The sequence below is a fragment of the Oncorhynchus nerka genome, linkage group LG2 (genome assembly GCF_034236695.1).
Source record: "Oncorhynchus nerka isolate Pitt River linkage group LG2, Oner_Uvic_2.0, whole genome shotgun sequence".
Lineage (NCBI taxonomy): Eukaryota > Metazoa > Chordata > Actinopteri > Salmoniformes > Salmonidae > Oncorhynchus > Oncorhynchus nerka.
This window is the reverse complement of record NC_088397.1, coordinates 18,197,168-18,319,283: the sequence shown is the minus strand read 5'-3', so window position 1 is coordinate 18,319,283 and position 122,116 is coordinate 18,197,168. Positions and strand designations below refer to the sequence as shown.

Here is a 122,116-nt window from a genome sequence, read left to right as displayed (position 1 = left end):
AATGATACCCCCGGACAGGGCCAAACAGGAAGGATATAACCCCACCCACTTTGCCAAAGCACAGCCCCCACACCACTAGCTGTTTGCTTAGAAATTCTAAGCTCATGTAATGCTTTGTAGGTTAGCAGTAAAACCTTGAAATCAGCCCTTGCCTTAACAGGAGGCCAGTGTAGGGAGGCTAGCACTGGCGTGATATGATCAAATTATTTGGTTCTAGTCAGGATTCTAGCAGCCGTATTTAGCACTAACTGAAGTTTATTTAGTGCTTTATCCGGGTAGCCGGAAAGGAGAGCATTGCAATAGTCTAACCTAGAAGTAACAAAAGCATAGATTAATTTTTGGACAGAAAGTTTCAGATTTTTGCAATTTTACGTATATGGAAAAAAGCTGTCCTTGAAACAGTCTTGATATGTTTGTCAAAAGAGAGATCAGGGTCCAGAGTAACTCCGAGGTCCTTCACAGTTTTATTTGAGACGACTGTACAACCATCAAGATTAATTGTCAGATTCAACAGAAGATCTGTTTGTTTCTTGGGACCTAGAACAAGCATCTCTGTTTTGTCCGAGTTTAAAAGTAGAACGTTTGCAGCCATCCACTTCCTTATGTCTGAAACACAGGCTTCTAGCGAGGGCAATTTTGGGGCTTCACCATGTTTCATTGAAATGTACAGCTGTGTGTCATCCGCATAGCAGTGAAAGTTAACATTATGTTTTCGAATGACATCCCCAAGAGGTAAACTATATAGTGAAAACAATAGTGGTCCCAAAACGGAACTTTGAGGAACACCGAAATTTACAGTTGATTTGTCAGAGGACAAACCATTCACAGAGACAAACTGATATCGTTCCGACAGATAAGATCTAAACCAGGCCAGAACTTGTCCGTGTAGGCCAATTTGTGTTTCGAATCTCTCCAAAAGACTGTGGTGATCGATGGTATCAAAAGCAGTACTAAGGTCTAGGAGCACGCGGACAGATGCAGAGCTTTGGTCTGATGCCATTAAAAGGTCATTTACCACCTTCACAAGTGCAGTCTTAGTGCTATGATGGGATCTAAAACCAGACTGAAGCATTTCGTATACATTGTTTGTCTTCAGGAAGGCAGTGAGTTGCTGCGCAACAGCCTTTTCTAACATTTTTGAGAGGAATGGAAGATTCGATATAGGCCGATAGTTTTTTATATTTTCTGGGTCAAGGTTTGGCTTTTTCAAGAGAGGCTTTATTACTGACCAATGTATTCCTTGCTTTACTCAAAGCCATTGGCAAGTAATTAGTAAAGATTGAAATAAGTAAGGGGCTGCCCTGGGGAATTCCTGATTCTATGATTGTGTTGGAGAGGCTTCCATTAAAGAACACCTTCTGTGTTCTGTTAGACAGGTAACTCTTTATCCAAAACATAACAGAGGGTGTAAAGCCATAACTAGGGCTTTGGCGGTCATGAAATTTCATCAACCAGTGATTGTCATGACAACAACTATCGGTCTCACGGTAATTGACCGTTAATTCACATAAACACATTTAGCATCTCCTGGCTTCCACACACTTTTTAATACATTGTAAGGCTGCATGATGCAACTCTAATGAGGATTTGAGAAAAGTTGCTTGAAAGGCCTGAGTTCTGCTTTGTTTTTTTTGTGTAGGCTGTACACACTACTGTACATCAATCACTCATTCACAATTTGACAAGCACCATCCATGCCTTTTGCAGCCAGTGGAAGTTGTGCCCTTCTCCCTGAGTGCTGCACTCTCCATCACGTGATCGGGTCTTTCTCACAGGCCACAAGACAGACACATCAGGGACGCAACTGCGCTGTCCTTATCCAATTCTGAGGTGCATATTGAAGATATTGGAAGAACTGTCCACATTTACTTTACATCAGCCAACAAGATGAGTAGGCCTAACGAACCGCAAAAGCACTAGCTTATGTCAATCTACTATCCCCCAAAGTACAAAATTCGACCTATTCTATTCTGTGCGAGAAATAAATATTCCAAACATAGTCTGGGACAGTTGTGGGATGCGATAGATCCCAAATTAATACAACCATTTGCATCAAAAAACATTTTTACGGAATGAGGCTGATGCAACAGATCAGAACGTTTAGCTTAACATTTTGATAAACTATAAGGCTATTTCTTCACATTATACGCACAGCAATGTACACATGCTAGTAGGCTATAAGTGCGAATGATCAATTAGCAGAAAACACTATTATGAAAACTAACTGCAAATGCAATTATGCATGTAATCCTTTTATTATAAAGGTGCATTTTTATGGTGAAAATTATCTTCCCCAAACTTGAAACTCACGTGCTGTTTATGTATGCCAGTTAGGCGCTACACCCTTTGTAAAGTGGATTAATGTGCTTAATTTTAAGAAGTTATTTGGCCACTTTAGTTGTGATACAAACCTTATTAAAACATATAGGTATAGTGCTGAGTACCAGAGTACAATATAGTGCTGAGTACCAGGCAGTTAGTAAGTTTGGTAGACTACTAATGACCATCAGCAGCATCAGAGCTTGGAGAAGCCTAATTACCGTGACTAAACGGTCACGTGGAATTTGACTGCCTTCATGACTGCCGGTGTGGAGGTAATACGGTCACAGTGACAGCCCTAGCCATAACACATACGTTTTTCCAAAAGCAGACTTTGATCAATAATGCTAAAAGCCGCACTGAAGTCTAACAAAACAACGCCCACTAAGGGTTGGTAACAGGCTGATTGGTCAGCTATTTGAGCCAGTAAAGGGGGCTTACTATTCTTTCGTAGTGGAATTACTTTGCTTTCCTCCAGGCCCGAGGGCACACTTTTTACTAGGCTTAGATTGAAGATATGGCAAATAGGAGTTGCAATATCATCCACTATTATTCTCAGTAATTTTCCATCCAAGTTGTCAGACCCTGGTGGCTTGTCATTGTTGATAGACAACAATAATGTTCTCACCTCTTCCACACTCAAAATGACAATGCTTACCTTTTATAATTTTACGAGTTATAATTGGATGTGTAGTGTCAGCGTTTTTTGCTGGCATATCATGCCAAAGTTTGCTAATCTTGCTATTGACAAAATCATTAAAGTAATTGGCAATATTTTGTGACGAATGAGTCATCTGTTTTAATGAATGATGGAGCCGAGTTGACCTTTTGTCCAAAATTTAATTTAAGGTGCTCCAAAGCTTTTTACTATTATTCTTTATATACACTTTTGTCTGTGTTTCATAGTATGGTTTCTTGTTTAAATTCCGTTTAGTAATATGATTTCTCAATTTGCAGTATGTTTGCCAATCGGTTGTGCAGCCAGATTTATTTGCCATTACTTTTGCCTCATCGCTCTCAACCCTACAATTTTTTAATTCTTCACTCAAACTCCAGGGATTTAACAGTTTTTACAGTCATTGTCTTAATGGGTGCGTGCTTATTAGTAACTGGAATAAGCAATTTTATAAATGTGTCAAGAGGAGCGTCTGGTTGCTCCTCATTACACACCACGGACCAGCAAATATTATTTACATCATCAACATAAGAATCACTACACATTGTATGACCTCTTATACACTACTAGGCACAGCCTTTGAAATGTTGATTTTCCTAGATATGGCTACTTTATTGTGATCACTACATCCGATGGATTTGAATACTGCTTTAAAGCAAATTTCTACAGCTTTAGTAAAGATGTGATCAATATATGTTGACGATTTCATTCCTGTGCTGTTTGTAACTACTCTGGTAGGTTGACTGATAATCTGAACCAGGCTGCAGACACTGGTTACAGTTTGAAGCTTTTTCTTGAGTGAGCAACTTAATGAAAGCCAGTCAATATTTAAATCACCCAGAAAATATACCTCTCGGTTGATATCACAAACATTATCAAGTATTTCACACACATTATCCAGATACTATTAGCACTTGGTGGTCTATAGCAGCTTCCCACAAGAATGGGCTTTAGGTTAAGCAGATGAACCTGTAGCCATATTACTTCAACAGTATTTAACGTGAGATCCTCTCTAAGCTTTAAAGAAATGTGGTTCAGAATATAAACAGCAACACCTCCACTATTGGCATTTAGTATTTTCTGTAAATGTTATAACCATGTATTTCTACCACTGTATCATCAAATGTTTTATTTCAGTGAGTTTCAGATATGAATTCCATCTGTTACTAGCAAGTTATTGATTTCATGAACCATGTTTCTTAGGTTACAGATGTTAATGTGGGCTTATTATGTTTGAGCTGAGTGGACTTCCTACTAGGGCACACCGCCTCAGTGCTAGCAGTAGAACTCCTGTTCATAGGCACATGATTACTGCATACAATAACTGTAGGATCAACAGAGGCATTCAGGGCAGTTAGGGGGACATGAATTAGATTACTTACATTGTGTCTGCAAACACCATTGGGATAATGTACATTTGCTGCAGCATTATGACAACTCAGCGACAAAATGGTAGGGCTTAACTGAGCTGTGCTTGGATCATCGATAAGTCATCGTCTCAATGCATCCTGGAAATGTGTGGACAGAGTCCAGGAGCCAAGATGATTCAGATGGACTCCATCATTCCTGTAGAGCATTTTCTGTTTTTCATTTTCTCTAAATCTAAAAGGCACAAACTAGATTTAAGTCATTGTAATAAGTAATTGAACATGCTATTACTCCAACCTTGTGAAAGTAACAAACTGACACGTTTTCATTTGTCAAAAACAACTTTATTTCAAAAGAGTACCTTTGATTTGCACATGCGCAGTTCGGGGCGGGGCGACCGTAAGACCCAATGACGTTTCTGCGCATTCACAATGTCGCCATTGCATCGCCTACAAGTGTGATCGGGATTTCTATTGGAGAAGCAGTTTCTACCCATCTTCATACTGTAATGTCTTTGGTGCACCAACTGGGAGGAGGTAAATGTTGATCCTAAACAGTAACACAGGGTCAGGGGTTGTGTTCTCAAAGCGTTTCAAAGTAGGAGTGCTGATCTAGGATAAGTTTAGCTTTTTCAATTATAATGAATGGACAGGAGTGATCTGATCCTAGTTTAGCACTCATCCAAGATGCTTTATGAAAACAGGCCCAGATACATTCCCATCTGCCTAATGGGTCAGGATAGGGTTGGGGTAGGAGGCAGGAAATAGAGCTGATAGGCAGGTTTAATACATCCTCCAATATGAATGACATCCATTTTTTTTTTAAAGTACTTTATTACAACAAATTATTTGCTGCATTATGTAGATTGTCAAAGACGTAATAGGCTACTTCAATATTCTAACGTCAGTACAGATAGAAGATAGTGGCCCAAATATCCTGTATGTTATTGTTAAACAATTGAATAAGAACTCGTTGTTCAGAAATCCAAATGTGTGCTCTGTGCTAGATACAGAAGTGAGGGAGTTTGATTAGGCTGAACCGCGGTGCACCTGGCTATGACCTGTCATGTGATTGGATCACACCCGTGAGGCAGCATAGTCTCAAACTGATGCAATAACTTTTCACCTGGTGCAAACTCTGCCCACCCGGGCCAGCATAATCAAATTCCCTCATTATAACGGCAAATAAGGCATCAAAAAAAGTGAGCACCAAAATTAGCTTACAAATTGGATAGAGTGATGCTTTACACTCCACACGCACATTGTTACATTCCTCAGCTACAAAACCACATAACGTTGCTCAAACAGAAGGGGGAAGTAACAAAAAGTCACTGACAACCAAAACGAAACAGGCAGGGTTTTACGAGGGGTTCTGAAAGACACTCGTTGGGGTATCCACTGAAAGTTGACTAGTCACAACAACTGAAACGTAAATGACACCCACCACGAGCACCCACTAAATTTGCCCAAGAAGAGGCCAACACGAAAAACCCAAACTTAAAAGACAGGAAACAAACCAAAAAGTTGTGCAAAACAAATACAGGGAAGATCAGACAAATGAAACATTTTCTATAAATGAAATAGGGAGAGCCAACTAAAAAGGTGTTGACCGAACATCCACATTTCAAGGCAACTGAAGCACTGGGCCAGCCAGTCTTAAATAGCACAAGGGCCAGCACAGGTGTAACACATACTGACTAACGAGGTGACACAAATCGCTGCCTCCAACGTGCTAAAGTGCTATACATCCTAAAGTACAACCTGAAAACATACATTGAAAAAACAAAACCTTTAACACACAACTACATTTGTTTTGTTGTCAAGTGGCAGGAAATATAATAATTATTTACAAGTTGGATGTAACAAGAAATTCAAGTGAGTAATCATTTGTTGCTCTCACTTCAGGCTGAAGCTTTTGTGTGAGTGCTCATATGAGACTTCAAGCTTCCTTTATAACCAAAGCATTTGCCACATTATTTGCACTGGTAAGGTTTCTCCCCTTTGTGAACACGCTGATGAAGTCTTAAATAGCTTAATGCGATGTAACCTTTCTTGCATACAGGACAGATATATGGTCTCTCTCCTGTATGAGCTCTCATATGCAATGTCAATTCTATCTTCTGGTTGAAGGCTTTGTCACAGTCTTTACACTGATATGGTCTCTCCCCTGTATGTATCCTTGAATGAACGGTCAAGTGTCCCTTCTGGTTAAACATTTTGCCACATTGTTTGCACTGATAGGGATTCTCTCCTGTGTGTACCCTTGTATGGATGGTCAAGTTGCTCTTCTGGTTAAACCTTTTGCCACATTGTTTGCACTGATAGGGGTTCTCTCCTGTGTGTGTCCTTGAATGGATGGTCAAGTGTCCCTTACGTGTGAAGCTGTTGCCACATTGTTTACACTGATATGGCTTCTCCACTGCAGCAGAGCAGTCTGGATGAACTGAAAGGGGCTGATCACTGGTTGGTTCTGCTACTCTGTAGTCCTCTCCATCAGGTTCTGTTTTGATCTCTTTAGTTATGATGATAGGTAGAGCGCTCCTCTCTACATCATCCACAGTTTGGTTTTGGTAAAGATGTGAGGGCTGAGGTGAGTCCTCCTGACTGAGTCTGTGCTCCTGTTGTTCCTCTTTAATGTGTGTGGGTTCTGGGTCCTTCTGCTCTAGACTGGGGGTCCACTCTTGCTGCTCAGGGGGAACGACAGGAGTCAGTAGCTGGAAGTCTGGAGAGGAAAAAAATATAGTCAATCAATATTGACTTCTTAATACAATACCTGTAATTTTGTTTGGAAGACCTCTGCACTCAAAAATAAAACGATTTTGTTGACTAGTCTACACTACAGCACAGAAAAGGCTATACTGACACTCCTGACCTACAAAAATACACTGCTCAAAAAATAAAGGGAACACTTAAACAACACAATGTAACTCCAAGTCAATCACACTTCTGTGAAATCAAACTGTCCACTTAGGAAGCAACACTGATTGACAATAAATTGCACATGCTGTTGTGCAAATGGAATAGACAACAGGTGCAAATTATAGGCAATTAGCAAGACACCCCCAATAAAGTAGTGGTTCTGCAGGTGGTGACTACAGACCACTTCTCAGTTCCTATGCTTCCTGTTTTGGTCACTTTTGAATGCTGGTGGTGCTTTAACTCTAGTGGTAGCATGAGACGGAGTCTACAACCCACACAAGTGGCTCAGGTAGTGCAGCTCATCCAGGATGGCACATCAATGCGAGCTGTGGCAAGAAGGTTTGCTGTGTCTGTCAGCGTAGTGTCCAGAGCATGGAGGCGCTACCAGGAGACAGGCCAGTACATCAGGAGACGTGGAGGAGGCCGTAGGAGGGCAACAACCCAGCAGCAGGACCGCTACCTCCGCCTTTGTGCAAGGAGGAGCAGGAGGAGCACTGCCAGAGCCCTGCAAAATGACCTCCAGCAGGCCACAAATGTGCATGTGTCTGCTCAAATGGTCAGAAACAGACTCCATGAGGGTGGTATGAGGGCCCGACATCCATAGGTGGGGGTTGTGCTTACAGCCAAACACCGTGCAGGACGTTTGGCATTTGCCAGAGAACACCAAGATTGGCAAATTCGCCACTGGCACCCTGTGCTCTTCACAGATGAAAGCAGGTTCACACTGAGCACATGTGACAGACGTGACAGTCTGGAGACGCCATGGAGAACATTCTGCTGCCTGCAACATCCTCCAGCATGACCGGTTTGGCAGTGGGTCAGTCATGGTGTGGGGTGGCATTTCTATGGGGGGGTCGCACAGCCCTCCATGTGCTCGCCAAAGGTAGCCTGACTGCCATTAGGTACCGAGATGAGATCCTCAGACCCCTTGTGAGACCATATGCTGGTGCGGTTGGCCCTGGGTTCCTCCTAATGCAAGACAATGCTAGAATGCTAGACCTCATGTTGCTGGAGTGTGTCAGCAGTTCCTGCAAGAGGAAGGCATTGATGCTATGGACTGGCCCGCCCGTTCGCCAGACCTGAATCCAATTGAGCACATCTGGGACATCATGTCTCGCTCCATCCACCAACGCCACGTTGCACCACAGACTGTCCGGGAGTTGGCAGATCATCTTTAGTCCAGGTCTGGGAGGAGATCCCTCAGGAGACCATCCGCCACCTCATCAGGAGCATGCCCAGGTGTTGTAGGGAGGTCATACAGGCACGTGGAGGCCACACACACTACTGAGCCTCATTTTGACTTGTTTTAAGGACATTAAATCAAAGTTGGATCAGCCTGTAGTGTGGTTTCCACTTTAATTTTGAGTGTGACTCCAAATCCAGTTCTCCATGGGTTGATACATTTGATTTCCATTGATAATTTGTGTGATTTTGTTGTCAGCACATTCAACTATGTAAAGAAAAAAGTATTTAATAAAAATATCATTCATTCAGATCTAGGATGTGTTATTTTAGTGTTCCCTTTATTTTTTTGAGCAGTGTATATTTAATTTCAGAATGAGTTCAAATTAGGTTAGGTTAGGGTTAAGATAAGGGTCAGTTTTAGATTTTAGTTGTTTACTGGACAGTGGTAGGGCTGGGCAGTATACCGTATATTACTATATACCGGTATTGATGCACGGACCGGTTTGGGTTTTTACTTTACCTTCTATAAGGGTATTTGAATGTTTGGTTTGTTAAATGTGATACGCTGTATGTAATGTCCACTTTTATAGTTTACTCCCCTACTTCATCACTGCACTCTCATGCCGCTTTCCACACAGACCTAGCCCTACCCCACCCCCTGTCACTCGAGTGCATTTGTTGTTGCTCGACCACGGGACACTTGCATTCAGTCTGCATGTTCAATGCAGCACATGCAACAATGTTGATAACTACGATGCTGTTTCCACTTTGCTTCTTAATCTACAACATCTACAAACTGCTAGTTTGTCTTTTCTTAGCAAGTTGTGGCTAAGTTGTGTTAGCTGCTAATCGCTAGTTATCTGGCTAGCTAGATAATAAATGTACTGAGTCAGAGCAAACTTAGCTAGCTATACAACCTGATACCAGTGATGGTGTAGGCCTAAACCAGCATGTTTGTGCAACAGTATGTTCTAAATCAATGAGGAATAGGCCAAGCTTAAATATGTTAGCTACATGAAGTAGCTAAGAGAGAGATTATAGGTTATCCAAAGAAACACTGACCATCACTTTGGTTCCTACCCTGACACTAACTCCTCCCTGGTATTTTTGTTTGTGTCCTGTCAAACAACACTGTATTCAAAGTGTCCACTATTATCTTCTAGCTATAGAATTAGAATAATCATTTTTCCATGATTCCAACAGTTCACCAAAGTGTTGATCTAAATCACAAGTTTATTTAATTTATTTATTTTACCTTTATTAAACTAGGCAAGTCAGTTAAGAACAAATTCTTATTTTCAATGACGGCCTAGGAACAGTGGGTTAACTGCCTTGTTCAGGGGCAGAACGACAGATTTTTTTTTTTACCTTGTCAGCTCTGGGATTCGATCTTGCAACCTTTGTTACTAGTCCAACGCTCGAACCACTAGGCTACCTCACTTTTTTTTGCCCATATCGTGCAGCCCTACGTGACAGTGTGGAAATAATCTCAAATGAGTGCAGGAAATTATTTTGAGTTGAAGTTTAATTGAACATTAGAAAACAATTAGACTGAGTAAGACCCATTGAAATAACTTAGAATGGATGTGTGGCCACCCTAGGGTCAAGAACTACTCATAAAGCAAATGTCTAACTTTTATATTCAAAAACAAAGTACCGTCAAATACTGTCAACATTTAGAAAAATACTGTCAACATTTAGAAAAATACTGTGATACGATATTTTGTCCATATCACTCAGCCCTAGTATTTTGTACAAACAAAAGTACTTATAAAAAGAAGCTGTTACCATGTTCCAACGCATATTATATAGTTTCTGTTTCATAGTTGTAACAAAGGCACTCCACAAATAAAATTGATTTAACAGTGGAATGTGTTTTTACATATAGCCTACATCAACTAATTAAAATGCTATTTTGTTACTTGGAATCAGGGAACAAATATTTTCCAATGTTACCAAAGACCATCATGAACACAATCAAATTATTATTTCGGTGATAGCATATGAAATGTATTCATTACACTGTTAGAATTTTGCAGTCAGAATGATTGCTCATTTGCATAAAGGGGGATCCTTCGAGGGCAGTATACCGTTCTAGTGTTTACTATATTTAAAACCAAATACTTTTACTAGTAGTACTATATTTTACTAGGATTTTCACTTTTATCTGAGGCATTTTCTATTATGGTATATTTACTTTTACTCATGTATGACAACTGAATACTTTTTCCACCAATGCTCAGACTCGTCCTCTAGCTTGAAAACAGACATCCAAACTCTCGCGGTACGGTACAGTAGCTGCATGTAAAGTAGTTGAACAACATGGTAAGAACCCAAAGAAAAATTTAAAAAACACCAATCAAAACCGTCTAACCCATAGCAGAGCGCTTTTGACGTACCCACTTCATTATACTCGCCCTTAATCCAGTCGCCATATTGGGATGAAGCTACACCCTTCACCTCCCCTTTGGCATATCACAATGTGTCACATTAATCTAATCTATTGGTCTACAAGTCAAATCTCGTACAACAACTGTATTTCACTACAAACCTGCTCTGTGTGAGGTTCTCTCTGGTTTGGTAGCCATGTCCAACAGCCTCCGTAGACGCTCGTTCTCCTTTGCTGAACGGCAGATTTGTTCCTGATACTCTGCTATAGTCTTCTCTACGACCACGAATATCTCCACAGCAGCTGTCGACAAACGCTCGGTGACGAACACATTCAACAACTGTAGTTTCGACATATTGGAAATGGTTATGAAAGTGTAGCTGTTCGTTTAATCAAATAAATATTTGTTGAAACCTTTCTATAAGAATCTTCTTAGCGCCCTTTGAACAATTTCTATATTTTAAAAAAAGAAAAAATTGATAGTGTTCTCCTTTCACAAAAGCTGGTCGGCAGAAAAAAATACTGCATTACATTAGCGCCACCTGCTGTTTTGGAGCATTTCATTCGAAAACCAGTTATTGGATCCAGCCCATTATCTGGACAAAGCAGAGTTTTGCCCTCAGTTTCAATGTGGGTCCCAAGACGCCGTTTTATTCATGCCTTTGCCTTGTCTGTTAGTACCTTCTAATTAAAGTTGCAATAGAGCCCCACAGTGGAGGTATCATAATACCCATCAAATCTAGTGGTCAAACAGGGAAATGGTTCCAATCGCCTTTCCACCATTCATTTTTCCTATAGTGAATTATAGTTCTTTATGAAAGCCACATTAGTAGCTAATTAGTGTTTCATTTTTGTGGAGTAAATACAGGTGAATATACAAGTCAAAAGTTTGGACACACCTACTCATTCAAGGGTTTTACATTTTTCTTATTTTCTACATTGTAGAATAATAGTAAAGACATCAAAACTATGAAATAACACATGGAATCATGTAGTAACCAAAGAAGTTTTAAACAAAGCAAAATATATTTGAGATTTGAGATTATTCAAAGTAGCCACACTTTGCCTTGATGACAGCTTTGCACACTCTTGGCATTCTTGGCATCACCAGGCCCAGCGAATCAGAATGAGTTTTTCCCCACAAAAGGGCTTTATTACAAATAGAAATACTCAAGTTCATCAGCTGTCCAGGTGGCGGGTCTCAGATGATCCCACAGGGGAAGAAGCTGGATGTGGAGGTCCTTGGCTGGTGTGATTTCACATGTTCTGCGATTGTGAGGCTGGTTGGATGTACTGCCAAATTCTCTAAATAGACGTTGGAGTCGGCTTATGGTAGAGAAATTAACATTGAATTCTCTGGCAACAGCTCTGGTGGACATTCCTGTATTCAACATGCCAATTGCACGCTCTCTCAACTTGAGACATCTGTGGCATTGTGTGACAAACTGCACATTTTAGTGGCCTTTTATTTTCTCCAACACAAGGTGTAAACATATTTGTGCACAACATTTGAGGGAAATAACCTTTTCAAGGATCTTTAATTTCAGCTCATGAAACATGGGACCAACACTTTACATGTTGCGTTTAGATTTTTTTCAGTATAGATATAGTTCAGTATAGACTGTAGTTACATGTACAATGCACATTACCCTCCTTACAAGTAAAACAAGCATATAATAGCATAATGAATGTTGTGACCTCTTTATTGAAAATGTTTCTTTGTAAACATTGCATGCCACAGATTTAGGACCTGAATGTAGAAATCTTGGTCTGCTGGCCAGTGCCCAAAATCCTTATGTTATTTTCCCTGCATGTCAGTACCTTTCAGACAATCCCCCTATCACTGTTGGTCCTCTTCAGTGACCTTATGGCTGAAGGTTTTAACTTTCCTCTTGAGAATTAGAATCAGAAGTAGTTGTATATCTCATTGCAATACTTCACCTCTTCTGGCAAATAGTAACCTAGACTGTCCTGATCATCTAGTTGAGCATTCCAGATAATTCCTTCATCTCAGCAGAAATATCCCATCCACATAGTATGATTTTAGATGTAAAGATAGACCAAAGCCCAGTCTATTTTACTGTTACTATAGTCAAGTCTGTGGGTTATGGTATTTTAATGTAGATATCATTTCAGTAATCAATTTAGCTAGCTGGTAAAAGTAACTTTTGTTGTCTTTCAGGTGGGATTGACCGGAAACCCAGTGACAACACTTGGGTCTGTAGCTGCCCTTTTCCGGTGGGAAAGAGAAAAGGCCCTGTATTTACCAGAAAAGGTAACTCATCCACCATGGCAGAAGATGAAGATCCAGACTGTTGATTGGGAAACAAGAACAAACAATAAGGCATGAGGATTGGGTGTTGAGTATGAGAAACAATTTGTTTTCTGTCCAGATAAATATGGTGATACAGCATTGAAAAATACCCACCACTGACCATGTCTCTTTGTTTTCCAGTCCAACAGGAGTGCATCCCTCAGTCCATCCAGTGCATGGACATCCCGTGCCAGTGTGATCCAGTTGTGGAGACTACAGCAGGACAAGCCTGTAGACAGACAGGTCAGTAACTCATCAAATATGATACAATATTGTGTAAAACAGTGAATTTGTAGATGCATCAATTTTGACTATGTCCCCTTTTCCCCATGTTAAACACATAGACATGATATTACTTTAGTTGGCTGCTTTGAGCAAAACTTGTACGGTGCATTCAAAGTATTCAGACCCCTTGACTTTTTCCACATTTTGTTATGTTACAGCCTTATTCTATAATGGATGAAATTGTTCCCCCCCACCCTCAATCTACACACAATAGCCCATAATGACAAAGCAAAAACAGGTTTGTTTAAAATGTTGAAATATCACATTTACATAAGTATTCAGACCCATTATTCAGGACTTTGCTGAAGCACCTTTGGCAGCGATTACATCCTCGAGTTATCTTGGGTTTGAATACACACCTGTATTTAGGGAGATTCTCCTATTCTTCTCTGCAGATCCTCTCAAGATCTGTCAGGTAATGGATGGAGAGCGTCACTGCACAGCTATTTTCAGGACTCTCCAGAGATGTTCGATCGGGTTCAAATCCGGGCTCTGGCTGGGCCACTCAAGGACATTCCCCGAAGCAACTCCTGCATTGTCTATGTTGTGTGCTTAGGGGCTGAGGTCCTGATGGAAGGTGAACCTTCACCCCAGTCTGAGGTCCTGAGCACTCCGGATCAGGTTTTTATCAAGGATGTCTCTGTACTTTGCTTCATTCATCTTCCCCTCGATCCTGACTAGTCTCCCAGTTACTGCCGCTGAAACACATGCCCACAGCATGATGCTGCCACTACCATGCTTCACCGTAGGGATGGTGCCAGGTTTCCTCCAGATGTGACACTTGGCATTCAGGCCAAAGAGTTCAATCTTGGTTTCATCAGACCAGAGAATCTTGTTTCTCATGGTCTGAGAGTCCTTTAGGTGCCTTTTGGCAAACTTCAAGCGGGCTGTCGTGTGCCTTTTACTGAGGAGTGGCTTCTGTCTGGCCACATAAAGGCATGATTGGTGGAGTGCTGCAGAGATGGTTGTCCTTCCTGAAGATTTTCCCATCTCCACAGAGGAACTCTGGAGCGCTGTCAGAGTGACCATTGGCTTCTTGGTTACCTCCCTGACAAGGCCCTTCTCCCCCATTATCTCAGTTTGGCCAGGCGGCCAGCTTTAGGAAGAGTCTTGGTGGTTCCAAACTTCTTCCATTTAAGAATAATGGAGGCCACTATGTTCAATGCTGCAGAAAGTTTTTGGCACCCTTCCCCAGATCTGTGCCTCGACTCGTCTTGGAGCTCTACGGACAATTCCTTCAACCTCACGGCTTGGTTTTTCCTCTGACATGCACTGTCAACTGTGTCCAATCAATTGAATTTACCACAGGTGGACTCCAATCAAGTTGTAGAAACATCTCAAGGATGATCAATGGAAACAAGATGCACCTGAGCTCAATTTTGAGTCTCATAGCAAAGGGTGTGAATACTTATGTAAATAAGGTATTTATGTTTTATTTTTTAAATACATTTACAAAAGTGTTTTCGAATTGTCATTATCAGGTATTGTGTGTAGATTGGAGGAAAAATGTGATTTAATCAATTTTAGAGAAAGGCTGTAACATGTCAAAATGTGGAAAAGGGGAAGGGGTCTGAATACTTTCCAAATGCACTGTATGCCCCTTCGTGAGATGGGTGTTTTTCCCCAAGTGTGTGCTGTGCCCGGCCAGAACCTTGGACACTTACATTACACAGGCAATACGACAGTCTGATTGGCTATTCATTTTCTATAGTGAGAGAGTTCTGGGACAGAGCCTACAGAGCCTAAAGACTCTCACATTGGATTGTGGACACTATTACTGCAGTATATTGGCTGGACAGCCGGCCTCTGACCTCTGTTGTAGTAGCGTATTCTATTAGAGGAGTAGCTACATGGTGGGCCCTGCTCTGAGGAGTTTCCCCTCAATTACATTTTCGCCTAGGCCAGTTGGGCATCGTATAGCACTTTTTCTAGGTACAATTGAGTCAATGTTACCCCCACCAATAAGGTTGGGACGGCTGTGCTGGGTGTTGCCTTCTCTTCCCTGAGTGGGGACGGAGGGACACAGCAACTATGACTGCCCTGAGCTCAGTTCAAATCAAATGTATTTATATAGCCCTTCGTACATCAGCTGATATCTCAAAGTGCTGTACAGAAACCCAGCCTAAAACCCCAAACAGCAAGCAATGCAGGTGTAGAAGCACGGTGGCTAGGAAAAACTCCCTAGAAAGGCCAAAACCTAGGAAGAAACCTAGAGAGGAACCAGGCTATGTGGGGTGGCCAGTCCTCTTCTGGCTGTGCCGGGTGGAGATTATAACAGAACATGGCCAAGATGTTAAAATGTTCATAAATGACCAGCATGGTCGATTAATAATAAGGTAGAACAGTTGAAACTGGGGCAGCAGCACGGTCAGGTGGACTGGGGACAGCAAGGAGTCATCATGTCAGGTAGTCCTGGGGCATGGTCCTAGGGCTCAGGTCCTCCGAGAGAGAGAAAGAAAGAGAGAAGGAGAGAATTAGAGAACGCACACTTAGATTCACACAGGACACCGAATAGGACAGGAGAAGTACTCCAGATATAACAAACTGACCCTAGCCCCCCGACACATAAACTACTGCAGCATAAATACTGGAGGCTGAGACAGGAGAGGTCAGGAGACACTGTGGCCCCATCCGAGGACACCCCCGGACAGGGCCAAACAGGAAGGATATAACCCCACCCACTTTACCAAAGCACAGCCCCAGTTCTATGGACTTTGTTCTCTGTCTGGCCCTTACATAGTTTACCGATTAATCTTGTATTGTGATACCATATTGGAGTGATCCAATATAGTGCTACATAACGAAGGTTAAATATGTAACTGTCATGAGAATTTTCAATCCCAATGATAATAACTGACAATCAATAGCTCTGACCAATCCCTGAGATCTGTAAGACCATGGGTTTAATAATAATTAGTCAAAGACTCAGCTTATGCAAAAAGATAGTACAGTTTATTCAGAGAACGTTCTAAAGTCCATTATACAAATACATCCATTTTATAGATGCGCACATACTTCCACACAAACAGTAGATATCCTACGCACATACTTCCACACAAACAGTAGGTATCCTACGCACATACTTCCACACAAACAGTAGGTATCCTACGCACATACTTCCACACAAACAGTAGGTATCCTACGCACATACTTCCACACAAACAGTAGATATCCTACGCACATACTTCCACACAAACAGTAGGTATCCTACGCACATACTTCCACACAAACAGTAGGTATCCTACGCACATACTTCCACACAAACAGTAGATATCCTACGCACATACTTCCACACAAACAGTAGATATCCTACGCACATACTTCCACACAAACAGTAGGTATCCTACGCACATACTTCCACACAATCAGTAGGTGCGTTTTATCTCCATAGTTCTCACCACTGTGTGTCACTGCCTAGCCGACAGTTCCATTCCCCTGAGATGAGGGAAACCTTGAGAAGTACTCCCTGTGCTCTCATTGGTTCCTCAGAGTTCCTGCCAGGTCTGTCCAAACACAGTTGAACTGTTCTCTGTATTTTCTTCGGCACACACACAAGTTCAAATCCTGAGCTACGCCTTGCTCAGACAGTCTGTGTTTTTCCACTATACAGATACATTGTTTAACCTAATTCCGGCAAAAACTACACACATCATCGGATTATAATTTTATGATTCTAATCAATTTCATACAGTTATAAGGTTTCAGAGTGGAATTATTTAATCATTATCTTTCAACATTAAAATGATTTTATCAGTAACCAAGGTTATGTGTGCTACCGGATCACTCCAATCCTCTTTGTCGGTGATCTATGGCACCTCGAAAAAGGACACGAGGGGGAAGTAGTGCAGCGGCAGCTACTTAAGTGGTTTCGCCGCAGCCTCAGCACTACCAGCTACAAATCTGAAATCCTTACTCAGAATGTGTCCTGCTGCGCGGAGGGATACCTTTTTGAAGGATACCATATTGGAATGATTCAATAGCTCACATAACCGTGGTTACGTACGTAACCTTCGTTCTTCCTGACACCGCTATGTTCTTCTCCACGGCCCCGAATATCTCCACAGCAGCCGCCGAGAAACGCTCGGTGACTAACGTATTCAACAACTGTAGTTTGCACATATTGATGATAGTTATGAACGATGATACTTTTAATGTCCATTACAGGGCGTTCCAGGAATGCTCCATAGAAGCCGCCGCCAGAGATTTTTCAACTAACCTGTTCTTGGCAACGAAAATTCAGAAAGATACTACATACATGTTGTGTATGGAGTGAGATATGCCTCTTCCATGTGTGTAGATCTTTGTTTTGGTCGCACTTTGTTATGCGCTGTCATCTACTTCTACACGTGGCCGTTGACGCTTTGCATAGAAATGACTAGTTCCTGAAAAAATGCTGGGAAATGTTAGATGTGTGGCAGCTAAAATGGCAAGGAACCTCCAGGGTACAAAACATGGTTTTAATATCTTTCTGAGTTTTCTTGTTTTTATAGAACCACCTGCAAATGGAATCGAGAATTAAGAAATGATCGCCAAGAACAGGTTAGTTAAAAAATCTATGGTGGCGGTTTGTGTGGGGCTTTCCTGTAACGGCCAGTAATGGACACCAAAAACCTTGAGGTGAGGAGGAGGATTATTTCAGATGTTTTTGGAAGATGGGCAGGAACTCTGCTGTCCTAGCTTCGGGGAGATGCTGATTCTACCATTGGGGTGCCAGGACAGAGAAGAACTTGGGCTGAGTGGGAGCTGCCTTCCTGTAGGGGTGGGAGGGCCAAGAGACCTGAGGTGTCAGAACGGAGTGCTCGGGTTGGGGTGTAGGGTTTGAGCATAGCCTGAATGTAGGTAAGGGAAGTTCCTCTTGTTGTTCCGTAGGTAAGCACCATGGTCTTGTAGTGGATGGGAGCTTCAATTGGAATCCAGTGGAGTGTGCGGAGGAGCGCGGTGACATGAGAGAACTTGGGAAGGTTGAAAACCAGGCGGGCTGCAGCGTTCTGGATAATTGCAGGGATTTAATGGCACGAGCTGGGAGCCCAGCCAACAGCGAGTCGTAGTAGTCCAGACGGGAGAGGACGAGTTCCTGGATTAGGACCTGCACCGCTTCCTGTGTGAGGTAGGGTCGTATTCTACGGCTGTTGTAGAGCATGAACCTGCAGGAGCGTGTCACTGCTTTGATGTTTGCAGAGAAAGACAGGGTGTTGTCCAGGGTCACACCAAGATTCTTCGCACTCTGGGAGGGCGACACTGTGGAGTTGTCAACTGTGATGGAGAGGTCTTTGAGCGGGCAGGCCTTCCGGGAGGAAGAGCAGTTCTGTCTTGTTGAGCTTGAGGTGGTGGGCCGAGATCCATGTTGAAATATCTGCCAGGCACGCAGAGATGCGTGTCGCCACCTGGGTGTCAGAACGGGGATAGGAGAAAAGTAGTCAAGTGTCAGCCGCATAGCAATGATAGGAGAGACCATGTGAGAATATGATGGAGTTGAGTGACTTGGTGTATAGTATAGTGACAAAAATACAAACTCTGTTATGCACATCATTTGTATATGCCTTAAACCTGAACATTTCCACTGTCTGTTTCTATCATGTAAGAAGCCAGTGTTTTTCCTCTTCTGTTTCTGAGTAACTTAGTCACGAGTCCAGTGACAAAAGGGCCGTCTGAGTGCCCCGTTTTTTGGGCCATCCTGTTCTTTTCCCATCTTTCAAGGGCACAGCTGTGTGGAGATATGAAGAGAACAGAGGCTAGCTTGAGCAGCAGCGACAATTGTATCTGCAGAAAGGAGTAACAAAACTGGCATTATCACTTGTTTGTACACTATGCTCCCACCATGATCTCACACCCCTGCTAAAATGCCACATAGACAAGAGGTTGTATTTTCCTATAAAGGGTGAGAACCAACTGTTGTTTGTTTGACTCTTGACTGTTGCACCTGCTCCATTATTGCAAATCTTATAATAAAATAAGTTGTTTTGAGGAATCTAGTCTCTGTCTTCTTTTCTGGTTAGAATTTCCACGACCAATAAGAGAGGAGAGGGCCTAGAACTGAGCCCTGGGGGACACCATTAGTGAGAGCACGTGGTGCAGACACAGATCCTCTCCACGTCACCTGGTAAGAGCGGCCTGCCAGGTAGGATGCAATCCAAGGGTGTGCAAAGCCTGAGACACCCAGCCCTGAGAGGGTGGCAAGGAGGATCTGATGGTTCACGGTGTCTAAGGCAGTGGAAAGAGAGTCAGCTTTGGCAGTGGAGAGAGCCTCCATGACTCAGAAGAAGCCTGACTGCTAAGGGTCAAGAAGATCATTCTGAGGGAGATAACAAAGTTGATCAAAGACCGCAAGCTCAAGTGTTATGGGAAGAAAAGAAAGAAGAGATACAGGTCTATAGTTTTTGATGTCAGATGAGTCGAGTGTTGGTTTCTTGAGGAGGTCAGCAACTCAGGCCATTTTGCAGTCAGAGGGGACGCAGCCAGTGGTCAGGGATGAGTTGAGGGAAGTGAGGAATGGGAGAAGGTCTCCAGAGAGGGTCTGAAGAAGGGGATGGGGTCGTCCGTAGAGAGGAAGGGGGAGTGAGGGATGGAGGGAGGAGAAGGCGAAAAATAGTTTCCGAGGGTTAGAGACAGAGCTTGAAATTTAGAGTGGATACAGAGGAAGAGAAGGTAGAGCGGTGGGAGTGAAAGGATGATAGGTCCTCCGGAAGTTTAGTTTTCCTACATTTTTGCTAAGCTGGCTGCAGTCCTGTTCTGTAAGCTCGCAATGAGTCACTCAGCCACGGAGCAGGAGGGCAGGGCCAACACGGGGGACAGTGTGAGTCATAGGATGTGGAAAGGGAGGAGAGTGGGGTCGAAAAGGCAGAATCAGGGGGAGAAGGATTTAGCAGAATGGAGAGATGATAGGATAGAAGAGCAGAGAGTAGTGGGATAGAGAGAGCGAAGATTGCGATGGCGCATGACCATCTGGGTAGGGGCTGAGTGGTTAGGGTTGGAGAACATACTGTTTTCATATCTTGAAAGAAAGAAATTCTCACTACAATACATTTTAATAGAAAGTTAGTAAAAATAGATAAGATCTTGCTACCATGGAAAAGAAAATACCTGCCTATTTGTGGAAAAGTCCCGTGATTAACTCTTTAGTCATGTCCCAGTTTACTTATGGCCTTGCCTACACCTAGTGACTTGTTTAAATTATATGAGCAAAAAATATTCAATTTTATTTGGAACGATAAACCAGACGAAATTAAATGGGCCTATTGAAATAATGAATATGAACTCGGAGGGCAGAAATTATTCAATATTAAAGCATTCGACCTCTCACTAAAGGCTTCAGTCATACAAAGTTATACTTAAATCTGTACTGGTTCTCTAGCAGATTAGTAAGAATGTCTCACCCCATGTTCAAGAAGGGCCTTTTCCCCTTTATTCAGATTACAACCTCTCACTTTTGGTTATTTAAAATTGAAATCTCCAAAATATCTCTACTTTTAAAACAAGCTGTAGAAAGTTGGTTGCAATTTCAGTTTAATCCACCAGAAAAGACAGAACAAATATTACAATAAATAACGGTTCAACTTAAAAACTGTATAATCTTTGTAAATTATATCATAGACAGGACTGGTGGAGTTGTCACACATGCAGCTAACACAAATATATGGAAATGTCTGCTCTACCCAAAATTACAACCAACTAATTGCAGCATTAGTGCAAAAATGGAAGAGGCAAGTGGAAGGGGGGAGAAAGAAACTTGCCTGTCGGCCCTGCATTAATTAAAGACCAGAATTGGTTAACGAACATTATGATAAAGAAAAGAAGTATACCAGTTTCATTTAAGGACCAAAAAAATAACCGCTGTGTTTAGTTTAGTTTATTTTTACAGGGACAGTGCACATTAATCAACGTTTCAGTAAAAGTGCCGGTTTTAGCCAGCCGGCTAATTTTCAACCGCAGTCCCTGGGCAGGTTATTAAAAACAATTACAATATAGACAATAGCACCATAGAACAAGCAAGACATAGCAACATAGGACAAGCAAGACATAGCATACAGACAGAGCAACATAGGACAAGCAAGACGTAGCATACAGACAGAGCAACATAGAACAAAAAGCAGCAAGACAAAATTCATAAAAGCAACAAAGTGTTTCCACACCTCACAAGCTACAGACAACATGGAAAGCGGCAACACACAGCTAGGGACCATGTTCACAAATCTGATTGACCTTTAGCCATGTCTTCAAGCATTTTGTGAAAGTGTGATATGTGGTGCAGTTATGTGTGTCTGATGGCAGTGTATTCCAGACATGGGAAGCTCTCACAGAGAATGCAGATTTACTAAAGGTGCTTTTCCTTAGGGGAACTATACAGTCACCTCTCATGGCAGACCTTGTGGATCTGCTGCCATATGTTTGGGTTTTCTGTTTAACAAAAATATTGAGTGGAGGGGGAGCCAGGCCATTAAGGATCTTGAATACAAGACATGCGTCGGTGTATTGCACAAGATTTTCCCAACTCAAGAGCTCATGCTTTCTAAGGATGTGACAATGATGATGGCTATTGGGCTTCCTATCAAGCACTTTGAGAGCCTGTTTGTAGACAGACTGAATAGATTTTAATGTTGTACAGCAAGCTTGGGCCCAACTAGTCAAGCAGTATGTTAAGTGGGGGAGTATCATAGATTTGAAGTACAGTTTTGCTACCTCTGTAGTCAAACAATTTCGTATAAATCGGAAATTAGCTAGATTGAATTTAGTTATTTGAATTACCTTTTTCACATGCTTTTTAAAAGAGAGGTTGGAATCAAGTATGATGCCAAGGTACTTAAAATCGGATACCACCTGGAGCTTCTCCCCTGAAACATAGACATCTGGCTCAGTAGAATCTGTTGCCCTCTTTGTGAAGAACATGCAAACAGTTTTTTTCACATTGAGATGCAAACACGAGTCACTGAGCCACTTTGTAACCTGGACCATTACAGTAGTGAGTTCTTGTGCAGCTTGTTGTTTGCTCTTTGCATGCACATATATCACTGTATCATCTGCATACATTTGAACTTCAGACCCAGTACAGACAGAAGGCAGGTCATTAATGTACAGGCTGAACAGGAGGGGCCCCAGTATTGACCCTTGGGGCACGCCCACATCATAGCTACGAGTGGGCGACAGCTCATTGCTCACTCTGACACACTGAGTTCTGCCTTCAAGGTATGATTTCATCCATCTCAAGGCATCAGGGGAAAAGTTGAACTTGGACAATTTTGTGATGAGAATCTCATGGTTAACAGTATCAAAAGCCTTCCTTAGGTCCAGAAACACAGCCCCAACAGCACCCCTTTGTCCATCTTGGACTTCACATTTTCAGAAGAAAGCAGTTGGCCGTTTCTGTGGAGTGTTTCGCTCTGAAGCCAAACTGCATGGAGTGTAATGTGAAGGGGCTGTTGTTGAGGTGGGCAATCAGTTGTTCTGCTACACACTTTTCAACAACCTTTGACACCACAGGTAGTATACTAATGGGCCTGTAGTTACTCACGTCAGCAGGGTCGCCTGATTTAAAGATGGCCGTTATTATGGCCGACTTCCATACCCTTGAAACACACCGAGACCAATAGATGTGTTGGTGACCTTAGTAATGGGGCCAATGAGTGACTCTTTGTAGTTTTTAAGAAAGGTAGAGTCCATCCCAAACACATCTTTGGCTTTAGAGTTCTTTAGTGAGCTAATCACCTTGTTCACCTTTGACTCAGAAACCTCCCTTATGATGAAGACAGGTTGAGTGTCATTCACTAGCACTGAGCCCAAGAAATCAGTGGAGGGGTTCTGTATCAGTAACCTGACAGAGTCAATAAAGTAGGAATTGAAGGCTGTTGCTATTTCAACTGCATCCTGTGTTAGATTGTTATTCACCATGATTTCTAGTCTTTTTGCAGTGTTACTATGGTCTTTCCCTGTTAACTTTTTTAGATTCTCCCATATCAATTTAGAATTTCCCTTTGCTTCACCAATTATGTTAATAAAAAAGTTTGCCTTGGCCTGTCTGATTTCTTTTATCACCTTATTTCTCAACATGGTAAACCTACATCTGTCATGCTCTAATTTAGATTTTAGGGCTGTTTTTAGAGCATAATCTCGTTCTTTCATCAATTTCCAGATTTCTCCATTTAGCCAAGGAAGAGTGCTCTTTTGGCCAGGTTTGGATTAGATTTTCTTTAGGAAGCCATTTATTGTAGTCTGGATTGTGGATAGAAAAACCTGACTATCAGCTTCCACGTCTGTATAGGACAAGAGATCATTCCAGTTTATTCCCTTAATTGCTTTTTCAAAATAGTTTAATTCATTCTTAGGTATTCTGAGTTGATCCGGCTTTCTAACAGTAGAGGTTAAACCTGCTCTTAGACAGCTTTCTGGCTATAAGTGTCAGATTATGATCAGGCAGCCCAGTAACCATATTGAATGATTTAGTCACTCTCTCTGGTTTATTACTGAACACCAAATCAATCTGTGTTTTAGAGCAACAAGTCACCCTGGTTGGCCCTTTAACTAGCTGTGTAAGGTCAAAGGTATTAGTGATCCGTTTGAGGGTTTTCCTACAACACTTGTCATAATTAATGTTAAAATCTCCCGTTAAGATGACCTCTTTCCCAAAATCACATTCCCTAAGCATGGTATTAAACTGATCAAAAAACACACTTTTGTTGGAAGGTGGCCTATACATTCCAATGAGGGTAAAATACATTTGGGGAGACAGTGTAACGTTCAGGCCGATACATTCTAGTTCATTATCACATGACCACTCAATTTGTTTACATTGGATATGTTCTTTAATGTAAATCATCACACCCCCTCCTCTTCCTTCAATCCTGTCTCTCCTGAAAACATTGTAGCCAGGCACAATCAAAGCAGCATATGGAGAGTGTTTATGGAGCCATGTCTCTGAGAGGCAGAGAAAGTCAAGGTTGGAGTCCTGTTTGGCCCTGTCCGGGGGTGTCCTCGGATGGGGCCACAGTGTCTCCTGACCCCTCCTGTCTCAGCCTCCAGTATTTATGCTGCAGTAGTTTATGTGTCGGGGGGCTAGGGTCAGTTTGTTATATCTGGAGTACTTCTCCTGTCCTATTCGGTGTCCTGTGTGAATCTAAGTGTGCGTTCTCTAATTCTCTCCTTCTCTCTTTCTTTCTCTCTCTCTGAGGACCTGAGCCCTAGGACCATGCCCCAGGACTACCTGACATGATGACTCCTTGCTGTCCCCAGTCCACCTGGCCATGCTGCTGCTCCAGTTTCAACTGGCCTGGGCCCTAGGACCATGTCCCAGGACTACCTGACATGATGACTCCTTGCTGTCCCCAGTCCACCTGGCCATGCTGCTGCTCCAGTTTCAACTGTTCTGCCTTACTATTATTCAACCATGCTGGTCATTTATGAACATTTGAACATCTTGGCCACGTTCTGTTATAATCGCCACCCGGCACAGCCAGAAGAGGACTGGCCACCCCACATATGCTCTCTCTAATTCTCTCTCTCTCTCGGAGGACCTGAGCCCTAGGACCGTGCCCGAGGACTACCTGACATGATGACTCCTTGCTGTCCCCAGTCCACCTGACTGTGCTGCTGCTCCAGTTTCAACTGTTCTGCCTTATTATTATTCGACCATGCTGGTCATTTATGAACATTTGAACATCTTGGTCATGTTCTGTTATAATCTCTACCCGGCACAGCCAGAAGAGGACTGGCCACCCCACATAGCCTGGTTCCTCTAGGTTTCTTCCTAGGTTTTGGCCTTTCTAGGGAGTTTTTCCTAGCCACCGTGCTTTTACACCTAGATTGTTTGCTGTTTGGGGTTTTAGGCTGGGTTTCTGTACAGCACTTTGAGATATCAGCTGATGTACGAAGGGTTATATAAATACATTTGATTTGATTTGTGAGTAGATGTTGAATTTGATCACTTTTTGGAATGACACTACGAATGTTCAAGTGCCCCCCTAGTAGTCCCTTGGGCTTAGCTCGTGGGTCCCAGATGACTCGAGAGTGATTGACACATTGAAAAAAGTTAAATTTTCTGTGTTTTCTGACGGCTGGGTTTAGGCCGTTTCGTTTTGATTAGGGGCAGTTCGGTAGCGCAATTAACAATCCCTCCCGCCTGCACTGGATGCGGGGAACTAATTAAAATAGCTTGCGTACCAGAAGCAGAGTCAGGGATCGCATATAGCGACTCTGGTATGTTTGAAGAGTCTAAATCTATCCTGGAGCCGGGTGAGTCGAGAGAAACCATAGGACCATAGCACTCACCCACCTCCACAGCGGCGACGACCAGTGGACGAGGCCTTCCACCGCTCTCCACTCCGGTGCGTATCACTGGCTCGGTGATATTGGGCCCAGGATTGAGTTGTACATCCCCGGAGAGCAGGAGGGTAGTGAACAGGTAGTTTAACAGTTTCCGATAAATGTTGGACTTGTGTTTGTTACGCCTGAGCGGTTCAGTAGAATAAGGAGCGAGGTAGACTTGGCCATTATTCAGAACATTATGGTATGCTGTGTACTGTCCGCTCCCGTGGAACGGTGAACCAATGTGTTTGGTGTTGATATTCTCCGGTAGTAGACTGATTGTGTCATCCCAGCAAGGACGCACTGAGATTATCAGTAGAGCAGCTACATAACTGACAATCATGGCAGAGTACTGGAGATAAAACACATAATTACGCTTTAACTCTTTGCATGAGTTACTTAACTGGGATCGGCGTACACCTGATGGTTTAGATAAAATTACAGCATTCGAATGAGAAGCACCTGCACCACCCTGTCTTCCGTCCGCCATTTTGAGGTTCAAGTGGTGTAAAGCTCGTGGCAAATCCTTTTCCATGGGATCAGTCTGGAAACATGTTTTTTTTTGTCATATTAAAAAATAGCCATATTGCAAAATAGTTGGGAAGAGATTTTTGATGTACTGATACACAAAATGACGGCGTATTCAAGTGTTTTTCATTTTGAATTATTATACAAAATTCTTGCAACCAATAGAATGTTTTATTTATATATATATATATATATATATATATATATACAGTACCAGTCAAACATTTGGACACACTGTTTTACTATTCTACATTGTAGAATAATAGTGAAGACATCAAAACTATGAATTAACACATATGGAATCGTGTAGTAACCAAAAAAGTGGTAAACAAATCAAAATATGTTTGAGATTCTTCAAAGTAGCCATCCTTTGCCTTGATGACATCTTTCCACACTCTTGGCATTCTCTCAACCAGCTTCATGAGGGAGTCACCTGGAATGCATTTCAATTAACAGCTATGCCTTGTTAAAAGTTCATTTGTGGAATGTCTTTCCTTCTTAATGCATTTGAGCCAATCAGTTGTGTTGTGACAAGGTAGGGGTGGTAAACAGAAGATAGCCCTATTTGGTAAAATACCAAGCCCATATTATGTCAAGAACAGCTCAAATAAGCAAAGATAAATGACAGTCCATTTTTACTTTAAGACATGAAGGTTAGTCAATCCGGAAAATTTCCAAAACTTTGAATGTTTCTTCAAGTGCAGTAGCAAAAACCATCAAGCGCTATGATGAAACTTGCTCTCATGAGGACCGCCACAGGAAAGGAAGACCCAGAGTTAACTCTGCTGCAGAGGATAAGTTCATTAGAGTTACCAGCCTCAGAAATTGCAGCCCAAATAAATGCTTCAGAGTTCATGTAACAGACACATCTCAACATCAACTGTTCAGATGAGGCTGCATGAACCAGGCCTTCATGGTCGATTGCTGCAAAGAAACCACTACTAAAGGACACCAATAAGAAGAAGAGACTTGCTTGGACCAAGAAACACGAGCAACGGACATTAGACCGGTGGAAATCTGTCCTTTGGTCTGGAAAAACTTTCTGATGTTCAGAGATAGATGGGAGGGGTTGAGTGGAGTTGAAGGGCGGGACTAAAAATAACAAGATAACTCATGTCAAATATAGTGTCCGTAAAATGTGTAGAGTTTCAGAACATATGTGAAACAGCACAGTTGGAAAACATATAGCAAATAGAAATCAACATTGGATGGTGTTCAGAGATATATGGGAGGGGTTGAGGGTTGCTGAAGGAAGGGACTAAAAACAAACAAAAGATAACTATTGTAAAATATACTGTGTCCGTAAAATGTATATAGTGTATATATAAGATGGAAGTAGAAACCTAAGTGTTGTTGTCCATTAGTTTAGTTTACTCCAATTAGGGGAGGGATGGTAGGGTTAGGGGAAAATAATAAAATGTAAATATATATATATAGATATATCTATATATATGGGGGAAATGATGCAGACAATTACATTGAAAGCCACAATCTGTCTGCAATATTAAAGCTGATCTATATTTGCTGCATTATATAGTCAACAAAGACATAATAGGCTACTTCAATATTCTAACATGCAGACAGAAGTACAGATAGTGGCCCAAATATCCTGTATGTCATTGTTAAACAATTGAATATGAACTCCTGTTGTTTAGGAATCCAAGTGTGTGCTCTGCTAGACACAGCTGTGACAACTTCCTGAAGCCAGCAGTGCAGGAGTTTGATTAGGCTGAACCGCGGTGCACCGGACTATGGCCTGTCATGTGACCAGGCAAAAGCGTTGAGGGAGGAGTGGCTCATGCCCGTGAGGCAGCCTGGTTTCAAAAAGGATGCAATCACTTTTCAGCCGGGCCTGCATGGTCAAATTCCCTCATCGTCCTGGCCAGTAGGTATCTAAAAAAAGTAAGAGCTAAAATGAGCTTACAAATCTGATACTGACTGATGTTTTATCACTCCTCTCACATAACTACATTTGTTTAGTTGTCAAATGCCAGAGTTGTCAAATCATTTGTTGTTCTCACTTCAGGCTGAAACTTTTGTGTGAGTGCTCATATGAGACTTCAAGCTTCCTTTATAACCAAAGCATTTGCCACATTCTTTGCACTGGTAAGGTTTCTCCCCGGAGTGAACACGCTGATGAAGTCTTAAATAGCTTAATGCCATGTAACCTTTCTTGCATACAGGACAATTATATGGTCTCTCCCCTGTGTGAACTCTCATATGCAATATCAATTCCATCTTCTGGTTGAAGGATTTGTCACAGTCTTTGCACTGATAAGGTTTCTCCCCTGTGTGTATCCTTGAATGGATGGTCAAGCTTCCTTTCTGGTTAAACATCTTGCCACATTGTTTGCACTGATATGGATTATCTCCTGTGTGTACCCTAGTATGTCTGTCCAAGTCGCCTTTCTGGATGAAGCTTTTGTCACATTGTTTGCACAGATAAGATTTCTCTCCTGTGTGTATCTTTGAATGGATGGTCAAGTGTCCCTTACGTGTGAAGCTTTTGTCACATTGTTGACACCGATATGGTTTCTCCACTGCAGCAGAGCAGTCTGGATGAACTGAAAGGGGCTGATCACTGGTTGGTTCTGGTACTATGTAGCCCTCTCCATCAGCTTCTGTTTTGATCTCTTCAGTTATGATGATAGGTAGAATACCCCTCTCTCCGTCATCCACAGTTTGGTTTTGGTAAAGATGTGAGGGCTGAGGTGAGTCCTCCTGACTGAGTCTGAACTCCTGTTGTTCCTCTTTAATATGTGTGGGTTCTGGGTCCTCCTGCCCCAGACTGGGGCTCCACTCCTGCTTACATTTAAGTTGCTCAGGGTAAACGGCAGGAGTCAGTACCTGGAAGTCTGGAGGGAAACAATATATCTTAAACAGGTGCACTATGCAGAAATCGCTCAGTCATTTCCTGGTTGCTAAAATTCTAATAGTTTGCCTTATTTCAGTTTGTGACAAAACAAGCAAGCATAATGTAGTGAATCATTGTACCATCTAAACTGCTGTGAAATATATTTTCCATAACCAAACATATTGTATTTTCAGCTGGTGTAAAAAACTGAAAGTAAAAAACTAAACTTAAGAATGGGAAGCAGAGAATTAACACATATAGAACAGATCTACCACTTCTTAGACTTGCTTTCAATGAGAATGACAGATCTATAACTACATTTCTATGTGAATTTGGTCAGTTGGCCAAAAAATGACATATTCCAGCTTTAATAAAGTATCAGAAATGTTGTTTGGAAGCCCTCTCTGTGCTCAAAAATAAGACGATTTTGTTGACTAGTCTACACTAAACAGCACAGAAAAGACTATAAGGGCACTCCTGATCTGCAAAAATGTATTTTATTTCAGAATTAGTTTAAAATGAGTTTAAGTTCAGTGTTAAGGTTAATGGTTTGGTTAGGGTTAAGGTAAGGGTTGGTTTTAGATTTTGGTTTGTCGTTTACGGGTCAGGAATGTCCTTAGAGCCGCTCCCCAGCACGTGATTTATACAAAGCAATGTTGGTGAACCAGAGTTTCGTTCGAGGGTGCTTATAGCCAGAGAGAAAGGGTTTCCACAGCCACAAAGTCAAAATTGGCTAAGATGTGCTTTTTGATATGTTTTTTTTATTGAACCTTTCTTAAGATTAGGCATAAAGTTAGCAGTGTGGTTAAGTTTAAAATCTCATTTTATGAAGATACATGTTAGAAATAGGAGGATGTATGACTTTGTGGCTGTGGTATATAGTGACGACCGAGGAAGAGACGAAGCTCTTTAGCATGGGAGAGGCTATACAGACCAGCCTGGTGCCCAAAATTGATGACGTATGTCGTGCAGAGAGTTGAGTGGGGATGAACGGATTCGGTTCAGTCAGTCGTCCTCCTCAGCTAGCTAGTTCCATTTTGTAACGGGTCACCAAACAACCTATGCGAAATCACGCGACGTGATTGAGATGCTTGATATCAAATATGTTTACAGTCACGCCACATCCTTACTGTACCCACGTAACCTGTCGAGAATTGTAAACTTGTTTGCCGAAGTTGGGACTTCATTCCATTGTTGATTTTTTTTATGTCGCAGTTGTACATTTTTCGGTGAAAATCACTACAATAAATGTGCTTTAGCTGTCACTCTGGCCTGATATTGGCAATTGGCTAGACTATCTAGCTTACGTCCCTCTCCCTACTGCAGGACAGCAGTGCTTGGCAATCAGGAGTGAAGGACAGACTGCACACATCGACAACAGTCACCCTCGAAGCATCGTTCCCCCTCGCTCCACAAAAGCCGCGGGGAACAACTCCTTCAAGGTCTCAGAGAGTGACGTCACCGACCCATTTTAAATTGAGAGGTGTTTCTTCCTATTAAAACGTGTCTCACTGCAAAATGTCAAGCAATGTCCTGGGGCGTGGTTAACGGAGCGCTCTTTGAAATAAGATCAAGTAACGCAGTATTCCAATGGATCGAGTTTGTCGATACGTTAGCTAATTGGCATATGAGGGTGATATCCAGATGGTGACCAATACCACAAGTTATTTCTCCCTCGCCACATCGAAATAAGCATCACTGTCTTTTACACGTTTAAACTAGCGCAATGCTGCTGTGACAACTAGCCAGCATAAACTAGTATCACCAGGATGACTGACTGAACCGAATCCATTCGTCTCCACTCGACTCTCAACTGCGCGACATACGTCATCAATTTGGGAACCAGGCGTGTTCGTATAGCCTCTTTCTTTAAACATATCACAACGTCACATGAGCAGGGTTGCCATGCCCGTGGTTTTCCCCGAAATTTGGGCTACTTGGAAAACGATGTTGCGGGTGAATTGTTCTTGGGCTGCAGGTTTTTTGTCCACTTTTGGCCTACTCTGCACTGCGGTCACCATCGCATTTAAAAAAAAATATATATATATATACATTTTACTGTGACCGGTTGCTGCTGACTATCAGGCAGTGAGGGGGGCTGTTACTGAATGAGTGATGGGGAGGGGCGGAAGGAGGTGTGACAGCAGCAGTTCTTGAGTCTCGAGTGGACATTTGAAATGGCCGTTATGGAACTCCCTCTCCGGGAAAAGTCCACAATAAAAAAACTGACATTAAAATGTGGAGAATGGCATATGTTAGACATCAGGTAGAGTACTAATTTATATGGCTTTGTAGGCTACTGTAGCATTAGATTGACTGTTGAATCAGTCAGATTAGGCTACAGGTAAAAAAAAAAATAAACACTGGCTGTTGTTTACAAGCATATTAGTTCATATCCATATGAATATGTTATTCAGTGATTGAAATTACGACCCCTTAGTAGCCTATTCCAGCAGGCTATTGGGCAACAAGCACTTCTTACCCCAAAATCGCTGTTGAATAAATTAGTCTGTCAATTTGAACTAAGCAAGCTGCTAAATCGTTCACTTTACATCTTGCCTATCAAGGGCTATAGGCTACCTGCATCTAGCTAACCAAACCATGACAAAGTTGAATTACAATCATAAACCCAGATGTTAGTCAGTAGCCTATGCCTATTGAAATAACAATCCAATATCGCAAATAGGCCTTTTATAATGGTTTGAAGTCTGGCACAACGGGTTGAGGAGTAACGGATTACATCTAATCCGTAACACGTAAGGGATTACAACAAAACGGTAACTGTAATCCGTTACGTTACCAGCAAATATATTGTAATCGGATACACATACTTTTGAAAAACTAGGTGATTACTTTGAGGATTACTGTTAAATTCAGAAAGTATGTTTGCAGATTTTTTTTTACACTTCTGTTCTCAATGGCATTCAAATCAGCATTGAAAATACACGATACACATGCTCAAACTTGCACACTTTTGATAGACTTAAAAGTGGCAATCTCTAGTTGCTACATCCATTTTTGGACTTATAAATTATAAATATACAGTACCAGTACTATTTTATAAATTGTAGAATTATAGTGAAGACGTCAAAGCTATTAAATAACACATATGGAATAATGTTGTAACCATCAGATGCATCAGATGACCTGGCCTCCACAATCACCAGACCTGGTTTGGGATGAGTTGGACCGCAGAGTGAAGGAAAGTGCTCAGCATATGTGGGAACTCCTTCAAGACTGTTGGAAAAGCATTCCAGGTGAAGCTGGTTGAGAGAATGCTAAGTGTATGCAAAGCTGTCATCAAGGCAAAGGGTAGCTACTTTGTCCAACACTTTTTTGGTTACTACATGATTCCATATGTTATTTCATAGTTATGTCTTCACTATTATTCTACAACATATAAAATAAAAACCCTTGAATGAGTAGGTGTGTCCAAACTTTTTGACTGGTCCTGTATATATATATCTCTCAATTGATCAATTGATTCTTGAAGAATAGAACTTAGAAATGCCTCATGAGCTTAGTTCAACTGTCACATTCCATGAGAACCCAAAATATAAGCTTGTTTTACTCCAATGTTTCTAAAACATTGTAAATGTAAACAAACACTGTAAAGGGGAACCACTACTTCTAGGTCTCAGAGCGAGTGACGTCACCGACTGAAACACTATAGGGCGCACCACCGCTAACTAGCTAGCATTTCACATCGGTTACACATATTTCCAAGTCCTATTCTTGAAGATCAAGGTGTATAGCATTTATTGGAATGAGTGGAATTCTGAAAGACTTTGTTTTTAATGTAAAGATATAATTGAATCATTTTATTATATATAGTAGAAAGTGAATGGTCAGAAGCCGACATAATCAACCCTATAAAGTCAAATTTAACATCCATATATGGCCAGCTATGTAAAATGTAACATTGTTTTATTCTGCAATAGATGTGGCTCAACAGTTAAATAAAGTAAACATACATTTTTGTCTTTTTATAATGCATCTTAAGGGGAACGTGACAGAATGTAATCATATAACATTACTGAGTTTGGGTAATCCAAAAGTTAAGTTACGGATTACATTTTGGAAAGGTAACTAGTAACTAATGGATTATATTTAGAAACTAACCTACCCAACCGTGCTGGCACGTAAGGACACAACTGCCAGAAAATTGCCTAAAGTTCGTCCAAGTGTGTCTTGCGCAGAGATTGTGATCCTCTGTCCAACTTTCATCACTCAAACTCTTCCGTCGGATTTATGTATAGTTATACACATTCGCAAATGGGATTGATTTACAATCATAGCAGTCAAACGAGTTAAATCTACATCCGTTGATGGAAAATGGTCTGGCGAGTTTAATAAGGGCGATTTGTCTTTCCTCTTGCGACATGTTAAAATTCCTCGATTACATCACGTTAGCTCACAATAATAATAATTTTCATGGAAAACGCATTTAGATTCTTACGCCGTGACGCGAATATTCCTTCTTAATTCGCTTGATAACGTTATGGAAAAGGGTTTACTGGATAAACGTGGCAAATCTTCTTTTACTGAAACCCCCCAAATTGGGGCTAGTTTTCAGGCCTTGTGGCAGGTTGAGTAGTCATTGTCTAGAAATGTTAGCTAGACCTGGCAACCCTGCACACGAATGACTCCATGATAAAATAACGGTTAAAAAAAAATCGAAAATAAACATGAATCTAGTCAAATCTCGTTACAACAACAGAATGTTGTACGAACCTGCTCTGTGTAACTTTATCTCTGGTTTGCTAACCAAATCCAACAGCCTGCGTAAACGCTCGTTCTCCTCCGCTGAACGGCAGATTTCTTCCTGATACTCTGCCACGGTCTTCTCCACGGCTCCGAATATCTCCACAGCAGCCGCTGACAAACGCTCCGTGACAAACACATTCAACATCTGTAGTTTTGACATATTAGCAATGGTTATGAAAGTAGCTTTTCGCTTTATCAAAGAAATGTTGGTTGAAACCTCTATCTTTGATTCTGCTTAGCGTTCTTCGTCTTCTTCTTCGATGAGGTTTAACAGCGGTTGGCATCCAATAAATGTTGCATTACCGCCACCAACTAGACTGGGGTATAAATCCTTTATACTTTACATGAAAAAGATAAAATACGGCACCATCTAACCCTACACTCATTACTACACCATCACCCTATTCCACTATTTAAACCTATGTAGTCCTACCTCAGGCCAACATCCTGGAAGGACGGGACATCTAGTTTAGCGGCTGGTAGCAACCTTTGGACAACAATGGACCAGTAGAGGCTCCTCGAAGGAGGAAGGGGAGGACCATCATCCTCAGTGAATTTTATAAAAATTAAAATAGTAAAACATTAAAAGTGATCCTTTTTAGATAAAACTTTACTAAATATATTCACGTCACCAAATAATGTATTAAAAGACACTTGCATTGAAGGTCTACAGTAGCCTCAACAGTACTCTGTTGGGTATCACCATGGTGTAGCCGGAGGACAGCTAGCTCCCGTCCTCCACAGGGTACATTGACTTCAATACAAAACCGAGGAGGCTCATGGTTCTCAACCCCTTCCATAGACTTACGCAGTAATTATGACAACTTCTGGAGGATGTCCACCAACCTATCAGAGCCCTTGCAGCATGAACTGACATGTCCACCCACTCAAAGGATCAGATAATTAATATAGTACTGAAAGCACAAGTTACAGCTAGCTAGCACTGCAGTACATAATATGTGGTGAGTAGTTCAGTCAAAGAGAGAGAAAGACAATAGTTGAACACTTTTGAACAATTTAATATCTTCCAAAATTAAGGAGAAGCAAGAGGGAGACTGTAATTTCCTTTGTTTGACTTGCTTAGCTAGCAAATGCAGCAAGCTAGTTTAGCCTACTCAAACAGAGGGATGTTATGTTAGCTAGCTGGCTATGACTATCCAACACAACACCGGAGCTCTTCCAAGTCAAGGTAAGATTTTGGTTTTACTCATTTATTACCACTGGGCCCCACCGGTGTCAGTGCTAAACTGCTTACTGACTGTACACTGTAACATTACTGCATGATTGTAGCGAGTTTACTAACCTGGAGATGGGAGAACCTTCCAGAAGGACAACCATCTCTGCAGCACTCCACCAATCAGGCCTTTATGGTAGAGTGGCCAGACGGAAGCCACTCCTTAGTAAAAGGCACATGACAGCCCGCTTGGAGTTGTCCAAAAGGTACCTAAAGGACTCTTGGACCATGAGGAAACAAGATTCTCTGGTCTGATGAAGCCAAGATTGCACTGTTTGGCCTGGCACCATCCCTACAGTGAAGCATGGTGGTGGCAGCATTATGCTGTGGGGATGTTTTTCAGCAGCAGGGACTGGGACACTAGTCAGGATCGAGGGAAAGATGAACGGAGCAAATTACAGAGAGATCCTTGATGAAAACCTGCTCCAGAGCACTCAGGACCTCAGACTGGGGCGAAGGTTCACCTTCCAACAGGACAACGACCCTAAGCACACAGCCAAGACAATGCAGGAGTGGCTTTGGGACAAGTCTCTGAATGTCCTTGATTGGCCCAGCCAAAGCCCGGACTTGAACCTGATCGAACATCTCTGGAGAGACCTGAAAATAGCTGTGCGGCGACGCTCCCAATCCAACCTGACAGAGCTTGAGAGGATCTGCATAGGAGAATGGGAGAAACTCCCCAAATACAGGTGTGCCAAGCTTGTAGCGTCATACCCAAGAAGACTCGACATTGTAATCACTGCCAAAAGGTAATTCAACTGAGTAACGGGTCTGAATCTTATATAAATGTGATATAAATATATATATTTAAACATTTGCAAAAACTTCTAAAAACCTGTTTTTGCTTTGTCATTATAGGGTATTCTGTGTAGATTGAGGGAAAGAAAAAAATGTTATACATTTTTAGAACAAGGCTGTAACGTAACAAAATGTGGAAAAAGTCAAGTGGTCTGAATACTTTCCAAATGCACTGTAAGACATAAAAGTAGCCTACACCTACAAGTGGATATCGAACAACGTGAACAGACTTTCCTCTACGCTGAATTTCCAGCTATTTTGCTATAACGCCGCATCTGACACAGAACAGGCGTCGGATAAATTCATTCCCAACGATTTCACAAGTTATGGTATTTTTGCAGTATTGTGATCTTTGAGCAGTATGAGCTGTTTTCAGTGTCAATGAGGGTCCCAAGACGAGACCAAGACACCAACATTGATTTGGCCTGTTTTTTTTTATTGCTTTCTAATCAAATCTAGTCCTGAGTATTTTTTCACACAAAACTTGCTTAATTCATTAGAACAAGTTTAAATAATCTGAATTTCTAAGCAGAACAATACTAGCATGAGAATCATACACTAAAGTCACACTCATTTGTCATTACCTCTGAAATCAATCAATAAAGGAATAAGGCACCAAACACTTGGTTTTTGAAAGCTGTATTCTTTATTTACTGTAATAAGAGACATAACACTGCGTTGAAGAATAAATAGGAGGAAAAAGCAACACTTACCTGTAGGGAATCCTAATAAAAACAGTTGGAATGAGGTAACACTGAAGAGCAATGTTAATGTTGTTGTTTTGAACCAGTTTTCTGGTCTCATATCTGCAGCATGTAGAGTGAGTGCACCTGGGGAACAGAGGGAGACAATGACATAATTAAAACCACCTCCACACCAGTCGACCTATCCCAACCCAGGAAAACCTCTACAGGTAGAAATACATTGTATAGATTAGAACAGGGCAGCAGGTAGCCTACTGAGAGCGTTGGGCCAGTAACCACAAGGTTGCTGGTTTGAATTCCAGAGACTAGGTGAAAAATCTGTCAATGTGCTCTTGAGCAAGGCACTTAACTCTAATTCCTCCTGTAAGTTGCTCTGGATAAGAGCGTCTGCTAAATGACTTAAATGTAACATATGGTTGTCTGTCATTAGATGAGTAAATCATGTCAGCTCTTCTCATTAACTTCGATGTTGATCTGAAATGGTCAATGTTTCACCTCACTGAATACATCCTTGATGTTACACTAGGATGAAAACCAGCTGCCTTCAAGGGGCATAGCTGTGCACCTATGGGGTTGTTTCAACACCGGACCTCCATCCGTAAAACAGGCCATCATTACTACTCGTTATATTGATATGTCAATTGGCTTATGATGAGTACTGATAGATGAGGTTCATTTACTAAGTAGTTCAGGGTTTCCCAAACTCGGTCCTGGGACCCCTCTGGGTGCACACTTTGTAGATGACAAACACATATATCTTAAGAAAACAATTGTGTGTGTATGTGTCAGACAGATGCAATACGAAACTCCATGTGGTACATGCTTTAGTGAAACAGGACAAGTCAGACCGACCATTTAGAATGACCGACGGTGCTGTGGCCTTGAGATGTGCGAGATGGTCACCAGGTGATATCCTCTTGAAGGACAAGCATCCTTCATTCATTGACTCCCTTATTAATTCATCCTTCATTCTACTAATACACAGTGGGTTCCACCAAGTGGATTAATAGTGTCATGTCACAGAGGACAATGAAACAACATTCATTCAGGATACTAATGACAGGTGTATGTTGTAAGGACTGTTGTGTTAAACAGAACAGATGGCCATAAAGCAGTGTTTGTCAGTCCTGCTGCTAGGCAACCAACAAGCTACAGAAATGCTGTTATTTCATGTTCAACAGGCCTGAAATATTGAGATCTGACCAGCGACCAGTTCTATATTTCAGACTTTTGACTCAGATCTGATATAATTGTCACGGTCTCAGGTACGTGCAATTGAAATTGATTTACCAACCGGAACCGTCCTCTTTAATGTGTGTGTGAGGTGATGACAACTACGCAAGCTTGTTATGTGTCAGCCAATTGCAACTCAATAAAAATGTATAGCTGAAACTGGGTCCGGCTGCTCACCTCACATGTGCCTTCTGATGTGGAGACGGAGAGAGCGAGTGAAAGGAGCCTTGGCCTAGGCTAGGGCAGTCACGAAATCTCATCAGCCGGTGATTGGCAAGCAAATAAGGTAATTGACCGTTAATTAACATGAACACATTTAGCATCTCCTGTTTTCAACATATAGCCTACAATTTGAAAAAGTCAAATAAATCCATGTAACAGCCTACACCTTCACAATAAATCCATGTAATATAGCCTACACCTTCACAATAAATCCATGTAATATAGCATACACCTTCACAATAAATCCATGTAATATAGCCTACACCTTCACAATAAATCCATGTAACATAGCCTACACCTTCACAATAAATCCATGTAATATAGCCTACACCTTCACAATAAATCCATGTAATATAGCATACACCTTCACAATAAATCCATGTAATATAGCATACACCTTCACAATAAATCCATGTAATATAGCCTACACCTTCACAATAAATCCATGTAACATAGCCTACACCTTCACAATAAATCCATGTAATATAGCCTACACCTTCACAATAAATCCATGTAATATAGCCTACACCTTCACAATAAATCCATTATTTATTTTAGACATGTCTAAAGAAGCATGATATGAAGAAAATGTCTATTTCATTAGAATAGTATACTCTGAGTTGTCCTTATGTTAGGTCTTGATGTGGCGATGCCAGATGGTTGTGGGCTACACTAGTTCCTTTAGCAGACAGGATTTGCTTATAATTCCGTGGCATTATTTCATAGTATTAAGAATTAAATTGAACAAAGTTGAACAAAATATATTTTCTCATAATGATTTGAGGGAGTGCGTTAACAAATAAATAGGTACTCCTTTATGCTCAATTTAGAGTTATTAATGTAACTTGTTCTACAAATGTTGGGCTATATGTTTTGCTTTTTAATACATTGTTAGGCTGCATGATGATTTGAAAAATCATATTGAAGATATGGGAAGAACTGTCCACATTTACAGCCAACCAGATGAGTAGGTCCAACGAACAGCAAAAGGAATAGCCTATGTCAATCTACTATCTCCCATAGTACAAAAGTTGACCTATTCTATTCAGTGCGAGAAATAAATATTCCAAACAGTCTGGGACAGTTGTGTGATGCGAGATCCCAAACGAATAAAACCACTAGCATCAAAACATTTTTTTTTATGCAATGTGGCTGATGCAACAGATCAAAACTTCAGCTTTAGATGTTTACTACATATTAGGCTATTTCTTCACATTATACACGCAGCAATGTGCACATGGTAGTAGGCTATACGCGTGAATGTTCCATTAGCGGAAAACACCATTATCAAAAGTGACCGCAAATGCAGTTATGCATGTAATGCTTTTATTATAAAAGGTGCATTTTTATGGTGAAAATTATCTTCCCCAAACTTGAAACACACGCTGCTTATGTATGCCAGTTAGGCGCCCTTTGTAAAGCGGATTAAATGTGCTTAATTTTAAGATGTTATTTGGCCACTTTAGTTGTGATACAAACTTTAAAACATATAGGCCTAAGGGCTATAAAATATGCTGGGCATAATTCACAAATAATAGTATATAATTCACAAGTGATAAGCTAATATTGTCACCCATCAGACTATTCTTGATTTATTCGTCTTTACATATACTAAATAATGTGTGACATTTGTTTTGATTTAGAATGGACCATTATCATGCATGTGTATCGAAACAGGGGCAGCAGGAAAAAATACATGTCATCTATGTACTTAAATAGCAAATGGAGGAAGCTTTTCCCGGTGGTTTATTTCATGCCAGCCAGGTGGGCTATACTCCTATTGTAAATATAAGTCATGTGCTTAATACATGGAAAGTTGAGAAATAAATATAGTAGGCCTATCCTATAGAAAGCTGATGGGACCCTCAGCGGCCATCACTCTGTTTTCTCCAGCAATTGCATAGCCTATAGAAATGTTGCAGATCTCCCAGGTGGCACAGTGGTCTGGGGCACTGCATCGCAGCGCTAGCTGTGCCACCACAGACTCTGGGTTCGCGCCCAGGCTCTGTCGCAGCCGGCCGCGACTGGGAGGTCCGTGGGGCGATGCACAATTGGCCTAGCGCCATCCGGGTTAGGCCTGTAGGGATGTCCTTGTCTAATCACGCACCAGCGACTCCTGTGGCGGGCCGGGCGCAGTGCACGCTAACCAAGATCGCCAGGTACACAGTGTTTCCTCCGACACATTGGTGCGGCTGGCTTCCGAGTTGGATGCGCGCTGTGTTAAGAAGCAGCCTGGTTGGGTTGTGTTTCGGATGATGCATGACCTTCGTCTCTCCCGAGCCCGTACGGGATTTGTCGCGATGAGACAAGATAGTAACTACTAATAATTGGATACTACGAAATTAGGGAGAAAAAAAAAAAAAAAGAAGAAGTTGCACAACATGAGCTCTGTTTTATTAGATTTTGAATACATTTGCATTGATGTCAGTGATTAGAGGGACAATTAGTGCGCTGAGTACCAGGCAGTTAGCAAGTTTGGTAGACTACTAAATCAGCAGCAGCATCAGAGCTATAGAAGCCTAATTATTTTGACTAAACGGTCATGTGGAATTTGACTGCCTTCATGACTCATGACCGCCGGTGTGGAGGTAATATGGTCACCGCAACAGCCCTAGCCCTACTATTGATTGCGAAGATGGATTTTCATTGACGTAAAATTAGAGGATTTTGATTTAATTTATTCGTATCTCCATTAGCGACAATGTATAATATAGTCAAAATATTATTTTCATATTGATTATAGTTTGTTTTTGTATTGTATATTATTATTGCAAAAAGTGTTTTGTTTCTTTGTTGAGACATTTTTGTTGGCTAAATGAAGTTTGAACCGTTTTTTATTGTGTAGGCCTACAGAAGGCACCCGCCTTTGGTGGTAATTGCTGCAATAGAAGCCTGTTCAAAACTTTTGTGAAGGTTTAAACCAGTTTTGTTTCTTTCTGTTGAGACATTTTTTGGGGCCAAATTACACTGAACAATATAAAACACAACATGCAACAATTCCAAAGACTTGAGTTACAGGTCATATGATGAAATCAAATCAAAATAAATTCATTAGGCCCTTATCTATGGATTTCACATGACTGGGAGTACAGATATGCATCTGTAGGTCACAGATACCTTAAACAAATAAAATAGGTAGGGGCGTGGTTCAGAAAACCAGTCTGTATCTGGTGTGACTACAAGTTGCCTCATGCAGCGTGACATCTCTTTTGCATAGAGTTCATCAGGCCGTTGATTGTGGCTGTGGAATGTTGTCCCACTCCTCTTCAATGGCTGTGCAAAGTTGCTGGTTATTGACGGGAACTGGAACCTTCTGTCGTGCACGTTGATCTTGACTGGTAGATATGCAGGTCATTGAAGAACTGGGACATTTTCAGCTTCCAGGAATTGTGTACAGATCCTTGCGACATGGAGTGTGCATTATCATGCTGAAACATGAGGTGATTGAGGCGGATGAATGGCACGACAATGGGCCTCAGGATCTCGTCACGGTATCTCTGTGGATTCAAATTGCTATAGATAAAATGCAATTGTGTTCGTTGTCTGTAGCTTATGCCTGCCCATACCATAACCCCACCGCCACCATGGGTTACTCTTTTCACAAGTTGACATCAGCAAACCGCTCTCCCACACGACGTCATGCTGTCTGCCATCTGTCCAGTACAGTTGAAACCGGGATTCATTCAGGAAGAGCACACTTTTCCAGCATGCCAGTGGCCATCGAAAGTGGAGGAAGTCAGAGACCTGGCCGGGTGATGCCAGAATAACTACCTATCCCTCAACGTGACTAAGGAGATTATTGTGGACTACAGGAAAAGGAGGACCGAGCACGTCCTCAATCTCACCGACAGGGCTGTAGTGGAGCAGGTTGAGCGCTTCAAGTTCCCTGGTGTCCACATCAACAACAAACTAGAATGGTCCAAAAACACCAAGACAGTCGTGAAGAGGGCACGACGAAGCCTATTCCCCCTCAGGAAACTAAAAAGATTTGGCATGGGTCCTGAGATCCTCAATAGGTTCTACAGTAGCAACATCAAGGGCGTCCTGGTTGCATCACTGCCTGGTACAGTAATTACTCGGCCTCTGACCGCAAGGCACTACAGAGGGTAGTGTGTTGTCGTGGAAATGTCCTTAATTACCAAATGATGAGAGAGCAAATCACACACCAGTCAGAGTTATGCTTAATCTTCACCTTTAATAATAATTAAGCTTTTGCAATAGCATTTTGACTTTCAACATTTCAGTATCTCTAATGAAAAGTTGAGAGTGGTCAACATAATGGCAACTGAGATCTTTTATAGCATAGATCCACCCCCCTAGTCGACATGACAAAACACAGATAATAGGAACTTTCACAAGGAAAGATTTTACTTGAGAGAGGAGTATCCCATCGCCAGACAGTATTTAGCTATAAATTGTCATTCAGTTTGGTCTCCTAAACGAAGCTCATCTCGTTCTTCGTACAAAATAGTACCAAGACATAACCTCATCCAATGGTATATATCAATTGTCATTTTAGATACTCCCATCCCAAATACAACCCATCCTGGACAATCTCACGGAGAGGAGTGAGCCTCTAGGTCAAGACAAATAAGGGCAACCTCAGAGGGAACATATAATGGGTCCAGACACTGCCAACCTCCGCTCCCCGATGGGAAAAGTAGGGAGTGACTGGAACACAGACATTGTGGAGCCAAGAGATAATTGGTTCCCCCTCAATCATCCCTTCACATGGTTTAAAAGATACGTTTACACATGACAAGCCTGACCTCTCCCCTCTGTGTGGCCCCAGTAACTGAACCCAGGACAGAGAAAGGATAACTGCAAATGGCCAACACTATAGTACAAAAAGATAACTTCTAAATGACAAGTATCTCACAAGCATATTATGAAAATAAAACATCTTATCTATGTTACCCAACTAATTCTGATTCATCCCCAATGTGTACGGCCCAGTACATAACTGGGACTAAGCTGCCTGCCATCCAGGACCTATACACCAGGCGGTGTCAGAGGAAGGCCCTAAAAATGGTCAAAGACCCCAACCACCCCAGTCATAGACTGTTCTCTCTACTACCGCATGGCAAGCGGTACCGGAGTGCCAAGTCTAGGACAAAAAGGCTTCTCAACAGTTTTTACCCCCAAGCCATAAGACTCCTGAACAGGTAATCAAATGGCTACCTGGACTATTTGCACTGTGTGCCCCCCCCAACCCCCTTTTCGCTGCTGCTACTCTGTTTATCATATATGCATAGTCACTTTAACCATATCTACATGTCTGTTCCCCCCGACCCAGGGCCCAGCTACCCCGGCGGGCCAACCTAACCCGCCCCCTTCGGGTCACCTCTCACAGTTTCATGTGAAACCGACCCTACAGATCAAGAAGAACGCAATAACGGACGAGTACAAAGTGACCAGTCAGGTACTGGGACACGGCATCAACGGAAGGGTGCTGGAGATCTTCCACAAGAAAAGCGGAGACAAATACGCCCTCAAGGTAATATCATAGATTAACGGGGAAGTGTGTTATACATATCTAGTAGTCTGTTGGATAAGAAGTTATTTTAGCTACACTTTCAATGTCCCACTATAGTTTTGTTGAAACAGTGCGGCTTGGTCATGTATTTATTTTTTGACAGAGTAACTACCTGACATGTTTGCTGTAACTAAGAATAAACAGTGTTGGTAAACAATCAACATGTTAAATATAGGTGTGTTGAGAACAACGGCTGCTTTCCCTCTCATTATTCTCTCCTGTCTGTTAACCGTTTATTTAACTAGGCAAGTCTGTTCCACTGGATGTCATAAGGTGAATGCACCAATTTGTAAGTCGCTCTGGATAAGAGCGTCTGCTAAATGACTTAAAAATGTAAATGTACCTATTACCTCAATCAGCCTGACTATCCAGCGTCTCTATGTAGCCTCGCTACTGTATATAGCCTGGCTACTGTATATAGCCTGTCTTTTTACCGTTTTATTTCTTTACCTACCAATTGTTCACCCAATACCTTTTTTTAGCACTATTGGTTAGAGCCTGTAGGTAAGCATTTCACTGTTGTATTCAGCGCACGTGACAAATAAGCTTTGATTTGATACGAGGCCGAACTGCAGTCAGGTCAAAACCCTGGTGAGGACGACGAGCATGCAGACAGTTTGTGTAGAAATTCTTCGGTTGTGCAAACCCACACTTTTATCAGCTATCCGGCTGGCTTGTCTCAGACGATCCTGCAGGTGAAGAAGCCGGATGTGGAGGTTCTGGGCTGGCGTGGTCACACATGGTCTGCTGTTGTGAGGCCGGTTGGACGTACTACCAAATTCTCTAAACATGGAGTCGGCTTATGGTAGAGAAATTAACATAAATTTATCTTGCAACAGTTCTGGTGGACATTCCTGCAGTCAGCCTGACAGAAGACTACTAAAATCACAAATCATCTTGAAGGACATGCCACTAAATCTTCCCCCACTCCCTCGCAAACATGTGTAAGTGTGCTTATCACTCTACACATCCTCCCCACTTGCTCAATCATACAAATACACACACAGTATAGTTCTGTATGCTACGTTATATTGTCAAAGTCAAAATAGTTCAATAGAAAAGCATTGTTTAGAACAGACATTCTCTGTAAGGTGTAATGGGGAACAGTGTCAGCTCTACACAATACATTTCTATCAGCAACATTCTAAACACTGCAGCACCACAGAATAGACCTAGTCCAAAAATCTACATTTAATGTCTTAAGATGTTGCAAGATATGAGTTTCTTTTGAATTTAAAAAACTGGCCAGCTAACACAAATTAAACATATATACTATATTCAAAATACTTAATGAGGGATGGACACTAAACTAATTCCTTCCCCGGTTGAATTCACTCGTCTGTAGTGGGTTTATGTGTTCAAGTTATAGACACACATACATATTTACACACACAAAAGTATGTGGACACCACTTCAAATTAGCAGAATTGGCTATTACAACCACACCCATTGCTGACAGGTGTATAAAATCGAGCACACACACCCATGCAATCTCCATAGACAGACATTGGTAGTAGACTGGCCTAACTGAAGAGCTCAGTGACTTTCAACGTGGCACAGTCATAGGATGCCACCTTTCCAACAAGTTTGTTTGTCAAATTTCTGCCCTGCCAGAGCTGCTCCAGTAGAGCTTCCCTGGTCAACTGTAACTGTGAATTGGAAACGTCTAGGAGCAACAAAGTGGTAGGCCACACAAGCTCCCAGAACAAGACCACAGAGTGCTGAAGCATGTAGAAATTGCCTGTCATCGGTTTCAACACTCACTACCGAGTTCCAAACTGTTCGTCAGGAGCTTCATGAAATGGGTTTCCATGGACGAGCAGCCGCACAAAAGCCTAAGATCACCATGCGCAATGCCAAGCGTTGGCTGGAGCAGTGTAAAGCTCGCCGCCATTGGACTCTGGAGCAGTGGAAACGCCATCTCTGGAGGGATGAATCACGCTTCACCATCTGGCAGTCCGACGGACGAATCTGGGTTTGGCGGATGCCAGGAGACCACTACCCGCCCCAATGCATAGTGCCAACTGTAAAGTTTGGTGGACGAGGAACAATGGTCAGACTGTTTTTCATGGTTCGGGCTAGGCGGGTTTGGATCAGTTTTTGGCCTTATGGGAGATCTGTTGACATGCCCTTTAGCAGGGCGTTGACCCTGGATGCTTCTGTGTGTCGCTCTGAATGGGAGTCTGTTGGATGACTGGTGTGGTGTAGTTGTTGGATGACTGGTGTGGTGTAGTTGTTGGATGACTGGTGTGGTGTAGTTATTGAGCGGCTCCACTGAAAGTATATTGTATGTTTTGGATATTCAATCAAAAATAAATACATTTGGGGAAGGCCCATTCCTGTTTCAGCATGACAATGCCCCTGTGCATGAAGCGAGGTCCATACATAAATGGTTTGTGGAGATCGGTGTGAAGAACTTGACTGGCCGGCACAGAGCCCTGACATCAACACCATCGAACACCTTTGGGATGAATTGGAACGCCGACTGCGAGCCAGGCCTAATCGCCCAATATCAGTGCCGACCTCACTAATGCTCGTGGCTGAATAGACGCAAATCCCCACAGCAATGTTCCAACATCTAGTGGAAAGCCTTCCCAGAAGCTGTTATAGCAGTAAAGTGGGGACCAACTCCATATTAATGCCCATGATTTTGGAATGAGATGTTCAATGAGAAGGTGTCCACATTACTGTCATGTAGTGTAGTCACAGCTCCACTTGAATATACTTACCTGGAATATAATGCAAATGTTACACATTGAAGATCAAACACTTTCATCACACATGCTTCCACACAACACTCAAGACAAGCACATGATTTTACTATGTTACTACACACACGGCAACACAAATTCTCTCGCTCGAGTACAGAGGTAAGTGCACGAGTACGGGATATTCAAATGTCATGATAAATTAACATAACACATGACAATATTACAAAAGTTTGTCTATAATGTTGAGTTAATTAAAATGCAAGAAACTTTAAATATACGGAAAAAGAATGAGAAATTACTAACAAAATGTAGAGTAGCCTATTGGTTCAAATTAAACTCTAGTGAATTGATCAGAATATCCAATATAGGTATTTTGCCTGGTTGAGGATCAATTACACCCAATAGTGATGTCCCGATACCAGTATCGCGATACTACGATAGATGTTCCTTGGCAAAATATTGTGTCCTATAGCTTGCAAATAAACAAATGTGACTCTGGGTGACAACATAAGGTTGTGCATGTTTTACACAGACATCATTTTGGCTCTGCTCTGAAAAATTAAGAGATTAGTTTGAGTTCATAATACTTGAAACAAGGATGGAGGCGAGAAAAATACCAAAATATCTAAAAAAGGCAAGAGAGAGAGAGAGGCTACAAAATAGTTTTTTTTTTTTTTTTTTTACTTCAATCAACTTAGTTTTCACAAAATGGCATTTCACAGTTTTATTGCAGTTAGCCAAACTACTACTACAGGATGCAATGTACTGGAAAGACATTCCATGGACGGGAGGAAATCAAAGTAAGCTAACCATTGCAGAGGCAATGCAGGTCTTCACTTGTTACTAGGATCTACTGAAAACAACAATAACAGGAGGATAGGATACTGATAGCAAAAAGCAAGAAACAACATCATACAGAAGTTTATAAGCCATCTACAGACCTGCCTACATCAAGATACATCACAGTTAATATTGGCCTAAACCTTAACTACAGACCTGACTACATCAAGATACATCGCAGTTGATATTGGCCTTTGGCGGCCAACATTGAAGATTTGTGGTTTTGCATGACTATTGGGCCTGACTTTTGATATAAAACAAGTATTTTTTTCCCCTCAGTCAACATTTGGTACACATGAAGAAGCTGAGGGAAATAATCAGCCCAAATTAAAAGAACAGAAACAAACATTTGATGAGAAAATAAATCAGTTATTTTACATAATGAGAAAGGAAAAGCAAGAGATCCAAATATTGAGCCTTGGGGTACACCGTTGAAAAAATGTAAACATAATAACACAATCAGTATCTGCGACGTTTGTTGTTAGGCCCTTCATAGTTTCCCACAACAGGGATTCCCCTCCCGAAGCCTGCTGGCCCCCCCACTGCAGGTCCAGGCCCTGCCCCCATAAGCCCTGCCCCCACTGCCTGTTGCTGCTGAGGGGACTCGACACCTGGACGGCCACTCATTGGGGACGAACCAATCTGATTAGGAGCCCCCTGGGGGAACCTATCGTTGCGCTGCTACAGCATAAAGGGATAGGGTTGGTGGAGATATTATGAGAAGTCCAGATGCAGAAGAATCAGATGGGAGGGATATTCAATAACAATGTTCGTTTTGGCGAGGCAATGAGAAGGCGTTCCGAACGTCAAAGTAGGCAAGCAGAGGAGTTCCGGGCAGAGTCAGAAGAGGGAGAGAGGAATCAGTCCATTAGTTATGGGTGCAGAGCTGATATAAGCTATGAGAATCCCTTTCCTAACCCGCACTAACCTCATGATGTGAACAGTGAAGTCAGGGGAGTAAATGTTATTATTAACCTCAATTTGCTAATCACCACCAAGGGATACAATGATATCATGATTAAATATACCACAATGGTAGGGGAAAAGATGCCAGAAAAGACCAGCTGGACGAGATATCTGTACCATAAACTATTAAAATCAAAGTCACTGGCAAAACACCTTGGAATGTAATATCCATAAGCAGCATCTAAATAGCCTCTGGCATCTCCTCTCACCACTGGTTAAAACCTGAAAACAATACACTTCAGTTTCTATTCAGCACCAAGGGTTGAGCAGGTTAAGGAGAGCGAATTATTGAGAGAGAAATTGAAGAGGTTGAGAGTAAGCGCCCATCTTAGCGCATACATTACCATGGCTCCATTGTCTGGCATCATGTTTGGTGCGCCCATGTTTGGAGTTCCCTCGGGGCCCATGGCTCCGGCCCTTCCGCTCATGCCTATGCCAATCATTTGAGGGGGTCCCTGGTTTACACTGGCCCCGGCAACAGAGGCGGGGTTAAACCCATCTACACGCAAAACAACGTAGCATCGTTTGGTCACACTGGAAGTAAACCCCACCCATCACACCCCGTGTGCACTGTTTGTTGTTGTAGAGTGGTGTGAAAATCTCTCAGGGCTGACAGAGCTAGCTAACGTTGGTTGTTGGTCACACAAGCGATGCCAATTATGTAGGTGTCAAATGTTTAAGTTTCCTAGTTTGATAGGAAAAATAAGTAAAAAATATTGAGCACTGTGGTACACAATTGAAAACATATCACATTTTGTTAGTCTGTGGTGAGATATCCATATATACACTGAACAAAAATATATACGCAACATGTAAAATGTTGGTCCCATGTTACATGAGCTGGAGGCCTAATGAATTTTTCAATTGACTGTTTTTTTTCCTATGAACTAACTCAGTTAAATATTTGAAATCTTTGCATGGCATATTTAGTTTTTGTTATATATATATATTTAAAAAAAATACTGTTTTAAAAACATACATACATAATTTGTTAATGATTTCATAAGGCAGGTTAAAAGTCTACAGCACCTGTAATCATTAGGCTATGCCTTAAAATTGGTCAAATTGAATTAATATATAGCTGAACAACCAAAAACCAACGTTAGCAGATAGATGCCTACAACAGACTATTTACAGGTCATTGGGAACAGGATCAGTGTATCATACCATTAAATCAACAGAGCAAGAGTTCCATTACAGTAAAATAGCAATGTGGGACAAGCTGTGAGAGGCCCTCAGTCTGGATGAATTTCCGATTTCAGGCGAAAGAACGCCATCACCCAGTTCTGCTTCTAGGTTAAATACCGTGACTGCACATCACCGTTGCCAGATACTCAACCCCGGACCCAAATCCCATTCACAGCATTCATAGCCATACGATACAGGTCTTTAAAAGCATCCGTAGGATGACAAGGCATTTAATAAAAAATAACACTAATTGCTGTTTTTTTAAAGATAGAAAATGTTGCTTCAACTACTAATGGAAACACGAGTAAAGAGTTCATAATGCTTTCTAGGTACTAAATGAGACAGAGCTGTATTAGTTATGAATTGACCCCACCCACCCACACACATTGCTAGAAATGAACAGATTATCAACTTTTCCTAGATGGTATATGTACACAGAAATGATACTGCAAAAAGCCCCCCCCAATAAAAATAATCCACCATCTCATTGAACAACGTACGCCATTATGTTTGTAAGTAGTAAACATACACACACATCAACATTGAACAACGTACGGCATTATGTTTGTAAGTAGTAAACATACACACACATCAACATTGAACAACATACGGCATTATGTTTGTAAGTAGTAAACATACACACACATCAACATTGAACAACGTACGGCATTATGTTTGTAAGTAGTAAACATACACACACATCAACATTGAACAACGTACGGCATTATGTTTGTAAGTAGTAAACATACACACACATCAACATTGAACAACGTACGGCATTATGTTTGTAAGTAGTAAACATACACACACATCAACATTGAACAACGTACGGCATTATGTTTGTAAGTAGTAAACATACACACACATCAACATTGAACAACGTACGGCATTATGTTTGTAAGTAGTAAACATACACACATCAACATTGAACAACGTACGGCATTATGTTTGTAAGTAGTAAACATACACACACATCAACATTGAACAACGTACGGCATTATGTTTGTAAGTAGTAAACATACACACACATCAACATTGAACAACGTACGGCATTATGTTTGTAAGTAGTAAACATACACACACATCAACATTGAACAACGTACGGCATTATGTTTGTAAGTAGTAAACATACACACACATCAAATGTAAATACAAACAAAGGGATAGGTTTATTCTAAGCTTGTAGATAAGAAATGTTTACCAACTGTTGGATTGGTGGCTACTGCTGATACAAAATGTTTGCTAAAAACCCTCAAGCTAGAAATGTTTATTCAGTTTGGGCCTCATCTATTGTTCGAATCAGGTAACCTTCCACATGTGTGGCACGATAAATAAGTAGGTCTGTAGAACGAGCAATAGTGAAGTTACATAAAACATTAAGGACTAAAGAAAACAATGGTTTCCTTCAACCAGTTGACTAAATAACAAATGACCTGATAACGAAAAGATCATTAGTGAAGTCATCATGTAAAAGTCACACTAAAAAAGGTAGATGTGACTTTCTACGAATTGATGTACTCAGTTTCTCCACACAAATCAGGTGTAAAAACAAAAGAAATCCCATGACTGAAATTGAAGTCAATCTCAGATCCGACTGAAAAACTCCCTTTTCATTCAAATAAAAAAAGGCATGACCATCATTACTTGTCAGGAAAGATGATCATTTTGTACATGTATTAAAACTGAGTTACACCATTTAGCCATTAAAACAAACAAAAAATCTCTAAAAAATTACATGACGGAAATCCTTTGCAGTGATGGATAACTTGAACCCCTCCGTGATTAGGGGTTGTCCTCCGTCTCACAACCCCCCAAAACACACTTACACCCTAGTCACTCTCTCTCACATATCTAATCAGAGACACAAAAACAGAATTAGCATGTTCTCGGACTACGCCACATGAGCATATTTCCCCCAGTAGTATTAGTACTTCAGTACACACAGTATGTAGGTGATGTGCAGCCCCGGGTTACAATCATGAAGTGGTGAAGGAGCCACCATGAGCCTCACACAGCCCGTCCCGTTCAGAGCCTCACAATATATCTTTAGCCCTGCAATGTCTGCCGACCTGAAGGAACTAGCCAGGTGCACACAATATGGCGGAGGCTCCACCTAGCCTTCTTAGGGGGGAACTTCTGCCTTATGGCTGGGGCGGCAAAACTCCAGTAACTTTCCTCAAATTCCCAGGCTTTCCAGGAATCCCAGTCCCTGGGAATTGAGAAAGTCACCAGAATTTCACAAACCCAGCCATATGACCAACACCTTCCCAGTTCCTTTAGATCAGTAGACACCGAAAGGGGGAGGGTGTAGTTTATGGTTGTTTATGGACCAGTCAGTGCTGAGTCATCGTTATGACCCTACCTCCCATATTAATGGCTCCACGAGGGCCCAGTTCACCCATTCTCATTTCCTGTTCTCTCTGGAAGAAGTGAAGAAGAGTGGTGCACCCGTAAACCTTGTGGACAATAACTACTAGGACCATTAGGACATGTGTAGGATGATTCCTCACACATCACAACACTCACACAGATATATAAGCAACAGCCAGGGAATAAGGATAATAATGTTCTCCCAGCTGTGATAGAAAAAGTCCTGAAGGAGGAGTTACAAAAGCTGTGTGTGGAATGATACTGTATTGGATATGTAAGAATTTAGTGAGAGAGGAACACATACGGAATGATAATCTGAGGTCCTAGGTTTGCTTAAGTTACTTATGTGTCCAGTATGGATTCTCAAGGTCCATTTAAAAAGGCCAATATGGGTCTGTATGTGATAACTTAATATGGGCCAAACCAAAATATAACATGGATTTAGTCCAAAGTTGATCAAACACTGAAGTGACCTTGTGGTAATTTCAGCCTAATAGAGGAATAAGGGTTACTGATAAATATGCAAGAGAAAAGATAGAGAAGTAGATACATCCCCAAATCCCCTCCACACATCAATGTTCAGACAACCTAAACATTAGTAAACACAAATATATATGTACTCTACACAAACCCACAAATGAAGCTGTACAAAGCACACACATTATCAACACTGACCTCCCCTCACACACACACTCACATAAAATGTCTTATAAAGGACATGCAATAAACATGCCCCTACTCACTCTCACACCACACCTGTAAGTACACAACATTATCACTCAACTCAACCCCCCCCCAACACACTCGCACAGACACAAATAATATGCAAGTACACTCAACATCCTCCCAACTCGCTCACTCACACCATCATACAAATATGATAAACATACAGTATAGTCCTGTGTGCTACGTTATAGTGTGAACGTCAGACGCGTTACAGATAGAAAAGCATTGTTTAGAACAGACATGCTCTGTAACGTGTAACAGGGAACAGTGTCAGCTCTACACATTGCATTTCTACCAGCAACATTCTAAACATTGCAGAACCACAGAATACACCTCCTGGTCCAAAATGTCTTAAGATACGTTGTCAAATCTGAGTTTCCTGTGAATTTTAAACTGGCCAGCTAAAACAAAGTAAACATGGGTAAATAGTACATATATTACATATTAATATACTATATTTCAAATCATGTTACATTTAAATAGTTAATGAGGGATGGACACTAAAAATCCTTCACCAGCTGCATTCACTCATCTTTTGTGGGACAAATTGTGTTCTAGTTGTATAGTTACAGCTCCACCTGAATATACTTACCCGGAATACAATGCAAATGTTCCACATTGAAGATCGAACACTTCCATCACACATACTTGCACACAACACCCCCTCAAGACAAGCACATGAAGTAGTTTAAGTACACACACACACAAATTCTCATCACAGACAAACACACAAGGCAACAAATTCTCTCACACACACACACTCTCGTCTCTGTTGAGTACAGAGGTAAGTGCAGTATGGGAAATTAAAATGTCATGTTAATTAACACGACACGTGACAGTATTACAAAAGTTTGAGTTAATTAAATGGAAGAATTTTTAAAAGAAAAATAACGAGAACTGTTAAACGAGAAACAAAACAAAAATGTACAGTATTTGTTAAATCTCGAGTATTGATCAGAATATCTGATATAGGTCTTTTGCCTGGAACAATTTCCGCACAAATGTTTATGGATAAATACTCCCTAAAGTACAGTACGCACTACTACTAAACATTTGTATTTTATTTTTCACCTTAAAAAGTAACTAGAAGGTAATTATCAATTAACAAAAAATTGTGGGACTTGCTTTAGGTATTTGAAAGTAGTTTGTGTGGTAGTTGAAGAAATGTAAAACATTTTACTTAAGTGAAGAATTATAGCCAAAGTTAAATGATAAAATATCTAGTCTGATAAGCCCATACTACCAAAGCCCATACTATGATAGACAACTATAAAAAACGTATTACTTTGGCGTGTGGGGGAGTTAGAGCACATATTTCATCACGAATACAGTAAATACACTCAGACTACAACACTTTTACTCCTAAGGAATTAGAAAAGTTGTAGGCTATAATTAGGGGTGATGAATATGTTACACCTAGTGGTAGAAGTTTAGAAGTTTGTTAGCGTTGAAAATTTGAGTCTGGTGTAGTAGAGGGCGTGACTGATTTATAAATAGTGAATAGTAGCCTTCAGTGGGAGACTAGGTAGTATAGTAAGTAGCCCAGAAGTACTAGTAGCAGTAGTCTACATTGCAGTAGTGACTGTTTTAGAAGGGTAGCCGAGTGGTTAGAGCGTTGGACTAGTAACCGGAAGGTTGCAAGTTCAAATCCCCAAGCGGACAAGATACAAATCTGTCGTTCTGCCCCTGAACAGGCAGTTAACCTACTGTTCCCCGGTAGGCCGTCATTGAAAATAAGAATTTGTTCTTAACTGACTTGCCTAGTTAAATAAAAGGTAAAATACATAAAAAAAAAAAATTACATTTCTTTTTTTAATGAAAGTCAAAAGTGAAGAGATAGATGCGGTTCCTAAAACAGCTGTATAGGTTGATTGTTAGAAGATAATTCTGTTCCCGATTTCAGATTTGAATAGCAGAGAAGACAAATATTTCATGTCCTCTAAGTTTTGTCTAAATCGTTGGGAAAGAGGTCAAAGCAGCTGATGTGTAAAAAGTCACATTGTTATACAAAGTTTTTTTTAAGGACAAAAAGTGTAATAATTTAAAAAGTATATATGCAGGGCCTCCCGAGTGGCGCAGCGGTCTAAGGCGGCGTCGCTACAGACCCGGGTTCGATCCCAGGCTGTATCACACAACCGGCCATGATTAGGAATCCCATAGGGCGGCGCACATTTGGCCCAGCAACGTCCAGGTTAGGGGGAGAGTTTGACAGGGGGAGCTTCATTTTTCTCATCGCGCTCTAGCGACTCCTTGTGGTGGGCTGGGCGCCTGCAGGCTGACCTTGGTCGTCAGGTGAACGGTGTTTCCTCCAACACATTGGTTTACCTGGCTTCCAGGTTAAGCTGGCAGGTGTTAAGAAGCGCGGTTTGGCAGGTTATGTTTCAGAGGACGCATGACTCGACATTCACCTCCAGAGCCCATTGGGGAGTTGCAGCGATGAGACAAGATCGAAATTGGGGAGAAAAGGGGGTAAAATTATTATTATCAAAATAAAATGCTATGAAAAAAACGCTATGCAAGCAACTTAATCCAGACCAGTCTACACATTTTAACATTTGAAATGGTATTTCTATCTGAAACGGCGTTAGAGGACTAACTAGCGTGCTACATAATAACAACCATAAGTCTTTTTTATTTTTTTGTACAATATTTAAAGTGAGGACTTTTGCTAGTGCCACTAATAATAGTAGGCCTACATATACTGTACTGTAACCCTGTGTATGTTTTACACGAGCACAACTTTGGCACTCTGGATGACGGGACACATTGAATACAAAGTGGCACCCAATTGATAGATCTTTAAAAGTTCTATTATTGCCAGACACTTCTGACTTCTAAGTTGTAGTTCAGCTTTGTCTTATGGACTTCTATTCAACCATCCCTTTTGGTTTTCATTCCTCGGTCGATAGCACATTAAGTTAGGGGATGGAGCATCATTCTTTTTTTTAAAACTTGCACTCGTCTTTTCCTACTAGCACTGACATTGCTGATCACTACTTTTTTTTTGTACTTACTACGACTGATATGTGGCTGTCTCACCTAGCTTTCTTACGATGAATGCACTAACTAAGTCGCTCTGGATGGGAGCATCTGCTAAATTACTAAAATGTAAGAGGGAGACAAAAAGTGTGTTAGGTATACGCGTTGTTCGTAAATGTGTGTGAGGCTTGCGAGTATGTTCTGAGATTGCCGCCAGTCTAACATCCCCCAAGACTAATGGTAAAGGGTAACGACAATAGATCTATGTTAATCCTTGTGCGGGTTGTTTTGGGTTAAGCTGTAGGAGTTGTAACTGTTGCAAAGGAGCAAGAGTTCATGCTAAGAGTAGGGTAAGGGTGGCTGTAACAGCAGAGGGTGCTTTGTACGATATTTCCAGCCGGTCCTCTTTCTCTACGGCCTCTCAACACACAATAGAAACAGAGAAGAAAGGTTATTATGCAGCAACATCATAAGACACATCACATCCACAGACATGCAGTAATACAAGTGCACCAAGGGCTAGGTAGATAAACACATGTTTCCTGAGAATGTCAGTATGTTTCCCAACCCATGATCACAGAGTTGCAATGATGAAAGTTGACTGGAGACTGTTGAAGTTCTGAAAATTGGGACCAAGACATAGGCCTGAAATAAAAGACATTCAAATCCACCTAAAAAAAAGCTGATGACAGATTCCTCACCTCTTTGCCTGTGTTTTTGTCAAGTGATTAGATAAAGTGAAGATACCAAAGGACACAGCATTTGCACAGTGGCCATTTATAGACATGCCATTAAAATTTTAACAGATTGACATTCAAGTTACCCTATCGCCTTCATGGAAAACCTTAGAACTATTCTGAGGACTCTCTCTGGAAGTGAAGTTACTCTCATCTGGAACACACTCAACCATCACAAATGAGCATTGTGGTGAAAGGGTCTGTCAATCATTAGCCTCTCCCCTCTTAACGTTCCCACAAGAAAGCCAAGCTGTCGGTTACAGGATCTAACTTACTTCAGACAACTCAGCAGAGATCGAGCAGTATTTTGTTCTAGCAGATGTCCCTCACCCATACTACTTTAGTAAAATAGGTGTTGAAAACCCAGGTAAATACAACAGACATTTGAATTGATGACATACGTATAACGTGGGACAGCTACATGGTGTTTTATGTCGCTAGCTGTGAGGATAGTATTGTGGATACACTGCTTAGAAGGGCTGCTACTGCTGGACATCAGTTTGGTGAGAAAAATACACCCTGAAAACCACAGTAAAACAACGATGAACCAATATGAAAACCCCTCGGCCTTTCTCTTTTGGTTTTAGCAGATCTGAAGAAACCAGATGGGTGTAAACAAGATGGTGGCTGTCAGCTGCTACCCTAAGCCCATTGGAGGGTTAGGTTGAGCAATTGCTGCACTGCTTACACCTATCAGTCCCGTAAGAAGGAGAATGAAGTGGCTTGAGATCAATTTCAGATCAGGTTTGCGTCTTCCAAGCGAAAGTCTTTGGAAGATACCAAAACCAAACCTAGAGCCCTGTTGGTATTGTGACATGCTACTTAGATAAGAAATAGCACTAAATCAGTAGTAGGCTACCCTAAACTAGACCAACCCAAAATACATTTTTATTAGACTTTCACACACAGGACTACGGTACACTATGTTCATCTGTAGTTACCTAGAAAAGATATGCTCCTATAGTGATATGGGACACTATTTGAAAAGAAAAAGGCAGCATTCTGGTATGCTTTAGGAATGGGTATTCAAAATTATTTTACCATTCAAATAATATCATCACTTATATTTTCCAGATATCCGGATAGTCGAAAAATGCACATACACATGGCAGAGGTAAACAGAGGAGATACTGCGCTTCCGGTAGTTTGGCTAACAGCAACAGCGAAAGAGAAGTCTGATTTTTGCCGCGATAGAACCGATTCTGCTACAAAAAAAAGGTTTTCTGGGGAGTGTTTTGCATTGATCTGTGTCAGGTATTGTGGAAACTCTGTCAAGGGAGTGCCTGTCATTGCTATTTGAAGTGGGGGAAATGGCATACCGAGTCGGGGCAGCCTGGAGGGCTAAATACCCAGCAGTAGCTCAACGCACCGCTATAGAAACTACATTCAAAGGTTTGTTGTTTAATTCAATTAAGAATTTCAAATGTCCTGGTATTTCTTTGTAGATAAAAATATCACAAGGATGATGTAATATAGACAAAGCTTTTCCATCGTTAAAATAGGTCTAAATAAATATCTATAAAAAAAATAACACTCAAGTAATTGAACACTAACATTCGGTGGGATATCCGGGTATTTAATTAACCGTGCCCATCCCTAGTATGCTTGATCGTCATCAGTGTGACGTAGAGCGGCAGGACTGTTAGGCATCTAAAACACAGACCCTCAGCAGAATCATGTGAATGAAAGTGTGTGAACACTGCTTCTCTGATTTGAAGAAACCTTTTTAAAAAGTGTGATAGTGTGTGTATTCAAAAACCAAGAAATGAGTGATACCGACTGTACTGATGTGAAGGTCTATGTTGGCTGTGTGTGTGTGTGCTCTCCAAGCCTGAACCGGTCTGATCTTTGTGTGTGCATGTTTGTGTGTCTGTCCGGTGAACTCACGGTGTCCGCATAGTTTGGCTTGAAGCCGTCCGGTTGGCGTCTCATCTCTTCCTGCTCTCGATGGCGCTGCATCATCTCCTCCTCCTGCCTACGCCTCTCCTCATGTCTACAAACAGGAGAGAACGTTTAACACACACACATATGACGAGTAGAAAATAGAGTGGGAGGTACACACACACGTACCTCATCTCTATATTCTTGCGTTTCTGCAGCTCCTGGTTGCGAAGCTCCTCCAGGCGTCTCAGCTCCTCTTGACGCCTCATCAGGTCTGAGAAAGAGGAGATGAGAGAAATATGGGTTGGCTTGGTATTACATCAGGTCTGAGAGAAAGGGGTTGGCTTGGAATTACATCAGGTCTGAGAGGAGGGGTTGGCTTGGTATTACATCAGGTCTGAGAGAAAGGGGTTGGCTTGGAATTACATCAGGTCTGAGAGAAAGGGGTTGGCTTGGAATTACATCAGGTCTGAGAGGAGGGGTTGGCTTGGTATTACATCAGGTCTGAGAGGAGGGGTTGGCTTGGTATTACATCAGGTCTGAGAGGAGGGGTTGGCTTGGAATTACATCAGGTCTGAGAGGAGGGGGTTGGCTTGGTATTACATCAAGTCTGAGAGGAGGGGTTGTTTGGTATTACATCAGGTCTGAGAGGAGGGTTTGTTTGGTATTACATCAGGTCTGAGGAGGGGTTGGCTTGGTTTGGTATTACATCAGGTCTGAGAGAAAGGGGTTGTTTGGTATTACATCAGGTCTGAGAGAAAGGGTTTGGCTTGGAATTACATCAGGTCTGAGAGGAGGGTTTGGCTTGGAATTACATCAGGTCTGAGAGGAGGGGTTGGCTTGGTATTACATCAGGTCTGAGAGGAGGGGTTGGCTTGGTATTACATCAGGTCTGAGAGGAGGGTTTGGCTTGGAATTACATCAGGTCTGAGAGGAGGGGTTGGCTTGGTAATACATCAGGTCTGAGAGAAAGGGGTTGGCTTGGTAATACATCAGGTCTGAGAGGCAGGGTTGGCTTGGTATTACATCAGGTCTGAGAGGAGGGGTTGGCTTGGTATTACATCAGGTGTGAGAGGAAGGGGTTGGCTTGGTATCACATCCGGTCTGAGAGAAAGGGGTTGGCTTGGTATTACATCAGGTCTGAGAGGAGGGGTTGGCTTGGTATCACATCCGGTCTGAGAGAAAGGGGTTGGCTTGGTAATACATCAGGTCTGAGAGAAAGGGGTTGGCTTGGTAATACATCAGGTCTGAGAGAAAGGAGTTGGCTTGGTACTAATGTTTTTTTGTATTCACATGTGACAGTTTCTGACAACACTTGAAGTAGGCCTATGGCTATGTCTGCTAATGTTGAATATGCGCACAACACAAAAGGTAACATGTTAACTTTGTCCTTGAGAAGTGAGCGTCTTCCTCGGTGTGTGTGTGAGAGGTTCCTCTGAGTGTGTGTACCTTGTCTCATCATCATGAGCTGATGCTCGTGCTTGGCGGCCTCCATCTCTTGCTCCAGCTTCTCCTTTGCCTCTCGGATGTTGCGCTCAACCTGGTCTCTCTGCTGCTTTTCCATCTCGTCCAGGGCCTTCCAGCGGGACGAGTACTCAAACTCAAATGTCCCCGGCTGGGCAAACCGTGGGGGGTGCTCCCTCTCCCTGGAGAGACAGGGAGGAGAGGGGTTAGTGGCTGGACTAAGACCTGCAGGGAGACCATGAGGAAAGTGGAACGGTGCACACACACACCGACAGGCAAGTGAATAAATCAACAAATATGATAAAGAAGTCCGGTTGTCAAGACTGGTACAGAGAGTAAAACTCCCAATAGGAGATCGTGTGTATAACGTACTTGTGGTAGTGTACAGATTTCACCAGCAACTTCTCTGGGAGTCCATCCTCTTCATCCAGCTGCTCAGTGGGTTCCACAATGGCAGGCCGAGGAGACCTGGAGACAACATGGTGAGATGGGAGTGATCACTCACACTGCTTGGAATTCATTTGGCGCGTCTGGGTTATTTCGTAAACCAGGTAACTAAGTAAATGCAGTCGTTGGTTGTCTTACGTGGTGAGCAGCAGCGCCCCGTCAGCACAGCGATCCAGGGCTTTACGAGCACAAGGTTTGTTGGCAAACTCTACGAAGCCCTTCCCAGTGGGCCTTCCTCGGTCGTCCACCACAACGATAGCCCTTTCCACGGGCCCGAACTCGGAGAAGGCCTCCTCAAGGAGCTCGTTGGAGACCACGGGGGAAAGGTTCCGCACCGTGAGGGCAGAGCCGTGCGTGGCGAAGCGGATCCGGATAGGTCGGTTCCCCAGCACTATGCCATCCAACTCTGCCTTGGCAATCTCCGCCAGCGTCCTGGTTTCCTAGAATACCAGGTCAAAGGTTAGGCTCCATTGATAGCAAACTTTCAAACGTTTTTATGCAGTCTTGATTGATTCATGAGAATTGCCACCTAGATAGTGTTGCCATAAAATCTACTCAAGTATGTGTCAAAGGGACCCAATGTATCAAGTAATGAATGGCTTCGGGTGGGGGAGTAGGCTTAACAACTGGTCAGGCAGACCCATCCGCCTGAGTAATAAATAGTAGCTAACTAACTAGGGGAAACGGATGGCTATCGATACTAATGCAGCCTAAACGCCAACATTCAAAAGGAGCTTCCTTCACCGCGGAGTTAGATATTACTGATTAACGTTACTCTAAAACGCAGTCTTACCAGTCGAATGAAGCCGAATCCTCGGTCTCGGTTGATAAACACCTCGTTAGCCTCGCCATACTTGGAAAACAGCTTTTTGAAATCATCCTCCGTGAGGTCTGTCGGGAGATTACCGATGAACAACCTACAGCGCTGCGTGAAGGTTTTCTCCCCGGGTCTCCTGAAACTCTTTATATCCAGCGTCATCTCCTGCGAGTCTCCGGGTCCACCCTCCCCCTCTGCCGCAGGGCTGGCAGTCGTCGGCGGCTTTGGTGGTGGGGTTTTCCCATCCGCAACATTCGGCCTTCGCTCCATGCCTGGAGAGTCCATGTTGCGCTTTGTGTGCTGCTGCTGGTGGTACTGCTGCTGCTGCTGAGGTTTCGGCGACGGTGCGTTGTTTTGAATGTTGACCTGTTTTAGATTTCGGTGAGCCATACTTAGAGCGATGTAAATCCCTCACAATATGTATCCAGTAAGCTTTGAATGCGCAGAAATATTTCAGAAACGAAGAAATCTTAGCTCCTTTCAGTCATCAGCCAGCGAAGTGCGGCTGTAATTCAAAATGGCGATGACTGCGCGCGCATCGATGACGCGAGGTATTCAACGTGGCTGTGTTTTTCCCCTTGGCCGCTAGGTGGTGTACGAAGACTTTCACAAGATCAGGGATGTCGGGAAGGTTTTGCATGGCACGGTGGCATGCTGATGCTGATGCTGATATGCTGTGATGCTGATGCTGATGCTGGTGTCGCACATGTTCAAGGTCAATGGGGCGGCAGGGTATCCTAGTGGTTAGAGCATTGGACTAGTAACCGGAAGGTTGCAAGTTCAAATCCCTGAGCTGACAAGGTACAAATCTGTCGTTCTGCCCCTGAACAGGCAGTTAACCCACTGTTCTTAGGCCGTTATTGAACATAAGAATTTGTTCTTAACTGACTTGCCTGGTTAAATAAAGGTTAAAAAAAAATGTCATGGGAAGATTCAGTGTGCTGCCGCCGACACTTTACTATCTAAATGATTGATATTCGTAACAGCAGTATGTTGGTTCCCTTCCCAAGGTGGGAACACTATGTCAGTAGGAGTATTACTCCACTTGGCAGTGGTACCGGTAGATGCCTGTAGGCTCACTATGCTTATAATCATTAATGCCATTTAGGCCTGGGGCAGAGCTCATACTCAGTCCCTCTGTCTATGGTCTCACAGTTTGGACGATGGCACGGTGGCACACACATCATATGGGGGTAAAGTGGAGGGAAGGGGTTCATGGGGTGATAAAAGGGATGGTTGGTCTCTTTGTGCCAGATGTCTGAGACTGGTCATGTGATAACGATGGCATTCACGGCCCTTCACACAACTAAATGGCCCTGTAGCCACATTTTTGCCCATTGTGATGACAAAAGACGCCAGGGTCACTGGAAACCAGACAGACACAGATGCCTGACAGTATAATACACGCTATTCCCTATGTATTGTATAATGTGTAAAAACGACAGGTAGCTGATTGTAAAATAAAACCCCTATTCCCCACATAGTTGACCAGAGCCCACATAAACTGGTTATAAGCAGACATAAGCTGTCATTACTGTTTATGACAGCTGGTATTCTATCCTCATTAAAGATGAATGTACCCCTTCTGTCAAGTAAGGTGGGGCCCAGTTGTTCTTGTCTCCTATTGTCTGACTCAGGAACACCATCATTTGACATTGCAAGCCATTCAGCCACTCATACAGTAGGTATGAAGGGCGCCCAGTCATTATTAGAATGTTCCTCCCTCATCTCCATAGTGATCTGTGGGGGGTGACTCCCTCAGAGTAGGATGTACTAAGATGCCCCTGACATTGATCTTAAGTCAGTTTTGTGTTCCCCCTTAATGGTTATTAAGTTGATGGTAAACTGGTCCTAGATCTTTGCCAACAGTCCATTTCTACCTGGACAAGCTCAGTGGCAAAATAATATCTAGCTCTGTGATGGGCTAGTTACGCAGCATCTGGTGTCTCCTCTTTAAGGAATACCTAGGATAGGATAAAGTAATCCTTCTCACCCCCCTTAAAAGACCTAGATGCACTATTGTAAAGTGGCTGTTCCACTGGATGTCATAAGGTGAAAGCACCAATTTGTAAGTCGCTCTGGATAAGAGCGTCTGCTAAATGACTTAAATGTAAAATGTAAATGTCTTTACCAAAGTTGTCAGGCAGATGCCTGATACACCCAATTTATCATCTGTGTGCTAATGTTTGCATAGCAACGATAGTCTTCCCAGATCCCTGGAAAGGGTCACAGAGAAAAGTGTGTCAGCTAACCTTCACCTGACTGATGTGTGTGTGTGTGTCACATGAACACACACACACACACACTGCCAGGCTAGTGGCCGGGCGATAGAAAGAGAGGGGAGGAGGGTGATTAGTTTTTGTTGTTAGGGCTCAATCCCCTGTGCTTTCAGGGGCATAAAGGAAGTGCTGCTCTCAGCAGGGTCAGTGGGCTAGGTCTGCAGGGGAGGCCAGTGGCGAAGGGGGAATTATAGCCAGAGATTAACTAGGCAATCCTCTGCCAATCACATGATATGAACTAGTGTGGCCATGAAAAAACAACAGGGGGAGAGAGAGAGACCACCTAAAAGGAAGCGATTCCTACACCTACCACCTACAGAGAGATGAACCTGGAGAAGAGTCCCCTAAGCAAGCTGGTCCTGGGGCTCTGTTCACAAACACAAACACAAACACACCCTACAGAGCCCCAGGACAGCAACACAATTAGACCCAACCAAATCACGAGAAAACAAAAAGATAATTACTTGACACATTAGAAAGAATTAACAAAAAAACAACGCAAACTAGAATGCTATTTGGCCCTAACAGAGAGTACACAGTGGTAGAATACCTGACCACCGTGACTGACCCAAACTTAAGGAAAGCTTTGACTATGTACAGACTCAGTGAGCATAGCCTTGCTATTGAGAAAGGCAGCTGTAGGCAGACCTGGCTCTCAAGAGAAGACAGGCTATGTGCACACTGCCCACAAAATGAGGTGGAAACTGAGCGGCACTTCCTAACCACCTGCCCAATGTATGACCATATTAGAAACATATTTCCCTCAGATTACACAGATCCACAAAGAATTCAAAAACAAACCCAATTTTGATAAACTCCCATATCTACTGGGTGAAATACCACAGTGTGCCATCACAGCAGCAAGATTTGTGACCTGTCGCCACAAGAAAAGGTCAACCAGTGAAGAGCAAACGTCATTGTAAATACAACCCATATTTATGCTTATTTTTTTTCCCTTTTGTACTTTAACCATTTGCACATTGTTACAACACTGTATATATACAGTACATACTATGACATTTGTAATGTCTTTATTTTTTAAAAACTTTTGTGAGTGTAATATTTACTGTTCATTTTTATTGTTTACTTCTTTTTTGTATATTATCTACTTCACTTGCATTGGCAATGTTAACATATGTTTCCCATGCCAATAAAGCCCCTTGAATTGAATTGAGAGGCGGGGTAGTGGGAGATGTGGAGGGAGGGGAGGTATGTAGCGGGAGAGAGCACACTACAGGGTGGGGTTTGGGGTCAGAGTGAGAGAGGCAGTGGGAGATGTGGAGGGAGGGGAGGTATGTAGCGGGAGAGAGCACACTACAGGGTGGGGTTTGGGGGTCAGAGTGTGGGGAGATGGGAGGGAGGGGAGGTATGTAGCGGGAGAGAGCACACTACAGGGTGGGGTTTGGGGGTCAGAGTGAGAGAGGCAGGGGAGTGGGAGATGTGGAGGGAGGGGAGGTATGTAGCGGGAGAGAGCACACTACAGGGTGGGGTTTGGGGGTCAGAGTGAGAGAGGCGGGGTAGTGGGAGATGTGGAGGGAGGGGAGGTATGTAGCGGGAGAGAGCACACTGGGGTTTGGGGGTCAGGTGAGAGAGGCAGGGGAGTGGGAGATGTGGAGGGAGGGGAGGTATGTAGCGGGAGAGAGCACACTACAGGGTGGGGTTTGGGGGTCAGAGTGAGAGAGGCAGGGGAGTGGGAGATGTGGAGGGAGGAGAGAGCACACTACAGGGTGGGGTTTGGGGGTCATGAGAGAGGCAGGGGAGTGGGAGATGGGAGGAGGGGGGGTATGTGAGAGGCAGAGAGCACACTACAGGGTGGGGTTTGGGGGAGAGTGAGAGAGGCAGGGGAGTGGGAGATGGGAGGGAGGGGGTATGTGGAGGGACACTACAGGGTGGGGTTTGGGGGTCATGAGAGAGGCAGGGAGAGATGTAGCACACACTACAGGGTGGGGTTTGGGGGTCAGAGTGAGGCAGGGGAGTGGGAGATGTGGAGGGAGGGGGTATGGCGGGAGAGAGCACACTACAGGGTGGGGTTTGGGGGTCAGAGTGAGAGAGGCAGGGGAGTGGGAGATGTAGAGGAGGGGAGGTATGTAGCGGGAGAGAGCACACTACAGGTGTGGTTTGGGGGTCAGAGTGAGAGAGGCAGGGGAGTGGGAGATGTGGAGGGAGGGGGTATGTAGCGGGAGAGAGCACACTACAGGGTGGGGTTTGGGGGTCAGAGTGAGAGAGGCAGGGGAGTGGGAGATGTGGAGGGAGGGGGGGTATGAAGCGGGAGAGAGCACACTACAGGGTGGGGTTTGGGGGTCAGAGTGAGAGAGGCAGGGGAGTGGGAGATGTGGAGGGAGGGGGGTAGGCGGGAGAGAGCACACTACAGGGTGGGGTTTGGGGGTCAGAGTGAGAGAGGCAGGGGAGTGGGAGATGTGGAGGGAGGGGGTATGAAGCTACAGGGTGGTGTTTGGGGGTCAGAGTGAGAGAGGCAGGGGAGTGGGAGATGTAGAGGGAGGGGAGGTATGTAGCGGGAGAGAACACACTACAGGGTGGGGTTTGGGGGAGAGAGAGAGACAGGAAGAGTAGGAGAGCTGTATGTAGAGTAAAAGAGGGAGATGGGAAGGAAGAGAGGGAGAGCTAAGGATGGAATATGCTGTCTGTACTCTTCCAAGGACTAAGATCTCCCTCTCCTAGTCCAAGACTTCGCCCACTATCTTTTCTTCAATCCACCAAATTCACTCCAGACGTCCCCAATTCTCCAAGATAGTGATTAATTTCACCCCTACACTTCCCTCAGGCCCCTCCCCAAATTGTATTTTTTTTTATCTCTGTGAATACTGAACCAGTAAGGGCTAAATACTGAAAGCGACTGAGATATCTTGACTTGCACTATCACACCCAACTGTTCCCCATTGGTGTTGGATACAGCCTGTCAGATAGGCTAGCTATAGGTGCATGTTATAAAGGAAACTATGATGGACGTTCCTCATCACAGTGTGAAAACCGTGTGCCTGTGTGTCTTCCCAACCTCTCACTCCCTTCTCCTCTCTCCCCCACCCCTTCCTTTCCTCTCACTTTGTCTCCCCCTCCCTTCATACCCCCATGTCCTCAAAAAGCACAACTACTATCTCTTTATGCATTGTGAGAAGCCAAAGTACATATTTTATTTCACCAAACAAAACCCCCAGGCGACAAGTTAGATATGGTACAAAAGTTTATTCAGTAACAGTTTTGTAAACATTTGAGGTAAATTAACATTTACATCAACATGTTCTTACAAAAGTTCAGACGTAAGGCACTTCTCTTCATAGACAGTGATTTCACAATGGGGTATCTGGTCTGAGCATGTCTAAATCTCCTTCCCTGCCTCACTGGCCAATGAAATCTCACTCCACGCCAGAGATTCCAAAAGTCCAACAAAATGTCAGTTTTCCGATGGGGTGGGGGGGATGCCTGACACAACAATGAGGTATAACTTTAACCTAGCCAAACACCTCTCCTGTATTTTTTGGACAAAACAATCAACAAAGTAGCAATATTTTTTTCAAAATCAATTTTTTTGTAATTGGTAATCTGGTAATTCTCTCATAAAAATAAATACTTTATAAAATATTGAGACATCCTCTTTTTGAGATGTCCTTTGTTATTTGATCTTAGAACACCATTCTGTCTTAACTGTCCAGATCATTATCTACATGCTAAAGTGTCAACTTTAAACAACCGAAATGACAAGGTTATAAACAGAAATGATGAGTTAACAGAACCGTAACCTGTTTTCAACAACTCTTAACAGAGTTCTATTGGTGGCCATTTTACATTTTCTCTCTTTGGTGGACAGTGTTTTTTTTTTTTGGATTACAATGTCACAGCTCGATCCCATCACCTGGTGGCTTTTTTTTTAACATACTGTATGTGCATGGTATGTAAACGATTTGTGAGGCACTTGGATTCTGTGTGTGTGGCAACGCAACTAACAGCAGACCCGATTCTCTAAGCATTTTAACACATCATACAGCAGAGCACAGCAACAGCCCATTCACAGTCTCGGTCTAAACCCTCTATCCCAAGATATACCCCAATGTAGAGTTTGTGTGTGTGTGTGTGTGTGTGTAGAGAGAGAGAGAGAATAAAAGAAAGAGAGAAAAGAAAGGAAGAAAGGAAGGACGAGTGTGAGGGTAAGGGAGGGGGAGATAGAGAGTGAAATGGGAACAAACAGCCTATCTACATTGTTGAAATGTACTGTAAGAATCACAACTTTCTGTTCTTACTTTAAATAGCAAAATTGAAGTGCCCCCTGCTTCTTGTTGCTTTATGGTAATAACCCCAGGTGGTGGTTGAATGATAACATATGATTTCATCATAACAAGGTCAAAGGTCAAGTGCTTGAGGGAGTCAGTTGTAGTGAGTTGTAGTTTCACAGTAACAGAATATACCGTTGTTCAAAACATAAAGAGGTACAAAATGCAAAAGAGATTTGTCTAAAACATTGTTCGATAGCTATGATTTTTTCTTGAATGTTAGATGACAATAAAATTAATTAATTTGGAGAGAGAAAAAACAGGAAGCTTAAAAGAAATACAACTGCAGGTTAAGAGCCATTTTCTGATTTAAAAAACTGGCAGGAGTTTAGGAAAATGATACGCAAATGCACATTCCTATTGATTTTGCTATTATGACTCAGTAACAAAGAATGAAATGTCATTGCCTTAAATAATACTCCTTATCTATCTATCTTCTAGCAATTCTATTGCCTACTCTCTCCAAGCACTATACTGAAACTTCCCATACTGACCTCAGTGGGGGCCTACAGTCTTAAATCTGCTGAATTTCTTTACGATGAGGACACACACGTCTTTGACACACTGCAAACACAAGCATCAGTATGGGTTCTTTATAAGTCATAATTCTATATGTATAATATACCCTGTATGTACTATGTAATATACTTACATATATATATTATTTACCCGGATGTAACTGCCTAAATGTTGTTGTAGACATTGAAACAAGACTCTATAATATATCTATTGCGCGCACACACACACACACACACACACACACACACACACACACACACACACACACACACACACACACACACACACACACACACACACACACACAGAAACGTACAGAAACACACACACACACACACATACAGAAACGTACAGAAACACACACACACACAGACAGAAACACACACACACAAAGCCTGTGAAGCCTAAAGACCAAGCCTCAGGTTGGGATCGAGGTGGTAACATAGGTTGAAGCTTCACACTAGTATGGCTACACACGACAGTAACCGGTAGGACGTTACCTTATGCACTGGTATTAACCTGGTATTTACTGGTACATTACATATTATCAGAGGGTACTTCATTGTTAACTACCTGGTACCAAAATGTGCCTAGTCGTGCTTGTTTTACAAGTAATTCACAAGGTATTATTGTGTGATTAACATGTCATTTGTAAGTAAATAGCAAGTCATTTTGAATAAAGTGCCACCCAGGTACCCTATCCCCGTCTCTCTCCACTCCACCATACTGTCAGAGCGTCTCTCTCTTCATTCAGCTTAATAGGAAGGGTGAGCATGGAACAGACAGACGGCTAGCTACGAGGCAGACAGACAGACACCAGGAAGAGACAGTAGGACACATCGGCTTCATCTTAAAGGGTCCATCACAAGAAAAGAAAAGAGAAAGGGGGGAGAGAAAAAAATTAACGAAAGCGCAAACCCTCTTCTGATGTCTACCATCAAAGAATAAAGAAAACAGCAGAATTATATTCATCCGAAATGTTGCTAATGTCCCAAACGAGTTAGTCCAATATCTCTAATCCTTTCATGGCATCTGAGCTGCAAACAGTGAATGTGTGTGTTCCCTCTCCACACACGTGTTGGCACCTCATAACGTTGAAGCACTAAGCTATGCCTCACCTCACCGAATGCATCTCCAGATAACGCAACTTTTGTAGAGAGTAATGTCAGGAGCATCTCAACTCCAGAGCCCCCCCCCCCCCCTCCCACATCGCCTCTGTATTTCACACAACATTTGACACCTGAGCCTCAAAGATATATAATGTATAGAACCCAGAGGCGTTGGGGTGCGGTGGTGGATAGGGGTCTGCATGTGTTTGTATGTGATTGTGTGAAGGTGTGTGAGAGTGTGTGTGTGTGTGTGTGTGTGTATGTGTTACACGGCAAGGTCGTCGGGCCGGGCTCGGACACTGCTGGTCTTGCTGGCCCTGCTCAGCCTGCGGGCGTCCGCCGCTATGAAAATGGGCGGCTCGTGCATCTCCACCCGGGTCACCGGGACATCATCAACGTGCGTCAGTGGCAGCGCCGCCTCCATTTCCTCTTCGTCCTGCTGCTGGTGCTCCTCACTCCTTCTCGATTCCCCCAACGGGAGGGTGGAGGAGCGGGAGTCGGGGATAAGAGGGGCAGTGTCCGGTGGAGGGGGTGACTGCTCCTGGTCAGAGGAGGTGGGGGAGGAGGAGGAGGGTGGCGGAGAAGGGGAGGAGGGAAGAGGAGGGTAGGAGGAGGACTTGGCAGCGTCCAGGGTCTGCAGTTCCATGGCCATGTTGGCCCAGTTCTGCTCCATGGACTGCTGCTGGCCACTGCCCTCACTGCCGTAGAAGGACGTGGGAGGAGCCTCCAGCAGGAAGTCTTCATGGAAAGGGTCCATCTTGAGTTCTGCCGCCGCTGCCTGCTGCTCGGATATAGCAGCCGTGGCATTTGCCTGCTCGTTGGGCAGGTACACCACGTTCACGCCACCGTACGTGGGCAAGCAGTTGAGGGCCGGGTGGGTGATCCCCTCCTGGATCATGTTGGACTCCACCGCCTCGTCTCTGGCCAGGGGGAGCGCCATTCGGCCGGGCGCAAACTCGTTGCTGACCCCCTGCTTCACCTTCTTCCATCCCAGGTGGTATATCTCCAGCAGGTTGAGCAGCAGGGAGACGCAGGCTACCACCAGCATGAAGATGATGAAGATGGTCTTCTCTGTGGGGCGTGAGATGAAGCAGTCAACTGTGTTGGGGCAGGGCCAGCGACCACACTTATACAGGGGGCTGAGCTGGAAGCCATACAGGAAGTACTGACCCAGGATGAAGCCCACTTCGAACAGCGTCTTGAAGATGATGTTGAACACGTATGTGCGCAGGAGAGCCCCCCGGATGCGGATTTTACCGTGCTCGTCTCTGATTGGGGGCTTCTCCTTTTTCCCTCCTCCTCCTCCGTTCCTGTACAGAGGGTCTCTCTCCTCCTGGTGCCGGCTGGCCTTCCGCTGCTCCTCCTCCTTCTCCCGGTGTTTCTCCTCCATGCGGACAATGTGCAGCACGTGTCCCAGGTAGATCAAGGTGGGCGTGGACACGAAGATAATCTGCAGCACCCAGAAGCGGATGTGCGAGATGGGGAAGGCTTCGTCGTAGCACACGTTCTCGCAACCGGGCTGCTGCGTGTTGCAGGTGAAGTCCGACTGCTCGTCTCCCCACACTTCCTCCGCAGCCGCCCCCAGGACCAGGATACGAAAGATGAAGAGGACTGTCAGCCACACCTGGACACAAGGGACATAACGCCACATAAGACGGCATTAGGGGCTATATACCACAGGAATAAAAGGGTCAATCAATCAAATAACTGTATAAATGTATCAATGTATCAATCAGTCACCTTGCCAATCACGGTGGAGTGTTCTTGAGCGTTCTCCAGCAGCCGCCCCAGAAAGCTCCAGTCACCCATGCTTCACACGATTTCTAGCCTGGGGAGAGAGAGCACAGCCTGGGATGAGTAGCAACTGGGCGAGGCCTGGGTGGGGAGAGGCTGGGGGAGAGAGGAGGGGAGAGGCTGGAGGAGAGAGGTTGGGTGAAGCAGGAGAGAGGTGCAGATAGAGAGGTAGAGGAAAGCTGGAAAGCTGGAGATAGGTGGGAGCAACAGAGAGGGAATAGGGCTGTGTAGGCACCGACTGGGGATGAGAGGGAAGAGAGAGGTGGGGAGAGAACACACACAAAATGAGAGAGCATAGGCCAGGGAGAGGGGGAGTACAAGCACGGGTGAGTAACAACTGAGAGGGTAAGAAAATAAGAAAGGGAGGTGGGAAAATGAGAGAAGGGGACATGAGAGAAGAGGGGAATAAAAACTTTGAATGAAAATGTACAGGTTCAGAAACCAAAACAAACATTGACCTCTGGTTTGAAGCCAAAATATTACAAAAGATTACTGTCATATTATGCACACACATTGTATCCATCCTATGTACTTTCTGCTCCCGACATCACTCAGTGAAGTCACACAATCTCTCAGTCAAAGCCAATGCGTTTGGCACTGAAGGAGGCAGCAGGGTTGCATTTAGGAGGCGGTATGATTCCTTGTTCTACGTAAAGGATACATATCTGTTGTAATATATTTCTATCTGGAGGTTCTGTAATGTGGCATCCCACTCAGTACAGCCCAGAACAGCTGTGGAGACCACCGAACACCCACCCTCAGACACAGGATGGACGCCATCGAGTCAGTCATACGGGACTAACAAGCTGCCTTGATCACTTTCCCTCTCGACCGGCCACATACTTCTCTAATACATTCTCGAATCACAGTACTGGAGACTGAGGTTAAACGTGCCAATAAAAAATCCTGAGCACCACCATTGTGCTTCTTACAGGCCTACTAGAATCATTAGCAGCAATTCAAAGGAACGTTTTTCCCGGTGCTGACATTTTACAGTTGTATCAATTTCAAATCAGCTACAATTGAGAATCTAGTGCCCACGGCAACTTTTAAACACATTGCAAAGCAGACGAAAAAAGGACCAGATGTCCAATGACACAAAAAAGCACCCAAAGTAGTGACAGACGGTGGACTTACTAAAATGTTGTTGTATTGTCAGTGATAAATCCATCAACTAGTGGTTCAAAAGAAATACAATACCTGGAAGCAAAAAAACAAATCATATCAGTTATGAATTACAATTATAATGTCATTTAAATATGCTCACATTGCCCAAATACCCTAATTAACCATTCTTTTGTATGCCTATTGTCCATGCAACTTACGATATAGACACTTCGGAGATGAGTGGAAAACTCTAATCTTTTTAAACTGGCTACAAGCCTACTGGCCACCAATAAAAATGTATCATGTCTTCAAAGTCAAAAACCTACATCATCTTCCCCCAAAATGTATATTTCTCTGAAATAGGTGACTGGTGTTTCTAATTGGACAGACTAAATGGAATCATGAACCCTATTAATGCCACAGAATTGATAGACATATGTGTTTTGTTTTGAAAGGCAGATTTAATTGAGGAATGTATACAATCCATCCATAGGCCTGTCTGTGTGTTGCTGGGCAAGCGGGTTACAATGGCTGGCCATCTGTGTCAGTCTGAATGAGTACAGAACAGCCTGGGAGGAATGCTCGGATCATCAGAACACAGAACTGCTGATGAGGGGAAGTATTTGCCCCGGATTGACTGATATGCATTTACAGAGGGCTTTATATCACCAATACATAGACAACAACAACAAAACAACAGATCCCAGCTGCATTACTCTACCTGTTACAAACCCCTGTTTGGACATGAAGTGGTTTTAACAAACTTTGAAAACAAGGACCTATTTTCCCCATGTTAAAACCCAGGCAGGCTGTTACTGTCAAATCTATGACTACTATGATTACCACAGTATCCCAATCTATCGATTTTATGGTGCATTGTTGCTGAATGTAGCCCATACTAGCTCAATTCAAATCACTGGCCTTCTACAGTTCAATATTAATTTCAATAGATGACTCCATGGTCGTTATGCCTGGCCTAGCCTACTCAATAACGCGCTGGTATCAAAGTGGTGCAATACCCCTCTATAATGACAGTATGTGTCGAGCTGCACATTATATGTGTTGATCCTTTTGAGGTTTTGATGAAATACCGTCTGTCACCTGTGACAATAGAGAAGCTGCCAGACGCGCATTGTGCTCCTTGGCACTGGCTATTGACAGGGATCAGCGGCATTGTGCTCCAGCGGCCGCACCATTTAACTCTTTGACCACACTGACCCAAGTTATTTAAATATATAAACCTTAGGCAGTAGATATCCTAACAGAATACCTATTGATACACTAATTGATTGCAGGCTAAGTCAAGTCAACATCACTCGCATTGGAATTGGTGAGCGTAAAAGTGTCTACTTGGCGTTCCCAAATAAGCGTAAGGACAGGGTGGATGGACAGACTCCCTAAGCCTTGGTCACTTGAAGCAATATCCGGTGGTCACTGAAGCTATCCCTATTTTGAAATGCTTGGAAAATCCTACAGACCTTCCCAGGTAGAAAGATCCCTCCCCTTCCCTCTCACTCCCCAGCTCTGACAGCTTACCAATCTCCCTTGAAAGCGGCCGGCCAAAAACGTTTTCCCGGAAGCGTCGCGATCTGCGTTCTCTTCTTTTCTCCCGCGGGGTTCGAGGCCAGGCGTGCGCGAGAGAAAGAGAGCGAACAAGAGAGAGAGAGAGAGAGACAGCGCGAGGGTGAGCAAAGCGATGCTAGTCTAAGGGCGCGTGTGGAACCTGGAGATGGGGTCCCGCAAAGCGCAGCGGCTGCGTCCCGTGCCCAGCCATCGCTACTGTCACATTGTGTGACCATCCATGAGTGCACGCGTGGGGGAGGGTGGAGGGTGGGGGTGGCGTCGCCCACCCGTCAATCCCCGTCACCTCCCATCCCACCCTGCCACCCTGCTCTTCTGAAATTCCACACCAGGACTCCAAAATTGTGCATGGCGTCTCCGCGCTCAGGGGGAAAACGATGGCCTTCACTATGTTGGAGAGTAGGCATAAATGCATATAGATGAGTTATAGTACAGGACTGGATGTTCCTCTCCCATATTATCTGTACTATCTGAACATCTTCTTTGTGCACTTTGTATATTTTTTGTAGTACTCTATTTTACATTTGTGCTATCTGAAAATAATATATATAATACTTCACATCTCATGATTAAGTGCTGGGATGTGCTTCTTCAGGCCCACTAACACAACCACATGATTTACATCTGACCAAATTGTGAAATGCAGCTTTGCTAAAATGTGTCTCAATGATCCGACAGTATATCAAATATCTAATATTTTTTATTTCATGCGTTTTTAAAACACACACATCCTCTGTAGGTCATTGCATAAGCCTTTACTCGTAGTACTCTACTGTGATTCTGCGAATGCCATTGTCAGTGTATTTACAATGTTATCTCTTCATTACCAACATCACAATTCCATAGGAGCAAAACAAACTGTCTGTCTGTCTGTCTGTCTGTCTGTCTGTCTGTCTGTCTTCGCCTATGAGGGGTCAGTGGCCATGTGTGAATATTGGCCACTAGATGGCGGAGTGACTCCAGTGACTGAGCAGGGAAGGAGATCTTCTGTGCATGTCTGGAGTGGACTACACAGTGTTCACACATATTTATGATTCGGTGTGTTTGTGTGTGTACTGTAGGCTACTTATGTTTTGCACGTCTGTGTGTGCATATGTACGCGATGTCTATATCTCCCCCGTCCTCACACCGCCTTGCTGCAGGTGGACCCAGACGAAGAGGACGACAACAACTTCTCATTCTTCTTGTTCTGCTGCAGAGTCTTGTCTTTGGAAGAGGTTGAGGAACAGTTTGCACCCTTCCCTTTCTGTTTCCCCCCTCTGCGCCCTGATGACGGGCACCGAGCGATAGCCTTGGCGACCAGGTAGGCCAGTTCGGCCATGTTGAGAGCCATACAGACGCAGGAGGAGGCGGCCATGAAAACGGTGAAGACAGTTTTTTCTGTGGGGCGGGAGACAAAGCAGTCCACCACGTTGGGACAGGGCCACTGGTCACACTGGACCAGCCTGGGCATCTGGAAGCCGTCGTACAACACGTATAGAGCATACCTGGAGAACGAAGGGGAAGACAAAGGCTTAGAACTACAGATGTAGCATCTTTATTTCAGCCAGTTTGCAACAGCGGGTAAATAATCCTACAGCAACAGGACATTTGAATTATTTAGTTGATTATAATTAATGGATATTTTTGTAGGGGTTGATATATTTTTCGTAAAGGGAAAATCATGTCTGACATTTCAAAGTGGAAATTACAAACTTCAGAAGCCTTTTTAACCTCAAATACACTACAAGATGGACATTTCCTGCATTGCGGGAACATTCTCCTGCAACAGGGTGATCATATTAAGATCTTACACTTGTACATGGTGATGTCATGAATCTTGAGGAAGTGTATCTACATCTTATTTTTAAGTGTTTGTATGTAATGGAGGTGGTTCATTGAGCTACACTCAAGTAACTTGTCTGCCTGAAATAAAGACTTGTTAGGCTTTGCTCAGTGACCTAACACAGTACGTACATGAAGCCTCCCTCGAACAGCAGGCGGAAGACCAGACTACAGGCGTACGTCCACCACAGCGGCCCGGCGATTGGCAGCCTCCGCCTCCTCAGGCTCTCTAGCTCAGCCTCCTGGGCCGCCTGGGCCTTGTCGCTGCGGCAACGTCCCCCGACTGAACCCTGCTGCAGGACCTGGCGTTTGTCGCCGTGATTACGGTAGGCCACGTACATGGCGACGAGGAGAGCGGGCGTGGAGACGAAGACAAGCTGCAGACACCAGAGCCTGATGTGGGACACGGGGAAGAAGTGGTCGTAGCAGACGTTCTCGCAGCCCGGCTGCAGGGTGTTGCAGACAAAGTCACTCTGTTCGTCCCCCCAGACGCTTTCGGCCGCCAGGACCAGCACGGTGACACGGAAGATGAAGAGGACAGACAGCCACACCTTCCCCAGGCTGGTGGAGTGGCGGTTCACACCAGCCAGCTGGGCGTACAGGGTCCCCCAGGTCATCTCTCCTGCTCCTCTGGCCCAGAACACACACCTCTACCCTGGGGAGAGACCAGAGGAGAGAGGGGGTGAGAGCTGGATCGAAGTAGGGAGAGTTGGAGGGAAGAGAGAGGAAGGAGGAGATAAGAAAATATTAGGTACAGGGTCCCCAAGCTCATCGTTCCTCTGCTGCCCAGGAACAATCCACTCTACTCTAGGGAGAGAGGAGAGGAGAAGGGGGGTGAAAGTTGAGGTTAAAAAAATAAATAGAGAGGGAGGAGAATAAGAATGAGATGAGAGGAGGAAGTATAGAGATGAGAGGAGGAAGTATAGAGATGAGAGGAGGAGGAGAGAGAGACAGAGAAAGAGAACTGAATACAGTTGCTTGGCTAGACCAGTGCCAATGTTATAATGAACTATTGATCCAGCCAACATTTCTAATGTCTAGTACTCTTAGAAAAAAGGGGTTCTTTGTCTTTCCCCATAGGGAAAGGTTCCAAATCAAACCCTTTAGGGTTCCATGTAGAACCGTGGAAAGGGTTCTTCATGGAACCAAAAAGGGTTCTTCCTGGAACCAAAAAGGTTCTACCTAGTACCAAAAGGGTTTCTACAAAGGTTTCTCCTATGGGGACAGTCGAAGAACCCTCATAGGTTCCCCCTAAGAGTGTACAGCTGAGCTATATAGCCACACTAAGTTTTAATAACTGCACTATAACTGCAGGTTACATTCACCTCTCGAAGACACACAATATTCACATCAATGGGGTTTACATGCTATAGTAATAAAATATCAATAAGTTGATGTGTTGTTTTTTAAATGTTTTTAAAGTGACTTTGAAATTCAATGTGTTATGAAAAGCCCTATATAAAATACATCTATTATTATTATGATAGGTAAATTCAAGACATTGTGCATGAAATTATTATTTTCAACCCCATAATACTTTCATCATGTGATAAAAAAATACATTTTACATAACACGTCTCCAAAGTTTTTGAAATGTTCCATCTAATGAAATAAATAGAGAAAAAGAAGTCAGCTGACAGAGAACAGAACAACACATCAGCCTGTCTTCCTCACCTTTTCTCTCCTGAGTGTCAGGGAGGCTCCATGTATCCCTACTTCTTCTGCTTGGTTCACTCTGCCATAGTCAGATCCAACAGAGCTCCAGGGAGAGACCGTCTAGGGTGAGACGCAGTCCACTGATTTACCGCTGACTAGAACTGATGTGCTCTGAGTGCTCTCAGAGACGCACCTGAACTTGTGGATTCACCTACGTGACGTCAGTTTCGGGGCGGAGCTGTAATCTGGAGCGACAACAAGTGCAGTTTGAGTCTTGAGCGGATGTTCCTCTGTATAAGAAAGATGTTGATAGATGTTGTGCTGATCTGCATCTTTCTCTGCTTCACTCAAATATATTTATTTATGTGTGTGTGTGTGTGTGTGTGCGTGCGTGTGTGTGTGTGTATATATATACTGACCGAGGAGGAGTTCATTCAGTCAGTTTATCAAAAGAGGTTTTGTTTTGCTTTCTTGTGGTTCTAACCAAACAGCGAATCCCACATTGGGTGATTATACTTTTTGGGGTGTGTGGATACACAAACCAGGTCTTGATGTCTTTACACTCAAATATGGTCAAAATGTTGACCTCAGGGATTGTTTTACACACTATGATTTTTTAGCTAAATCTAGACTTAAACACTCTACAAAACACATTTGACCCTACCCCAACTCAACCCCATCCCACCTCCATCCAGGTGCTTGCAAGATCCAGTTTATTCATGCACCTTGGTTGAACTGCATTGTAGCAGTGTACAGTATTATATCCCAAACACTCCCCTTCTGTCTGAGTGGCTCAGTGGACGAAGTGAAACACTTTCCTTTCTATTCATCTCTCTGTTCCCTACTCTGTTCTTCCCTCCCTTCATCCCTCACTACCAAACTGCTCCCACCAGATTGGGTTTCCCTAATCACCCCCATCCTGCCCCACCAGGATAACAGCAGGGCACAGTGAGGACACACACACACACACACACACACACACGGTTGTCTCCTATTTCTTGGGGATTGGGGGCGGATGCCCAATGGTAGATTGGGTGTGGACAGAGCAGAGGAGCTGAAGGGTGGGCACTGGCCACAAACCCTGGTGAGGGCAGAGGAAGGAGGGGGTACAGGGCTCGATAGGGCTGAGGTGGGGTGGGTAGTGAGTACAGGCATGGCTTTGTGTGGCTCCTTTTGGCGACAACAACAGTTCTGTTTACCAACGAGGTGAGTTGACACTGAGTCTGGTGCTGCATGACAAGAGACACAACCAGAGTGATGATAACTGGTAATGTCCTCAGCCAGATGTGATTTGCTCATCTGAGAAAGTGTGTATAGTATTTAGACTGTGTGTACCGTATTGAGACAGTGAGTGTGTACCGTATTGAGACAGTGAGTGTGTATTGTAGTGAGACTGTGAGTGTGTACCGTATTGAGACAGTGAGTGTGTACCGTATTGAGACAGTGAGTGTGTACCGTATTGAGACTGTGAGTGTGTATTGTATTGAGACTGTGAGTGTGTATTGTATTGAGACTGTGAGTGTGTACCGTATTGAGACAGTGAGTGTGTACCGTATTGAGACAGTGAATGTGTACCGTATTGAGACAGTGAGTGTGTATTGTAGTGAGACTGTGAGTGTGTATTGTATTGAGACTGTGAGTGTGTATTGTATTGAGACTGTGAGTGTGTATTGTATTGTATTGAGACTGTGAGTGTGTACCGTATTGAGACTGTGAGTGTGAATCGTATTGAGACAGTGAGTGTGTACCGTATTGAGACAGTGAGTGTGTATTGTAGTGAGACTGTGAGTGTGTACCGTATTGAGACAGTGAGTGTGTAACGTATTGAGACAGTGAGTGTGTACCGTATTGAGACAGTGAGTGTGTACCGTATTGAGACAGTGAGTGTGTACCGTATTGAGACAGTGAGTGTGTATTGTAGTGAGACTGTGAGTGTGTATTGTATTGAGACTGTGAGTGTGTATTGTATTGAGACTGTGAGTGTGTATTGTATTGAGACTGTGAGTGTGTATTGTATTGAGACTGTGAGTGTGTGATGTGTATTGAGAGACTGTGAGTGTGTATTGTATTGAGACTGTGAGTGTGTATTGTATTGAGACTGTGAGTGTGTATTGTATTGAGACTGTGTGTGTATTGTGAGACTGTGAGTGTGTATTGTATTGAGAGACTGTGAGTGTGTATTGTATTGAGACTGTGAGTGTGTATTGTATTGAGACTGTGAGTGTGTATTGTATTGAGACTGTGAGTGTGTATTGTATTGAGACTGTGAGTGTGTATTGTATTGAGACTGTGAGTGTGTATTGTATTGAGACTGTGAGTGTGTATTGTATTGAGACTGTGAGTGTGTATTGTAGTGAGACTGTGAGTGTGTATTGTATTGAGACTGTGAGTGTGTATTGTATTGAGACGTATTGAGACAGTGAGTGTGTATTGTATTGAGACTGTGAGTGTGTATTGTATTGAGACTGTGAGTGTGTATTGTATTGAGACTGTGAGTGTGTATTGTATTGAGACTGTGAGTGTGTATTGTATTGAGACTGTGAGTGTGTATTGTATTGAGACAGTGAGTGTGTATTGTATTGAGACTGTGAGTGTGTATTGTATTGAGACTGTGAGTGTGTATTATTGAGACAGTGAGTGTGTATTGTAGTGAGACTGTGAGTGTGTATTGTATTGAGACTGTGAGTGTGTATTGTATTGAGACAGTGAGTGTGTATTGTAGTGAGACTGTGAGTGTGTATTGTATTGAGACTGTGAGTGTGTATTGTATTGAGACTGTGTGTATTGTATTGAGACTGTGAGTGTGTATTGTATTGAGACTGTGAGTGTGTATTGTATTGAGACTGTGAGTGTGTATTGTATTGAGACTGTGAGTGTGTATTGTAGTGAGACTGTGAGTGTGTATTGTATTGAGACTGTGAGTGTGTATTGTATTGAGACAGTGAGTGTGTATTGTAGTGAGACTGTGAGTGTGTATTGTATTGTATTGAGACTGTGAGTGTGTACCGTATTGAGACTGTGAGTGTGTACTGTATTGTATTGAGACTGTGAGTGTGTACCGTATTGAGACAGTGAGTGTGTATCGTATTGAGACTGTGAGTGTGTACCGTATTGAGACTTTGAGTGTGTATTGTATTGAGACTGTGAGTGTGTACTGTAGACTGTGAGTGTGTATTGTATTGAGACAGTGAGTGTGTATTGTATTGAGACAGTGAGTGTGTATTGTATTGAGACTGTGAGTGTGTATTGTATTGAGACTGTGAGTGTGTATTGTATTGAGACTGTGAGTGTGTATTGTATTGAGACTGTGAGTGTGTATTGTATTGAGACTGTGAGTGTGTATTGTATTGAGACTGTGAGTGTGTATTGTATTGAGACTGTGAGTGTGTATTGTATTGTATTGAGACTGTGAGTGTGTACCGTATTGAGACTGTGAGTGTGTATTGTATTGAGACTGTGAGTGTGTATTGTAGTGAGACTGTGAGTGTGTATTGTATTGAGACTGTGAGTGTGTATTGAGACTGTGAGTGTGTATTGTATTGAGACTGTGAGTGTGTATTGTATTGAGACTGTGAGTGTGTATTGTATTGAGACTGTGAGTGTGTATTGTATTGAGACTGTGAGTGTGTATTGTATTGAGACTGTGAGTGTGTATTGTATTGAGACTGTGAGTGTGTATTGTATTGAGACTGTGAGTGTGTATTGTATTGAGACTGTGAGTGTGTATTGTATTGAGACTGTGTGTAGTGTGTATTGTATTGAGACTGTGAGTGTGTATTGTATTGAGACTGTGAGTGTGTATTGTATTGAGACTGTGAGTGTGTATTGTATTGAGACTGTGAGTGTATTGAGAGACTGTGTGTGTATTGTATTGAGACTGTGAGTGTGTATTGTATTGAGACTGTGAGTGTGTATTGTGTGTATTGTATTGAGACTGTGAGTGTGTATTGTATTGAGACTGTGAGTGTGTATTGTATTGAGACTGTGAGTGTGTACCGTAGAGACTGTGAGTGTGTATTGTATTGAGACTGTGAGTGTGTGTTGTATTGAGAGACTGTGAGTGTGTATTGTATTGAGACAGTGAGTGTGTATTGTATTGAGACTGTGAGTGTATTGTATTGAGACTGTGAGTGTGTATTGTAGAGACTGTGAGTGTGTATTGTATTGAGACTGTGAGTATTGAGACTGTGAGTGTATTGAGACTGTGAGTGTGTATTGTAGTGAGACTGTGAGTGTGTATTGTATTGAGACTGTGAGTGTGTATTGTATTGAGACTGTGAGTGTGTATTGTATTGAGACTGTGATGTGTATTGAGAGACTGTGAGTGTGTATTGTATTGAGACTGTGAGTGTGTATTGTATTGAGACTGTGAGTGTGTATTGTAGTGAGACTGTGAGTGTGTACCGTATTGAGACTGTGAGTGTGTATTGTATTGAGACTGTGAGTGTGTATTGTATTGAGACTGTGAGTGTGTATTGTATTGAGACTGTGTGTGTAGTGAGACTGTGAGTGTGTACGTGTATTGTATTGAGACAGTGAGTGTGTATTGTATTGAGACAGTGAGTGAGACTGTATGTGTATTGATTGAGACAGTGAGTGTGTACCGTATTGAGACAGTGAGTGTGTATTGTATTGAGACAGTGAGTGTGTATTGTATTGAGACAGTGAGTGTGTACCGTATTGAGACAGTGAGTGTGTATTGTAGTGAGACAGTGAGTGTGTACCGTATTGAGACAGTGAGTGTGTACCGTATTGAGACAGTGAGTGTGTATTGTATTGAGACTGTGTATTGAGAGTGTGTATTGTGTATTGAGACTGTGAGTGTGTATTGTATTGAGACTGTGAGTGTGTATGTGTATTGTATTGAGACTGTGAGTGTGTATTGTATTGAGACTGTGAGTGTGTATTGTATTGAGACAGTGAGTGTGTATTGTATTGAGACTGTGAGTGTGTATTGTATTGAGACTGTGAGTGTGTATTGTATTGAGACTGTGAGTGTGTATTGTATTGAGACTGTGAGTGTGTATTGTATTGAGACTGTGAGTGTGTATTGTATTGAGACTGTGAGTGTGTATTGTATTGAGACTGTGAGTGTGTATTGTATTGAGACTGTGAGTGTGTATTGTATTGAGACTGTGAGTGTGTGTACTGTGAGTGTGTATTGTATTGAGACTGTGAGTGTGTATTGTAGAGACTGTGAGTGTGTATTGTATTGAGACTGTGTGTATTGAGACTGTGAGTGTGTATTGTATTGAGACTGTGAGTGTGTATTGTATTGAGACTGTGAGTGTGTGAGTGTGTATTGTATTGAGACTGTGAGTGTGTATTGTATTGAGACTGTGAGTGTGTATTGTATTGAGACTGTGAGTGTGTATTGTATTGAGACTGTGAGTGTGTACCGTATAGTGAGACTGTGAGTATGTGAGACTGTGAGTGTGTATTGTATTGAGACTGTGTGTATTGTATTGAGACTGTGAGTGAGACAGTGAGTGTGTATTGTATTGAGACTGTGAGTGTGTGTGTATATTGAGACTGTGATTGAGACTGTGAGTGTGTATTGTATTGAGACAGTGAGTGTGTAGAGTGTGTAGTTGTAGTGAGACTGTGAGTGTGTATTGTATTGAGACTGTATGTGAGAGACTGTGAGTGTGAATCGTATTGAGACAGTGAGTGTGTATTGTATTGAGACTGTGAGTGTGTTGATTGTATTGAGACTGTGAGTGAGACTGTGTGTATTGTATTGAGACTGTGAGTGAGACTGTATTGTATTGAGACTGTGAGTGTGTATTGTATTGAGACAGTGTGAGTGTGTAGACTGTATGTGAGAGACTGTGAGTGTGTATTGTATGTGTGTATTGAGACTGTGAGTGTGTATTGTTGAGACTGTGAGTGTGTATCTTATTGAGACTGTGAGTGTGTATTGTATGAGACTGTGAGTGTGTATTGAGACTGTGAGTGTGTATTGTAGACAGTGAGACTGTGAGTGTGTATTGTATTGAGACTGTGAGTGTGTATTGTATTGAGACAGTGAGTGTGTATTGTAGTGAGACTGTGAGTGTGTATTGTATTGTATTGAGACTGTGAGTGTGTATTGTATTGAGACTGTGAGTGTGTACTGTATTGTATTGAGACTGTGAGTGTGTACCGTATTGAGACTGTGAGTGTGTATTGTATTGAGACTGTGAGTGTGTACTGTGAGACTGTGAGTGACTGTGAGTGTGTATCTTATTGAGACTATTGTATGAGACAGTGAGTGTGTACCGTATTGAGACTGTGAGTGTGTATTGTATTGAGACTGTGAGTGTGTATTGTATTGAGACTGTGAGTGTGTATTGTATTGAGACTGTGAGTGTGTATTGTATTGAGACTGTGAGTGTGTACCGTATTGAGACTGTGAGTGTGTATTGTAGTGAGACTGTGAGTGTGTATTGTTGAGACTGTGAGACTGTGAGTGTGTACCGTATTGAGACAGTGAGTGTGTAGTGTAGTGAGACTGTGAGTGTGTATCTTATTGAGACTGTGAGTGTGAATCGTATTGAGACAGTGAGTGTGTATTGTATTGAGACTGTGAGTGTGAATCGTATTGAGACAGTGAGTGTGTATCGTATTGAGACTGTGAGTGTGTATTGTATTGAGACTGTGAGTGTGACTGTATTGAGACTGTGTGTGTATTGTATTGAGACAGTGAGTGTGTATTGTATTGAGACTGAGTGTGAGACTGTGAGTGTGTATTGTATTGAGACTGTGAGTGTGTATTGTATTGAGACTGTGAGAGACTGTGAGTGTGTATCTTATTGAGACTGTGAGTGTGTATTGTATTGAGACAGTGAGTGTGTATTGTATTGAGACTGTGAGTGTGTATCTTATTGAGACTGTGAGTGTGTACCGTATTGAGACAGTGAGTGTGTACCGTATTGAGACTGTGAGTGTGTATTGTATTGAGACTGTGAGTGTGTATTGTATTGAGACTGTGAGTGTGTATTGTATTGAGACTGTGAGTGTGTACCGTATTGAGACTGTGAGTGTGTACCGTATTGAGACTGTGAGTGTGTATTGAGACTGTAGTGAGTATTGTGAGTGTGTATTGTATTGAGACTGAGTGAGTGTGTACCGTATTGAGACTGTGAGTGTGTACCGTATTGAGACTGTGAGTGTGTATCTGTGAGTGTGAGATTGAGACTGTGAGTGTGTACCGTATTGAGACAGTGAGTGTGTATTGAGACAGTGAGTGTGTAGACTGTGAGTGTGTATCTGTATTGAGACTGTGAGTGTGTATTGTATTGAGACAGTGAGTGTGTGTGATTGTATTGAGACTGACTATTGAGACTGTGAATCGTATTGAGACAGTGAGTGTGTATATTGAGACTGTGAGTGTGTATTGTATTGAGACTGTGAGTGTGTAGATTGAGACTGTGAGTGTGTATTGTATTGAGACTGTGAGTGTGTATTGTATTGAGACAGTGTGTGTGTATTGTGTTGAGACAGTGAGTGTGTAGTGTAGTGAGACTGTGAGTGTGTATCTTATTGAGACTGTGAGTGTGAATCGTATTGAGACAGTGAGTGTGTATTGTATTGAGACTGTGAGTGTGTATCTTATTGAGACTGTGAGTGTGTACCGTATTGAGACAGTGAGTGTGTACTGTATTGAGACTGTGAGTGTGTATTGTATTGAGACTGTGAGTGTGTATTGTATTGAGACTGTGAGTGTGTATTGTATTGAGACTGTGAGTGTGTACCGTATTGAGACTGTGAGTGTGTACCGTATTGAGACTGTGAGTGTGTATTGTAGTGAGACTGTGAGTGTGTACCGTATTGAGACTGTGAGTGTGTACCGTATTGAGACTGTGAGTGTGTACCGTATTGAGACTGTGAGTGTGTATCGTATTGAGACTGTGAGTGTGTACCGTATTGAGACAGTGAGTGTGTAGTGTAGTGAGACTGTGAGTGTGTATTGTATTGAGACTGTGAGTGTATTGTATTGAGACTGTGAGTGAGACTGTGAGTGTGTATCTTATTGAGACTGTGAGTGTGAATCGTATTGAGACAGTGAGTGTGTATTGTATTGAGACTGTGAGTGTGAATCGTATTGAGACAGTGAGTGTGTATCGTATTGAGACTGTGAGTGTGTATTGTATTGAGACTGTGAGTGTGAATCGTATTGAGACAGTGAGTGTGTATTGTATTGAGACAGTGAGTGTGTAGTGTAGTGAGACTGTGAGTGTGTATCTTATTGAGACTGTGAGTGTGAATCGTATTGAGACAGTGAGTGTGTATTGTATTGAGACTGTGAGTGTGTATCTTATTGAGACTGTGAGTGTGTATCGTATTGAGACAGTGAGTGTGTATTGTATTGAGACTGTGAGTGTGTACCGTATTGAGACAGTGAGTGTGTAGTGTAGTGAGACTGTGAGTGTGTATCTTATTGAGACTGTGAGTGTGAATCAGTGTCGTATTGAGACAGTGAGTGTGTATTGTATGTGAGACTGTGAGTGTGTATCTTATTGAGACTGTGAGTGTGAATCGTATGTGAGACAGTGTGTAGTGTGTATGTGTATTGAGACTGTGAGTGTGAATCGTATTGAGACAGTGAGTGTGTATCGTATTGAGACTGTGAGTGTGTATTGTATTGAGACTGTGAGTGTGAATCGTATTGAGACAGTGAGTGTGTATTGTATTGAGACAGTGAGTGTGTATTACATTGAGACTGTGAGTGTGTACCGTATTGAGACAGTGGATGAGTAGTGTAGTGAGACTGTGAGTGTGAATCGTATTGAGACAGTGAGTGTGTATCGTATTGCGACTGTGAGTGTGTATCGTATTGAGACAGTGAGTGTGTATTGTATTGAGACAGTGAGTGTGTAGTGTAGTGAGACAGTGAGTGTGTATTGTATTGAGACAGTGAGTGTGTAGTGTAGTGAGACTGTGAGTGTGTGTGTGTGTCTCTGCACATGTAACAAGGGCTGCATAACTGTCTGATTTTGGAACTTCGTCAGATCAGTTAGATCCAATCTGAACTTTCACCCTGTGGAGATCGCTATCTATATTTATATGGCATGTTTTTGTGTAACAGGAAGATTAATGTGCATATTCATTTTTTTTTACACTTCTCCACACTTGGCACGGGTCCCAGTCAGATCTCATTAAAGATCAACCTCCAGCCGTTTGCAGGTACATAGACACACATGTTGGAGTGTAGGACTCGTCACCTCAGCACGATTCTCTGCTTCATTTATCTCATTTATATGATGGCTCCAAATCTGGTTTACCCTATTGGAAGATTGGAAAGACATTTTCACAAAAAATCATAACACCCTCCACCAATTTCAGTGTCTAGCATTTGTATATTCACTTCCTGTTGAACGCAGAACAAGGGAGAGCTTGGTTTGTTGTTTTGGAAAGTTTTGAAAGTCTATTGAAAAGTTTCTTGGTAGCTAGTTACTTTCTGAGTTTAGAGTCTGCGACGCGGTTGGCATCCGTTGCTTGGACCGCTGCTATCTGTCCAGTGATCCTGCCGACCCAGGGTCTGAGGAGCTGCTTGGCGTAGCTACCAGCCTATCAAAATAGCTGGGATTTCTTGAGAGCATAAACGCAGCACGTGACGCTGTTAGCCAATGTAGCTGGGACCGCGGCTTGTGGCTGTCTGCTGTTTGTTGTTTTCAATCTTCCATGTGACCTGTCCTGTCTGGAACTGCGAGAAGTTACAGCGTAACCTGTGTTGCTTCCATGACAAAGACCAAAGCGGGCAGGAGGACAGTGGTGTCTCTCTATCATAGGGGAAGGATCTTTTAACAACGAAAAATAGTTCTACAAGCAGTTGTCACAACAACAAGAAAATAGCTTCAAGTATTTTGTCCAAATACTGGTGGAGTCAACTAATAAAAGAATGGACGACCTGACCAGAGAGGTCCAGGACCTGAAGAACAATTGGCAGTTCTCTCAGGGTCTCAGCTCGATGACTTTAAATATGAGAACGGAAATATGACTCCATTCTGTAAGTCATTGAGAGAGGACATTAGTTCTGTATGTGAATCCATGACAACATTGACGGAAAAATCAGATTATCTCGAGGGACATTCAAGGCAGAACAATATGGCTGTGGACTGAATTACAGAATCTCCACATGAGACCTGGACGGAGTCTGAGGACAAAGTAAGGGAAATGATCTTGGAGAAACTGAAGATGGACCACAGGAAGATTGAGGTGGAGCACACTCACAGATCTGCAAAACCCACCACCGGCCCAGGTGACAGGCCCAGGCTGATAGTGGTCAAGATCCTGAGATTCAAGGACAAGATAGCTGTTCTGGAAAGAGCCAGGAACTTCAGAGGAAGGTACATCTTCCTCAACTAGAACTATCCGGAAGCTGTGCACCAGAAGAGGAAAGAACTTGTCCCAGCCATAAAAGCTGCCAGAGTGCGTGGGGACATTGCTTACATCTGCTATGACAGGCTCATTGTCCACCCTCCCTCCCAAAAGCCCGGAAGGGATGAGAGAGCCAAGCCTATGGGTTCATAGCTTCAACCCCGCAGCACACACACACGCGCGCACACACACACACACACACACACACACACACACACACACACACACACACACACACACACACACACACACCAACTGGTTAATGGACTGCTGAATGTATATATTTGTCTCTTGCTTTGTTTGCTCTTTTCCATATTATGTCATAAGGTGAATGCACCAATTTGTAAGTCGCTCTGGATAAGAGCGTCTGCTAAATGACTTAAATGTAAATGTAAATGTCTATCTCTAATAAGCTACCCAGGAAAGAGCTCAAAATAGCTCATATTAATATATGTAGCCTTAGAAATAAGGTTAATGAAATCAATAACTTGCTAACATCCGATAACATTTCTATATTAGCCATTTCTGTAACTCACTTAGGTAATTCATTTGATGATGCAGCAGTAGCAATACAAGGACATAACATCTAAGAAGAGACAGGAATGCTTATGGGGGAGGTGATGCTATATATATTCAGAGCCATATCCCTGTAATGCTTAGAGAAGATCTTATGCAAGTGTTATGGAAGTGTTGTGGTTGCAGGTTCACATGCACATCTAAAGACTTTTCTTTTGCAGTGTTGTTGTAGGCCACCAAGTGCTAACAGTGGGTATCAAAATAATATGTGTGAAATGCTTGAGTGTATGTGATGTAAACAGAGAGGTCTACTTTCTTGGGGACCTGAATAATTGACTGGTTTTCATCAAGCTGTCCGCTCAAGAGGAAGCTTTTCACTGTAACCAGTGCCTGTAAACTGGTTCAGGTTATTTATTAATTTACCAGGGTGTTTACAAACAATACAGGAATAAGATCATCCACATGTATTGATCACATTTGTACTAATACTGTAGAACTTTTATCAAAGCTGTATCCATACACATTGGATGCAGTGATCACAATATAGTGGCTATATCCAGGAAAGCCAAAGTTCCAAAAGCAGGGCCTAAAATAGTGTATAAGATCATACAAAATATTTTGCTGTGACTCTAATGTGGATGATATAAATAATATATGTTGGTCTGATGTGATTAATGAGGAGCATCCAGACGCTGCACTTGATGAATTTATGAAACGGCTTCTTCCAATTATTGTTAAATATTCACTTGTTAAGAAACCGACTGTTAGAAATATTAAGGCTCCATGGATTGATGAGGAATTGAAAAACGGTATGGTTGAAAGAGATGGGCCAAAAGGAGTGTCTAATAAGTCTGGCTGCACATCTGACTGGCTGACTTACCCCAAATTGAGAAATTATGTGACTAAACTAAAAAAGAAGAAGAAGAAGATATTGTATTATGAATGATATAAAGAATAATGGAGAAAAATAACTTTGGAGTACTTTAAATGAAATGATGGGCAGAAAGACAAATTCAACTCCATCTTTCATTGAATCAGATGGCTTATTCATCACAAAACCATTTGATGTTGCCAATTATTTTAATGATTACTTAATTGGCAAAGTGGGCAAACTGAGGCAGGAAATGCCAACAACGAACAGTGAGCCATCGTACTCAAGCATAAAAAAATGAATAATGAAAGAAAAGTTTTTAAAGTTTTAATTTAGTCAATAATGACAAACTTCATGGCATTGACAACTTAGATGAAAAGCTACTGAGGATGGTAGCTGACTCTATAGCCACTTCTATCTGTCATATCTTTAATCTGAGACAAGAGGAAAGTCTTTGTCCTGGAGGGAAGCCAAAGTCATTCTGCTACCCAAGAGTGGTAAAGCGGCCTTTACTGGTTGTAACAGCAGACATATCAGCTTACTGCCAGATAGCAAACTGTTAAAAAATGTGTTTTGTGTTTGACGAAATACAATCCTATTTCTCCGTAAACAAATTAACAACAGACTTTCAGCAAGCTTATAGAGAAGGGCAATCAACATGTACTGCACTGACACAAATGCCTGTTAACTGGTGTGAAAGAAATGGATAATAATAAGATTGTGGGCGCTGTACTGTTAGATTTCAGAGCAGCCTTAGACATGATTGACCCTAACCTGTTGTTGAGAATGGCTTTTCAACATCTGCCATATTGTGGATTCAGAGCTATCTATCTAATAGAACTCAGAGGGTTTTCTTTAATGGAAGATTCTCTCATTTAAAACATGCAAAGTGTGGTGTACCGCAGGGCAGCTCTCTAGGCCCTCTACTCTTTTCTATGTTTACCAATAACTTGCCACTGGCATTAAACAAAGCATGTGTGTCCATGTATTCTGATGATTCAACCATATACACATCAACAACCACAGCTAATGAAGTCACTGATACCTCAACAAAGTTGCAGTCTGTTTTGGAATGGGTAGCCAGTAATAAACTGGTCCTGAACATCTCTAAAACTAAGAGCATTGTATTTGGTGCACATCATTCTAGACCTCAGCTGAATCTGGTAATGAATGTTGTGGCTGTTGAACAAGTTACTTGGCATTACCTTAGATTGTAAACTGTCATGGTCGAAACATACAGATTCAATGGTTGTCAAGATGGGGAGAGGCCTGTCCGTAATCAAAAATATGCTCTGCTTTTATGACATCGCACTGCAAAAAGCAAGTCCTGCAGGTTCTAATTTGGTGTTATCTTTACTATTGTCTGGTCTTGTGGTTGAGTGAAAAGACCTAGATAAGGAAAGACCTAGATAAGCTGCAGCTGGCCCAGAACAGAGCGGCATGTCTTGCTCTTCATTGTAATCAGAGGGCTAATATACAGTTGAAGTCGGATGTTTACATACACCTTAGCCAAATACATTTAAACTCAGTTTTTCACAATTGTTGACATTTAATCCTAGTAAGAAATCCCTGTTTTAGGTCAGTTAGGATCACCACTTTATTTTAAGAATGTGAAATGTCAGAATAATAGTAGAGAGAATGATTTATTTCAGCTTTGATTTCTTTCATCACATTCCGATTGGGTCAGAAGTTTACATACACTCAATTAGTATTTGGTAGCATTGCTTTGTTTAACTTGGGTCAAACATTTCAGGTAGCCTTCCACAAGTTTCCCACAATAAGTTGGGTGAATTTTGGCCCATTCCTCCTGACAGAGCTGGTGTAACTGAGTCAGGTTTGTAGGCCTCCTTGCTCGCACACGCTTTTTCAGTTCTGCCCACAAATTTTCTATAGGATTGAGGTTAGGGATTTGCAATGGCCACTCCAATACCTTGACTTCGTTGTCCTGAAGTGTGCTTGGGGTCATTGTCCATTTGGAAGACCCATTTGCGACCAAGCTTTAACTTCCTGACAGATGTCTTGAGATGTTGCTTCAATGTATCCACATATTTTTCTTTCCTCATGATGCCATCTATTTTGTGAAGAGCACCAGTCCCTCCTGCAGCAAAGCACCCCACAACATGATGCTGCCATCCCTGTGCTTCACGGTTGGGATGGTGCTCTTTGGCTTGCAAGCCACCCCCTTTTTCATCCAAACATTACGATGGTCCAGAGGTCCAGAGGACATTTCTCCAAAAAGTACAATCTTTGTCCCCATGTGCAGTTGCAAACCTAGCTTTTTTTATGGCGGTTTTGGAGCAGTGGCTTCCTCCTTGCTCAGCGCCCTTTCAGCTTATCTTGATATAGGACTTGTTTTACTGTGGATATAGATACTTTCGTACCTGTTTCCTCCAGCATCTTCACAAGGTCCTTTGCTGTTGTTCTGGGATTGATTTGCACTTTTCGCACCGACGTACATACATCTATAGGAGACAGAACGCTCATTATAACCAAATGTCTCCTCTTTGTCGTATCACTCTCATCTCTGCCCCCACTAAGCTGACGATGGCGGCGAGTGATGACAGTAATATGTCCATTACATTAGATGTCTTCAGGCGAGCATGCATGCACACACGTCCAGCACCCAGGCAGCACACACTGAAATGACCAAATTTCCTTCAAAATCAGCCTACAGTATACACTTTCACAGAGACTCTGAAGTGTCTACCTCCGCTCTCCATCCCCTCTTTTCACATCAGTCAGTCACCTTGTTACATGATTCAGGTACAGGAGCTACAGTAAATGTCTCTGTTCTCCCTGAGGCAGAATATACGCCAGCAGGGTTACAAGGCCACATTGTGTCCATCTGAAGAGAGGAGTTTATACATTAGAACTAAACACATAGAGGATGCAGGGATTCGGGGGGGATGAGAGAAAATGGAGAGAGGAAATTATCCCTTTTTAGAGAGGAGATGGAGGGAGTCATTGATCGTAATCTGGTTTTTGCAAAAATATTGAATTGATATCAGTCTCTCGGGAGGGCTCTAAAACGCACTGTTATGGGAGAGAGAGACAGAGAGAGAGAGAGAGAAACAGAGAGAGAGAGAGAAACAGAGAGAGACAGAGAGAGAAAGAGAAAAACAGACAGAGAGAGAGAGACAGAGAGAGAGAGAGAGAGAGAAAAACAGACAGAGAGAGAGACAAAGAGAGAGAGAGAGAGAGAGAGAGAGAGAAACAGAGAGAGAGAAACAGAGAGCGAGAGAGACAAAGAGAGCGAGAGAGAGCGAGAGAGAGAGAGAAAACAGACAGAGAGACAGAGTGAGAGAGAGAGAGAGAGAGACAGACAGACAGACAGACAGAGCGAGAGAGAAACAGACAGAGAGAGACAGAGAGAGAGATAAACAGAGAGAGAGAAACAGAGACAGAGAGAGAGAGAGAGACAGAGCGAGAGAGAGAAACAGAGAGAGAGAGAGAAACAGAGAGAGAAATAGAGAGAGAGAGAAACAGACAGAGAGACGGAGAGAGAGAGAGAGAAACAGAGAGAGAAAAACAGAGAGAGAAACAGAGAGAGAGAGGGAGAGAGAAACAGAGAGAGAGAGAGACAGACAGAGAGAGCGAGAGAAAGAAACACAGAGAGAGAAACAGAGAGAAACAGAGACAGACAGAGAGAGGAGAGAGAGAGAGAGAATGAGAGTTTTGTTGGATTGTGAGTGTTTGTCTCATTTTGAAGGTAAAGAAAGAAAAAAAAGTTATGAAATCTTTTTACGTTGCATGTTGGAATTTACAAGTTTTGAAGTCCTCTACTTTTGGACTGAAGAGCGGAAACCTAGACTTCCTGAAAGAAATTGATGATGTTGATTTTGTAGTACTACAGAAAACAAGGTGCAGAGGTGATGTTTCCACTGGCTGTCCACTAGGTTATAGGGAGATAATCATACCATCCACTAAATTAAAAGGAATCTAACAGGGCAGAGACTCAGGGGAAATGCTAATATGGTATAAATCTGAACTAATTAATTCTATCGAATTCATCAAAACAGGAGAATTCTTTACATGGTTAAAAATCAACAAGGAGGCTGTCTTGACAGATAATAACGTCTTCCTCTGTGCCACATACATTCCCCCTCAGAGTCACCCTACTTCAATGAAGAGAGTTTCTCCATTCTAGAGGGGGAAATTAGTCACTTTCAGGCCCAAGGCAAAGTACTGGTCTGTGGAGACCTGAATGCTAGAACAGCAGTAAAATCACAGTGTATCTGAGAAGAGCAGAACCCAACCATGAAGGATCACGGCCCAATAAATTACATGGTACAAAACAGGCCTATAGATGGAGCGCAAACAGTACAGACATCTACCAAAAAGCAATTAGTAGCCAAAAAATACAATCTCTCCTGGACAACTTTTTAGTCTTAAAATTTTCCTACAGCAATGAAGGTGCAAATTTGGCTGTTTGGAACATAAACTTTATTTTTGACAAATTAGCCTCCTTGGCTAATTTAAAGAAGCATAAGAGCAAACCAGAAATAACAGATAATGAAAAATGGTTTGATAATGATTGCAAAAATCTAAGAAAGTCATTGAGAAATATATCTAATCAAAAACACAGAGAAAGAGACAACAAAAATATACGCCTTCAATATGGAGAAACACTGAAGCAATACAAACACACCCTAAGAACAAACCTACACCTTCAATATGGAGAAACACTGAAGCAATACAAACACACCCTAAGAACAAACCTACACCTTCAATATGGGGAAACACTGAAGCAATACAAACACACCCTAAGAACAAACCTACACCTTCAATATGGAGAAACACTGAAGCAATACAAACACACCCTAAGAACAAACCTACACCTTCAATATGGGGAAACACTGAAGCAATACAAACACACCCTAAGAACAAACATACACCTTCAATATGGGGAAACACTGAAGCAATACAAACACACCCTAAGAACAAACATACACCTTCAATATGGGGAAACACTGAAGCAATACAAACACACCCTAAGAACAAACCTACACCTTCAATATGGAGAAACACTGAAGCAATACAAACACACCCTAAGAACAAACATACACCTTCAATATGGGGAAACACTGAAGCAATACAAACACACCCTAAGAACAAACCTACACCTTCAATATGGGGAAACACTGAAGCAATACAAACACACCCTAAGAACAAACATACACCTTCAATATGGGGAAACACTGAAGCAATACAAACACACCCTAAGAACAAACATACACCTTCAATATGGGGAAACACTGAAGCAATACAAACACACCCTAAGAACAAACATACACCTTCAATATGGGGAAACACTGAAGCAATACAAACACACCCTAAGAACAAACATACACCTTCAATATGGAGAAACACTGAAGCAATACAAACACACCCTAAGAACAAACATACACCTTCAATATGGGGAAACACTGAAGCAATACAAACACACCCTAAGAACAAACATACACCTTCAATATGGGGAAACACTGAAGCAATACAAACACACCCTAAGAACAAAAAAGGAACAGCACATTCGAAATCAGCTGGATGGAATTGAGGAATCCATAGAATCAAACCACTTCTGGGAGAATTGGAATAAATTAAACAAACCGCATCGTGAGGAATTGGCTATCCAAAATGGGGATATGTGGAGAAATCACTTTGCAAACCTCTACAGTAATATAACAAAGAGCCCAGGACAAAAAGATATGCAAGAAAAATGACAAATCCTTGAATCAGCAGTCAAAGACTATCAGAATCCTGTGGATACCCCAATTACAGAAGAAGAATTATTGGAAAAACTATGCACTCTCCAACCCAAAAAGGCCTGTGGTGCTGATGGTATTTTAAATGAAATGATCAAATATACAGACCACAAATTCAAATGGGCTATTCTCAAACTCTTCAACATTATCCTCACTGCAGGTATTTCCCCCGATATTTGGAACCAGGGATTGATCCCACCAATCTATAAAAATGGAGACAAATTTGACCCAAATAATTACAGAGGAATTTGCGTTAACAGCAACTTGGGGAAAATTCTCTGCAGTATTATAAATAGCAGACTACATCCTTTCCTTGATGAACACAACATCCTGAGCAGAAGCCAGATTGGATTTCTAAAAAATTATCGTACAACAGACCACATTTACACCCTCCACACTCTAATTGATAAACAAGTCAACCAAAACAAAGGAAAAATCTACTCGTGTTTTGTAGATTTCAAGAAAGCATTTGATTCAATTTGGCACAAAGGTATTTTTTATAAACTAATAGAAAGTGGTTTTGGAGGGAAAACATGATTTTTAAAAAATCAATGTACACTAAAAACAAACGTTTGGTTAAAATTGGCAACAAGCAAACATACTTCTTCTCTCAGGGACGGGGAGTGAAACAGGGCTGCCCAATAAGTCCAACACTATTTAACATCTACATTAATGAATTGGCAAAAACATTAGAAGAATCGGCAGCACCTGGTATCACCCTACACAACACTGTAATCAAGTGTCTGCTCTACGCAGATGACCTGGTGCTGCTGTCTCCCACTAAAAAGGGGTTACAGCAGCACCTAGATCGTCTTCACAGGTTCTGTCAGACCTGGGCTCTGACCGTTAACCACAGGTTCTGTCAGACCTGGGCTCTGACCGTTAACCTAAAAAAAACAAATATAATGATATTCCAAAAAAGGTCTGGAAATAAGGATGACAAATATAAATTCTATTTGGACACAGTTCTATTAGAACACACCAAAAACGACACATATCTAGGATTAAATATCAGCAACACAGGTAGCTTTCACATGGCTGTGAATGAGCTGAGAGACAAAGCAAGAAGAGCATTCTATGCCATTAAAAGTTGCATCAAAATCGAAATAGAATCTGGCTCAACATTTTTCAATCAGTTATAGAACCAATTGCTCTATATGGCAGTGAAGTATGGGGTCCAATCTCTAATAATGAATTTACCAAATGGGACAAACATCCAATTGAAATACTGCATGCAGAGTTTTGCAAGACTGTATTGCAAGTGCAAAGAAAAACTCCAAATAACGCATGTAGAGCAGAATTGGGCCAATACCCCCTCCTCATTCGAATAGAAAAAATAGCCATCAAATTTGACAACCATCTAAAAACAAGTGACCCCAAAACATTCCATCACACAGCTCTAGAATGTCAAGAGATGAAACAAGAGAAGAGTTCCCTCAGCCAGCTGGTTCTGAGGCTCAGTTCACCAACCCCATAGAGCCTCAGGACAGCACTCAGAAAATCTGGCCCAACCAAATCATCACAAAACAGAAAGAAAAATATATCACCTATTGGAAAGACACCACAAAAAATCTAAGTAAACTTCAATGCTATTTGGCTCTAAACAGACAGTACATGGTGGCAGACTATCTGACCACTGTGACTGATAGAAAACTGAGGAAAACATTGACTAGGTACAGACTCAGTGAGCACAGTCTGGCTATAGAGACCGGTCGTCACAGACAAACCTGGCTGTCCAGAGAGGACAGGCTGTGCTCACTCTGCTCCAGGGGAGAGGTAGAGACAGAGCTGCATTTCCTATTACACTGTGACAAATACTCAGACCTAAGAGAATATTTCTTTCCCAAAATTATAACTCAATACAAAGAATTTGAAACTATAAAAGATGAAGAAAAAATCTAATATTTATTGGGTGAAAAGCCAAAATGTGCAGTTTTGGCAGCCAAATATGTGTCCTCCTGCCACAACCTGAGGGACAGCCAGTGAAAAGTGCAATGTTGACAATATTTCCCATCTCGTTATGTTTTATCTTTCATACCATGTCATGTGTCTTCTCAGTCATGAGAGAGAGACTGTCTTCTCAGTCATGTTGACACTGTTCTACTACCATTGCTTTAATGTATTGTTGTTCTCATTAATATTGTTGTTGTAGTTGTTGTTAATGGTAATCCCATGTCCACTACTACTATTATTATTGCTGTTGGTCCCACCATTTATTTATATATACATATTTTTTATATATAAATATATATTTTCATTTTATTTATATTCTTCGATATGTATACTTTGACAATGTAAGTTATAATGAACTTGCCATGTCAATAAAGTCAATTGAATTGACAGAGAGATAAGGGTGGAGAGAGAGAAAGAGAGAGAGAAACAGAGAGAGAGAGAGAGAGACAGACAGAGAGAAAGAAAACAGTCTCAAACACAGTGTGTCTAAAGTCTGGTGTCCAAACACCCAGTGCCCTAGACCTTCTGTCTGAGGACCAACTAGGTTCACCTAGCCACATAACAATACACACAGGCACAAATGACCTGAGAGCACAGCAGGAAAGGGTGGCCACAGCACTGAAGGGAGTGATTGAAAAAGCTTTTTCTACTTTCCCCAATGCACAAGTGGTTATCTCCACCCTGCTACCACGAAAAGACTTCCACCCTGCCACAATACGCAAGTATTTCCCGTGACTGTGCCTCAAAACCAAATGTGTTCCTGGCCCACCACTCCACCCTGGACTTGAACAGCCTCTATGACCAGGTCCACCTCTACAAGGCAGCAGTGCCCACCTTTGCCCGGACTCTAAAGGACATCGCTCTCAAACGTATCCCCAACACTTCACACAGGAGCAACAGATCAATAGACACCCCACCCAGACCTGCGGGACCACCCCCTGAACCTACACATAGAGGACCCACGGCAAGAGGACTTACATCCAGACCACAGCAACATCCACACCTCCCCACATCAACCATGCCCACACCCCACAGAGCCCCAGGACAGCAACACAATTAGACCCAATCAAATCTTGAGAAAACAAAAAGATAATTACTTGACACATTGGAAAGAATTAACAAAAAAACAGAGCAAACTAGAATGCTATTTGGCCCTAAACAGAGAGAACACAGTGGCAGAATACCTGACCACTGTGACTGACCCAAACTTAAGGAAAGCTTTGACTATGTACAGACTCAGTGAGCATAGCCTTGCCATTGAGAAAGGCCGCCGTAGGCAGACATGGCTCTCAAGAGAAGACAGGCTATGTGCACACTGCCCACAAAAAAAAGGTGGAAACTGAGCTGCACTTCCTAACCTCCTGTCCAATGTATGACCATATTAGAGACACATATTTCCCTCAGATTACACAGATCCACAAAGAATTCGAAAACAAACTTGATTTTGATAAACTCCCCTATATATTGGGTGAAATACCAGTGTGCCATCACAGCAGCAAGATTTGTGACCTGTTGCCACAAGAAAAGGGCAACCAATGAAGAACAAATATTTATGGTTATTTATTTTCCCTTGTGTACTTTAAACATTTGTACATCGTTGCAACACTGTATATATACGTAATATGACATTTGTAATGTCTTTATTGTTTTGAAACTTCTGTATGTGTAATGTTTACTGTTCATTTTTATTGTTTATTTCACTTTTGTACATTATCTACCTTACTTCAAAACAACAGAAAAACCATTATACAAATAACACAGCAACATCTCTTATTAACAACGCACATGTTCATTCACAATCGACATAAAATGGCAGCTACTCTCAGTACGATGCTATTCTTCACTACAACCGTGCAGGGCTCATATTACTCTCTTCAAATGTAACTCTAACTTCCTCAAGATGTTACTAAGACACATCTTAAACACTCTTAACGTTAGCGAGTTATTACATTTAAATTACTATTTTTTTATCATCAATAAAGTACCTGAAAACAGGGGAGAAATAATCACGAGAGTGATAAGGTATTGTTTTCTCAATTCAATTTTTAGTTCAATGAGAAAAGACCGCGATTTCCCCAGGAATATGGGTGGAGACCAGAGCAATCGATCTCAGGCTCATAGATTAAGAGCATTTCGTAGATCACAGATTAACACTTTTAGGCACCACAAAATAAAGTAATCAATATAATGTTTACACATTACTCTCACAATTCGTACCCTTTGTACGCTTGACGGATTTGAACTTTAACACAATTATATGAATGTTATCAACCTCTATCAACTAATACTGAATGCATCTTTTTAACCTTAGATGTTTTAAGATCCTCACATACTATGAATTTACTAATACTTTTTAATGTATAACAGGCTATGAATATTTCCTTTAACCTGTCACATTAACACATGTTTCCCATGCCAATAAAGCCCCTTGAATTGAATTGAATTGAGAGAGATAGAGAGAGAGAGAGAGAGAGAGAGAGAGAGAGAGAAGAAAAGAAGAAAGAAAAGAGAGAGAGTGGCGGATAGATTCTTTCAAGTAGATCCATGAGAATTCTGTTGCGATGCTGTGAGGGGATGGGCCTGGTTCGGGGTAAAATGGATGTGATTGTTAGTGAGAGTAGACCCTGGTCATCCAGCCAGCAGCAGAACAGAGGAGGCCAGTGTGAGGGCTCTCTCAGCGGGAAGGATAGACAGTGGGAGAGAGAGGCTCTAGCTGCATGTGACTAAACAGTAGGTCTCGGCCGTGTAGGTGGACAATTACCATTAATCCCAGCCAAGTGTTGTTGTGATAGATGAGGGTGGAACGTGCTTGACTCTAGTTTCTTCAATACACAGCAATTTGAATACTGATAAACAGTATCAAAGGGTAATCTCATAGTTGTCTTAAAAGGCCAGAAGTCACTTGATGGAGTTGGGTTGACTCAATTCATTTCAAGGCTAAACACATTTGATATACAGCTGTATTGTGTAACTCCTGACGAGGGAGGTTTGGGCTGATCTGAGAACAGGGGTCAGAGGTGATCTACGACTGGACAGTCCCACACCTGCTGGCATCCACACACACAAGCATGCACATTCACACACTTGCACGAGCGCACGCACACAGATGTCCAGGCCAGAGGCTCAAACAATGAGGCTTGCAATGCAGACCCAACTGCAAACCCATCATTTATATCCAGTACATTTACACACTCACTAAGTCAGTACAGTATGTGGAGATAAGCAGAGGCATACGTAGACACGCGCACAACTACAAACACACACCCGTGCATAGAAATTCACACACGATCTGCATTGATAGATAGCCTACATGCGCACTACATTGCCCACTGTGTCTGGTATGTTTTGTAGACTACTGTATATTGACATGCACTGTCCACACTCCAGCAGACAAATCAATTAATGCATTATGTCAGATTTGAGCTATACCTCAATAGCTGTAAAATGATTATTTCTTAACACAAATGATGATGACAAATGTGGGTTTTCAATAGTGGCTTCTTTGCCCGACAGAGTTGGCCGCCTCACTTCAGGTCCTTTGAAAACTATGCAGTTATTTGTTTTTTATGTATTATTTTATGTATTATTTCTTACATTGTTTGTCCAGAAAATCTCAAGTGTTATTTCATACAGCCGGGAAGAACTTTTGGATATAAAAGCGATGTCAATTTACCAACATTACGACCAGGAATACGTTTTCCGGAAGCGGATCCTTTGTTCAGACCTCCACCCTGGACATTGGATCTAATCCCAGAGGCCGACCCAAAACAACGTGGTCGCCGCTGGAGAGGCAGATGGAGCGGCCTACTGGTCAGACTGAGAAGGCGAGCACACCATCCACCGCTTTCGAGCATATTACTCGCCAATGTCCAATCTCTACATAACAAGGTGGATGAAATTAGGGCACGAGTTGCCTTCCAGAGAGGCATCAGAGATTGTAACATTCTCTGTTTCACGGAAACATGGCTCACTCGGGATATGTTGTCAGAGTCGGTACAGCCACCCAGTTTGTTCATGTGTCGTGCCGACAGAAACAAACATCTCTCTGGTAAAAAGAAGGGCAGGAGATTTATGCCTTATGATTAACGACTCATGGTGTAATCACAACAACATACAGGAACTCAAGTCCTTTTGTTCACCTAACCTAGAATTCATTACAATCAAATGCCGACCACATTATCTTCCAAGAGAATTCTCTTAGATTATAGTCACAGCCGTGTATATCCCCCCAAGCAAATATCTCGTTGTCCCTGAAAGAACTTCACTGGACTCTATGTAAACTGGAAACCATACATCCTGAGGCTGCATTTATTGTTGCTGGGTATTTTAAACAAAGCTAACCTGAAAACAACACTTCCTAAATTCTATCAGCATATTGAATGCATGACGCGATCTCGTAGCATTCTGGATCATTGCTACTCTAACTTCCGCAACGCATACAAAGCACCCCCCTGTCCTGCCTTCGGCAAATCTGACCACGACTCCATTTTGTTGCTCCCAGCCTATAGACAGGAACTAAAACAGGAAACGCCCGTGCTCAGGTTTAAACAACGGTGGTCTGACCAATCGGATTCCACACTTCAAGACTGCTTCAATCATGTGGACTGGGATATGTTCCGGATAGCCTCAGATAATAACATTGATGTATACGCTGACTCTGTGAGCGAGTTAATTAGCAAGTGCATCGGTGATGTTGTACCCACTGTGAGTAAAACATTTAAATGTGTTAACCCTCTCAAAGCTGCCGGCCCAGATGGCATCCCTAGCCGCGTCCTCAGAGCATGCGCAGACCAGCTGGCTGGTGTGTTTACGGACATATTCAATCAATCCCTATCCCAGTCTGTTGTCCTAACATGCTTCAAGATGGCCACCATTGTTCCTGTTCCCAAGAAAGCAAAGGTAACTGAACTAAATGACTATCGCCCCATTGCACTCACTTCGGTCATCATAAAGTGCTTTGAGAGACTAGTCAAGGATCATATCACCTCCACCCTACCTGATACCCTAGACCTCCTCCAATTTGTTTACCGCCCAAATAGGTCCACAGACGATCACACTGCACACTGCCCTATCACATCTGGATAAGAGTAATACCTATGTAAGTATGCTGTTCATTGACTACAGCTCAGCATTTAACACCTTAGTAGCCTTGAAACTCGTCACTAAGCTCGAGACCCATGGTCTAGACCCCGCCCTGTGCAACTGGGTCCTGGATTTTTTTGATGGGCCGCCCCCAGGTGTTGAAGGTAGGAAACAACATCTCTACCCCGCTGACCCTCTACACTGGGGCCCCACAAGGGTGCGTTCTCAGTCCTCTCCTGTACACCCTGTTCACCCATGACTGCGTGGCCACACTACAGTGGTAGGCCTCATTACCAACAACAACGAGACGACCTACAGGGAGCAGGTGAGGGCCCTCGGAGTGTGGTGTCAGGAAAATAACCTCTCACTCAATGTCAACAAAACAAAGGAGATGATCGTGGACTTTAGGAAACAGCAGATGGAGCACCCCCCATCCACATCGACGGGACAGTAGTGGAGAAGATCGAAAGTTTTAAGTTCCTCGGCGTACACATTACGGACAAACTGAAATGGTCCACCCACACAGACAGCGTGATGAAGAAGGCGCAACAGCGACTCTTCAACCTCAGGAGGCTGAAGAAATTTGGCTTGTCACCTAAAACACTCACAAACTTTTACGGATGCACAATCGAGAGCATCCTGTTGGGCTGTATCACTGCCTGGTAGGGCAACTGCTCCGCCCACAACCGCAAGGCTCTCCAGAGGGTAGTGCGGTCTGCACAACGCATCACCGGGGGCAAACTACCTGCCCTCCAGGACACCTACAGCACCCGATGTCACAGGAAGTACAAAAAGATTATCAAGGACAACAACCACCCGAGTCACTGCCTGTTCACCCTGCTATCATCCAGAAGGAAAGGTCAGTACAGGTGCATCAAAGCTGGGCCCGAGAGACTGAAAAACAGCTTCTATCTCAAGGCCATCCGACTGTTAAACAGCCGTCACTAACATAGAGGCTGCTGCCAACATACAGACTCAAATCTATTGAGTTTTTTGTAAATGGACAAAGTTATTACTAGTCACATTAAATAGTGCCACTTTAATAATGTTTACATATCCTACATTACTCATCTCATATGTATATACTGTATTCTATACCATCTACTGCATATTGACTATGCCGTACGGCCATCGCTCATCCATATATTTATATGTACATATTCTATTCATCCCTTTACATTTGTGTGTATTTGTGTGTATAAGATTGTTGTTGTGAATTTGTTAGATTACTTGTTAGATATTACTGCATTGTCAGAACTAGAAGCACAAGCATTTCACTACTCTCGCATTAACATCTGCTATCCATGTGTATGTGACCAATAACATTTGATTTGATTTGACATGAACTGGGAAGTGAAAGAATATTCTCAGTAGACATACACTTACAGTAATTTAACCTTATTGAGGAGAGGAGATTTATACTATTGAGATGCACCACTGTCCCATAAGAATGGGGTACATTGAAGTTGACATTTAAAATGGTTAAGGGTTAAGGTTAAGGTTAGGTACGGGTTATGGTTAGGGTAAGGGTAAAGGTAAGGGTAGGGGTTAAGGTTCCAGAGTGGGGCAGCGGTCTAAGGCACTGCATCTCAGTGCTAGAGGCGTCATAACAGACTCTGGTTTGATTCCAGGCTGTATCACAACCGGCTGTGATTGGGAGTTCCATAGGGAGGTGCACATTTGGCCCAGCGTCGTCCAGGGATAGGGTTTGGCAAGGGAAGACCGTCATTGTAAATAATAATTTGTTCTTAACTGACTTGCCTAGTTAAATAAAGGTTAAATAAAAATAAAAAGGGTTTTGTTTAGAGTGTGGACCTCCCAAGGAACCCAGATTGCAATCAACATAAGAATGGTTATCATTGTCTACCGCCACCTGTTGGGAGGAAACTAGAAATACAATCATACACTTGAGAACGATCTTTAATGATCTTTAATCGGACTGGAGATTAGATGTTTATAAAAAAAATGCTTGTAAAATCAAGCAAACTGCAATCTATTCGTATATGTTTTTTTATACGGCAATCGTTAAAGTTTTATAAAGTTTTTGCGCACATTTTCTACGTCATCCGCTGGGAAAGCGGAAACGGAAATAACTATTTGGCACAGTGTTTGCAAATCTGCTGTGAGCAACAACGTGAAATAATTAACTTATTTACTCCTAAAATGGCTCTTGAATCAAGAATCACACAAGAAGAGATACGAAAAATTCCCGAAAAGCCTATCGACCGAGAAAAGGTAGCTATAAGCACTTTATCTTTGCTTGGTTTGTGAGACAGCAATTCGCTAACGTAGTTAGCATTAACGAGCCTGCTGTGCTAGCAAATGCAGCTGCACTGCTTGAACTGTGCAAGTGACTCCCACTTCAAACTAAACTAATTGGTTGTAGTTCTGTAATCGGCTATACGGGCATTTAATATTTTTTCCTGCTACCACATTTTCTAAGAGACTAGCCACGTTCCTGTCTAACCAGTTAACTAACTGTTTGTGTGTCTATAGACTTGTCCTCTTCTGCTGCGGGTATTTACGACCAACGGTGGCAGGCATCACAGAGGGGACGAATTCGCACGAGGACAAGTCCCTTCAAGTGAGCTGCAAATCTACACATGGTAAGAATATATAAATGGATGGCTGCACCTAGGTTCACGTAAGCCAAGGTGCAGGACCGGCAGGTAGCCTAGTGGTTAGAGCGTTGGGCCAGTAACTAGATCGAAACTAGATAGAATCTTACCTAGTTAAATAAAGGTTAAAAAAATGTGATAGCCAGTGCTTGAATTGGACTGAAATAGGTTCCGGTGTTGTTTCTGAAAATCTCCCCTCTGCCAGAATCCCTCCCCCCTTCTAATTTCATACATTTTGTGGCTAGAGTTAAATACTTTCTGTGGCACACATCGGAGTCAAATACTTTCTATAGAACAAACTTCACGTCAGGCAACCAAAAGTAAATTCATGTGTGTTATATTAAACAAAGAGGCGGGAGTAAAATGTTGGCAAGCAATAAACATTTCAGAACAACTATGTCTGAATTCTTATCCTTACACTTTCAAACATACTAGTCGAATAAGACATGGAGAGATGACGAATTTTGGCAAAGAGATTTAATTATAGACAAAAGCAGTAGAGGATTTAAGTACAGGTGACATGGGCAGCAGCCGGGGGTGGAACGGGGCCCGGGGGCAGGCGCTGAGAGGGGGGTTCGCCCAGGGCGCCATACAAGCTAGAACCGCCACATACACTTGAAACATATAGCCAAACTGCAGACAAATGCTTTCTGCTACTAAGATCAGTGAAATGTAGGCTAAGCTGACAACTGAGTGAAGAGCAGAAATATGAACTAGCAACCAAGCCTCAGAAATGAAGAACGCGAAGGTGGGGGGGGATTCTGGCAAGGGGGGGTTTTTCGGCACTCATTTTGGATGTCGTTACTGTTTATATTTAGGCGCAGTAGCGCCACAATACTTTTGAGCTAATGTTCTATAAGACGTGCACAAACTCAAGGAGAAAAAATGTGGTACTTGCACTCTGCTCTGCCCAAGTCGAGCATTGGTGGTAGTGTTGTGTGTATTATACAGGGTACCATGGCTACATAGTTTTGATTATTGTTGTGACATGATGTTGTGTCCTTCTCCTGAAGGATGGATGCCTCGCTAAAGGAGCTGACCAGCCTAGTGAAGGAGGTGTACCCTGAAGCTCGGAAGAAAGGAACACACTTTGGTTTCGCCATCGTTTATCCTGAGCCCAAAAGAAATGGCTACAGGTTAGTATACTACTCTACGGCCCTAGCTTAAAGGTAGAGTATACTACTCTACGGCCCTAGCTTAAAGGTAGAGTATACTACTCTACGGCCCTAGCTTAAAGGTAGAGTATACTACTCTACGGCCCTAGCTTAAAGGTAGAGTATACTACTCTACGGCCCTAGCTTAAAGGTAGAGTCAGCGGGAAGATGTACAGGCACAAAGTAAACCGCATTGTGGGTCAATTTCAGTAACAACTAAGAACTTTGAAGCGTAAGTCTCAACTTCTCTGCTGTTTTGGTCCCGTGGCTTTCACGCTATAACAGCGTGAGGCGAACCCATTCACATCTGCAGATACTGTGTGTGACTGTGAGAGAGAAATCTTGCATCTTGCTCATCTCAATATCTGCGGTGCTGCTCGTGGCAATGTCATATCGTTGGGTCTACCTTCAGGGCAACTGGGCTGTTGTAGATTGAAGTCAGGCTATGCTCTATAATCTTGGACACAGGGTGTGCACGGATTTGTTCCAGTCTAGTACAAACACACCAGGGTTTCTGTTAGGAAAATGTGGCGCCGGACAACATGACCGGGAAGATTTGAAAATGAGGCTGGTGATCTGGTGTTAGTAGACTTTTATATTCAATAACATTTTAATTGAGATTTTTATGATTAAACATTTCACAATGATTTTGAGAAACAAAAACGTTATTGAAATGAAACTGGTCCAAGAAAACGAGTATCTGAAAATATAACTAGCAGGTAGAACGATAGACATGGTAGGATAAATTGTAAGGTTCCCCAAACTTGATACTCACGTGCTTCCTTTGAAGTCTATATAAAATAATTGCCTCCACGTTTCCATGGTCGGATTTTGCCTATACGCTACTTTGAAGCAAGGTAAGACATGTCTCATAATATTAAATAAAATATTCAGGTTTCAAACAATTAAGTATTTAAAAAACAAAATGCATAGTGCCTCCAGCTCACATTGTAAAGTGGTGGGTGATGTGCTGATAGCCTGTTGACCTGCACTTGAATGGTGAATGGGAGGCACACTTCAATTACCAGTTGAAAAATAAAAATACTAGCTATTTTTTAAAATCGTATACTAAAACTGTTAACATGCGATTGCATTTAGAAATGGTTGTGCATTGATTCAGCTGATAAATCACATGTTTTACTCCAGCAGTAACCAGTAGAGGAGCTGCAGGAGAAATCCCGCTTAAAATAGGCTGTGTATGCATGTGTGATAGTTGTATTGGATAAATAAGATACACGATGAGTAACAAACAGGACAATTTGAATTCCACTAAATTATTCAAATGAACCTATAGACCAATAAGCATGACAGTCAAATGTATTTCCATCAATGATTAAAAAGCAATATTTTGCAACTGGATTTGATATATTTTGGCTGGCAACATTTTTATTCATTGGCTTAGTTTTTTTTATGGCTAAAGCTGGCATGAGCTGGCTAATGGAACCCTGTAACACACCTGACTTAATTAAAGTGAGACTCAGCGACATGTTGTCACGAGCAGCAGGATGAACCGCAGGGTTTTCAGGTGAGTGCAATGCAAGACGTTGCACTGGCAAAAAATATCTGCGTAGGTGCACTACACGCTGCTGCATTAGACTTATTCTAAAATGGATTCAATTGTTTTTTTGCCTCATTCTACACATCCCATAATGATAAAGCAAAACAGGTTTAATTTGTAAAAAAAAAGTGTGTGTGTGTATATATAGATATACTTAAGTATTCATATCCTTTACTCAGTACTTTGTTGAAGCACTTATGGCAGCGACTACAGCATCAAGTCTTCTTGGGTATGACGCTACAAGCTTGGCACACCTGTATTTGGGGAGTTTCTCCCATTCTCTGCATATCCTCTCAAGCTCTGTCAGGTTGGGTGGGAGTGTCACTGCACAGCTATTCTCAGGTCTCTCCAGAGATGTTCGATCGGGTTCAAGTCCGGGCTCTGGTTGGGCCACTCAGACATTCATTGACTTGTCCCGAAGTCAGTCCTGCATTGTCTAGGCTGTGTGCTTAGGGTCGTTGTCCTTTTGGAAGGTGAACCTTCGCCCCAGTCTGAGGTTCTGAGCACTCTGGAGCAGGTTTTCATCAAGGATCGCTCTGTACTTTTCTCCGTTCATCTTTCCCTTAATCCTGACAAGTCTCCCAGTCAATGCCGCTGAAAAACATCCCACAGCATGATGCCACCATACTTCACTGTAGGGATGGTGCCAGGTTTCCTCAAGATGTGAGGCTTGGCATTCAGGCCACATAGTTCAATCTTGGTTTCATCAGACCAGAGAATCTTGTTTCTCATGGTGTGATAGTCCTTTAGGTACCTTTTGGGAAACTCCAAGTGGGCTCTCATGTGCTTTTTACTGAGTGGCGGCTTCCGTCTGGCCATTTTACCATGAAGGCCTGATTGTTGGAGTGCTGCAGAGATGGTTGTTTTTCTCGAAGGTTCTCCCATCTCCACAGAGGAACTCTGGAGCTCTGTCGGTGACCATCAGGTTCTTGGTCACCTCCCTAAACAAGGCCCTTCTCCCCCAATTGCTCAGTTTGGCTGGGAGGCCTGTTCTAGGAAGAGTCTTGGTGGTTCCAAACTTATTTAATTTAAGAATGATGGAGGCCACTGTGTTCTTGGCTATCTTCAATGCTGCAGAAATGTTTGGTACCCTTCCCCAGATCTGTGCCTTGACACAATCCTGTCTCGGAGCTCTACAGACAATTCCTTTCGACCTGGTTTGGTTTTTGCTCTGACATGCACTGTCAACAATGGGACCTTTTTATATAGACAGGTGTGTGCCTTTCCAAATCATGTCCAATCAATTGAAGTTATCACAGGTCCAATCAAGTTGTAGAAACATCTCAAGGATGATCAATAGGAACAGGATGCACCTGAGCTCAATTTCAAGGCTCAAAGCAAATGGTCTGAATAGTTATGTAAATACGGTATTTAAAAGAAAATTCAAGCAAAAAAATATACTTTTTTTCTCTGTCATTATGGGGTTTTGTGTGTAGATTAATGAGGGAAAACAATTCATTTAATACATTTTAGAATAAGGCTGTAACATAAGAAAATGTCAAGGGGTCTGAATACTTTCCGAATGCTCTGTAGTTGTTGCAGAAGTCGTCCAGACATTGCTGTTTGCTTTGTGCATTGCTGACTTTTCCTTAAATCAAGAGCTTGGTGGTCAGTGGATTAGGTAAATCGGCTGTTTGCCTTTTTAAAAGTATTTAAACATGGCCTCGGTTGTTTGATTGGATGATGTCATTATGAAAGTACTGTTGTCTCACCCACGGTCTCTATGGTTACAGAGTGAAAGACATCGGCAACACTGTGTCAGGCAGGAAGGGGGAAAATGACTCCATGACGCTACAGTCGCAGCGCTTCCAGATAGGAGACTACCTGGACATAGCCATCACACCACCCAACAGAGCCCCCCCACTTAACCCACGCATGGGCATGGGGAGGCCCTTCTGAACGCATCCACACCTGAACATAACCATCATATCACAAAACCCAAACCCACCTCTAAACATACATAAAGCCTTTCTGATCACACTGACTGACTCTTACCATCTCTCAGGAGACTACCGTGACTTTCAATAGGGCCATCCTTCAGATTTCACTGTCCCCCATATACATGCTTTTTTTTGGGCCTTTTTATCTTCTGATAGATTATATTTCAGACATGTATGTTACTTTTTTACCCTCATGTGAAATAAAGTTGCCGTCTTACAATAAAACAATTTCTGTCATTCCTTTTTATAACAATACCAGCAGAAAGAGTGTTGGCGTAATGCCTGGTCTAGTGTAGTTGGGGTTGTTGCAATGTCATAATGGTTCCTGTAGGGGGCAGCATTAAGACACAAATACAGTTAACACAGTCTAGACCCCTTCCCACTAGAACAGAGGAAGCCATCTGGGACCTTGTTTCCTTTCATCCCAGCTCGTCTGTTTCCAAAAACTTCTCTTGGAATGTTTATTTTTTTCATCCCTAATGTACTATTTATTTTATTTTTTCCCCCTTGTGAAGAGTGATGTAATAAAGCTGTTGGCATGGTGATTGCTAGACCCCTTATTTCTGGAATCCAGCAGTAATGAGGACGGAACATCAGGGCTGGCGGGCGCATCACAGATGTGATGGATCCCTGTAGTCCTGCAAAACCAAACCTGTACTGTCATCTAGACCAGGGAATCCCTCTGCCATCTGCTCATCTGGCCTGGATCCAGTTATTGAATCTGATGTTTTATATTATTGATGAATGTCTCTTGTACTATACTTCACTTAGGAGAGACCTTAGAGCCCATAGACAATATATCAGTTGCCTGTAATTCTAATTGTTCTATATCTATGATCGACTCTACCAATAAGGATGTTCTGGGCCAATAGCTACAAAGCGTCTCAGAGTGCTGATCTAGGATACGTTTAGCCTTTTGGATCATAATTAAAATATATGGACAGGTCCTAGATCAGCACTGCTACTCTGAATTGCTTTGTTGACATGGGAACAGGTCTTGAATTTTTTTCTTCACTTGACAAAATTCTGATGTAGCCTTAAAAAATGATTGTATAAACCGTGACAATGCCTTTCTTTGTAATGTAGTAATCCTCAGTGAGTTTGAAGACCTGCTCCTGTCTCTGCGTTCTAAGGTCTGCGATGATTGATAATGCATCACTGCTAATGTTGTCAGTCATTAATTCACATTACACACTGCTATCATTGGATGCAGCAGACTGAGAAAGGTTATGACACCATTGAGGGTTTTATTAGAGATTAATATTTGCACATATTATATAAGAATTAAGTATGACATCAAAACATGGCCATATAGGGTGTTTACAGCTGTGTCCCCTGAGGGACAATAATGTTTTTCTTATCTTACATCTCTCGTATCTGCATAAGGCATCCCGATTTGTTTGTGGTGGTTATCGTCAACATTGTCTATGTGGCGATACATGCCTTGCAGAATAAGTTGATGCATATTTCCTGAAGAAGATATTCATCTGAGGCTCAGCGGTTTTGATGTGACTCCCATTACATTCCTCCAATGGTTTCTATAGGGAACAAACAATTAAAACAGTGACATGCTGACCACCGAATCAGCCACAGCCAGGTGCCTTGCAGTATAATGCTTCTAGGTTAGGCTCATTTACAGCACCGTTGATCTGTTGATTCTCAGATACACCGGAACAACCTCGGAATAGGTTGTCATGTAAGATCAGTGGTCCAGTCACTGGGGTTATTGAGCCAACTATATACTGTAATAGCGTAATGGGTATTGTGTCTCTGAAATGAGAAGAGACATCACAGAGAATAACACAACAGACTGACGCTTCAGTGGCAATTTGCTTTAATGACAACGGACATTTGAATCAGAGGAGCAAACCATTTTTCATCAGAGCAAATATCGGCTGAGTTATTCCACCTGAGCTACGCAGAGAGGCCACGGTGGGCATTCAGAGTAAATGGGAAGAGATGTAAAGACAAGCCCATGTTTTAGGGAGAGAGCGTTTTCTCTCTGCCTGCACGCCCTCCCGGTTCATTCATTCAACACGCTGCTGTCAGACGGGTGTGTGAGGGCGGGAAACCTGTTTATTCTCTGAGAGCAATCGCTGGGTTTATTTATAGTTGGCCCCCAACTGGGTGTGTGGCACTTGGAGAAATTGCCAATGAAGGAGCAAGCACACCAATGATTGCGGGACTGCATTGGTGAGACAGACACAGCTGCGACAATGGACAGGATGGATAGAAAGGAGTATAATATGAATGAAGAAATGAAGCAGCACTCACACACCCAAGTTCCTTCCTTTGCCAATTAAATGAATGGTTTTAATATAAGTGAGTATCCTAGATTGGATTAGAATTGCAGATGATATGATATGATATTAACAGGCATGTGCACTCTTGATTCAGCCACATCCATCATATTACACATGCAACAGTGTGCTCATGCCAAGAAGTGTGTGTGTGTTTATTTTATATCTCTGACCTGATGGTGTACTCAGCCCAGTCGCCACCCAGTCGTAGCTGAGCACTGTCCAACGGGCTAATTGAGATGAATAGTTATTTCCCTGTGTGCGGTGGTGCTACCAGTCCAGTAGGGCTGGGCGACTCTACAGAGTTATCGACAGAGTTTGGCTTGCCTTAGGCCATTATTGTTTTCAACCAAAAACCCTTGTTGAAATCAAAATGGACAAATTCTAATACCATTGTCTTTTAACATTATTATGAGGTACACTAAGTATACAAAATATTAAAGATGCACTATGCAGGAATTGCTCCGGCATTTCCTTGTTGCTAAAATTTGAATAGTTAGCCTAATTTCAGTTTGTGTGAAAAAACAAGCAAGAATAGTGTAGATAATCATTGTAACACCAAAACCGCTGTGAAATATCTTTCCCATAACCATGAATATAGTATTTTCAGCTATTTGAAGCTGGTGTATAAAAACAAAAGTAAAAGACACAAACACAAAACTTAAGAATGGGAAGCATAGAAATAGTGCACATAGAACAGATACACCGCTTCTTAGATCTATAACACAAAAAGTTACATATTGCAGCTTTAAGAACACCTTCCTAATATTGAGTTGTCCAGACCTGTGCCTGGGTGCATCTTCTACTGGCAGCCTCTTCAGCCACCCACTCTGGTCTGAGTCACAGACCATGGCATCAGCCTGGCAAGACGACCTTGAACTTACCCTGGAGGCTCATGGGACAGGGGCCAGTGTGTGTGTCCGATACGGACGGCTGACATTAAATGGCATTTCTGGCAGCAGGTGTGTTTGAAGGAAACCTATTAAGAAAGAGACTCACCCCATCTCTCTCTCTCTCTCTCTCTCTCTCTCTCTCTCTCTCTCTCTCTCTCTCTCTCTCTCTCACTTACTCACTGTTTCTCTCTCTCTCTCTCTCTCTCTCTCTCTCTCTCTCTCTCTCTCTCTCTCTCTCTCTCTCTCTCTCTCCCTCTCTCTCTCACTTACTCTTTCTCTCTCTCTCTTTTACTCCCCCTTCTCTCTCTCAACCTATCTATTTATGTTTCTACCTATTTACAGTGCATTCGGAAAGTACTCAGACCCCTTGACTTTTTCCACATTTTGTTACATTACAGCCTTATTCTAAAATGGATTAAATAAAATTTTACACACAATACCCCATAATGACAAAGCAAAAACTGGTTTTTAGAATGTTTTGCAAATACAAAAATACTTCCTCTGTGGAGATGGGAAATTCCAGTAGAAAAACCATCTCTGCAGCACTTCACCAATTAGGCCTTGGTGGTAGAGTGTCCAGACAGAAGCCACTCCTCACTAAAAGGTAAATGACAGCCCACTTGGAGTTTGCCAAAAGGCACCTAAAGACTCTCAGTGTCACGCCCTGACCTTAGAGATCCTTTTAATTCTCTATTTTGGTTAGGTCAGGGTGTGACTAGGGTGGCAATCTAGTTTTCCTATTTCTTTGTTTGGCCTGGTATGGTTCCCAATCGTTGTCTCTGATTGGGGATCATATTTAGGCAGCCTTTTTCCCACCTTAGTTTGTGGGATCTTGTTTTTGTATAGTCGTTGGGTAGCCTGCAGAACTTTACATTTGTTTTGTATTTTGTTGTTTTTCGGTGTTAATTTTAATAAATGTAAGATGTTCGCCTATCATGCTGCATCTTGGTCTCCTCATTCAAACGACGAACATAACAGAATATCACACCACCAAAGGACCAAGCAGCGTGGCCAGGAGTAGCAGGGATCCTGGGCCCGGGAGAAAAGGCTGTGGAGGACATCATGGACATGGGAAGAGGTTATGGCAGGGGACAAGACCCTGCCATGGAAGCAGGCGGAGGCAGCGAAGGAGGATCAACGACGACTCCAGGGTTCGCAACCACGACGCAAGCACGAGAGGCAGCCCCCAACATTTTTTGGGTGGGGGCACACAGGGTGGTTGGCGGAGCCAGGTTTCAGACCAGAGCCAACTCCCTGCACTCGCTTTAAGGAGCGTGTGACCGTTCAGGCACCATGTTATGCGGTGATACGCACTGTGAGTGCGCATTCACAGCCCGGTGTGCTCGGGGGCCAGCTCCCTGCAGTTGCCGTGCGAAAATGAGCATCCAGCCAGGACGGGTTGTGCCGGCTCAGCGCTCCTGGTTTCCAGTACGCCTCCTCGGACCAGGATATCATGCGCCAGCTCTACGCACTGTGTTTCCAGTGCACCTTCACAGCCCAGTGCATCCTGTGCCAGTACCCCGCACTTGCCGGGCTAAAGTGAGCATCCAGCCAGTGCGCCTCCACGGCCCAGTATATCCTGTGCCAGCTCCACGCACCCGGCCTCTGGTGCATCTCCCCAGCCTGGTACGCCCTGTGCCAGCTCCACGCACCCGGCCTCCAGTGTGTCTCCCCAGCCTGGTACGCCCTGAACCGGCTCCACACACCAGGCCTCCAGTGCGCCTCCGCAGTCTGGAGCCTCCTGTGAGGGTTCCCAGTCCGAAGCATCCAGTGATGATCCATGGCCCGGAGCCTCCAGTGATGATCCATGGCCTGAAGCCTCCAGTGATGATCCATGGCCGGAAGCCTCCAGTGATGATCCATGGAGTGGAGCCTCCAGCGAGGGTTCCCAGTCTGGAGCCTCCAGCGGGGGTTCCCAGTCCGGAGCCTCCAGTCCAGAGTCCCATGCGACGATCTAGTTTTCCTATTTCTTTGTTTGGCCTGCTATGGTTCCCAATCAGAGGCAGCTGTCTATCGTTGTCTCTGATTGGGGATCATACTCAGGCAGCCTTTTTCCAACCTTAGTTTGTGGGATCTTGTTTTTGTATAGTTGCTGTGTAGCCTGCAGAACTTTACATTCATTTTGTATTTTGTTGTTTTTTGGTGTTCATTTTAATAAAAGTAAGATGTTCGTCTACCACGCTGTACCTTAGTCTCAAACGACGAGCGTAACACCCAGACCATGAGAAACAAGATTCTCTGGCCTGATGAAACCAAGATTGAACTCTTTGGTCTGAATGCTTTGGTCTGGAGGAAACCTGGCACCATCCCTACGGTGAAGCATGGTGGTGGCAGCATCATGCTGTGGGGATGTTTTTCAGCGGCAGGGACTGGGAGACTAGTCAGGATCGAGGGAAAGCTTAACAGAGCAAAGTACAAAGAGATCCTTGATGAAAACCTGCTCCAGAGCACTCAGGACCTCAGACTGGGGCTTAGGTTCACCTTCCAACAGGACAACGGCACCAAGCACACAGCCAAGACAACACAGGAGTGGCTTCGGGACAAGTCTGTGAATGTCCTTGAGATATCCAGCCAGAGCCCGGACTTAAACCTGATCAAACATCTCTGGAGAGACCTGAGAATAGCTGTGCAGCAACACTCTCCATCCAACCTGACAGAGCTCGAGAGGATCTGCAGAGAAGAATGGGAGAAACTCCCCAAATACAGGTGTGCCAAGCTTGTAGCATCATACCCAAGAAGACTTGAGGCTGTAATCGCTGCCAACGGTGCTTCAACAAAGTACTGAGTAACGGGTCTGAATACTTATGTAAATGTGATCTTTTTTTAATTTTTAAAAAATTTGCAAAAATGTCTCAAAACCTATTTTTGCTTTGTCATTGTGGGGTATTGTTTGTAGATTGATGAGGGGAAAAAACAATACAATTAATTTTAGAATAAGGCTGTAACGTAACAAAATGTGGAAAAAGTCAAGGGATCTGAATACTTTCCGAATGCGCCATATATGTTCAGAGAATATTAGCTGCCTCATTAACTACGTAGCATCACGTTTGAATTCATTAACTGCATTGATGGGAATTTTTATTCTCCAGCCTCAATGCTTTTTCCAAACTAAGAGGTTTGTATTGGGAACACATTATCAGGAGGTAAAAAGCCCCGGAGCAACATGTTTGACGCCTCTTCTCTAGCGTGTGCTTGTGTGTGTGTGGTGTTGGCATGCGTGTTCGTGCGTGCGGTCTATGTGTGTGTCTACAATAGGCTCTCAGCAGAGGTCAATGGGATGTGAACTGTGATTGACAGGTTGAGGAAAGAGGGATGTCAGGCAGGTAATAGAAAAGGCAGTGTGGCAGAGCTCTTTCGCTCTCTATTATTTCCTCTCTCCTTTCCTTTGATAACACAGCTGTGAAGAACAGCACACCTCTTGAGACTGCAGGCGCTGACACTTCTTTCTGTTACTTTAGTGTAACAACCATCCAATAGTCATCTACCAACCCTCTATATACCAACCCTCTATATACCAACCCTCTATATACCAACCCTTTATATACCAACCCTCTATATACCAACTCTCTATATACCAACCCTCTATATACCAACCCTCTATATACCAACCCTCTATTTCCCAACCCTCTATATACCAACCCTCTATATACCAACCCTCTATATACAAACCCCTTATATACAAACCCTCTATTTACAAATCCTCTATATACAAACCCTTTATGTAAAATGCAAATCCTTATCAACGAAGACAGCACAACCACAACACACACAACAACACTGATTCAAATAGATACCCACTCTCCTTGCATTTGATATTATGCGTTATGTGTCAAATTGGAGAGTTAATGATTTGGTTATAATTCATTATAGCTTCATGTCCTAGCTCAAATATAGTCTGCAACCCCTCATCCCTCTCTCTCTCTCTCTCCCTCTCCCCCTCCCCTCCCTCTCCTCCCTCTCTGTCTCATTAGATCATCTACAGTTCCTTCAGAAAGTATTCACACTCCTTTACTTTTTCCACATGTTGTTGTGTTACAGCCTGAATACAACTGGCCTACAGACAGTACCCCATAATGTCATAGTGGAATTATGATTTTCCTGTTTAAAAAAATAAAATAAAATAAAAATGGAAAGCTAAAATGTCTTGAGTCAATAGGTATTCAACCCCTTTGTTTTGGCAAGTCTAAATAAGTTCAGGAGTAAAAATGGGCTTAAAATTCACATAATAAGTTGCATGGACTACGTGTGCTATAATAGTGTTTAACATGATTTTTGACTACCTCATCTCTTATACCCCACACATACAGTTGTCAGTAAGGTCGCTCAGGTGAACAGTGCATTTCTAACACAGATTCAACCACAAAAACCAGAGAGGTTTTCCAATGCCTCGCAAAGAAGGGCACTTCTTGGTAAATAAAGAAGAAGATTAAAAAAAGCTGACATTGATATCCCTTTGAGCATTGTGAAGTTGTTAATTAGTCACTTCAAAGATACAGGTGTCCTTCCTAACTCAGTTGCCAGAGAGGATGGAAACAGCTCAGGGATTTCACACGCCAATGGTGACTTTAAAACAGTTACTGAGTTTAATGTCTGTGAAAGGAGAAAACTGAGGATGGATCAACAACATTGTAGTTACTCCACAATATTAACCTTGTTGACAGAGTGAAAAGAAGGAAACCTGTACAAAATACAAATATTCCAAAACATGCATCCTGTTTGCAATAAGGCACTAAAGTAAAACTGCAAAAAATGAGGCAAAGAAATTAACTTGACAACCAACCAACTTGACAGAGCTTGAAGAATAAAATAAAAAAAGTGTAAATATTGTACAGTCAAGGTGTGCAAAACTCTGAGAGACTTATCCAGAACGACTCACAGCTGTAATCGCTGCCAAAATGTGATTCTAACATGTATTGACTCAGGGGTGTGAATACTTTTATGTAAATGAGATTTTTCTGTATTTAATTTTCAATAAATTAGCAAAGATTTCTGAAAACCTGTTTTCACTTTGTCATTATGGGGTATTGGGTGTAGATGGGTGAGAGAGAAAAAACAATTTAATCCATTTTGAATTCAGGCTGTAACACAACAAAATGTGGATAAGTCATGGGGTATGAATACTTTCTGAAGGCACTCTATGTTAACGACCGTCTCGTTAAGGGCAAAACAGATTTTTTTGTACACTTGCATTTCCTCGCGTGTCAATGATGTTAATTGGACCGCTGACAGTAATGTGCTTGTTATGGAGGATGAACAGAGAGCTTTACCTTCAGCTGAAATGTGTCTGGAGCTTCTCAAGCCCTTAATTGGAGCAGTCTGGTACGCTAATGCTGGGCTTGTACAAAAGCTTGCACACCCTGTATCTCTCCAGGACTGGTTTTGAAGAGTTCTGTTTCTGAGTGGAGCTTACCACAGGTTCAGATGGAGGCCATGGTTAGAGGGCAGTGGCTAGGAGACATACAGGAATGCTGACTGTCCATTTACAATGAGCTCACGGCCCCATAGAGATCCTATTCAATTCCTAATTCTATGTACATCCCCTCCTGTTACGCTAGTCATAGTAGCTAGGTTTCCATCCAAGTAGCGACATATTCTCATGTGAATATTCTAAAATCTGCATTAAACAATATGTGTTTCCATCAGACGGACTTGTTGGGGATAGAAGCCTGTGCGTGATGACGTAGTGCACGTAAAAATCACTTTACTGTATTTCCATCACCATTCTTTCTCCACCAATGGTTTTGTCACATAGCAAACTTGCACAATCAGTTGTTTTGCACCTGCTCTCTGGACTTTGCTGATAAATGAGAAATATGGATAAGAGTCAAATCATTTTATTTGATTTGATAATTGGCAGCCAAGCACCAATCATCACGTCACCAGCATTCAAATAATAGCTTACCCTCGATGTTTAGCCTATTGGAAATGTGCCTGATCACTGTGCACTTTACCCCCATGTGAAGTTCATCATAACTTATTTCATCTGCTGATGCTTTTCCATGTCGTGGTGGTTCGCCCATATCGCTGTGTGACTCCAAGTTTACTTCCATATGATGGTTATTGTATGAATATTTGTGCATAAAGGCATTTCTACCGCCATTTCTCCCATATTTCATTTGACCGACAAAAAAAGATCCCACCATGTCCAACGAGAAAATTGTCTGTCGACATTTCTGAAATTATACAGACATTTCCTGTTTCTATGAGAGAGAGAGAGAGAGACTTGATCATTTAAAAATATATATGTATTTCTGCTTTGTCATGCATATGGAATATGGCAGGTAGATAGAATAACTCTCTTGTTTATGTTTGTAATTTACAGCGATTTCCTAGCCTTCAGTCTAAACTGCAGCAACCTGTGGGTGTTGTGGCTGCCCTTCCACTCTGATGCATCTGAGACACTTAAAACGCTCACAAAAAGCCTTTCAGACTAATGGCAAAACATACCACGTTCTCTACAAACCAGCAGGACATAAACCCATCACTCTCTGTTGGAGAGTTAGGAACATAAGCACATTGTTCCCAGTAGAAAACACTTTGCAAATAATTACTCAACAGTTATACAATGTCTTGACTTGTCTTTTGAAGACGTCGCTACGTTTTGAATTGACATTCTCCGCTGTTTCGACCATTTAAAAAGGGGGGTCAACTTTTAGGAATGGATCTTAAGGAATGCATTTCATCATACACAGCCGTTGTCAAAAGTCATCTTTGATTGAACGGTTTCACTCTGGAATGGTTTTGTATGTATTTCAGGATTTCAAGTGACCAGAATCTAACAGTGAGCCCAACAGAAATGTATTTCTTTGGCTTTTATCATTGTCATATTATTTGGTTAAATGACATCAAGAAGAACCTGTTGGAATGTTCAACAAAGGACTGCCTATTCCATCCGTAGTCCTCCCAGGCTAACACCTGTGTGTGTGTGAGTGTGTGTTGTGAAGTATTGTGACACGCTGAGATTGTTGTCGCTAATTCTGTTTTGTCTGCTCTAATCTTCCATGTCTGAGCTTTACATTTCGAGTCAGAGAAGGGGGCCACGCCCAGGCATTGCTCCTGAGTGTGTGTGTGTGTGTGTGTGTGCTTTGTCTTCATCCACTTGGTATGCCACACAGATGTAATCTACTTTTATACAGAGTGTTAGTCATCTATGTGATCCGTAGATGGTTGATTGGGATTTAGGTTACACAAACACACACACGGACACACACACACACACACACACACACACACACACACACACACACACACACACACACACACACACACACACACACACACACACACACACACATCCATTTCCCCTGTTTGATAGAAAACCTGTAGCTCCACATTCTGTTTCTGTTTGTGTTCAGGTGACATTTCCTGTATGGTGATATTTTGTTCCATTTCCTGATGATACAGTATCTCCAGGACCCATGCTGCACAACATCAGTAGATGCTATGTGATGTGACATTTTCCCTCTGTGTCTTCCACGGGGATCCCAGTGTGTGACTGTGTGTGTGTGTGTGTGTGTGTTGGTGGTTCAGTTTGACGATGTGACTTTCTTGGTCTCCTTTAGTATCGTTTGATGCTCTGTCAAGTTCACCTGTCTGGCCTTCAGAGATAGAGGCTGTGTGCTGTCTGTCATCTCGTCTAGACAGCCTGTTGTACACATTACAGTCACTTACATTCTCTGCAGAGTCAGGAGCACTCACACACGCACGGACGCAAGCACACACACGGACACACACACAGTCTTGTTTAACTAATCTTGTGGGGACACACAACTCAGGCCCATTCAAAATCCTATTTTCCGTAACCCTAACCTTAACCCAAAAACCTAACCTTTCACCCTAACCCTAAAACTAACCCTAGTTCCTAACCCTAACCCTTAATGTAATTCTAACACTAATTCTAACCCTAACCCCCCTAGAAAGAGCATTTGACCTCGTGGAGACTAACAAAATGTCCCCAGTTGGTCAAATATCTGTTTGTTTACTATTCTTGTGGGCACTTCAGGTTCCCACAAGAATAGTTAAACATGTCCACGTGTGCACACACACACACACACACACACACACACACACACACACACACACACACACACACACACACACACACACACACACACACACACACACACACACACACACACACACACACACACACACACACACACACACACACAAAATACAATAAAATGGACAGACAGGTCCATTTAGTTAGTGATTATTGTGAAGGTCACCAAGTCCAATTATATATAAAAAAATTCAGATTGAAAACACTTTTGTGATTGAGTCTACTCTCAGCTGTACATCTTTTCTTTGTGACGTTCTGGCAGTGCACTTTCCTATCTCTCTCTCTCTCTTTCTCTCTCTCTCTCTCTCTCTCTCTCTCTCTCTCTCTCTCTCTCTCTCTCTCTGTGACAGTGTGAAAGGTGACTATGTCAAGTGGCACAGTGTGGAACATTATGTCTAAATGAACATGGGCTGTGGCAAATAGAATAGACCAGATATGACAGGCATCCAGAGGATTATTCTGTAGCCTCTGCTCTTGATTGGGTGAACTGATGCGGTTTTAATTGGGAATAGCCTCAAGACTCAAGATAATTGAATTGAATTCACAATGATATTAGCTTATTTTATTCACATTGTTCATTTGAACTTTTAGAAATGTGTAGGTTCTGTTTCTCTGAGATTATCTGAGGTAAACCGATTGTTATTGATTTGAATTAATTCCTCTTTTAATTTAAACGTATAAACAGTTTGCTCAAAGCAAAAGGCATCAAAAGCTGTTTTTTTCCCTTCCTTTTCTCTCAGACCAATTATAAACTTCACAGCTGAATTAATGATTCATGCAGCGTGTAGAGGAGTAGGTTTACCCCCATCGTTTGTGGAGAGTTCTGTGGTTATTAGTATTTCAGGACTTTTCTGCATTTAGATACGAAATCCATGGGTTCCCTAAAGGTTTGTTTCCCAACAATCAAGGCCCAAACTCCACGGCTGAAAACGTTGAATAATGCATCGTTCCTATCTATCCCCCTTCCTTTCTTCCCTCTCTCCTTCCATCCCTCAGCTTCTTCCTCATCTCTTCATCTTCCTCAACCTTTTTCCTGCCATCCCTCCTCGTTCCCTTCCTTCCTTTCCTTCCTTTCTCAATGACCTAAGAGTATAATAATAATATTAATAATGATTAATTAATTTCTTGAGCGCTTTCATTAACAGACATAAATTGTAAAACTATTTACATTGTGAGCAACCAGTGTAGCATTGGGTCAAAGAAATATGGTGGAAAGAAACCACCATTTCACTTCTGTAGTCTGTGAGGGATACATTAAAGGTATAGTCCACCCCCAAATTGTATCCAATTAGATGGTGTCAATCTGCTCTTGCATATTTCTCCTAATCCACTGTATAGCCGGATGTACACAACAACAGACGGATTGCAGTACTGACCCAGCTCATCTTCATCACCTACGTGGTGTGATATTAGGGGGAGTTATTGAGAGCCTTCCTTCTACTCCAGTGGCTTTAACCTAACTGGTAAAATAATCATTTCTCTCTGTATAGTTTTGCTGGAAGGGAGTCGCAGTCGCCGTCCTCATCTGTAGATTAATCCATAAGCTTTCAAAGTGCTGAAAAGATGAGAATTGAGCCGTTTAAAGGGAATCGTAAAGGATTTTACATTAAGGGGAAGGTTTAGGATTGACTACAACAGTGTTTCCTACTCTAGTCCTCCAGTACCCCCAAAAGAACACTTTTGTTTGTACTCCCTGACAAACTCAGTTGAATCAGGTGTTCTGGTCCAAGGCCACAACAAAAATGTGTACTGTTGGGGTGCTGGAGGACTGGAGTCGGGAAACAATGGACTACAGCAGTAGCTCTATTTTCAATGATATGAGAACAGTTTGGGCCTGTATTGAATAGAATATTCCTAGTGCTTCACCTACACAGTTCAAAGTACACATAAGGGAAATTATTATCAGCCAATAGAAAAATATTTGTTATTCCACCTCCTCATCAACAATGTCTTCAAAACGTGACAGGTTTTCATTGAACGTAATAAAGTGAATTTCTCCTTAAGGCCGGAATGAGTCTGTCACTCTCTCTCTGCTGAATATTAACATTGATTCAGATCTGTTTATGGCCGGTCATAAAGACCATAGATTTACAGAGTCTGGCGCTGACTTGCAGTTAGAACAGTCTTATAAAGGTGTCAGTCTACC

At 42.5% G+C, this 122,116-nt stretch overlaps 6 protein-coding genes and 1 long non-coding RNA gene across 17 annotated transcripts; 1 reads left to right on the top strand and 6 right to left on the bottom strand.

Annotated features, from left to right (window-relative positions):
• Positions 1-4,685: 4,685 nt before the first annotated feature.
• On the bottom strand, positions 4,686-11,371 carry LOC115120035 (zinc finger protein 239-like). Its single transcript, XM_029648936.2, has 2 exons — positions 11,018-11,371; positions 4,686-7,084 (listed from the first exon to the last, which is right to left on the bottom strand). Exons 1-2 carry the CDS (start codon positions 11,208-11,210, stop codon positions 6,336-6,338), a joined length of 942 nt encoding a protein of 313 aa, XP_029504796.2. The 5' UTR covers positions 11,211-11,371; the 3' UTR covers positions 4,686-6,335.
• Positions 11,372-12,363: 992 nt separating this feature from the next.
• On the bottom strand, positions 12,364-26,199 carry LOC115120037 (uncharacterized). Of its 2 annotated transcripts, none has more exons than XR_003862077.2 (3): positions 25,710-26,199; positions 13,284-13,398; positions 12,364-13,167 (listed from the first exon to the last, which is right to left on the bottom strand). It is a non-coding gene; the product is annotated as an uncharacterized LOC115120037 (long non-coding RNA). The 2 variants fall into 2 exon arrangements; XR_003862078.2 differs by having other exon boundaries at positions 13,291-13,398.
• Positions 26,200-26,485: 286 nt separating this feature from the next.
• On the bottom strand, positions 26,486-34,321 carry LOC115120034 (zinc finger protein 239-like). Of its 3 annotated transcripts, none has more exons than XM_065024070.1 (3): positions 33,862-34,321; positions 28,295-29,128; positions 26,486-28,166 (listed from the first exon to the last, which is right to left on the bottom strand). In XM_065024070.1, exons 1-2 carry the CDS (start codon positions 34,052-34,054, stop codon positions 28,296-28,298), a joined length of 1,026 nt encoding a protein of 341 aa, XP_064880142.1. In that variant the 5' UTR covers positions 34,055-34,321; the 3' UTR covers positions 26,486-28,166; position 28,295. The 3 variants fall into 3 exon arrangements, with proteins under 3 accessions (XP_064880142.1, XP_064880145.1, XP_029504795.2); XM_065024073.1 differs by having other exon boundaries at positions 28,769-29,128; XM_029648935.2 differs by having other exon boundaries at positions 26,486-29,128.
• Positions 34,322-36,549: 2,228 nt separating this feature from the next.
• LOC115120033 (paraspeckle component 1-like) lies at positions 36,550-61,276 on the bottom strand. Of its 5 annotated transcripts, XR_010464987.1 has the most exons (10): positions 60,724-61,273; positions 60,069-60,370; positions 59,856-59,951; positions 59,469-59,665; positions 58,209-58,293; positions 58,026-58,131; positions 51,689-51,746; positions 48,483-48,637; positions 47,329-47,853; positions 42,261-47,273 (listed from the first exon to the last, which is right to left on the bottom strand). XR_010464987.1 is itself a non-coding variant. In XM_065024054.1 (9 exons), exons 1-9 carry the CDS (start codon positions 61,135-61,137, stop codon positions 47,632-47,634), a joined length of 1,632 nt encoding a protein of 543 aa, XP_064880126.1. In that variant the 5' UTR covers positions 61,138-61,274; the 3' UTR covers positions 42,261-47,631. The 5 variants fall into 5 exon arrangements, 4 of the variants coding, with proteins under 4 accessions (XP_064880133.1, XP_064880126.1, XP_064880122.1 ...); XM_065024054.1 differs by having other exon boundaries at positions 42,261-47,850; positions 60,724-61,274; XM_065024050.1 differs by having other exon boundaries at positions 42,261-47,853.
• Positions 61,277-69,022: 7,746 nt separating this feature from the next.
• On the bottom strand, positions 69,023-74,007 carry LOC115120029 (gap junction alpha-3 protein-like). Of its 4 annotated transcripts, none has more exons than XM_029648930.2 (4): positions 73,375-74,007; positions 71,869-71,931; positions 70,678-71,068; positions 69,023-70,561 (listed from the first exon to the last, which is right to left on the bottom strand). In XM_029648930.2, the coding sequence occupies exons 3-4, from the start codon at positions 70,744-70,746 to the stop codon at positions 69,203-69,205; spliced, it is 1,428 nt and encodes a 475-aa protein (XP_029504790.1). In that variant the 5' UTR covers positions 70,747-71,068; positions 71,869-71,931; positions 73,375-74,007; the 3' UTR covers positions 69,023-69,202. The 4 variants fall into 4 exon arrangements, with proteins under 4 accessions (XP_029504790.1, XP_029504788.1, XP_064880114.1 ...); XM_029648928.2 differs by having other exon boundaries at positions 70,678-70,765; XM_065024042.1 differs by having other exon boundaries at positions 70,678-71,931.
• Positions 74,008-74,106: 99 nt separating this feature from the next.
• On the bottom strand, positions 74,107-77,076 carry LOC115120030 (gap junction beta-2 protein-like). The gene is made up of 3 exons (XM_029648932.2): positions 76,918-77,076; positions 75,376-75,898; positions 74,107-74,906 (listed from the first exon to the last, which is right to left on the bottom strand). Exons 2-3 carry the CDS (start codon positions 75,858-75,860, stop codon positions 74,543-74,545), a joined length of 849 nt encoding a protein of 282 aa, XP_029504792.1. The 5' UTR covers positions 75,861-75,898; positions 76,918-77,076; the 3' UTR covers positions 74,107-74,542.
• Positions 77,077-103,509: 26,433 nt separating this feature from the next.
• On the top strand, positions 103,510-108,943 carry LOC115123845 (histone deacetylase complex subunit SAP18-like). The gene is made up of 4 exons (XM_029653208.2): positions 103,510-103,680; positions 103,942-104,051; positions 105,077-105,199; positions 108,509-108,943. Exons 1-4 carry the CDS (start codon positions 103,609-103,611, stop codon positions 108,672-108,674), a joined length of 471 nt encoding a protein of 156 aa, XP_029509068.1. The 5' UTR covers positions 103,510-103,608; the 3' UTR covers positions 108,675-108,943.
• Positions 108,944-122,116: the final 13,173 nt, after the last annotated feature.

Bases quoted from the DNA above. Each gene is read 5' to 3' on its own strand.
- LOC115120035 (XM_029648936.2), bottom strand. From the start codon at position 11,210: ATGTCGAAACTACAGTTGTTGAATGTGTTCGTCACCGAGCGTTTGTCG. The intron at 7,085-11,017 runs GTTTGTAGTGAA...TTTCCTCTCCAG, and splicing joins GAGAACCTCACACAGAGCAG to ACTTCCAGCTACTGACTCCT.
- LOC115120034 (XM_029648935.2), bottom strand. From the start codon at position 34,054: ATGTCAAAACTACAGATGTTGAATGTGTTTGTCACGGAGCGTTTGTCA. The intron at 29,129-33,861 runs GTTCGTACAACA...GTTTCCCTCCAG, and splicing joins GATAAAGTTACACAGAGCAG to ACTTCCAGGTACTGACTCCT.
- LOC115120033 (XM_065024050.1), bottom strand. From the start codon at position 61,137: ATGGCTCACCGAAATCTAAAACAGGTCAACATTCAAAACAACGCACCG. The intron at 59,952-60,068 runs GTAAGACAACCA...TGTTGTCTCCAG, and splicing joins GGGGCGCTGCTGCTCACCAC to GTCTCCTCGGCCTGCCATTG. The intron at 59,666-59,855 runs GTACGTTATACA...CTGTCTCTCCAG, and splicing joins AAATCTGTACACTACCACAA to GGAGAGGGAGCACCCCCCAC.
- LOC115120029 (XM_065024042.1), bottom strand. From the start codon at position 70,746: ATGGGTGACTGGAGCTTTCTGGGGCGGCTGCTGGAGAACGCTCAAGAA. The intron at 70,562-70,677 runs GTGACTGATTGA...CCTTGTGTCCAG, and splicing joins ACTCCACCGTGATTGGCAAG to GTGTGGCTGACAGTCCTCTT.
- LOC115120030 (XM_029648932.2), bottom strand. From the start codon at position 75,860: ATGACCTGGGGGACCCTGTACGCCCAGCTGGCTGGTGTGAACCGCCAC. The intron at 74,907-75,375 runs GTACGTACTGTG...TTCGTTCTCCAG, and splicing joins CTGTTCGAGGGAGGCTTCAT to GTATGCTCTATACGTGTTGT.
- LOC115123845 (XM_029653208.2), top strand. From the start codon at position 103,609: ATGGCTCTTGAATCAAGAATCACACAAGAAGAGATACGAAAAATTCCC. The intron at 103,681-103,941 runs GTAGCTATAAGC...GTGTGTCTATAG, and splicing joins AGCCTATCGACCGAGAAAAG to ACTTGTCCTCTTCTGCTGCG. The intron at 105,200-108,508 runs GTTAGTATACTA...CTATGGTTACAG, and splicing joins CCCAAAAGAAATGGCTACAG to AGTGAAAGACATCGGCAACA.